The sequence below is a fragment of the Schistocerca piceifrons genome, chromosome 1 (genome assembly GCF_021461385.2).
Source record: "Schistocerca piceifrons isolate TAMUIC-IGC-003096 chromosome 1, iqSchPice1.1, whole genome shotgun sequence".
NCBI lineage: Eukaryota > Metazoa > Arthropoda > Insecta > Orthoptera > Acrididae > Schistocerca > Schistocerca piceifrons.
The window spans coordinates 919,856,690-920,000,868 of NC_060138.1; the positions used below are offsets into that span (position 1 = coordinate 919,856,690).

The window sequence follows — 144,179 nt, forward strand, 5'->3', positions numbered from 1 at the left end:
ATGCCGCGAAAAAATAGGTTGAAATTGCTCACAAATTTGAGTTTTTACGTCATTACAGACTTTTTGACATTTCGATTCAATGTTACGTAACTCAGTAGTTAAATCTTCACGTGTTTGTTCAAGAGTTTGTTCCAATGAGTCTAACTTTTGAAGCTGTTGCTGTGTTTGTCTCTGATTTTGTTCCATTGTGTCTAACTGTTGCTGTGTTTGTCTCTGATTTTGTTCCATTGTGTCTAACTTTTGAAGATTTTGTTCCATTGTCTCTAATTTTTGTAGCCTTTGTCCCATTTGTTGCATTAACTGTAATAACAATGCACTGGTGTCTGAAACATGTTCCTCAGTGCTTTTCGGCAGTGAAGTTGCACCGGCAACATTCACATTTTGACAAGCAGAAAATGTTTCTTGACTCATTTTAGAAAACGGTGAGAACCCAAAACCTGAGTCTACAGTATTTGCAATATTGTGTTCTGTCATTCCTGATTCCTGAGGCGAGCTGTTGCCGACCGATCGATCGATAATGCTTCCCTGTTCACTGCCTGTTTCACTGTCTACACCATTATTTGACGCCCGCTCCATTTCCCTACGCACAGTTACCAAATTACTACTTCGAATGTCTGTTACTTCATTACACAGTGGTGCTGATAAGGTACGCTCGTCATCACTATTATTTCTCAGTTTACTTTGGAGCCTAGTGTTACGTTTTTCACACGCCATTATTGTCACAACATTTCACACGATAACACAGAAAAGCACAACTTGAAGAGCAAAATAAGATGACACATTAACATAGAAATGGAAATAATGTCTACTTAAATACTTGGTGCAAATCTACATGCATGTCACAACTGTTTTACTGTACAACAATGAAAGACTGCAACTACAAAGAAGATTCTCTCTACAATTACGCGCTAGCAATAAACAAAATCTACGCTAATTACACAAACTACAAGGAAAAAATCAGAAGATTCCAGTGAGGTATCCTCGGCTAAGGGTCGACATATGAAACGTCCCCTTAAAACAATTATACAAGACTGTGCTTAAACTGACATACAATATTTTTAGCGCAACGCAATCTGACTTTCAAAAATCCCTGCAAAAGAATGGCCCTGAGTAACATTAAACTATACCTTTCAGAAATCACTTACCTCACAAAAATCTTCATTACTCGATCTACTGCAGTACAGCGAGCGCCACTACTGCCAGCTAAATAAAAGATTCAAACTACGAAAGGCACTAAGTACTGATAGGGATAGTTAGCAAATGAAAGATGTTAATAGAGAACAAACAATGTATTTACCTTGATAGTCATAATATATATAGCAGTTCATGACAAATTACAAAACTCCGCCGTCTCTCTCCCCACATCCACCACTGCTGGCGGCTCACCTCCAACTGCGCAACGCTACGCGCTGTTCACAGCCAGCTGCCTAACACTACAATGGCAGACAACAATGCAAACTAGACACAGACTGCACACAGCACAGCCAGTGATTTTTATACAATAAGAAAACCTAAATAGCCTACTTACAATATGTAAGTACGGTACCGTTAAAACTGATAATTTGCCCCAAAACAGTATCGCTTCTTTGGCATGTGTTACAAATGTTGCAATATTAGAAAGGCCTATTTAGTTTTGACTGGCAGACAGTGATAAAATACATGTAATCAAATCGAGAAGTCGCGTCAGTCTTGGATACTATTAGTATTAACAACTTTTTCAGTATTAAACAATGTCACCTCGATTTTTCATGTAGGAAAACGTTTGACGAACTTTGATGAGGTAATAGCTTCTTTCACAGAAAGGAAAGCATGCCGTAGAAAGCTTCAGCAAGATTAGAGAGTAAAGAATGCTGCGAACTAAGTATTGAAGAAATGTGTAGTGTATTGCTTGTCTCTTGTCTTGACTAGTTTTATATTTGCTATATTTAATTTTATGTCACACAAAAGCGAAAGTAATTAGTTAATAGACAATAAAGACTAATTTTTTTGAAGAGTTCTTATCCTCTTGCTCACAAAGAATCCCATCCAATATTAACTGTGAGTTCCTTTATGGGAGGTAGGATGTCAAACCGGCCGACTGGAAGCCGGAAAGGGATCACAGGTCAGTTTAATTTCCACTGTCCTGAATATAGGCTTAATAACTTCCATTACAAAGTATACACGTTTAAACTCCACAGAGCAAAATGCAGTGCTGTGCGATAGGAGAATGCTATGTGAAGAGACGTGGCACTGCACTTTGGCACACTTAACACTTCTTATATTTCCTCGAACATAAATATCTTATATACCAGAGTCTCAGAAAAATATGCGATATAAAAGAACATAATTTTAAAAAATCGAATTCTTAAAATTTTTGATGTTCTGTCTCAAACGCTCGAGGGCAGGGGGAGGGGGCACTATCAAGATTTTGCCCCGCTTCGGAAATGTCGTCGATCCGGGGCTGCTAGCGGTATAACTCGTGGGACGTGCGGAACACGTGTCGGGTCCGCGGTTGGTAGCTGTGCTTTGGTCGGCGGGCGTGCGGGCCGCGTTCCGCCGCAGCTGATGGTGTATCGGGAAGAGGGGATTCTTCCATCGCGGCCTAAGGACTGGTGCTGCAAACCACCATCTGTGCCACAGTTCTACTTTACGTGCCGCCACGGGACGGCAAACTGCATGTTCACATTTATCTTTTAATACCCGATGAGAAGCTTGAAGGTACCGCTACCACTTAGCATTGCAGCAGTTCTGTTGTAACTGCAATTACGGTACATCACACTAGCCGAGTGTCTTGCAAGGTGCGCTAACTTGGGTAGTGCTCGTTAACTGGCGTACCTCTCAGAGGAGCCGATAACTGCTAATTATCATCTTGTTGTTTAAATCATTTGATTTGTTAGAGAAGGTTCAGCCTCCCGTGATAAAACTTTCTTCTATTCACATGCTTGCTCTTTATTGCGTTGGTAGTTTGGTGAGACAAGTGAATGAGGGCGTACAATCTGACACTCAGTAAATTTTGCTGTTGTGAACAGCATAAAGTTTGATGTGACTTTTAACGTTCCATCTGTGTTCTTGCTGCCAGCCTTATGGAGTTGGCCTAGCCTGGGCTCTCTTAGTATTAACGGTATTGTCTGTTTAAGACCAGTAGTGTGAGTCTTGCAACTACTTGTTGTAGCTCTCTTTTATATTGCCAGGTACCAGGATTTTTGTTGTTGTTGTAGTCCTTTCTTATATTATGAAACAGAGTGGTATTCTGTAAATCTAATCCCCAGAGTGTGAGATTCACCCGTTTGTTGCCACGCTATATTAAGCGTGTTAATTTTATTGTGTTTGTAATATAGTCTTATGTATGTTTTAGAACCAGTTAATTTGGGCTAATGGGCCGCTCTCTTGTGGAGTGTCACTGGTGCTAACGGCCTGTGCGAACCGCTAGCAATATCAAAAGATTGCGCCGACTGTTTTGCAAAAGATTAGCTTTCATATTTCTTATTACAGTTAAAACTTGCTGGCAGATTAAAACTGTTTGTCGGACAGAGACTCGAACTCGGAACCTTCAATTCTTGTGGGCAAGTCCTCCACTGACTGAGGTGCCCATGCACAACTGAGAACTCGTCCTCACAGCGATACTTCCGCCAGTACTTCGTCTCCTACCTTCCAGAATTCACACGAGCTCTACTGCGAAACTTGTAGAAATAACACTACAGCAAGAAAGGTTATTGAAGAGACATGGCTTTGCCACAGTCCGGGGGATGTTTCCAGAACTAAGGTTTCACTCTGCAGCGGAGTGTGTGCTGCTATGAATCTTCCTGGGAGATTATCGTGAGTCGGGTTTGGGTAGTTCAGCACTTCCCCGCGAAAGGCAAAGGTCCCGAGTTGGAGTGTCGGTCCGCCACAGAGTTTTAATCTTCCAGAAAGTTTCATATCAGCGCACACTCCGCTGCAGAGTGAAAATTTCATTCTCTTATTACAGTTGTTGTATATGCAAAAGTTTCACTTCCAGATTTCTTATTACAGCTGTTGTATACGTCATTTCTTGAAACATTTTTGAAATTGATTTAAATGTTACTCGATGTGCCCAGTTAGGGTTTAGTTGGGTGTAACTGTGAGTTTGTGTACTTTACTTCAGGCAGTGCTAAAAGCTTTTAAGAGTAGTCTGCTTTTATTTAAAGGCTATACCATTAAGATCATATAATTTTACTCTTAAATTCCCATTCATGTAAAGAATAGTTAGTAAATCTTTGCCTTGCGGTACTCTTAATTTAGAAATTTGTGACTCTATCCTTTTATGTTTGTTGATTTATATGTTATTTTGTCACCTGAATAAACCATAATTCGAATATGCGTTAACGAATGGTGTTCAATCTTCATATGCTCAGGTTTTCCTTGTCTTTCCTCGTAGAGGGTACTGAGGCGTCTCAGTGACCGTTTGACGCAGTACACATCATCCTGTCTACCCTCTTTCATACGAGGACAAGCAACTCTGAGACTTTTCTCTTTTCCTCAGCAGACGTGGACGCGTTACCCATCTGAATTGAAACCGTCGTAGAATGGAAACGGTACATTTCCTAATATAAATATTATGTACTCACTCCCTTCTGTAAGTCCCAGATGTATGTAACCAGAATTTTCAAACACCATGTATATCGTTCTACTAGCCATAATTAATTTTTTGCTTTTATTGCGCTTTTTCTCACTTCTCTTCTGGCTCTATCATAGTCTCCAATCATCGTGATCTTTCGTAGCTAACAACTTTTCATGTTTTTCCATTTACTTTGCACCTTTTCTTCTACATCCTGATGCCACCAGTTGTTGAGGCATCTGCATTTAAACAACACACCTAATAGTTCATATGCGGTTCATGTAATACATTTTTAAAAGTGTTCATAGATCACTTCACTCAGCCTACCTTTTGCCGGTCTGTGGGCAGTCATCAGACATAAAGGCGTTCACAACCTTCTAAATGAGCTAACGAGAGCGAGATTTCTCTGAAAAACGCTTGGCATACAAGGCAACAGCAGCCCCAATATTTCACCTACCGCCTCCGTAAATCAGGATCATTTCAGTTTTTTCTTCTGTGGTAGCAACATTCATCGTGCATTTGCACGTCTGTTCACTAAGTGATAGGTATGTGTGGAAGCAGCAAACATGCGCAACAATTGTAGCGTTTAGAGCCGATGTTTGTTGTACGTCTGCATGATGTTATTTTCGGTCGAGGTGTGCTGCCTGTTATGATACGTCGTAGTTCGCTACATGGCCATGGTGGCGCGTGGAATATTCCCCTCTTCGATACGTCGGAGGAATACAACTTTGTGAACGAGGTTTTCAATTACAAGTTGTGAAATACGGGCATATCCTACCGTCGCACCTTGGAGATGGAATTCCACGTGCCACTCAATATTCAAGGGCCATTGAGTAGCACCTCATAAATTACGAAAGTGTGCCCATTTCTATTCCTCCGATAACAGCGCTATTTCTGGCGAAAGGAAGAAAATGCTTCAGACGAACGTATGTAAATTTTGTCGTAGAATCATAATCGGCAATAAAAAACGAGTGTACCCACTGAAGATTTTAAAGTTGCCCCGCCACACAATCACGGGATGGGGTCGAGAGGTGTCATTGCTTGCCCCTTCGAATGAAAAAAATTGGAATTAAGAATTTTTGAGTTTTCAAGATATTTCAATGTCTTCAGTAAAAATGAACACCTTCTATACTGCTTCATCCACATTCCGCAGTTGGGATCTTTGCTTCACGTAATGTAGTCTACTGTGAACCTAAGTCAAAAAAATGGTTCTCAGCACTATGGGACTTAACATCTGTGGTCATCAGTCCCCTAGAACTTAGAACTACTTAAATCTAACTAACCTAAGGACATCACACACATCCATGCCCGAGGTAGGATTCGAATCTGCGACCGTAGCAGTCCCGCGGTTCCGGACTGAGCGCCTAGAACCGCTAGACCACCGCGGCCGGCTGGACCTAAGTCGTCGTGTTGATTGAACCCATGGGAATTTATGAATTCTTTACATTGTAAGTGTGCATAATTTTCAGTTCCTACTTCTCGGCGTATGTTTCGCTTCTTTACCCAATTTTTATGTTGTTTTTCGACTTCTTGTCTACTGTGAGCTACACTGCAACTTTTGCCCTTCTTGATTTTTCAACCTCACTGTAGAAGCGAATGTACTTTCCAATATGTTCAATCCTGTCCCTTCCTGTTTGGTCTCAGTAAGGGTAATTATATCCCTCTTATACTTATTTAAATGTGGGAAGACTTCATTTGTCTTAGTTTTTAACCCTTTGTATGCTATACGTTCCTGTATTCAAAGTAATTTTTTGTTTTCTTGTTCGTTTTTTATTGTTCCGGTTCTGGGGCTTACTTTGTGGTCCATCTGCGGGCTTAGTTTTCCTCCCTGCCCCCTACCAAGAGGACCGGATAACATTTCGTCAAATGTCTGTGGAACAAAACCAAGACACCCCAGAAATTATGCAATATATTTTTGTCCGAATTTTCATAACCAATACAAGAATAAGAAACGCACAAATAGAATATAACATCGAGCAACGTGAGGTCTAGTTGGGCATAAAATATGTAATTGACTGAGAGTGCTCAAGATATTTAATCAGTGATTTGGGGGAAAACTTAAATGTTTCACTGACAAGTGCTGCCAGCTATCTAAATGAAGTGACAAAAAGATTATCTTTTCAAACTCTAGCTGTCCTGTGTACAAAAACTTGCACTGGTGTGATATTTAACTCTCAAAATGGTTACCTTTGAATTAAGTACTATATTCAGGACATTTTGAGAACACAAGAAGCTAGGAAAGCAAATGAGTTTCAATAAGATCATACTTCCTGACCAAAACACGTAAACAGAAAAAGTACTGAAAAATGAAAATGATGAAAACGTTTTCTGAAATGATTTGTGAAAAAGTAACAAATAATACACACACATCAAAAAAGGTTTTGCATCACCTCGATTCCGAGAGTTCAGGAACCTGTACAGAAAATTGGAATAGATGTCAACATAAACATCATTTACGCCCTTTTTATTGCTCATGAAAACCACACAATGCATGTTGTACCACCGTACAGAAAGACGTTCCCGGGTTCGATTCCCGGTGGGGTCAGGGATTTTCTCTGCCTCGTGATGACTGTGTGTTGTGTGCTGTCCTTAGGTTAGTTAGGTTTAAGTAGTTCTAAGTTCTAGGGGACTGATGACCATAGATGTTAAGTCCCATAGTGCTCAGAGCCATTTGAACCCAACAGAAAGACGTTCAGAAGTAGTGGTCCAGGTTGCTGTAAACACCGGTACCTGAGTAGCACGTCCTCTTGCATTGATGCATGCCTGTATTCGTCGTGGCATACTATCCACAAGTTCATAAAGGCACTGTTGGCCCAGAGGGTCCCACTCCTCAACGGCGATTAGCGCAGATCCCTCAGAGTGTTTGGTGGAACACGTCGTCCATAAACAGCCCTTTTCAATCTATCCCAGGCACGTTCGATAGGGATCGTGTCTGAACAACATGCTGGTCACTCTAGTCGAGAGATTTCGTTATCCTAAAGGAAGTCATTCATAAGATGTGCACGAAGACGGCGCGAATTTTCGTCCATGAAGACGAATGCCTCGCCAATATGCTGCCGATATTGTTGCACTATCGGTAGGATGATGGCATCCACGTATCGTACAGCCGTTACGGCGCCTTCCATGACCACAAGTGGCGTACGTTGGCCCCACATAATGCCATCCGAAAACAGCAGGGAACCTCCATCTTGCTGCACTTGCTGGACAGTGTGTCTAAAGCGTTCATACTGGCCGCGTTGCCTCCAAACACGTCTCCGACGACTGTCTGGTCGGAGGCATAGGCGACACTCATCGGTGAAGAAAACGTGATGCCAATCCTGTGCGACCCATTCTGCATGTTTTTGGGCCCATCTGTAACACGATGCATGTTGTTTCATGGTTGCAAAGATGGACCTCGCCATGGATGTCGGGAGTGAAGTTGCGCATCATGCAGCCTGTTGCACACAGTTTGTGTCGTAACACGACGTCCTGTGGCAGCACGAAAAGCATTATTTAACATGATGGCGTTGCCGTCAGGGTTCCTCCGAGCCATAATCCATAGGTAGTGGTCATCCACTTCAGTGGTAGGCTTTGGGCGGCTTTAGCGAGGCATGATATCGACAATTGACAGTTCCTGTCTCTCTGTATCTCCTCCATGTCAGAAAAACATCGCTTTGGTTTATGCCGAGACGTCTGGACACTTTCCTTATTGAGAGTCCTTCCTGGTACAATGTAACATTGCGGACATGATAGAACAGCAGTATGGGCATGGTTGAACTAAAGGCAACACGAGCCGTGTACCTCCTACGTGGTGGAATGACTGGAAGGGATCGGCTGTCGGACCCCCCTCCATCTAATAGGCACTGCTCATGCATGGTCTTTTGGCGGGTTTAGTGACATCTCTGAACAGTAAAAGGGACTTCGTCTGTGATACAATATCCACAGTCAAAGTCTGTCTTCAGGGGTTGTGCCTGCTTAGCTGGGGGTAACGTGCTCACCACCCATGCAAGCGGGCCCAGGTTCGATTCCTGACTGGGTTGGGGATTTTTTACGCTCGAAGATAGGGTGTTATGTTGTCCTCATCATCTTTTCATCCTCATCGTCGTCGTGCAATCCCCCAATGTGGCGTCGACTGAGATAAGACTAGCACTTGGCGGCCGAACTTTCCTGGATAAGATCTCCCGGTCAACGATACCATACGCGCATTTCCATTTCAAGGGTTCTGGGAACCGGGGTGACACAAAACTTTTTTTGATGTGTGTATATTCGACATTTACTACACCTCTGATTGACGCTCCATGACACTATGGGCCACAGCCTCCGCTAAAATATAATAATAATGCTCAGTACATGGTCAGAGAAATATTCTACCTTTTATTTAGATTGCACACGTAGGTAGCTGGCAGATGTGACGTCAGGCAAGGAGTGCAGGAAGAGCCTCCAAGAGCAAGAGGCGGACACTTTGTATTTGGCAGCCAGGAGAGAAACATCTGTTGTACACACTACTTCAGTGCTGTGATACATGCCACAGGTTTAAGGTATATACAGCACCAAATCAGGGATATACTCACAGTATTGTACCAGAGGAGGTCAGCACTTTATTAGCAGCTGACTTATATGGCCAACTGCAAACTTCCTGGAAAGACTGTAAAACAACTATTGTAGTATTAAATGCTTTTAGTATGTTGATTGGATTGTCTCTGATTAAGGAAGCAACCAATGGAAATTTGACAGGTATGTTTGAACAACAATACTTTGGTGAGCAATGAGTTCCTGAGACAGTGCTGTCACGTAAAAGACAGTGGTATGAGTTTATAGGTAGACCGAATATAAAACACACCAAGATTTCTATAAACCACCCTGCGAGCAACCCTGCAGCTAGATATATGAGAGAGATTAGCAGGCTCTTCAGAACTTACCGCAGTCACAAAAAAATGGCTCTTAGCACTATGGGACTTAACATCTGAGGTCATCAGTCCCCTAGAACGTAGAACTACTTAAACCCAACTAACCTAAGGACACCAAACACATCCATGCCCGAGGCAGGATTCGAACCTGCGACCGTACCGGTCACGCGGCTCCAGACTGAAGCGCCTAGAACCGCACGGCCACACCGATCGGCTACCGCAGCCACAATTATGAAATGGTAATGAACTGTGTGATCGTCAGATCTACAGGAATTGCACTGCGAAAAGTGCAATTTAACACAATACCTCCTGACCTTTTAGCACAGTGTGTAGAGCTTCCACTAGGGAAAACAAATACAGCACAGTGCAGAGAACGACTGGTACGGAGGTTATGGTGATAAAACTGCAAAAATGAAGGAAAGACATAGCAAGAAGTTAAAAGGGATAGTTGTCGACTGAGGACCAGGTATTAGGTCTAAGAAAAAGTCCTGTCAATTAAATAAGAAAATAAATATGTGTTTTGACCATGAATTTTTTGTGATAGTGATTATCTCATCCCAGTGCCTATAGACTATCGTGTTCACGGAAGGAACTGTCAGGTTTAAGAAACATGCGTGACTTGAAGACATTCACACATCAGAAAAGGTGTTGCATCCCTCGGTCCCAAGCTCTCCTGAACACTGACGTTGAACGCGTGTACTGCATCAATAACAAAGTCTGTTAGATTGTTCGCAGATGTCCTCAACCCGCAAAAAGATATAAAAACCATGCACGCACAGTGTTTATGCGACGGAGCGGGTAAGAGAGCCGATCATTTACAGTCGTAACACCAGGAAGGGCGTACATTGTTTGTGTAGTCTGTAGTTCCGTCATACGCAGAGGGTCAGTTCCGACGTTTGAGCGTATCCACATTGTTACGTTGTGTCAGAAACGGCTCCCATCAAGGGAAGTGTCCAGACCTTTGAGGGTGAACCAAAGCTATGTTGTTCGGACGTGGAGGAGGTACAGATATACCGGAACTGTCGATGACTTACCTCGCTCAGGTCGCCCAAAGACTACTACTGTAGCTGATGATCGCTACTTACGGATTTCATCTCGGGGGAAACCTCAGAGGAGCGCCACAATGCTGAATAATGATTTTAGTGAAGCCACAGGACGTCGTGTTTTGTCTCAAACTGTATGAAATAGGCTGTATGATGTGCAACTTCACTCCCGACGTCCATATCGATGTTCAGCTTTGGCACCTAGACATCATGCAGCATGGTACAGTTGGGCCCAACAGCATGCTGAGTGGACTCAGACTCGTCAGACTTGTCATCAGGTTCTGTTCACAGAGGAGACACACATATACCTTAACCGCGCAATCATTGGAGACGTTTTTGCTAGCTATCTAGTCAGCCTGAACGTCTTAGACGCACTGTCCAGCGAGTCCAGCAATGTGGTGGTTCCCTAATGTTTTGGAATGCTATTATGTGGTGCCAATGTACGCCGTTGGTGGCCACTTACGGCAGTCAGATTGCTATACAATACAGGGATGATATCCTCCGATGTATTCTGCAACAATATCGGCAGCATTCACGTTTTGTGGATGTGTTCCTTCGTGATACCCAAATCGCAAGACTGGAATGGCTAGCACGTTCACCAAGTATGAACCCTATCGAGGATGGCTAGGATACACTGGAAAGGGCTGTTTTTGGACGAGATGACCCACCCACAAATCTGTGAGACTTACATCGAATCACCGTTGAGGAGTGGGACAATCTGGACGAACAGTGCTTTGATGATCTAATTGACTATATACCATGACGAATACAGGCATGCATCAGTGCAAGAGGATGAGTTACCGGGTGTTACAGACACTGGTGTAGGCTGCAGTGTGGAATACAAATTCAGAGAATTGGAACTGGAAATTTTTTGTTTTTATGAGCAATAAAGAGAACAGAAATGTCGTTTTTGTATAACTCTATTCCATTTTTATGTAAAAAGTCTGGAACTTCTAGAACCGCGGTAATGCAACACTTTCTTTGGTGTGTGCATCAACCTGTTGGAGCTGGTGGTTTTTCCGCCGGTCGCCCGTATGGTATTTCAGGAGGGGAAGGAATGGTTTCAGCACATGTCAGGGAGCATTTTAACTGATGGTATTCCAGTACTCTTGTGTCCAAGTTAAGTCACAGTGTTATATCCAAAGGCGTGTCATGTGGCGTCTGGAACTAGTGAGCGGTTGAGTTGCAGCTAGGTGTGGCTGTTGCACGCGATACAAGGCTTAGTGAATATTGTTTATTGCACTTGGGGCATGCCAAGGTGAATCTTGTGTCATAAAGCAAGCAGGTCCATATCAGTACGTATTGTGCACGTGATTTTGCCAGACTTAAACGTAATTAAAAACATTACCACAACTGTGGTCTATTATGTACTCTGTGATTTTTATACTGATTCAGTGGGGATATTGTTATTGTAGCTGTGTTTCATTGATGTGTACTGTGAACTGCTGTATTTTCTTATGAATTCCTTATATATGGAACTGGTGTACTGATCACTTTGACGTATCGTTAGGTGTGGGTAGTTCAGCAGTATATCGGCGTCTTTGTGATTTCGGGTAGCAAGGAATAGTCAGGCAAGAATTAGCTAGTAGCGATTTTACTCAGTTTCCCATTAGAACTAAGTGAATATTTTCAGGTGTAATAGGTTATTATTGTAAAACTAATGAAGACCGGAAGCCGTAAATTGTAAAGTGTTACGCCATTATTTGGGTTCCCCGTTGAAGCCACGATGAACAGTTTCGTGTTAATTATTAATATTATTTTATGAAGTTGTTGTTGAAGACCTGTTCAAGTTTATTTGGAACTCAAGGAATCTTTTCTTCATAATAGTGTTTTCTATCTTGTTATATTGGTCTTCGCATGGTAAATAAAGTGGCAATAAAATTACTGAGCCTCACTTCCACAGAATCCCCGGCTCGAGCCAGACTCCCCCTAAATCACACGCTATACTTGAAGACGACAGCACACACAGGAACCTCATAACAGGGCGGAGACAGGGATCGGCGATCTGCCTCCTTTAGGACCTTTCCCAGAGTAATAAGGTAGATTTCAAGTGCTACAGCCAATATCTAGCCCTTGAATGTGAGGTGAAATTAGACTTTGAAATTCAGTTGAGCGGGAACCCATGCCGATAAGACAGTCTCCGACTGCCGCTTATCATATGGCCAGTTCCCCCCCCGCCCCCCCCCCCCTTCGCCCACACTATGGAACGTGACGCAATGCCACTTAAAGGACAAGGCCTCACAACTCAACTATGACGTCACGCAATCCAGGCGAGGCACGTAGTGTTAACCGTGTCTTTCGCCAAATCGTTGCGCTAACACCTCTTTATCCGGCCGCTGTGGCCGAGAGGTTCTAGGCGCTTCATTCCGGAACCGTGTTGCTGCGACGGTCGCAGGTTCCAATCCTGCCTCGGGCATGGATGTGTGTGATGTCCTTAGATTAGTTAGGTTTAAGTAGTTCTAAGCCTAGGGGACTGATGACCTCAGATGTTAAGTCGGGAAGTGCTTAGAGCCATTTGAAGCATTTTTAACACCGTTGTAGAAACGGATAAATATAATTCAGTGAGAGACGTTAAAATGATCGAGTCTGACTATAAATGAAATTGCTACAAGTTGATTTGTTATCTCGGGGGAAAAAGCGGAAGCATTTACTGTTTTCAGCTGTGTCAGATAAAGAATCATGAAATTTTTTTGCGCTTAACACAACTTTTGATGTCGAAAAATTCTAGACACTAAAAGCTGTTGAACTGTAAGAAATGACATAACTGAGATGTAAAGCATGTTCCTTTTTTCTAAGGTATTTCAGGTGTAAAATAGCATACGATACTGAAGCAGACAGCACAAAGAAAGTGCTGATTAACAACAAGGTATTTAGAGTTATTGTATGTTATATGTGTTAATTTTAAAGGCAAGCGCATAAATAGAGTAGGCAGCGCATTCCGACGGTACACATGAAACTACTACTTCTCAAATCGTTGTATATTGTGAAATTAACTGATGGGTAGCATATTCTTCCAGCGACCCCTTCAACTCTAACAGAGATTTTACTATGCTGCGTGGTTTTATTCTTGTGATATTGACACAAACAAAATTTTAGAATATACAGTTAACACATCTAAACGATGTTCAACAAATAAGAATATACACCCACGACATATTTCAAATATGTGGTTTGAAGTAAATTCTGAACAATAAAAGTGTAAAAAAGATTACTGCTAACTCTCACTAAACCTATGAGCACAACCAAAACATACAGAGATATTTATGAATTGCATGAAACAGCCCAGCATTACTGTAAGAATTAAAGCATTCATTCTACACACACTTATTGAAACATTCCACTGCAGTAGCAGTCCTCGTGAATGTAACCTTGTTTTCATTTGCTATATTCGTTTCACAGACAGAATGGCTGACGCTACAGCCTCTTAATAGTTAATGTAAGGACAGATGGTAATAGTTTCTCAAACTATATCACATCTGGATTTCTAGATATCAAAGTTTCTTCTACAAAACATCTTAAATATTAACAGTGTGGTTCTCAGTTGTTGTGCTAATGGGCACAGCACAATATGCAGGGAAGATAATAGATTTAAGTTTTCAAATGGGATATCACATCCCACTATAAGATTTCAACACAAAAATAACTTTCACACAAATAGAGGAAGAAAAACAAGCCAATACAAATCCATGACATGTAAAGGAAATAAAAACATGACACCCCTGCCCAACAACAATTAACTTTCTAAGCAGGATCATCATAGCACATGATCAAAGACATCCAAATACTTCCAGCCAAATTCTAGAAAATGACAATGTGGCAAATAATGCTGTGCAGATAATGAGCAACATGAATGAGAGCCGTCTTAGAGATAGTAAGGTTTCTATCATTGTATTTTGAATGTGAAACAAGTGTTTGCTGCTTTCAGTGGACGACTACAGGCAGATTGTTGGAGGGATGAAACAGCTTTATTTTTTAATTAATAAGGTACGCTAAATAGCAGAAAAAGAAGTATCTAAATATTAGGGTGAGTACATGCAGTAAGTAACATATTCAGAAAACACATAATGCAGCTCAAAAAATAAACCAGAACTAAGAAAAAGTACGTATTAAAACATTAGGAATCCATGAATTTACTAGCACAAATATCAAAATGAAAAGAGGTGCATACGACCAGCACAATATTTCACAGAAAAGCAGGTAACATCTCAGGTCACAAGTGTGGAACAGCTCATTTCACATTTGTGTGGTAAAATACAATTAAAAATCTTCAGCATGTAGCTGTATGTACAAATTAATTTGCAATGTAAATTTAAAATGACTCATTACGAATCATTATGGTTTATCATGCAAAATGATCCATGGTACATGAAACTAACTAACTAAAACTGTAACACTTCACATCAGGGACAAGAGTCAAAGGTATGGGAATACCAAGTATCAGCAAAATCATACTCCTCATCCATCCAAAAAGAAAAACTCAAATAAAAATAATAGAAAATAGAAATCTCATAAATAACCATATGGATATCTGAAACCAAATATTCCACAGTGAAAACAACAGAGACAGAGGCAGAAAGACAATCATTAATGACTAGATGCACTTACCTGCCATTCCTCTTAGCACCTAATAATTCACTTACACCATCTCACACCCAAACTATTTGACATTTGCAGACTGTCTGAAACCACGTCACCCTAAGTAATTGACATTTGCATAGTATCTAAAGTGATAATATCTTATATCAGAGACATGAGTCATAAGTGTGGGAATAACAATTGCCAGCAATAATTTTAAAACACATTGAGAATATGTAATAGGAGGAACATGGCACACAGTTACGACTAGATACACTTATCAGTCCTTCCTCCTAACACCTAACAGCTCACTCACCATTCTACACTCCACTAAGTAATACGCATTATAGTAACATAGTAGAAACAAAGTATGTTCTCTCTATATTGGTTGCTTAGTGAAGCTAATAAAAGTGGACAACTACTAATGAAAGTTATGTTCATTTCCTTTTACTTTCTTTGTTTAAAATATGCCCTTCCACCACAGTTTTCCGTTTCCTTTCGTTAAATGACCTATGCACCTTGTCATTTTCCGTTTTACAATAGTTATTAAAGACCTATCCCAACAATATATTTACACAATTCCTGTACTGAATGTTTGTCACAAACATCTACATTGCCCACTACACAATCAAGAATTAATTTACATTCGGTTTGCCATTGGTTTTGAAGCCTGAGAAAGGAACTCAGTATTCATCTGATAATAGTTTACATATGAAACAAAAAGAATATGTCACCATCAGCAACGGCATTTTCTGCAGCTGCCGCAAGCTACCTGTAGTGCTCAGACTACATGCCAGCTGCTTAACTATAGTTAAAAACTGAGCACAGCTGCCACATTTTAACCTATTTGTTGTGCTGTAGCAACAGTATCCAGCGATGAATGTAAGCACTGGGAATTCTGGAGCAATTAGTTTCAAATCACACTGACTAACACTTAATTTACAAATACCTGATGCTGAGATGTCACAGGCAACATCAAGACATTCATACTGATCGCAGCTTTGCAGAGATCTAATTACAATTTTCTTACTGAGTCACCTTGTAAGGAAAGCTGTAACAAAATTGATAATATCAGCTTTTTCTCTGCCTCAAATATTTGCCTCATTGACACATGGTACTGGGATCCAGATAGCCATTGATACAATCCAAACCTCGCTTCCAAGGCATCAGTCTGAAATTTTCCAGGCAGCAAGTATGACATCTTAAGTTCTAATAGACAATACGTTCTCAGTTCTTGTAATTTATATATTGTATGCGTGAGTGCAGAGTCACACATGAGCAGTTGTTGCAAGAGTAGTGGTATCGTGTGGTGTACCAGTTAAATTTCCTGCTTTGTAACCCATGGCTGTCTTAACGTGTATTTTATCTAACATGAATGTCACAAAACAATCATGATGATTCAGGTTTGATACTTTCTCCCTAATGCAAGCTAGAAAGTTTGAACTGTTAGGTTCGACATCAATATTTGCATAGTTGTTTCTAATAGTATTAGGATGAGGCAGAATAATATTTCCAGTGCTCTGTATGAATCTGTAAGCATGACTTGAAATAAAAAACAGCAAAGAAGCAAATACTAAAACATGGGGAGAAAAACCTGTGTCTTTCAGGAGTGAAAAGCTTAACTGAAACTAGCTTCTTATAAATTCAACAGCAGGTTTAGTTTTCCCCTCACATTCCAAGTTACCTAACATCTCAACAATGATGGCTTGAAGATGTTTTCTTTCATTTTTGTACACTAAATGTCCGCCAAATATTGTAATATTGCCGAGATCATTGATATTACTTATCGTTTTTGGAACTTCTTTGAAATTGATTTCACAACCCTTAATATAAATGCTTACACTGAGTTCCTGATTAATAACTATGTACAAAAAATGACGTGGTGTTGTTTCAGTGACTACATACAAACACAGTATATATGAATGTTTCACTGCTTTTGACCACTTTTCACTACAAGTTTCTTTATCAGTTCTTGAAATGAACTGAAGGAAAACTTCTTATTATATTTTTCCAGAGAATTAATACTGTCCTCTATGGATACTCTCAGTGCAGCAGCTTAGCAGCTTCTCTTTTCTCTTGTCTTTCAGAAGGAGATTCTCTGGTTTTTGGCATTACTTTGGAAATACACGAAGGGCAGTTAGGAAATTTGCTTGGGCTGCGCTTTGTCAGAGTTGTGGCTTGTTTAGTGGTGCGATTAACGTAGCCCCAGTTTACCAGTCTACTGTTTGGGTTTCCCTCACCATATCTCATCTTCACAGAAGTGCAAATGGCAGACCTACGAAGTCAAAAATAATATGCAGCACATGTTGCTGAAACTTGTACTGATACTCAAACTTCAACTGCCATATACTTTCGTCGACAAGTACGGCTCAAAATGAAAGGTACTCACCACAGAATGTTTGCTAGGAACGAAGTTCTCTCTTTTGATTGCTGATTACCATTTCCTTCGTGTATTCTCATCGGCTAGAAATTTAAAAATGTGAACCTTCTTCTTCTCGTCGTAGTTACCGCCACAACCAGGAACACAACAATTATTCACCAGAGAGATGTTCACTTCTGAACTGCTACAGGCAGTGTACACTTCAAAGACCAGAAAGGTAATCGATTTCACAAGGGAATTCAACTCACTAACACTACAGCTCCAAAAGAGTTGTTTACATGGCTCCAGATAGTGTTCATACAGGCGTCTGCTACTGGTAGGTGGCACTTTCTGTAAGTCTGAAGTTGATGACGTCAATCGCCTATTGGCAGAACGTTTTAAGACCTTGTGATTTAGGTGGTGTTGCGTAACGTACGTACTTTATCCGAACAACGAGTAGACGAGGTATGAGCGGCGTTGGAAGTATGTTAGAGAAATCGTTGTGACGTTTAGCACTGTAGACCAGCATGTCAGTAGCGTCTGGTCACAGAGGTCTGCACAAACTGGAACTGAAACCTCACAAACATTGGCAATACCTTTATTGAGCAAATCAGACAGAAAACTTTTGCACAGAGCGTAGGCATGTCAGTAACAGTGGCAGGGTACATGCCAGGAAAGCGTAAGCTGTGAGGCAAACTTTCAGCCGTCTCCAAGTGTTTTAAGTGTTGTGACAGCTTCCGTTGTGAGTGCGATATTCTGATCCGAAGTCGAGGGAGACGTGTCTAAGGACACTCTTACGCAGTAACCGGCGGTCATACATAAAAATTGAATGCTTTCGGAAAAACACCCAGCGAAAATCACGACTCTCTATTTTAAATTTTTCGCGATATTGTACCTCAACAGTGTCTCGGTTAGCTTTTCGCTTCCGCAATGGCCGGACAGGTAATGACAACCACAAAAGCAGTCGCGGCAGGTAACTGCAACAGATTACAGTTCCGCTGTCATTATTGACAACGGTTTACAAGCATATAAAGAAATTTGAAATGAGACCAACATGTCTGTATCTCGGTGCTCAGAATTATAATCGCGAAACTACAAAAAGAAGTCACTACAAAATGGATTCCGCATCGTATGAGTGAAGAGCAAAAAGCAAATAGCCAGAGATTCGCACAACAATTACTTCAGCACTATGTCACAGAGGAACATCAATTTTCAAAGAAAACTGTTTCCATAGATGAAACACTCAGTCAAAATTTTGAGGCAGAATCGCAGTCTCAGTCATCCCAGTGGGAATATTTTTACTATCGGCTAAGAAAAGAAAAATGCCATCGCCAACAATTGTAAGTCAAACTGATTATTATGACTTACGACAAGACTGAGGTGATTGCAGTGTCCTACAGAACTACTGTAACGGGCAATTCTACGTAGACTTCTGACGAATTTTTCTGCGGCCAAAGATTCGCCAAAGAAAGTCCTCACGACCCCATATTGACGAAACAGTTCGCAAAATTTTGGAGGATTATGTGTAGGGAATCCTTCACTATGCACCCAACAGCTCTTAGATAAGCCCACCTGAATTTTGTTTGTTCCCACGACTCAAGAAACCACTCCGAGCGAAACGTTTTCAAACCACTGAGAAGGTTTCTGATGCAGTGACCGGAGTAACCAGGCAGATCAATAAGGACAGGTCCTAACGGAATACAGGACTTGTGGAAGCACTGGGCCGCTGATACTGAGAAAGAGGGCAATTACACCGAAAGCTTGTAGAATAGTTTCCTGAAATAAAGAGAAGTTGAACCACAATTTTACAGTCGGCAGATATTTTCAGATGATCGTCGAAGTCTGCATCATTAGCAACTAGACGTAACATTGTCTTAGATACATTGGCGGAGCATATGGAAATACTCCAGGTATTTCCATTAGTTGCTAGTTCTTCAAAAATGTTGCCATGTGTTGTCCAGGATCGTTTTAGAAGTAATGGTTAGGTGAGTAAAAGATCTGTTCACTTAGTCGTGTTGCGCTAGTTGCACACCATGCCCCTCTTTTCACGTCGTGCAGGCACTCTTTACGTAACTGACAAGATTACAATGTCGGCTATTCTGCATGTTTACGTAAATCAATAACGCCGCCACCCATTAAAAAAAACCAAGCTCTAACTTTTGTGAGTATTAGCAAAGTATCAGCTTAATAAGTCATACTTGACAATTTCGACACAGTGTCTGACTCGAAATATTTGCAGAAGATTGGGAAATCGAGTAGTTGCCAAAATCGAGGGAGCTCATTTTTGGGGTGGAGTGACTTGAGCTCATTTTGTACCTATTATTTATCTTAGAAGTTACATTATGGCATTTCTAAATTCAGAAAAAGCTTTCGACAATGTCTAGTCGTAAACAATTTTTGATAGTTTACAGTTAGCATGGACAAAATACAGGGAGCGAAATGTTATTCACAACTAGTACGAAAACCAGACTGAAAATTATGAGAGAAGAAGGTCATGGACAGTAACTACGTAGTTGAGAACGGTGTGAGACAGAGTTGTGATCTACCTCCGACGTTATTCAATGTGTAGGTTGAGCAAGCTGTGAAGGAAATCAAGGAAAGCAAAAACGTTCAGGTTTGCCGATGACACTGTAATTCTTTCGGAGTCGGCAAGGAAGTTGCAACAGCAGGTAAATGGAATGGACAGTGTCTTGAAAAGAGGACATGTGCTGAAAATCAACACAAGTAAAACAAACCACAATAATAGCTTCTTTCCAGCCGATCTCTATGGGCTCGGACCTTTGCAGTTTAGTAACATGTTCCCACTATTACTGATTTCAGGTCATTTGTAGACCCATGAAAATAAAGTGATACATAGATATCGGTTTCGACTCACAACACTTTTCGTACATTTGCGTTTCCTTCTGTCCTCAAGGGAAGATACCCTTAACTGAATGTAGTAAACGAGCGTTATGTGAAGATGTCTTTCGTCTTATGCGTAAATTTAATGTTTTCACTACCAAGAGATTTTTATGTTTTTCATATTTGTTTAACGTGTTGTTAACTCATTGACTTAAGCTTACCCATTAATATCATCGTGTTGTGTCTACATTTTCGAAGTAGTAGACTACTGGTATACAGTGTATCCACAGTTCGTGTATCTGATATGGAAGGTCACATCGCCTAGGTGTTGTTACAACGTAAATTAAGAGTATCATCCACTATCATTGTAGAATATTTATTCTTGTCATATGTGGTAATTACTTAGGTTGTTATCCGCAGCATAGATAGCTAAATGACATAGCCGAAGCGCACCTTGTAACATCTTATTTTTATAATTTTAATAAGTTTACTACTATGACTGCAGATTTTTATAAATTACGGAGTATCATCGTACAGCAATTTATTGTACATCAGTTTGTGGAAATTGCATTAAGTTGTAAATCAGCTGCTATATAGGATGACTTGTAGAAGAATATCTTTTAACTTCTGTTTTAATTACCCATTTTACAATAATTTTGGAAAAATTGTTTAGGAATCATCTATCGACATGTAACAGGAATCAAGCTGTAACTAAAATATGTAAATAATTTTAAGTAAGAAATAGATGAATGCACCTCTCGGCGCCAACTGTCAATTTTCCTACCAGTACCCGTTGATCACCTGCCAGTATAGTGGTATTCTGGGTGCAGTGAAGTACACGGTAGTGTGTGTTGTGGCAAGTGATCATTTGGCGAACTACTCTGTGTAGTGTGGTTCTAATATTGACTTGCCAATCCATCGTTCATCTAGTCTCACCCATGTTTTAGAAAGGTTACTTATACAGCTGGCACACGAGACATGTTAACAACCAATTATCGAGGTATGCTCTAGTATGAGTTTGCTATTATAATCGACCCTCTATTATGCTTAATTATACTTATGTACAATTTCACTTTTTATGAGTGCATTCACAGATATGAAGATGGTAACCATGCTTACTGAAACAGGTAATCGACAGTAAAGATTGTTTGCAATCGATCTTCGCTAAGAAGTTCACCTTCTCTGAAGTAGAACAAGAGTAATAGGGGGTAATGGAATTAAATCAGGCGACTCTGTTCGCATTAGATCAGCAAATGAAACACTAAAATTAGTAGATGAGTTTTGGTGCAAAATAAATGACGATGGACGAAGTGGAGACGATACGAAATTTGGAATGGCAGTAGCTGATAACAGACATTTTTAATATCGAACATAGTCTTTTCTGAAGTATTAGTCTGGCGTGTAGGGTTGTATGCAAATGAAACGTGGACAATGAACCTTTCAGACAAGAAGGTATTAGAAAGTTTTGAAATGTGATATTACAGGCGATTGCTAACGATTAGATGAGTGGACTGAACAAAGAATCGAATTGCAGAAAAATAAATTTGTGTTATAATTTGTATAAAGGAATGTTTCCATTGGTAGGTCACAGCCTGACCCATCAATCTTCAGTTTGGCTAATTTGGTTATGGTGGGTTGTGTAGTAGAACAGAAGATCAAAACAACAATAATAACCATATTATAAAAAAATGCATTTCAAGCAGAGACTCTCCACGGACACAGACTGTAATAGCCTATTGCAATACTGGTGTTGAGCAACAGCATCTTAGTTGGTCAATCAATGCACAACCTTTTGAGTAAAAGAGTGTTCATTGTACAAAAGCGTGTAATCAGAATAACTGCTGGATCTCATCCAAGATCATCCATCAGACACTTATTTAAAGAGCTAGAGATATTCACTGTAGCCTCACAATAAATATATTCACTTATGAAATTTGTTATTAGCAATCCGAACGAATTCAACAGTAATAGCAGTGTACATGGCTACAACACTAGGAGAAAGGATGGTCTTCACTACTCAAGATTAAATCCAACTTTGGCCCAGAAGGTGATAAATTATGCTTCCACAAAAGTCTTTGGTCACTTACGTAATAACATCTAAAGTCTGACAGATAGCCATATAACATTTAAAGGGAAATTAAAAGAATTTCTTAATGGCAACTCCTTCTACTCATTAGATGAATTTTGGGATATAGTAAGTGAGTAATTCCCCAACCCCCACAAAAAATATTAAAAATATTAAGTGTCATGTAATATTTTGTGTAATGTAATATCGTCCTTTTATTATCCTGACACATTCCACATTATTATGAAGTGTCGTATTCATGATCAATGGGACAAGTACTAATCTAATCTAATTTAATCTAATCTAAGGTTTCAGTTAGAGTCAGTACACAGTTCTTTGAGCAGTTGCTACTGAATTCCCCCCCCCCTTCCCACCCCCACTACGCTAAATGTCAAAATCTAAGGAACAGGTCAAAGCATATGTATCAGTTGGCCTCTCCCTGATGTTCCCCAGCCAATATCAGGCATGGCTACTTGACTCGTAGAAGAGAGACTTAAACTTCAGATTTACTGGGTTTCTTTTTGAGCCATCAGTCTTCTGGCTGTGTTGGTATGGCCTCCCACTAATACCTCTCCTGTACCAACCTATTCATCTCACAGCACCACACGCAACCTACGTCCTCAATTATTTGTTGGAAGTATCCAAATTTCCGTCTTCCCCTACAGCTTTTACCATGTACAAATGCCTCTAGTATCGTGGAAATTATTCTCCGATGTCTTAAAAAGGTGTCCCTTCATCCTCTGACTTGTTCTTTTCCTTGCCGATTCTGCAGAGAACCTCATCATTGTTTCCTTATCAGTCCACCTAATTTCAACTCAAATGCGTGGATTCTTTGCCATTCCAGTTTTACCAAATTCGTGTTGCACTGTCATACAATGCTGTGCTCCAGTCGTACATTCTCATAAAATTCTCCAAGTTATGGCCTATATAATTACATTAATACTTGTTTCATAGATCATGAATACGACATTTCATAATGATGTTGAACGTGTCACTTTAATGTAAGTTTTCTTTAAACAAAATAATTAACCTTTTTAGTTACTACTTCATATCTAAAAGTTCATCTATTGAGTAGAAGAAGTCGTCATTCAGAAATTCTTTTAATTTGTTTTTAAATGCTGCTTGGCTTTCTGTCAGACTTTTAATGCTATTTGGCAAAAGGCCAAAGATTTTTGTGGAAGCATAGTGCCAAAGTCAGATTTAACACATAATACTGAATATCATCTTTTCTTCTAGTGCTGTAGCTGTGCACTCGCTGTTATTTTTGAATTGGGATGGGTTATTAATAATGACTATGTCGAGTTCCTAAATGTCTGCAAGCTGATATAGGGTGGGCTCCAGCTATTATTCTGGTTACTCGTGCAATGAATATGTTTTCTCCTAATGACGATTTACCCTCAAATATGACGCTATATGAAAGCAATGAATGAAAATAGGCATAGTAGGATAATTTACTGATATGTGTGTCACCAAAATGTGCAATAACTCTAATAGTATAAGCAGCTGAACCTAACTGTTCCAGCAGATCATCTATGTGTTTCTTCCAGTTCAATTTTTCATCAATGCACACTCTTAGAAATTTTGAATATCTTGCCTTATCAACAGACTTCTGTTCATAGTCTACATTTATCAATCGTGTGAGGTCATTTACTGTACAGGATTGTATATACACTCCTGGAAATGGAAAAAAGAACACATTGACACCGGTGTGTCAGACCCACCATACTTGCTCCGGACACTGCGAGAGGGCTGTACAAGCAATGATCACACGCACGGCACATCGGACACACCAGGAACCGCGGTGTTGGCCGTCGAATGGCGCTAGCTGCGCAGCATTTGTGCACCGCCGCCGTCAGTGTCAGCCAGTTTGCCGTGGCATACGGAGCTCCATCGCAGTCTTTAACACTGGTAGCATGCCGCGACAGCGTGGACGTGAACCGTATGTGCAGTTGACGGACTTTGAGCGAGGGCGTATAGTGGGCATGCGGGAGGCCGGGTGGACGTACCGCCGAATTGCTCAACACGTGGGGCGTGAGGTCTCCACAGTACATCGATGTTGTCGCCAGTGGTCGGCGGAAGGTGCACGTGCCCGTCGACCTGGGACCGGACCGCAGCGACGCACGGATGCACGCCAAGACCGTAGGATCCTACGCAGTGCCGTAGGGGACCGCACCGCCACTTCCCAGCAAATTAGGGACACTGTTGCTCCTGGGGTATCGGCGAGGACCATTCGCAACCGTCTCCATGAAGCTGGGCTACGGTCCCGCACACCGTTAGGCCGTCTTCCGCTCACGCCCCAACATCGTGCAGCCCGCCTCCAGTGGTGTCGCGACAGGCGTGAATGGAGGGACGAATGGAGACGTGTCGTCTTCAGCGATGAGAGTCGCTTCTGCCTTGGTGCCAATGATGGTCGTATGCGTGTTTGGCGCCGTGCAGGTGAGCGCCACAATCAGGACTGCATACGACCGAGGCACACAGGGCCAACACCCGGCATCATGGTGTGGGGAGCGATCTCCTACACTGGCCGTACACCACTGGTGATCGTCGAGGGGACACTGAATAGTGCACGGTACATCCAAACCGACATCGAACCCATCGTTCTACCAATCCTAGACCGGCAAGGGAACTTGCTGTTCCAACAGGACAATGCACGTCCGCATATATCCCGTGCCACCCAACGTGCTCTAGAAGGTGTAAGTCAACTACCCTGGCCAGCAAGATCTCCGGACCTGTCCCCCATTGAGCATGTTTGGGACTGGATGAAGCGTCGTCTCACGCGGTCTGCACGTCCAGCACGAACGCTGGTCCAACTGAGGCGCCAGGTGGAAATGGCATGGCAAGCCGTTCCACAGGACTACATCCAGCATCTGTATGATCGTCTCCATGGGAGAATAGCAGCCTGCATTGCTGCGAAAGGTGGATATACACTGTACTAGTGCCGACATTGTGCATGCTCTGTTGCCTGTGTCTATGTGCCTGTGGTTCTGTCAGTGTGATCATGTGATGTATCTGACCCCAGGAATGTGTCAATAAAGTTTCCCCTTCCTGGGACAATGAATTCACGGTGTTCTTATTTCAATTTCCAGGAGTGTATTATGGTTTCTCAAAATTGGGTGAGGGTCAATTTGCAGAAAACCACTTAATAATTTTCTGAAAGACATTATTTACAATTTCCTCAGCTGATTCTTGTTTGTTGGGTGTGATTACAGTACTTGTATCATCAGCAAAAGGAACTAGCTTTGCACCTTCATTAATATGGTGTGACAAGGCATTAATATGTATTAAGAACAATGAGGGATGCAAGACTGAACCCTGTGGCACATCATTCTTGATACCTCCCCAGTTAGAGGTCTCTGCTGATTTTTGCAGATTATCTGTCCCATTAATTTAAACTTTCTACATCCTTCCAGTTAAATATTAATTAAACCATTTGTGCACTGTCCCACTCACACCATAATACTTAAGCTTATGTAAAGGAATTTCACGATTCACATAATCAAAACTCTCACAAAATATCCCAATGGGTGATTTTCGGTTATTCAGTGTATTTAATATTTGACCAGTGAAAGCATATATAGCATTTTCTGTTGAAAAGACTTTCTGAAAACCAAATCGACATTCTGTTACTACTTTTTATACAAATATGTGATGCTACTCTTGAATACATTACTTTTTCAAGAATTTTAGATAAAGCTGTCAGAAGTGAAATGGGCGGTAGTGTTAGTATCAGACCTGTCTCCGTTTTTGTGCAATGGTTTAACATTAGCGTATTTCAGTCTATCTGGAAAAATCCCTGTTTCAGTAAGCTAATAAGTATGTGGCTGAGAATCCTACTTACCTGTTGGGAACAAGGTTTTAGTACTCTGTAGGAAATGCCATCAATTCTGTGTGAGCTTTTACTTTTGAGTAAATTTATTATTTTTCTAATTTCAGTAGGACAGATGGGTTGAATTCCAATTTTATCATACTGCATAGGCATTGCCTTTCCATATACTGCCTTGCATTTTCTAATGAATAGCTGGATCCTATTTTCTCTATCACACTTAAAAAATAATTATTAAAGATTTTTCTACTTGTGACTTCTTGTTACCAAACTTTTCATTGAGTTTGATAGAAATTCAGTCTTCTTGTGCTCTTGGTTGCTCTCTTTCGCCTTCAACAATATTCCAAATTGTTTTAATTTTAATATTAGATATGCTAATCTCAGACATAATGTACAGTCGTGGACAAAACGAGCGAGACCTCTCGCCTTTTCGTTATGCTGATCCGCACAGCTTTAAAGTCTGTTACACAGCATAACAGGCAAGGCGACGAAGCGCTACCAACATACTATGGAAGTTCGCTCAGCTGATGTGCTGAGATAGCTATCACTGGAGAAACTCGCGCTTCTATAAGCCAATGTGTTGTATTCGCATATCTGTGACAATGACTTCGATCTAAAGTGTGGTTATGGATAGTACGTATGCTCAGATTGCGAATCTAACATCATGAATGAAGACAAGGGGAAATGAATTAGGCGTCCTTCCTCTTCTATAACATCAAATATATTTTAGTTATTCTTTCTTAAACGAACTGCGCAGACTTTTTAGTAACATCAGATGATATTAACAGCTTGCTGGCATGGGTTAGCCGTGCGCTCAACGGCGTCATATCGCGGACCGCGTAGCTGCTTGCGTTGTCAGTTCGAATCCTTCGCCGGTCATGGATGTGTGTTTGGTTAGATAGGTTGAACTAGTTCTAGATCTAGGGGACTGATGACCTAAGCAGTTTGGTGGCATAGTTCTTAGAGCCATTTTTTGACCTTTCGCGTGAATTTTCTTTAAATAAACGGCCGTATGTTTAGACTGCGTTGACATAGCTCAATTTTTTACACCACCAAGGGACCGTATACCGCAGGAAGTGTGATACATTTCCGGCTATTACGTCCACCCGTACTCGAGGTAAACAGGTTTTAAGGGCATACAGATAGACGGTCAAGGAAGTGAGACTAGTAGGGTTCCATTTTTACCGATTTACGTGACGAAATCCTAATAACGATAATAGCTACCACAGTTACTGAAGATGAGGGCCGCATAATAATTTCCCCTACTCTTTATTCGAAATGTTCCAGTTGCAGTCGATACAGCAGCATATTAATCGTAGCTACGCTTTCGATCCAAATCACGTTTACTAGAATGCAAATAAAATCCAACTGCCTATACACGTGGTAATTCAGATCCCACTATTAATGCCACAGCGTTTTAGATGTGGGAGCATTACAATTGCTAGCTACCATAAGGAACACTTCGGCTAATGAACGTTTTTTGGCTGTGACACGTCTAATGGAGAATTCGAAACATTGTAGAATACGTTTGGCAGCTACGTCGCAGTTTATTTCTTGGGATGGTGCAGAATTATCCTACTAAATTTACTCACTAATAACAGTTTCTTGTTATTTCGAAAAACATCATGAATGATTGTCACATAAGCGGTGACATAAAGATAGAAAATTCATGTTTCTGAGTCCAGAAAGCTCTATGGAACAGAAACTGCAGATCATTTTGCCATTTTATTGCGAAATTGGCGGCTTATTCATGTCTTAGGTAATAATAGAGGGCTTTTTGCCTGGGTTGTCTGCTAGCGTAGTGAGAGGTGTTTGCTACTGCAAGGGAGGTCTGTTTTGTTTTCGGTTCTAATCTCGACAGAGGCAGATATACTATCAGTAAAGGAATTTTAAGAAATTCTCGCGCCCCCAATACGTTTTATTGCTATCTTTATTCTGTACCGGCGCCCTGTGGATGTCGATATGAAACTTTTGTAGAATTTCATACTTGTTACTGCCTACTTTTTCCGCTTCTGTCAATAATTATACTGACTTAAGTGTGGCGCTGAATGATTTTTAACTGAATTTCGTTATGAATCTTCACGCATTGCTAAATTTGCGCACTTTCATGGTAGGTCAGCAACGGTAATCCAGTATGGCTGGTCTGAACGTTGACACAGACCATTTCGCGGCCGAATGCGCATAATATTTTGCTAATTCGTAACGATCTGTGATACTTTGTCTTACTAAATCACTTATGTTATCTCGATAAGCTGAAATTCATTTTTATTAGTACAGTTCGTACTAATTAGCGTTTCTTCTTTCATTTATATCTTATACTTAGGTGTTGTGGTTAACACACTAATCAGCATTAATATAGTCTTACACGTGATTGAAAACAGTCTGACAAATTTCTGATAGTTTTTCAATTTCACGTCTTTGCGTAGTATGTTGGTAGCACTTCGTCGCCTTGCCTGTTATGCTGTGTAGCAGACTTTAAAGCTGTGCGGGTCAGCATAACGGAAAGGTGAGGTATCTCACTCGTTTTGTGCACGACTGTACATACTTATGGACTTTTTAATAACTTTTCTTAATACAGTGCAGTATTTTCCCTAATGTTTCACTGCTTCTTGGTCATTACTTCCCCTAGCTACGCGATACATTTCCTTTTCCTGTCTACAAGATATTTTAATCCCTTTAGTAAGCCATGCCTTTTTAGATGGTTTCTCACAATTATATTTCAGTGTTTCCTTAGAGAAACTTTTCAAATATACTCACAAACGTATCAGGAAGTAGGTTAAATTTTAAAATAGCATCAAGTTCCCTGTACACCTCTACCCAATTTAACTGATGCAAGCTTTCCTTAAAATTTTCAATTGTTAAATCGTTAATTGAACACACTATTTACGAGAATTGTTTTGTTTTACAGTTCGGAGATATTTCATATACTGTAACTACCTATGCATCATGATCAGACAGACCAATCTTAACAGAAAAAGTTTTTATTTGATTTATTTATTATCTATCAGTGTGCTGCTTCCCTGTAGGTGGAAAATCTGTAACTGAAGTCGAATCGAAAGAACCAAGTAATACTCCAAGAATAAGCTTTCTATCGTACCCTTTCAGGAGAAGCTACATTAAAATCCCCACAAACAATAATTTGCTTCTCTTTGTCTGAGAGATAGCACAACAAAGAATCAAAGTTTTTCCTAAAATAGCTGAAAATTTCCAGTAGGAATCTATACATGGCTACAATTATAAAAGTACCATTATTTACTTTAAATTCACATGCACATGCCTCTATATGCTGCTCTACACAAAATTTTTATGGTTTCCAATTTGTTCACACTATGACGGATTTTAACATATACGCAACTCACCCTCTCTCAATAGTGTCTCTACTTACATGTGCTCAAAGCCTATATCCACCTAAATTTACCGTTTCCACATCCGTGACTATATTATGTTCAGACAGATGTAGTACAACTATTACATCCTCAGTTTCTAAGTCATCTAAACAAACAAAAAGCTCATCTACTTTGTGTTTTAATCCCCTGATTTTCTGATGCAGTATAGTAACATAATTTTTCACTGTTCTGTTATGAGAATCTTGGGATATTTTAGCATCTCTAGTATGTGCCTGTCTGAGCTTCTCATTAAGCATAATTTCAATCGATGTTGGGTGATTGGACACTAGTCTTAGCCTAAAAAAGACGTACTGCCACGAGTTTGAGAGTTCCCCCTAAATATTTTTGGGTCATCCCAACCAATTTACCTCTCCCTTTCCTTGTCTTGTTAAGTCCCACCTACCAATACCATCAACAAGAACCATACCTATGCCTGTCAAAGTAGCTGCCCGAAGCATCTTATCTACCTCAATATTGACCCTCATGACTGAGCTGTTCAATTGGGGCCAATCGCACCGCATGAAAGCAGGAACCAAGCCACCATTTATATGGTTCTTTGCAGATGCTATTTTTACCACCCCTGATCCCTATCAACTATACTAGCAGACTTCTGTTGGAGAGAAATGACGTTTCTGTTAGTGCTAGTATGCTTTTTATATCCTCCTTGCTCCGTCCATGAAGACGTTATTTTGCTGCCTAGGTAGCAGAATTCCTTAAATTCTTCTACTTTGACATCATCAGTTCTGATATCAAGTTTCTCAGTATTCTCATTTATGCTGCTTCTCATTGCTTTCAACCTTCTTCGATTTACCCTCAACTCACATTATGTACTCATTTCACTGTTCATTACATTCAAGATATTCGGTAATTTTTCTTCACGTTCACTGAGGATAGCAATTTTATCAGTGAATCTTATTATTGATATCATTTCAGCATGAATATTAATCCCACTCTTGAACCTTCCATTTAGATCTGTCATATCGTGTTCGATGTATAGGTTGAACAGTAGGAACGAAAGACAACATTCCTGCTTTACACTCTTTTTAGTCCAAGCACTTCGTTCCTGGTGTTCTATTCTACTTTTTCTTGTACATGTAGTATATTACGTGCCTATCTCTATTGTTTATTTTCCTCAGTATTTGGAACATTTTGCGCCTTTTGACATTGTCTAACGCTTTTTACACGCCAACGAATGCTACAAATATCTCTTGATTTATCTTCAGTCAGGCTTCCATTATCAACCGCAACGTCATAACTGCCTCTATAATGCCTTCAACTTTGCTAAAGCCAGACTGACCGTCAAGTAAGAGATACTGAATTTGCTTTTCCATTGTTCTATATATTATTCTTGTCAGCGAGTTGGATGCATGAACTGTTAAGCTGAATTTGCGATAATTCTACTACCTGTCGGCTCTTGCAGTCTTCAGAGCTGTGTCGTTGATGTTTTTCCTAAACTTTTATGGTATATTGCCAGTCTCATAAATTCTATAGAACAATATGAATAGTCGGTTGGTTTCGCTTCCGCCGATTAGTTTAGAAATTCTGATGGATTGTTATCAACATTTTATGCCCGATTTCATTTTACGTCGTACAACGATCTATTAAATTCTGATTCCAATACTGGATCCCATATCTCTTCTGTACTGAATCCTGTTTCTCCTATGAAGTCATCAGAAAAGTCTTCCCTCTTAAAAACGCCTTTAATGTACTCTTTCCAGCTATCCGCTCTCTCATTTGCATTTATTAGTGGAACTCCCATTGCACTGTCTATGTTGCCGCCTGCGGTTTTAATTTCACCGAAGGTTCATTCCATGTAGGCTTTCACGGCCGGCGTCTTTATCAGTAAACTCTTCCGGGCTAAGTTGCCGTGGTCGATCTGTAGAACTTCTTCTCCCTGACGTTTCGTTCTCAACTACGGAGAACATCTTCCGAGGTGAGTCGACGACTGGCTGCTAGGAGCTGGGGCCGAAGGTTGTTTGGCTTTTTGTATGCTGATACTGTCCTTCCGATTATCATTACATTTTCGATTTCTTCACATTTTTCATGCATCCATTTCGCCTTAGATTTCCTGCATTTCCTATTTATTTCATTCGTAAGTCACATGTATTTCTGTATTCCAGCATTTTCGTGAACATTTTTGTACTTCCTTCTTTCATCGAAGAACTGAAGTATTTCGCCTGTTGCCCGTGGTTTCTTCGCAATAACCTTTCTTGTAGCTACATTTTCCTTTCTATCTTCTGTAACCGCCCTTTTCAAAGATGTCCATTCCTCTTCAACTAAACTGCCTACTGAGGTGTTCATTATTACTATGCCCATAGCCTCAAAGAGCTTCAAGCGTGTTTCTTCATTCCTTTGGATTTCCGTAGCCCTCTTCTTTGGGGATTTATGCCTCCTCATTACTCTCTTGATCTTCACCCTACTCCTCATCATTACTAAATTGTGATATTAGTCTATATCTTCTCCTGGGTATGCCCTACAATCCAGTATTTGATTTTAGAATCTCTGCCTGACCACAACGTAGTGTCATTGAAATATTCCCGTATATCGCGGTCTTCTCCTATTATATCATTCTCTTGTGATTGTTGAACATAGTATTTGCCATTACTAGCTAAAATTTATTCAATAACCCAGTTAGTCTTTCTGTTTTCTCATTCATACTACCAAGTCCATATTCACCCGTAACAGATTTTTCTACTCCTTCCTCTACAACCACATTCCAATTCTCCATGACTACTAGATTTTCATCCCCCTTTACGTATTGAGTTGGCCGTTCAATATCCCCATATACTACCTCAATCTCTTCATCTTTAGCTTCTGACGTGGGGTTACTGTGGTAGGTACTGGTATGGTGTCGATTCTGATGAGAACAACCCCTCACTGAATTATTCACAGTAACTTACCTCTGTCCTACCTTCCTATTTATAACGAGTACTACTGTCGTTATACCGTTTTCTGGTGCTCTTTATATTATTCTATACTCGTCTGACCACAATAACTGTTATCCTTCCATTTCGTTTCGCTGAACCTCCCTTACACTGAGATAGAGTCTTAGCATCTCTGTTTACAAATTTTATATCTTCAAATTATTGACATTCCACACCCACCCGATTCGAATAAACGTTTTCCGTTCGTTATTCAGCGTTTTTCTCGTTTATACCCTCCCGTTGGCAGTCCTTTCGCGGCGGTTCGAAACGGGAAACTTTTGGAAATGGAGGGGTGATCACGACACTTTTTCAGCTACAGGCCACATATCTTCGGATACAAGATATTTGTCTTTTAGCAGTGGTTTGCATTGCCTTATGCCTCCTAATGACATTGATCATTCGTAATTCTTCCCACTTACAGATACGGTTTCCCATCCTAATGGCAAATGAATGCCCTGAATCTCTGTCTGCTTTTGTCTGTTTTTGTTCAAAATTTGAACAGAAGCAAGATTCGAACTGCGGTACCAGTACGTTATGATTACTAACCACAGACGTTGTTCCTAGACCACAGATGCTCCATCCTATTCATTCTGTATGCTGCAGACAACTGATATATAATACACCTCTGTTATAAGGAGGTTCCATGATAAATAAAATAATCTCGACATAACTCAACACATTGATAAGTGAGACCAACCTTTCGTAATCTGCAGTGAACTGCCTGGCAAAGAAACCGAAGCACCCAGAAGACATTGTAGGACATCACGTAGCTTCGTACACGTACACGATAACGGCGGGAATGTAAATGCCACAGGAAGGATGTGTTTATTGTAATTATCATGCCTGACCAGCGTCAGATGTAGAATGATCGCTGTGGAGAATGCGGAGGTGCCACTTACTTGTGTGACAGAATTATCGTCCTCTGACTGAATTTGCAATGGACCTCACATTGGGTCTTCGATCGGGGAGCTTTTCAGTAAGAATATTTGTGGGGCGTTCGGATGTGACAACAAACCTATATTGAAATCCCTGGAAACGTGAGGGCACGCATACTCGTCGTCGTTCCAGTCACGTCTGACTTTCACAAGGGAGGACCGCCAGGCACATCTGCAGCTGCCATTCGAGAGCAGATGATGGACCTCCGCAAAATGCTGCGTCATCCCGCACAATTGCCCGGGTTCTAGCGGTAGCTTAACTAGGGAGTTATCTTCACATGCATAGACTGCCATTAACACAACACAAACGGCTGCTTTTACAGTGGTACCGTGATCAGGAAGCATGGCCTGCAGATTGTATTGAGCGACAAACAGCGGTTCTTCACTACCTCGGATGATCATTGTCAGCAATTGTGCAGGTCACTTTGGGAGAGGTCCCATTATCCCATTGTTTTGGAGGGGCGCAGAGGTTTTACTCTTGGTGCTATGGTTTGGGGAACAATCGGGTTTCACTTCAGGACACGACTGGCAGCGATTAAGGGAACTGACGGCACAATGATACGTCAAGGATGGACTGCTCCTCATGTGTTACCTCTCATGTGGCATTTTTTAAACAGGACGATGCTCGTCCACACATGACACTTGTTTCTATGAATTGTCTGCGCAATGTTGAGGTACTCACGTGGCCAGCAACCTCCACATGTTTCCGACAGGGCATGTGTGGGACCAGCTTGACGTCAACAACTCCGTTCCAGCGGTGGTATCTAGGATATCGAGTACCCGTTACAACAGCTGTGGGGTACCTCGCCTCAGGAGAGGATGCAACGGCTTTATGAAACCCTTCCAAACCAATTCAGTACTTGCTTCGAGGCCAGAGATTGTGCAATGTCACACCGATAAATAGGCTCATACTGCACAGTTCTTTGTAAATTTGACCGGAATGTTCATTTACTAAAGTAACATCGTATACCCTCTCAACCCGTCAAGCTTCATTTCGTTTCCGCGTTACCTTCTGAACCCTTCACTTTTTGTCACGCAGTGTATGCTGTAAATCGAGCACGTACGTAGTAGTCACTTTATTAGGAATACAAATAGCTCTAAATGTTGTTGACGGATGAAACATAACACATACTCGAAAACGCGAATGATAAAGATAAGCATGTTCTTCGTGAAGCTACACTTATCAGCGAACTGAAGGAGAACACTCCCTGTCTTATGGTGGCAGTTAACGGAAATAAATGTCATGGTCCATGTATCGCAATTCCTCAACGCAAAGAAACCTTGCCAACATATACTACTGTGTCACTGGCACTATCTTATGGGTGTTTCTGTTTATTAAGTTTTACATAATCTAATTGCCATGGAAATAAGCCTGAAAACAGCAAGACCTCAAGACAATGGTCCCGGAGGTATTCAACCATCCTATAGTTTGCCTAACCTTGAGATGAGGTCGCTTACCGACGATTTACTGCACACGCGTAACGATAAAAGCATAAAACAGAAGGGTGCAGTGTATGTGGTAGTGCTGGGGCCACAGAGAGATCGACAATGACTGCCGAAAATTTTATCGCTCGTACGGAGCGTCGTAAGCGACAGCCTGTCTAAGGAAACTGGGATAATGGGTTGGGTGCGCTTCAGTAAGTGAAAGAAAATGTCTGCGGTTTCTCTCCGCGTTCGTATCTCTTCCGCCCCATTTTCTGGTTTTATGAGGAGAGACGAGCCAACCCAGTTGTCAGTGCTGTCGCTTTGTCACTCGACGTGGGTGTTATGCAAATGTACCGGATGATTTCTTTATCCCACAGTTTGCTAAGGTGGATCGTATGGAAGATATGATGAATGAACATTTGCTGAGTCAAAATTATCCACGTTGAGACCGAAGTAAAATGCTGAGAAATATTATTTTTTCTCCCTTACGTTTTCAACAGACGTAGCTATACACTCAGAGATATTATCTTACAAATGAATGATTAGCAGGCTGCATTCCATCATTTTTGCAATGACCCCTAATCTAGATAAGACCTATCTGAAACTTTTCCAGATTTTATGGTTTTTTTAACCTACCCATATATGTTGCTTCTATATGTTTTCTGTAGTCATCTAATTGCAGACTTTAGATTAGATCGTCTTTTCCATACTTTCTCTATTCCCTTTCTGTGTACCTACAATGGCATATTAAACCTCAGATGGTATTGCTTCCAAAATGTCATTGTTTTCACTGCTAACCAAGGTATTCATATTGCCAAGTAGGATCCATAATCAAGTATACTTGCGCTGAAATCATGTTTATTGTGCACACACGAAATTACAGACGAAGGTGAACTATTTGCCTGTTCGTAATACACATACAGAGGATGTTATAAAAAATTACGAGATGTCATAAATAAAGGCCTTAGAACCTTCCTGGACTAACGAAAGTTAACCAAATTGAAGAGGTGAGAATCGAACCAGTGACATGTATATTGGTAGCCAGCCAGCAACTGTAGCCGCAGCTTCATGTTTTTTTAAATATCTATTTTTCTTAATTGTGTCTTTCCTTTTTGATTGTTTTTTTGAAGACGGTATAAAAGAAAAGTGATGAAAGAATGAAATATTTTTTCTCCTTTGTTTCCTTCCACGTCATAATTGAGAATGGAAAGGGAAATTAAATAAAGCAAACTGAATTACTTTTCTTTTAAGGATTAGATATCTTGCACGTTCCTTTAAAAGACGGAGGGATGAAATAAATATTTTCGTCAAACCCTTACTTTTTTGTCGAGCTTTATCTGAAAGCTCTCACTCTTGTGGGCCAGATAAAACGGTATGTAAACAGTTCTGAAAGATGTATATGTACTTGTGTTGGAATAGATTCATTATCTGGCAATTTTGCGTTGAGAGATGTATGAAAGACTCTTGGATGCATGGACTGGGAGTGGTGAGTATAAAATATACAAAACGTCGGCCAATCTCTCGCAGCTGTTATGCTTGAGAATGCGGAAATGTTGCGAACTCGGCTTTAAAATGGGCAGTATTTCTGTGATATGTGATGCCATGCAGTTCATGAGTGCGTTTCTTCCTTGTCCAGGTCCATATGGTGATTAGCCATTTGCACAGGAAACCGTGTGCTGTTACCTCAATAACTTGGCAGTGATCACAAAGTGATCACAGAGCGATCCTCAGGTTTTTCGCTTTTGTGGAAAACGTTTTCGTAACTGAACGGTACTAGGTGGAGCGTACAGAAGTTCGAAGCGTCTTTTTATACGCATGCGACGGAATCTTGCAAACTAGTGGGATGGGGTGGATGTTGTAGCTGCACATTGGGAGTCGTGAATTTTTAAAGCTTCATCTCCAGTATAATACCGCTCAGTAGAACTGGAGATGTGGAATATTAGAAGTAAGATTAATATTTGTCCACGTATTATACGGATGGGAAAATGAGTAAAGCACAGTGTTGTAATGCCGTTGTTAGCGATCAGTCTCATAAGATTCTAGATACATGACCTTGAACCGTAGATCTGTATTTGTGAGTAGCGCCTTTAAAATTCGTTTGGGACGACTCTTGGACGACGAAATCGCCGGGCCCTCGCAACTGCTCCAAGCAAAATGATATGGTAAGATCTGTTTTGTCGGGTATTGCCTCTGAGGTTGACATGTAGAAGATTTAGGTCAGTTAAAAGTCAGATTTTGCCGCGGACAAGATGCTGAAATTTTCGATGTTGACGTATCAAGCTGGTGGTCGTCTGAGGTTTTTCGGTGAGACCTCCAGATCATGCAGTGAATTTGTTTTAGTTGTGGTCAGTAGTACATCAGTACCACTTGACTAGGTAGATGCGCCTTCAGTAGTAAGTTCAATTCCTATCTGCTCTGACGCACTTCGAAGATCATAAACTCAAAGTTAACTCGGAACGTGTGTGAGTAGGTAATTTACATAGGTACTGTAAAAAGTTGAACAGCGTCAGTATCCACCTAGTGTACGTGGGGGCGGCTGCCAGATGTGAAACGCGGGTGTTGTTGGGAATTTATGTTGAGACACTGGATCAGGCACACGTAGGAAAACTTCACTACTCGCAAACTACCATTTTTTGCTACAATTTGGTAGAGCTGCGATAAAATTAAAAAAAGCTGTGGCACTGAATTACTCGCAGGCTTATTAGGTTTGTGACTGCTATCCCTCGTAGACTAGAAATGACGAGTGAAGTTATTAATGAGAAAAATTAAACTGGATGAATGCTCAGCAGATTGTCCGATAAGAAGCTATTTCCGCTGCCTCTGTACAGTCAGCGAGTAATCAAAGGTAATTCGACGCTACCTGCAGAGCTTCTCTTCCTAGCAATTTAGGTTAATTGCTCTTATAAAGCGATAACTAGCGAGGCTGCGACCGATTTGATCTTAATGTTCTCGAAGTCCATGTGAATGGATTTTCTGATGAACTCAGATAACATTTTCTGTTACATTTTTCAAAGGATGCAGCTTTCGTTTCACTAGTGGGAACTAAGGTAAAAGAAAACCATCTGTATTGATTTCAGCGAAACAAGATTACCTAAATATCTGAGAGCATAAACCGGCAGTCAGCGTACCGTTCAATTCAGATTTTAATGTGTGATGTAATAAACAACAGCAGTAACGTTCTTGCTACACCAGTATTAATTTAGATTAGTAGAAAGAGTCTCATATCACTTACAGGTCGAGATGATGAGGAATGTGAAAAAGTATTAAGAGTGTTACAATGCACAGGTAATTCAATTTTCTGCATCTGTATTGAAGGTGTCACAATCACAAATCGCAACGCATGCATCGCTACCAAATGTAGTTACACATGAATGTAGAATAATTCCATACAAGACGTCGACTTCTATAAATTCAGCATTTTAGCCTTATGGAACAAGACTCTTATCAAATTTCCAAAAGAAAGTGCGGAAAGAAACACACTTTATTATACAAACAAGGATCTATGAAGAAAAGAATCACAAAGGATGAAACTAATGACATACTAATCTCCATATCCAATGTAGTAAAATCCGTGAGATAAATAACAGGAAAATTAATTAGTACAATATCTGGCAGTATTTTACCCATTTGTAAGACAAATTGAAGCTAAAAATTTTGTTATAGGCCTACAGTACGAATTTCTTCGTATTTTCAGGAAGCCAAATCTAAGAAAGTTGTTTCCAGAATTATTTCTCTCTACGCTATGTGTAAGTAATTTTTCGAGGTATCTTTTCCTCGAGGAGTGCCAGTGCTGCAATGTAAGCAGTAGAGCTTGTATGAAGCGTGGAAAGTGGGAGATGAAGCCTGCTGCGAGATCTGCAGCAGAGAGGGAGGGAGGGGGAGGGTGCAACGCTTGGGCCAAACGTGAGTCATGCCTGCTTCAGTAGCTCTGTTGTCACACACATACTTTATCAGTCAAGACGTAGCTTTTCTGACAGTTTGGAATTCCACAACATTTGATGAAAAATTATCTATTACTTCTGCGTTGGATTTGCCTTTATAATCTGTAACGTTAGTTACATCATCATGAATGCCATTCGACGACACATGTAACCGATCGCGATTAGGATGCACACGGCAATCTTCAGTATAAATGGTAACATCTGCATTCTTGTACACTAGGAATTTTCAGACGAAGGTATGGTACCTTATAATAATAAACGGACTGCAATTACTACACATATGCTAAAGATGTCCAACGACGCGGTTTTCAAGAACTACAATTCAGGTTGTCAAACCATATCTGCTTCCGCTTTTCGCCTAGCATTAAACAGGGCGACACAATAATATTTCGAAAATAGCGAAATTACGTGAAAAAATTATTATGAAATAAAATTAAAGATGCACAACGCTGCCGCCTGCTTTAGTAAAATAATTTGTCACAAAGCAGACACAAGCTATACAATTGTTGTTTTACACAGAGAAGGTTACTGCATTTATAGATGCTATTAATGTCCTTTCTTTGTTATATTAATTTATGCATAAAGAGGGGGTCCATAATTTAAGTTACACTTTCAAGCCGCTGTAGAAAGAGAATCAGCGCACAGAATGACGCCAAATTTGAACAGCTCTGGGGGAAGCTTCTTGGGAGAAAAATAGTAACGAAATTTTGAGAAATAAATGCCGCTATTAGCACCAGAATATGCACACATACAGAGGCGTGGGACACAGCTGTTTCCTAGTTTGCGTCCGAGAAGCCCAGCATGAGTCTCCATGAATGATCACGTGCTATGGTAAAACTTTTTCACAGGAATTGTCACCGCGCGCCAATGGCCTTGCAGAAGTTCCGGACATCAAAAATATAGATGCTTTTAAAGTGCAATGTGGCAAAGAGTAGAAAGAAGTTGATCCGACGTCCGTCGATGATGTAGCCACGGTATTTCAGGAGGGGTCGAGCGATGGTGTGCAACAATGCATAGGGAATTGCCAAAACGTTGGGCTTGCCTGCGAGTACAGTGCATAGCAACTTACGAAACCTACTGCATTAATGTCCATACAAAACCACGCATATTCAGGTTTTGCTTCCTGCGAGGCAAACTTTCTCTCTGGAACTTCTTGCTCGAGTGGAAGACCAGGGAAAACCCTGTGGGCAGACGAAGGCCATTTCCATCTCCAAGGACATGTCAGTACGCAGAACTACAGAATATGGGCAGCGGAAAGTCAGCTCGCACATCAACCGGTACCACTTCATTCTGCAAAGGTGACTGTGTGGTGCATCGTTTATTGTAGGGCCGTATTTTGTGTTGAGACGAGTCCTGCGGCTGCTATTACCTGTAACATCACTGGTAAAGGCTGTGAGAGTCATCTGCACACCAGCGTCATTTCAATCTTTCAACAGCGTGGGTGGGATCAATTTTATGCAAGATGCCGCTCCTCCCCACGTTAGTCAGCCAGTGGAGCGGCTGCTGCAGTGGAATTTCGGAAATGCCAGAATTGACAGCCGTCATTTCCCTACAGCCTGGCCAACAGATTACTTGATCTTAATCCGTGTGACTTCTGGCTGTGTGTTTGTCTGAAATGTGTTGTATTCAGTGCTTCAGTTACAAACGTAGCTGAACTGAAGGCAAGTATTGAGCAATGCACTCTGACCCACAAGAGAACTAAAATCTGTTGTGGAAAATGCTGTTCTTCGATTTCAACTTGAACTAGTCTCATGACAATTTAAACGGATATAATTTTGCTTTTTATGCAGTTTTTGGCCTCAGGACAATTTAAAACCGACGGTAGGTCTTGCCATGGTGGACCGGCTTATCTAACTAACAGCGCCACAACTGTTGATTACCGAACTTGTGCAGTCATGCAGTATGGATGGTGTGGTGCGCAACTCAAGCTACAGCCATCGTATTGCGATCGTATGTCATTTGTAGCCGACTCGATTTACGATACGACGCTTACACAGCCATCTATTGGTATACTTTTGATTAAATTTTTTCTTCCATTAAGTTTCTCCCTGCGTCAATTATATGTTGTTCAAATTTGACGTCATTCTGAGCAGCGTTTCTCTTTCGACAGCGTTTTGAATCTGGAAACTTCATTACGGACACAGTGTACATTATATAACAGAAAATGCTGCTGAGTAACTATAAATTTAGCCAGAACAGAAAACATCATTACGTCTGCTGTTCTTGTAGTACAACGTTCATTCCATTCACCTACGGCGACGGGGAGCGATTTCCTGATGAAAACGCCGTCTGTCACAATTTGATCTCCACACGCTTTATTTATGATTTCATTTATATACTTTTGGGAACGTAGCACTCGACGAAATACGAGTGTGAGCCATAAGGACAGCAAGACCATGAACTTGTCCTAGTAATAGTAGGGTACCTCGGAAGGTTCAGTTCACCGTACTGCTGGCGCTGAAGTCCAATACCACAAGCACATGACAGTAACCTGTTCTCGAGCTACCAGCAGTGTCAAATGGCTAAACGTCCACGTCTATTTGGGCGAGTGGTCCTCAGCCATTGTCAGGTGGTGACTGCCTGTGATTGCTGCAGACGTCCTTCTACAGTAGTGTTGTTGTCTGTGTCCTCACTATTGTCCAGCCCATCGCCACACACTAAGGTGAAAAAGTCATTGTTTACCTATCAATATCGTCTCGAATCTCTTTTTTCCCAGCGTAGTGCAGCATCTCGACGTGACATGGAAACAACAAGTCGTTGGAAGTCCCCTGCAAAAATGTTGAGCAATGAAGTCTCTATAGCCACCCATCCTTGCGAAAGTGTTGTCGATGGAAGATTTTGTGGACGAATTGATGTCTTGATTGTATACTATGAATGTTCGATGGGATTCGTATCGGGCGATCTGGGTGGCTGGATTATTCGCTCGAATTGTCCACAATGTTCTTCAAATCAACTGCGAACAGTTATGGTCCGATGACACGGCTCATTGTCATCCATCAAAACTCCGTCTTTGTTTTTGAATATAAAATACGTGAATGACTGCCAATGATCTCCAAGTAGTCAGTGATCGGTTCAGATGGACCAGAAGACCTAGTCCATTCCATGTAAACATAGCCCACACCACTATGAAGCCACCACCAGCTAGCACAGCATTTTGTTAACGACAACTTCGAGGGGTCTGCGCCACACTGAGGCCTACCATCAACATTTACGAACTGAAATAGGGACTCATCTTGCCAGGTCACGGATTTACAGTTGTCTAGGGTCCAGCCGATATCGTCACGAGTCCAGGAGAGATGCTGCACTCGATGTAGTGATGTTAGGAGGGTACATGTCGCTCAACAGCTGCCATAGCCCAATAACCCCCAATTTTGCACAATTTTCCGAACGGATTCGTTCGTCTTACGTTCCACACTGATTTTGCGGTTATTTCACGCAGTATTGCTTGTCTGTTAGCACTGAGAACTCTACGCAATAAGCTGGCCGGGGTGGCCGAGCGGTTCTAGGCGCTACAGTCTGGAACCGCGTGACCGCTGCGGTCGCAGGTTCGAATCCTGCCTCGGACATGGATGTGTGTGACATCCTTAGGTTAGTTGGGTTTAAGTAGTTCTAAGTTCTAGGGGACTGATGACCTCAGAAGTTAAGTCCCATAGTGCTCAGAGCCATTTGAACCATTTCTATGCAAAAACCGCTGCTCTCGCTCGTTAAGTTAAGGCTGTCGGCCACAGCGTTGTCCGAGACGAGAGATAATGCATGAAATTTGGTATTACTGGTACACTATTGACACTATGGATCTCAGAATTATGAATCTTCTAGCAATCTCCGAAACGTCCTCAGCGTCTACCTCAAGCTACTGCTCCATCTTCAGAGTCTCCTGATTCCCATCGCACGGCCATAATCACGTAAGAAACCTTTTCACATGAATCACCTGAGTACTACCGTTTTATACCTTGTGTACGCGATACTACCGTCATCTTCATATGTGCATGTCGCTATCCCATGACGTTTGTGACCTCAGTGTGTAAGGTAATGTTTGCATCGTACGCCCTTCGGCCTTCGGATGACCGCGTACCAATCTAATGAACCACAGAAAAGCTGAACGGAAAATTTATTCGTCTTTCACAACAACATTGGCAAGAAGGATACACAACTTAACGTACTGTTGCTGGTATGACCGCGAGAAACATTATCTTGGATAGAATGTCGGCAATTCAGAAAGACCTTACCTTCATCGCCACGGAGTATCTATTTGGAGGGCATGTTAAATGTAGAAGAAATAAGTCGAGGGACGGGCAACATTTTTCAAAATCCAAGCCGCCAGTGGCGGACGTGACAAGTGCTGAACACAAGGGCTTCCGCACGCTCCGCAAGGAGCCTCTGAGCGTAGTCCATCCAGGGCAATACTGTCATAATAATGAAACAGGCCGAATATGACGTGAAGATCCAGTAGATGACGGAGGAAGAAAATACCAAAAGTTGCTATGGGATCCAACATCCAGAAAAATGAAGACTTTGGAGTTTACCAAGCGGTCATCACTGAGCGAGAGTGTCTTCCAGAATCTCCTCCCTCAACCTCTTCGGTCACCTAATTTTTATGTCCTGCTGAAAGTAATAAGTTGACACCTCTCTGGCTCATCATGAGCAAACTGGATCACCAATTTACAGAGAAACATCCAAACACTCTCCTTAGTCTACATTGTGTTTGTCATATCGAGAATATGACTGACTTCAGCAATCATATTAAATATTTATACTGTGGAGAAGGAGATATGATAGCTCTGATGTCATCACATTATTCAGAAGCTGTTTCATCAAAAAGTCGACAGGATGGCTCTCCCTTTTCTCTGATGACACTGTTGTGGATTTACTTAAGCACACTCTGATGTCGTCGTAGTTTTAGTATGGTCGAAGTTATTTTAGCCTGAATAAAATACATGCATTATGCCACGTCAATGAATTTATTAAAGAAACTGGTTTTAATTTGTTTAGTAAAATGTTTTTGTTTGGTTGTTGTTATTATTGTTATTATCATTATTACTCATTGTTTGTCACGTGCAAGTACTAATTTATCTATCTCTGCTGTTGTTTAGCAGTTGTTCATTTAATTGTTGCTAATCAACACACACGTCCGTACTCATTAAGTTTCCGAACCACAATACAAGTGCACAATCGTTGCAAACGTTGCTTACAGAACGTCTACCGCTCATTTGCAAGCTACAAATAACTTTTCGTGATACATATTGTATAACCCATTAAACAAATGAAATGATCTTGCACCTCCTAGTTTTATGCATGAATTCTAAATTTCTCTTCACAAAAGGATTGACACTAACGCAAGACGTGATCTGCTACAAGGCAGATAGCGTCGCCATGGGACACCCTTCAGGTCTAATCATGATCAACTTGTTATTGGAGTACAGGGTGATTCAAAAAGAATACCACAACTTTAGGAATTTAAAACTCTGCAACGACAAAAGGCAGAGCTAAGCACTATCTGTCGGCGAATTAAGGGAGCTATAAAGTTTCATTTAGTTGTACATTTGTTCGCTTGAGGCGCTGTTGACTAGGCGTCAGCGTCAGTTGATGCTAAGATGGCGACCGCTCAACAGAAAGCTTTTTGTGTTACTGAGTACGGCAGAAGTGAATCGACGACAGTTGTTCAGCGTGCATTTCGAACGAAGTATGGTGTTAAACCTCCTGATAGGTGGTGTATTAAACGTTGGTGTAAACAGTTTACAGAGAATGGGTGTTTGTGCAAAGGGAAAAGTTCTGGATGGCCGAGAACGAGTGATGAAAATGTAGCACGAAGCCCTGATCTTACCCCCTGCGACTTTTTCTTATGGGGGTATGTTAAGGATATGGTGTTTCGGCCACCTCTCCCAGCCACCATTGATGATTTGAAACGAGAAATAACAGCAGCTATCCAAACTGTTGCGCCTGATATGCTACAGAGAGTGTGGAACGAGTTGGAGTATCGGGTTGATATTGCTCGAGTGTCTGGAGGGGGACATATTGAACATCTCTGAACTTGTTTTTGAGTGAAAAAAAAAACCTTTTTAAATACTATTTGTAATGATGTATAACAGAAGGTTATATTATGTTTCTTTCATTAAATACACATTTTTCAAGTTGTGGTATTCTTTTTGAATCACACTGTATTTTGAAGAGATCAGATGGGGCAAACCTCCTGCATATGCTTAGATCTGGAGGATGTGGCGGCCAATCGAGGGCCATGCCAGTAGCTTCTGTGTGCACCAGAGCCAAAATGAAATCCCCAAAGGGCTCCTCCAGGACTTCAAACACTCTCCTGCTCGGATGGGGTAAAGCTCCTTCTGGCTTGAGCCACATATTGTCCAAATAAGGGTCACATTGGATAATGGGGATGAAATCATTCCAAAACCTTCACGTACCGTTCAATAGTCTCACAGCCATCAATGTGTATCGCACTGACTGTTCCGTGACTGGACATTGCAAACCATACACTCACCTGTTGAGAGTGAAGAAACTTATCGAGAGCGGAATGCACTTTCTCAGTCCCCCAAATGCGCCAATTTTGCTTATGTATGAGCCCATCCAAATGAAAGTGGACTTCGTCGCAACACCAAACTATGCTTACACACACTAATTCTCATCATGCCCCTCGGCCAGCCGTGCAGTTTGAACCGTTCAGAAGTTACGACGGTTTTATTTCATAGTTCAATAATTGTCACTCTTTATGTTGTCTGCCTTCAAGGAAGCGAAAAACTTGGAGAGTTCTTAGATCGTATGAGCAATATCCATGACCACAACAGTTTCATGATGGAGGTATAAACGGACACGTCTTACCCTTTCTTGTTGTCCTGCCCCATAAAAAGCCATATTAGTCACCGGAAACCATCGTCCGGAGTAGATAAGGAGGAATATGTTGTGTACAGAGTCGACTGGTTTAGCAGCATTCAAGAAGGCAAGGAAAATCACACATCATTAAAAGTAGCTGGCTCGTCAAATTTTATGATAATTGTTTATCCACGTAGAAATAATCTTATTGTATTCAGAAACAATATGTAAAGTCTGTGTATAAGGATTATTTGAGTACACCTGACCCTTCCAATGTCCCAGAGGTAAAAATCACAGGGAAATAGATCAGGCGATCTAGGTGTACAGGGGACTGTATTGCCTCTGCTGATTATCCATTGCTCAAGGAACCCCTCGAACACTCCTGACAAGGTGCGTACTTGTGCTCCGTCTTGCTGAAAATACCCGTGTAGTTGTTCATCTTCTGTGTTTCGATTCATATATGGATTAAATAGTTTCTGGACATACGGGTTAGCACTGATTTGATGAAAGAATCGTTTCTGCGGACACCAGACATTGCGCATTAAACACCTACTTTGTTCCGGGCTTTGATTCACTCGAGCAATGTTTTCTTCTATTGGAACTCTTTTCGGGTAGTTACTGTTTCTATTCGCTTCGGTGAGTGTTTCGTGCCATATTTCCTCTAAGTTTCCTGTTTCAGATTTTTCTTGAAGTTTTGCGCAGACAGTTCCTAACACCCTTTCTACGAATAGTGTGCTTCGTGTAACACACGACACGCGCTGTTTTATCTTCAGCACCAGTTTGTGTTGCATCCAACTAGTCACTAAACACATCTGTTCCTCTCGCTAATTCGACTACGTAATGACGAAGATAAATATTTGGGATAGAGGATGTGGGAGATGCGCATGCCCAAACATGTAACTGTAACCCGCTGGTGCATCGAAATAACGATTTCCAGTATTTTCCGTGACGGGCAGTTCTCCTGCTACCGCTACAGTCGCAGGTTCGAATCCTGCCTCGGGCATGGATGTGTGTGATGTCTTTAGGTTAGTTAGGTTTAATTAGTTCTGAGTTCTAGGCGACTGATGACCTCAGAAGTTAAGCTGCATAGAGCTCAGAACCATTTGAACCAGTTCTCCTGCTCATTAAGAAGGGACCCTTCCATGTCAGTTTCATAACTACGAGTATTTTACAGGTCAGTTATATTTTGTCCACCCAGTGTTTATACGTTTCTCAGACAGCGCGGAATTACTACGCCTTGAGCTCACCGAAGCGTTTAAAGATCCACAGAGGTATTTTCTTGATTCAGTAAGTTAATGATTATTTTCGACATGTAGTGTGAGCTTTAATTGCGTCCCCCAATATGTTCCCTTTGGTTGAGGTAGCCACAGTTCATACAGGTATGTTATGTGTCAATCTTGTCATCTGTGCCCTGTAAATATCGACTGGGTTGCTGTAACTGGCCTATTTCATCAATCCCTAATGTTGTGTCGACGGTCTATCCACTGTCTCAGGGGACTGTGAAGCACAGCTCTGTAGAAATTTCGTCTTGTGGGCTCCAGTGTTGACTAAAGTTCAGAGGAGTGTCCCTTGTCTTGGCAAGCCTTCAACATACTGCGTGAGGAGTTTCTTTTGCGCAGACAGGTAAGAGAACGCGTGGCGGTATTTTTCCGTCCGTAACCCGTGAACCGGTGGAGACTATCTTAAGGAAACGTGTCATACTTAGCAAAGGATTAGCTACAGATGCATGGTGTACACCAGGGAGTCGAGGAGGAAGTTGTACTGATGGTATTGAAGGCCTGAAATGACTAGGATGTAATACTTTCATGCTAACTTTAAGCTAAACAGAGGGCTATTATGAAATCAGGCTCCAAGCTAATGGAGAGTGTACCACTATTTCTCCCTTGTCAAAGTCTTCCATAAAGTTACCAAGAGACTATTGAAGTTCGTAATCCACCACTCAGTCTGTAAACATTTTGGCGTAATTATTTTTCGGGAACTCGCTCTACTGTGTTCTCGGCCACAAGAAGGTAAGTCGTTATAACGCACTACACGGTGTGTCGTAAGCTTTCAATTAAAGTGATAAAAAAAAGAATCACATAAGCATGCCAGCTGCTCCTGCAACAGATAATTTTATTTGTAAATTGAGTCGGAAGGTCACGCGTGTTCCTAGAAGGTACATCGGGACACTTGCTGACAGCAATGTATATTAATGTCAGGGCAGATAATATTAATAGTAATCTCAGACTTTTTCCAGATGATGTAGTTGCCTTAATCAAGCGCAATTTGAATAAAGCTGCACAAATAACAAGGCAGAGCTTGGTAAGATTTCAGATTGGTGCAATACTGGCAATTAGCTTTAAATATACAGAAACATAAAACTGTACACTCGACAAAACTCAGAACTATGTTATCCTATAACTACATGCGTCGCAGTAGGAATCTGTCACACCATGTAGGTATCTGGGTGTATTTGTGTGGATATGAAGTGGCTCTTTGGGAAGGTACAGGGAGGAAGTAACACGCAGACTGCTCACATGACACTTCTGTGTCTTATCTTCAGATTAAAAACAATCCGGGGCTCATACTATATAGACTAACAGGGAATACTGATGGTGCACAAGTAAGGGCAGCACGAATGGTTATAGGTTCGTGTGAATGATGGGAAGACATTACAGAAATTCTGTGAAACCTGGATTATGGACACTGATACAGACGCCAATTATCCAACGAAATCCTACATACAGAAGTTTCAAGATCCAGTTTTAAGCAGAGAATCTAGAAAAACAATTCAGCCCCTACGTATCGCTCCTGCAGCGAACACTATGACACGATTACATTTATTACAGCACGCTTAGAAACCTCAAGAGGTAATTTTTCCCAGGACCCCTACTCGGAACTATAAGTGGTACAATGCTAAATGCCATCTGCTGTGCATTTTACAGTGGTTTGAAAATGTAGATGTGGAGTTACTTCGTTACATAAACAGATCATTTGAAGGATTCTTTTAAAGAAATGACGTGGAACGAGTAAGTTTACAGAATATGCATGCATGATTAGTGGTAGCACTAATGAGCACTTTGTTTTTGTTGGTTCTACTCATGTAACTACACTCGAAAACAATTCATTTTTGGAGACATCAGTCTTCTGACTGGTTTGACGCGGCCCGCCACGAATACTCCCCCATCATCTCAGTGCAGCACTTACAACCTACGTCCTCAATTATCTGCCGGGTGTATTTCAATTTCTGTCTTCCTCTACAGTTTTTGCCTTCTGCAACTCCCTCTAGTACCATGGAAGCCATTCACTCATGTCTAAACGAATGTCCTATCATCCTCGCCATTCTCCTTGTCAACGTTTTCCATATATTCCTATCCTCTCCAATTCATCACACGACGTCTTCATTTCCTACCCTAACAGTCGACTTAATTTTCAGTATTTGTGTGTAGCACCACGTCTCAAATCGATTTTCTTCTGTTCCGGTTTTCCCACAATCCTTGTTTCACTACCATATAATGCTGTGCTCCAAAGGTACATTCTCAGAAATATCTTCCTCAAATTAAGGTCTATGTTTGGTATGTTTGATAACAGTAGACTTCTGTCGGCCAGGAATGCCCTTTTTGCGAGTGCTACTCTGCTTTTGATGTCCTCCTTGCTCCGTCCATCGTTGGTTATTTGGCTCCTTAGGTAGTGTATTTCCTTAATTTCATCTACTTCATGACCACCAATCCTGATGTTAAGTTTCTCGCTGTTCTCATTTCTGCTACTTCTCATTACTTCCGTCTTTCTTCGATTTACTCCCAGTTCATGCTCTGTACACATTAGACTGTTCATTCCATTCAAGAGATCCTGTAATTCTTCTTCGCTTTCACTCAGGATAGCAGTGTCATAAGCGAATCGTATCACTGATACCCTTTCACTTTAAATTTTAGTCCCTCTCCTGAAACTTTATTTTATCTCCATCGTTGCTTCTTCGATGTACAGCCTGAACAGTAGCGGCGAAAGACTATATTTCTGTCTAACACCCATTTTAATCCGAGCACTTCGTTCTTGGTGGTCCACTTTTATTCTTCCCTCTTCACTTTGTACATATTGTACATTACCCGTCTCTCCCTGTAGCTTATTACTATACTTCTCAGAATTTCGAACATTTTACACCATTTCACATTGTCGAACGCCTTTTACAGGTTGATAAATCCTATGAACGTGTCTTCATCTTGCTTTAGTCTTGCTTCCATTATCAGTCGCAACGTCAGAATTGATTCTCTGGTGCCTTTATCTTTCCTAAAGCCAAACTGATCGTCATCTAGCGCATCCTTAATTTTATTTTCCATTCTTCTGTATATTATTCTTGTGAGCAACTCGGCTGCATGAGCTGTTAAGCTGATTGTACGAGGATACCCGCACATATCAGCTCTTGCAATCTTCGTAATTGTGGGGATAATATATTTCTGAAACTCAGATGGTATGTCACTAGACGCCAACGTGAACAATTCTTTTGTTGCCATTTCCCCCAATGATTTTAAAAATTCTGATAGAATTTTATCCATCCCTTATGCCTTATTTGATCTTAAGTCCTCCAAAATTCTAATACTGGATACCCTATCTCTACTGTTTCTTCCTTTGTAACTTCAAACAAATATTCCCCCTCATAAAGACCTTCAATGTAATCTTTCTACCTATCCGCTCTCTCCTCTGCATTTAACAGTGGAATTCCGTTGCTCACTTAATGTTACCGTCCTTGCTTTTAATTTCGCCGAAGGTTGCTTTTACTTTCCTATATACGAAGTCAGTTCTTCCGGCAATCATTTATTTTTAGATTGCTTCGCATTTCTCATGCAGGCATTTCGTCTTAGCTTACCAACACTTCCTACTTATTTCAGGTTGTATTTCTGTATTCCTGAATTTCCATGGACATTTGTGAGTTTTGTTCTTTCATCGATCAAATGAATGATTTTTTGTTACCTATGATTTCTTCGTAGTTATCTTCTCTGTACCTATTTTCTTCTTTCCAACTTCTGTGATAGCCCTTTTTAGATATGTCCATTCCTCTTCAACTGCACTGCCTACTGAGCTATTCCTTACTGCTGTATCTCTAACCTTAGAGAACTTCAAGCATATCTCGTCATCCCTTAGTACTTCCGTATTCCGCTTTTTTGCGTATTGATGCTTCCTGACTAATCTCTTGAATTTCAGCGTACTGTTCGTCACTACTGAATTGTGATCTGAGCATATATTTGCTCCTGGATACACCTCAAAATCCAATATCTGATTTCGAAGTCTCTGTCTTATCATGATATAATCTAACTCAAATCTTCCCGTATCACCCAGCATTTTCCAAATATACCTTCTCGTGTTGTGATTCTTGAACTGAATATTCGCTATTACTAGCTGAAACTTATTGCAGAACTCGGTTAAGTCTCTCCCCTCTCTCATTCCTTGCTCCAAGCCCATACTTTTCTTCTACTCCTTCCACTAAAACTGCATTCCAGTCCTCCACGATTATTAGATTTTCATTTACCTTTACATACCGTGTTTCCCTTTCAGTATCTTCATACATTTTTTTATCATTTCAACTTCAGCTTGCGACGTCGGCATGTATACCTGAACTATTGTTGTCGGTGTCGGCCTGCTAACGATTCTGATAAGAATAAACCTATCACTGAATTGTTCCTAGTAACACACTCTCTGCTCTACCTTGCTATTAGCAATGAATCCTACTCACGTTATAACATTTTCTGCTGCTGTTGATATTACCCTATAATAATCCGCCAGCATTCTTTGTATTCCTTGCATTTCACTTCACAGACCCCTACTATACCTACACTACTGGCCATTAAAATTGCTACACAAAGAAGAAATGCAGATGACAAACCGGTATCCATTGGACAAATATATTTACTGGAACTGACATGTGATTACATTTTCACGCAGTTTGGGTGCATAGATCCTGAGAAATCAGTACCCAAAACAACCACCTCTGGCCGTAATAACGGCCTTGATATGCCTGGGCATTGAGTCAAACAGAGCTTGGATGGCATGTACAGATACAGCTGCCCATGCAGCTCAACACGATACCACAGTTCATCAAGAGTAGTTACTGGCGTATTGTAACGAGCCAGTTGCTCGGCCACCATTGACCAGACGTTTTCAAGTGGTGAGAGATCTGGGGAATGAGCTGGCCAGGGCAGCTGTCGAACATTCTCTGTATCCAGAAAGGTCCGTAGAGGACCTGCAACATGCGGTCGTGCATTATCCTGCTGAAATGTAGGGTTTCGCAGGGATCGAATGAAGGATAGAGCCACGGGTCGTAGCACATCTGAAATGTAACGTCCACTGTTCAACGTGCCGTCAATGCGAACAAGAGGTGACCGAGACGTTTAACCAATGGCAACCCATACCATCACACCGGGTGATATGCCAGTATGGCGATGGCGTTGACGAATACACGCTTCCAATGTGCATTCACCGCGATGTCGCCAAACACGAATGCGACCATCATGATGCTGTAAACAGAACGTGGATTCATCCGAAAAAATGACGTTTTGCCATTCGTGCACTCAGGTTCGTCGTTGAGTACACCATCGCAGGCGCCCCTGTCTGTGATGCAGCGTCAAGGGTAACCGCAGCCATGGTCTCCGAGCTGATAGTCCACGCTACTGCAAACGTTGTCGAACTGTTCGTGCAGATGGTTGTTGTCTTGCAAACGTCCCCATCTGTTGACTCAGGGATCGAGACGTGGCTGCACGATCCGTTACAGCCAAGCGGATAAGATGCCTGTCATCTTGACTGCTAGTGATACGAGGCCGTTGGGATCCAGCACGGCGTTTCGTATTACCCTCCTGAACCCACCGATTCCGTATTCTGCTAACAGTCATTGGATCTCGACAGACGCGAGCAGGATTGTCGCGATACGATAAACCCCAATCGCGATAGGCTACAATCCGACCTCTATCAAAGTCGGAAACGTGATGGTACGCATTTCTCCTCCTTACACGAGGCATCCCAACAACGTTTCACCAGGCAACGCCGGTCAACTGCTGTTAGTGTATGAGAAATCGGCTGAAAACTTTCCTCATGTCAGCACGCTGTAGGTGTCGCCACCTGCCCCAAACTTGTGTGAATGCTCTGAAAAGCTAATCATTTGCATATCACAGCATCTTCTTCCTGTCGGTTAAATTTCGCGTCTGTAGCACGTCATCTTTGTGGTGTAGTAATTTTAATGGCCGGTAGTGTAGATTTAGTCTTTGCATTTCACTTCTCAAGGATTTTGTAGCTTTTCTACCACCAACAAGCTTCTGACATTCCATGTCTTTTATCTTTTCGTCGGTAGTTCAATCCTTATCTCATGGTTACCTCCCTCTTCGCAATCCCTTCCTGGAGTTCTGAATGGGGAATACTCGGGAATCTTTTGCCAGTCGAGAGACAATTATGAAACTTTTTCAATTACAGGCCACATGTCCTGTGGATACACGTTACGTGTCTTTAATGCAGTGGTTTCCATTGCCTTCTGCATCCTCATGCCGCTGATCATTGCTGATTCTTTCTCCTTTAGGGGCAGTTTCCCACCCCTAGAACAAGGTAGTGCCCTGGAACTTTGTACGCTCCTCCGCCCTCTTTGACAATGCCTTTGGCAGGCTGAGGGTGACTTCTTATGCCGGAAGTCTTCGAGCGCCAATGGAGATAATTAATAAAAATTTAAACAGTGGCGGGTTTCGAACCCGGGACGGAATGTGTTTTGGTTTCTAATAAGAGAGGCGCTATACCGTTTTTTCATTTATTTACTTATTTATTGTTCGGAATTGCTCGTTGTATTCGGTCGTAGCGGAAGTCAGATGACATCCGTTTAAACTCGTTTTTGATCCACTCACTCCATTTTCTTTTTATTACGGAGACCCCAACTCTTTACACCAGTTTTCAGTTGGAAATTAGAGCATGAAATAGAAGGACTTAAAAAGGAGAAATGATTTTAGATTGTATTTTAAGGCTGTTTTTCTGCCTGTCAGAGATTTTGTGTTATTGCGCAAATGATCAAAACGTTTTTGCTTCACATTGAACTCCTTTGTGAGCGACTAACAGATTTACTAATGACTAATAAAGGTCATTTTCCCTACTAGTCTTGTAGCTATGGACCTCGCTGTCCGTTTTAAACTGCGATAGATAATTTATGACGGACTTCGTAAGTGAATAATGCACTGTGACGGCGCAGATAAAATGACTAGTTGCTTGAAGACGTCAGTGCGTAACCACTACATATTATTCTTGTAAAAATGGCTTTCAAAATAGAAGTTTTATTGCCAAGATCGCAGTTTGTAGACATCCTGATACTAGTTTCAGCAGCTTTATTGCCATCTTCTGATCATCGGATACGTGAATTATAAAACCTACGTGTGGTATATTGCCACCTGGCCGTTGAAGCCGGCCGTGGTGGCAGAGCGGATCTAGGCACTTCAGTGCGGAGCCGTGCGACTACTACAGTCGCAGGTTCGAATCCTGCCTCGGGCATGGATGGGTCCTTAGGTTAGGTAGGTTTAAGTAGCTCTACGTTCTAGGGGACTGATGACCTGAGATGTTAAGTCCCATAGTGCTCAGAACCATTTGAACCATTTCTTTTTTTTTTTTCTTGCCATTGAACACATGGAGGTAAATTCACAGAAGAGACTCTACCATGCAACACTAAATACATCAAAATAAAACGTATAACTGTGTCAGCAAGGTACAGAGGTGTCAAATGCACCAGAAGAGCGCATCCACTGCTGTACGGCTGCTAACAGGCTCCGTTCTCAACATAAATCCATCCGACAGCAGTCAATGTTTTCTATCTGATGTATTTGATACCTTCTGCGCGTTGCTAATATAGTTACGATTTTTATTTTGGTGTATTTAGTGTTGGTTGAGAGGGTCTTTCTGTGAGTTTACCTCCATGTGTTCAATAGTCATATGACAATGTGCCATACGTAGGGACTTAACAGTTCGTGATTCCGATGCACTGAAGATGGCAATGAGACTTTCCTGAAACTAGTAATCAGTGTATGAACCAACTGTAATCTGGGTAATAAAATTTGTATTTTTGAAGCTTTTTTGCATTAATATATAGATCGCTCTTCTTCTGTCAATGTTAGGTAATTAGACATATTATTCTTACCGCTATTGCAATCAATACATTTTTCTCAGTGAAAACTGGATGTCGACGGAATCTGGTATTAAAGATTGGAGCAGCAGCTTATGATTTGCATCAGTGATTATTTATCTTTGCCTGCTCACATTCTTTTCCTGAGTTCTCCTTTTTATGATACCAGTAATCCACAAATGAGGAAAAGGGAAGATTGACGTAAGAGACGATATGGTATTGTACAAAAATTTGCTTTAATGAGACGCCAGCAACACAGACGAGAAAGACATGGAGATTAGCGAGGTGGTGTTCAGCCGTGGATCAGTCCGCCGTGCACACCGCCGTGGTAGCCGTAGCCGTAGCCGTAGCCGATGGCGGGGGCGACGGCAGCGACGGCGGGGGCGGCGACGACGGCGGGGGCGGCGATCGCGGGGGCGGCCAGCACTCCGGCGCCCAGGACTCCGGCGCCCAGGAAGCCACGCTTCTCGCGCTGCTGCTGCTGCTGGCAGGACACCGCCGCCACGCACACCGCCAGGACCAGGATCTGCGGGCAGGCAACGCGGGCCGTCAGCTCGCCACCCACTGGCGTGTTCGTTACGTCAATAATACAATGAAGCGCCAAAGAAACTGGTATAGGAATGCGTATTCCAATACAGAGATATGTAAACAGGCAGAATACTGCGCTGCGGTCGGCGGTGCCTATGTAAGACAACAAGTGTCTGGTCCAGTTATTAGATCCGTTACTGCTGCTACAATGGCAGGTTATCAAGATTTAACGTGATGTTATAGTCGGCGCACGAGCAACAGCATCTCCGAGGCAGCGGTGAAGTGGGGATTTTACCGTACGACCATTTCACGAGTGTACCGTGAGTATCAGGAATCTGGTATAACATCAAATCTCTGACAACGCTACTGCCGGAAAAAGATCCTGCAAGAACAGGACCAATGTCGACTGAAAAGAATCATTCAACGTGACAGAAGTGCAACCCTTCCGCAAATCGCTGCAGATTTCAATGCTGGGCCATCAACAAATGTCAGCGTACGAACCATTCAACGAAACATCATTGATACGGGCTTTCGGAGTCGAAGGCCCACTCGTGTACCATTGATGACTGCACGACACGAAGCATTACGCCAGGCCTGGGCCCGTCAACACCGACGTTGTACTGTTGATGACTGGAAACATGCTGTGTTGTCGGACGAGCCTCGATTTAAATTGTATCGAGCGGATGGGCATGCACGGATATGGAGACAACCTCAAGAATCCATGGACCCTGCATGTCAGTAGTGGACGGTTCAAGCTGGTCGAGGCTCGGTAATGGTGTGGAGCGTGTGCAGTTGGAGTGATAGGTGACCCCTGATACATCTAGATACGACTCTGACAGGTGACACGTAAGTAATCATCCTGCCTGATCACCTGCGTACATTCATATCCATTGTGCATTCAGACGGACTTGGGCAATTCCAGCATGACACCCCACACTTCCAGAATTGTTAAAGAGTAGCTCCAGGCACACTCTTCTGAGTTTAAACATTTCCACTAGCCACTAAACTCTTTTGACATGAACAGTATTGAGAATATCTGGATACCCTGCAACGCGCTGTTAGGAAGAGATCTCCACCCCATCGTGCTTTTACGGATTTATGGACAGCCTGCAGGATTGTGGTGTCAGTTCCCTCCAGCACGACTTCAGACATTATTGTAGACCATGCCACGTCGTGTTGCGTCCTTCTGCGTGCTCGCGAGGGCCTACACGTTATTGGGCATGTGTACCAGTTTCTTTGGCTGTTCAGTTTATATGCCGCTGACTGATGCAAGTTGCCGCTGCTGGAGCCTCGCTGTTTGTAGCAAACAGCTTCAAAGTTTCCTATTACACAGCAGTTTTAATATTTAATTGGCTATTAGTGCATTTCCATCGTTTCGAGTATTAAAATTTTTCCCTAAAATCTGTAACTAGCATCGATCCCAAACAACTTAGTTATCTTTGTGTCAGCCTTGCCTGCCAATCAACTCAAGCTCGTCTTGCCGTGTATGCTCGAGCTTGAGTGTAAGGAAGGTATTCTTGTCTACTGCCGCGATGGAAGTCGGTCGTGTTTTCGGGTCTAGGGCTGCTGGTTGCTGTTTTTCTGCTTGGTGAGGTGATAATATGTAGGTTAGCTGCCTGCAGGTTGGGTTCGCTTGCAATACGATTTTGCTAATATCATGATTTGCAGTAATAGTGTGGTTCATATGCAAGTGTTTTCTTGACTTGCCTCGTGAAGTCACTGTAAGTTTCATGGATCGGAAATATGTCTCACATGTGGATTTTCATTCTTTGTGTCTTTGTGAGGAGTGTATGTTTCGCGGTTCGATACAGGATCTGCTAGCTAAAATTTTTTCCGCATTGTAGTACAATTTTATCACGCTCCTTATCAATGAACCTTTGTCCGCACTTTGCAACTTGTACCGATTACATCTTCCTTATTTTATTATTTATTGGAATTCTGTGTGCCACATGCTTTCTGAGCATTTATAAGACACGAACGAAAGTGACTGGATTACTTGCTCGGAATCAGTTACGGTATGTGGATTTACATTCAAATCTTCTTTCGAATCAGTTTCTCGGACACTCATGTTTCTATTTAGGCGAATTACGCCGACTAGCACTCAGTAGATGGAATAATATAACTTGATATGGAATCTAGTAATTTCCTTTAGCAACTGATAAAATCATCAGGGATTTCTTACTGCAAATTATGTCAACAAGAGTAATAACCACTACGAGTATTGTATTTTGCATTTCTTTGCGTGTTTTCAGCAAAAAGATAGGTGCAGAAGTTGACGTAGGTGTCAGAGACCTTGTTCTTTATCCTGTACGAAATATGACTGTTTGATGACTTGTATCTGTGTGTTTATTACACACTCGGTCCTCATGCCCACTGTACTGCCAGGCGTTATAAGCCATTTAGTTTTACACATTAGTATGTTTGGTGACAATTTTGGTGAGATATTGGACTATGTTGACTTAAATTCAGTTTCCTTTTACTGCGACGATTGTAAATAGTTGCACGAGAAGCAGTTCACTGCTAGGTGATTTTCTACAAACTCTTTGTGGTCCTACCAAATTGTTAATTTGATTGATGGGTCTAAACACCGTATTTAATGTGGCTTTTTCTCGAAATTCAGGGTATGTTAAAACTAACTTCTAGAGGGTATGCGTCTTTGAAACCTAGCAGGAACGTTACAATTTGACGGCCTGTCAGGAATATAACCCGGAAATTTATCAAACTGTCGCTGCATTTCTCCATCACGGATGTCCTCAGTGCAATTGTATGAGCGGCTAGCCGGCAATCATTGGTGTTATGAAAATCAGGGACACATTTTCAGCAGTGAAACTGTGTGGTGTCTGATCTGCTGTGTGCAAGCACTGGCTGCCAAGTCGGGTATAGTCAGGGACTACTTACAATGGACAAGCACCATCGCTCTTCTGCTATTCCCTAGCGCAGCGTACATCGTTCTACGGGACCGCACAGTTTATGGTCCAACAGTAGCTTTGACAGGCCAAAGGTTGAACTAAGAGTTTTCTAGCCACCAGTCAGGTGCTGTCAGCCAAACGTTGTGATCAGGGTTCACTCCCCGCATGCTACCGCTTCTGGCACCAGAAGCTGTTGCGGCAGGGTGCTGGCACACGTTGCTCACAGCACGGATGTGATAGCCTGTCTGCACCTCTAGAGTAGATGGTGCCGATCTGCTTGCCTACTGGGACTGCTCACCTCCAACCGCTACAACCCCCCGCCCCCCTCCCCCCCTCTCACTCCACAGCTGCTGGGTTCGAGGATTTAATCACTAAGTTGTTCGTTGTGCAAGGGAAATGGATCAACTAGTTCCAGCCTGAGATTGCTGTATTTGCTCCTGCTTCCCATTAGCGAACCCACACGTCTATTCTAAAGAAATCGGACTTGTTGCCCCAAGAAGTCTGCTCCTAATCTCCCAACATTTAGCACCACCCATAACTGCCGTAGTCACTACAACATCTATTACCCAGACGCTGAAAATCTGGAAACAACATCGTGTTTCCTGCGAAAAAAAGCTGACATTGGTCTACTGGAGATTCCTGGATATGCAGAATTAATATGTGCTTGTGAACCCCCAGGTTTACCTGGAATCTGTGACCTTGGCTAGATTTGCATAAATCTGTTTGTGAAATGGAGAAAAAGAGGCTCTAAGGAATATGGTCACATAATATAATTTCCTGTGACCATCAGCAATTCAAAACCACCACGTTCTGGAAGGCACCAGGGTTTTTTTTCTCTTTCTTTTTTTTTATTAGAGGTGTAATTTTCTTAGTCCGTCATAACGAATGCGAATGGCCTATGGCCTGCGAAAGAGTGTCTGCAGAGTTGGAAGGTATTGCGAACTGACAGAAATCGACACGAAAGCTTGAGAGAACTGAATTTGATAATATATTATCTAGTATATGCTTCTTTCCTTAAAGCATTATTTAGTTTCTGTTAAATATTTTACTTGACTGTAGTTTTAGATGTTTAAGACTGGATCGTGGTGGAGTGAAAAACCAACAACTTTAATAACTGACAAATGCGGCCACAAATGTGTGAAAAGTCGCCGTTTCCATCTCATGAACATATTAACAACCATCGCATTGAGGAAATTTGTGAGGGTGGGGTAACAGAATAGTGTTATATTAATAAGGGATACTATGAGAGAACAATTTAGTAATGTCTTGTATTTGGTTGCGGAGCTCATTATACAAGGTGTGTTCAAAAATATCGGGAATTTTCATTTTTTGGAAACAATTTTTTTGTTTCGTTTACATTAAATTATCTCCTTCAAGTTAGTCCCCATTACATGTTACGTACTTATATCAGTGCTTCTTCCAATCCCCCAAACACTTACGGAATTCAATCTTTGAGATAGACTTAGCTCTTTCAGCAAGGTGCTTTTATCTCATCTAAGCTTGTAAAATGACAGAGCTTTAAAATTCTCTTTATTATTGGAAATAGAAAAAAGTCCCACGGGAGCATATCTGGTGACTAGGGACGCTAGGGCGTCATTACAGTATTGATTTTCGTCAAAAGTTCACGAGCAAGCAATGAAGTGTGGCCAGGTGCACTACTGGTGCCCAAAAGCCATGAATTGTTTCGCCAATAATCCTGGAGGTTTCTCGGATTGATTCCTGTATACGACGTTGAGCTTGTAGGCAGTACCCCTTATTGATCGTCAGACCTAAGTCAAGAACTCGTGATCCACCATGCTGTTAAAATCGAAGTAAACGGTGGGCAATAACTTCATATTCGACAGCGCTTGCCGAGATTTTTTCGGTTTCAGCGATCCAGTTTACTTGAACTCGGACGATTGATCCCTAGTTTCGACGGCTTACCCATACGCCTATCTTTCATCACTTGTTGTGGTACGTTTCGGTAGTTCAGCATCGTTCCTGAGTTCATTTAGCGACTCCTGAGCAACTCGCCACTGTTTTTGCTGTACAATATCTCCTACGACTGCCATCCATATTATTTGGTTACTAGCAGAGGCAACTGAGGCGATAAACTCTAGTAGCAATCCACGGCGGAAGGCAAGTTTTGTCGCCTAGAATCTCAAAGAGAGTTAATATTTCCGTGCTTATTACAAGAGAGTTAAGTTGACGAGCGACTGAGATGTATCAAATTGAATAGGTTAAGTGACATTTTCACTTAAATAAAAAATAGCAACATCAACGGAAATACTGCAATTTCAGCCAACCAGCACAGCTTACTGCGCTAGTTAGGTAGCTGTTATCCTGGAGCGAATACTGAGTGCGATTAGTGGAATAATTCGAGCTCCTTTCAATGACGAAAAAGATTGGTATACTCTTAGAATTTATTTCATTACTTTCTTTTCTTTTGCTTCTACTTCGCAATACATTTAAAAGTCTTCTTTAAAGAGTTTCTTGTTCACACAGTTTATCGCCTAACTACATAGAGAGGATTTACACGGCGTAGCGATAGCAAACTCTGAGACCTTCGGAGTTTTAGTTCTCGCTCAATGATTCTGGTGTACTTTCAATTTATTCCTCCCTTGGTATAACCATTATTGGTTTCTACAACTCAACGCAGCCATTTAGTTCCGCTCCTACCACCATGCGGCAAAGATCTTGGTCTCTTCCGACAACGCCGGAGCCAGAACATTGATTGGTGCCTATGTTTCCGACAACCGTAACTGATGTCTACAGGAAGGCGTTGGCCAGTAGCTACTTACCAAGAACTTCATGTTGCTGAGCAGAGGGTTGCTGGCTGTCTGTTCGACTGTGCCCCAGACGGCGAGCTGCCGCCTTATATACTGACCGGACACATGGGCGGTGGTCGCCGCCTCTGCAGGTGGCCTTCCGGAGCGGTCTCCTAGAACTGGTCTACGTCTAGGACGCGTATGTCACACTGTGAGAAATGCTGCAGTTTTCCTTTCACCCGGGAGAATGCAAGCAAGTTTTACCTGACTTATTGTTAAATATTTAATAGCCCCCAGCTATTGACAGGCTCCGGCCTGTTGCGAGGTTAGGGAAGCAGACAGGTTCACAAAGGAAGTGTCTCTCTCAATAAGCCGCTGCAGTAGATGAGGAGTTTCTTGTTCACAGTGATTGCTTTGTTTACTCGCTATATGCACACCGAGCCAGAGAATTGGAACACCAATATCGCCGCGTCATCAAACCTCAGAAACCTCTCGCGGTTGCGTTCTCGCTTCCCGAGCACGGGGTCCCGCGTTCGATTCCCGGCGGGGTCAGGGATTTTCACCTGCCTCGAGATGACTGGGTGTCTGTCTTGTCCTCACACTTTCATTATCATTCATGAAAGTGGCGAGTTTGGACTGAGCAAAGGTTGGGAATTTGTATGGCCCTGATAACAGCGCAGTTGAGCGCCCCGAAATCCAAACATCATCATCATCATCATCATCATCAGAAACCTCGTCGATGGATTAACTGGTTTAGTTTGTAACTAACTACTGTCTGCATGCAAACATGCCTGACCAGAATACGTCCCTTTTTCGTGCATTTCTGCCTAGTTGAAGTCGCCATAAACACGCTGTTGCCATTAATGTGGCTTCTCTACTCGAAATCTACTACTTCTTCTATTACATCATTGAAATAATTTGATGAGTTTTCTCCAAATTCGTATTGTAGACTTTTGCACATGCCACGTGACGTGTTGTTGCCCCATTACGTAGATAATATCGAGTAGAGCTCTCTACCCACGCGAAAGTGAAATTCGCTGTGCATTGCGAGAGTTTAGTTGTACTAGTGGTACTGACACTGACACAACGGTAGCGAAACACGATAAGGCTTTTGTTTTTAATATTAAAAAAAATGGTTCAAATGGCTCTGAGCACTATGGGACTCAACTTCTGAGGTCATCAGTCCCCTAGAACTTAGAACTACTTAAACCTAACTAACCTAGGGACATCACACACATCCATTCCCGAGGCAGGATTCGAACCTGCGACCGTAGCGGTCGCGCGGTTCCTGACTGTAGCGCCTAGAACCGCTCGGCCACTCCTGCCGGCTTTACATTTCACTCTCATCTAGCAACAGCAGCTTAAAACTGGGCTAAAGTAAGGCATTATTCTTTTTAGCAAAAATATCTCAGCAATCTGTAACGTGAACAGAGGCAATCCCGCATTGGGAACATTTGGGAGGGCATTTCCAGTCCGGCAGTTCGCTTGAAAACTCAAGAGAAATTTCGCTAAAAGCTCAATCGGACTGGGGGGATTCTTGCTGTTTCAATTTTTATCTGCGCACCTAGGACAAGTTATCCATTGCCCCGGCTAAAAATTAGAATAAAATAGTGTGTGTGTGTGTGTGTGTGTTTGTGTGTGTGTGTGTGTGTGTGTGTGTGTGTGTGTGTTCACGTGACCAGACGTTGTGTTCTGTGATTCTGCATCTGTGTAGTTGATATAATCAAATACAGAAAACAGCTTCAGGGGAACAGTAGGTGTCGTTGTTCTCTCTACTGTGACACATCAACTACAAACCTTTCTCTAAATATACTAACTACAGGAAGAGAATCATTTACTGCCTAGTTGTCAACATCCGGTTCTTTCTTTTTTGCCTAGGTCATATTTGCATTATTTATATGGCTGCGTAACATTTCTCAGCGCAGCCAACTTCAGCTACAGGGAACTCAATTTTCAGGTTTTCCTTAGCAAACAAAATTCAGACGTGTTTCCACAGTTACATTCTCACATCAGATCACAAATGAGTGACAGATGTACTAGTGTCAAGGGCGGTGAGATGCAAATGAAATTGTTAAAACTGAACAAAGCTCCAAAGCCCTATGGTAACCCTTCCAGATGCTGAACAGGATTAATAGCTCACTTAGGCCGTCTTTTAATCATACGCAGATCTCTCGGGCGAAACACTGCCCGCGGAAGTTCGAAGAAAGCACATGTCACACACATCTACAGGGGTAGCAGAAGTCATCCACAATACTATTGTAAATATCTTTCATATCCATCTACAGATCCTTGGAACATATTTTGAACTCAGACTTCCTGCAGCACGGGACAACAATGAATGCCTAGCGTGGCTCGCAAACCTTGACCACCTTTCGCCAAGTGATCAAACCAAACGACCAGACAATCTCACCTGTGGGGTCACTCTACTCCACGCCAATTCAAAGCCTCATATGGCCAACACAGTCGCGACACTCCTGCAGAAATTCAAATGGGAGGTTCTCGGCCACACTCCATACAGTCCGGACCTCTCTCCCTGTGATTACGCTATCTTTGGTCCCCTTAAAAAGGCTCTGAGGGGCAAACGATTCACCTCTGACGCCGAAGTCGAGCTGTACGTCCAAAACTGGTTAACATCGCAGCCCTGGGAATTTTATGAGACAGCCATTCACCGCCTTGTGTCACAGTGGGACAAGTGTCTCAACAGCCAGGGTCAAGACTTCTAACATACTGGTACTGGTTTCTGTAATTATGCCCCCGGATCATTTCTTTTGAACGACCTTTATAGCTCGCATGTTTCTCACACTGCGTCCGGAAAGTCATGGTTCATGGCAATCGAGCAGCTGAAATATTTGTTGACCTCACAAATAAACTAAAGCTTCTCAAATCGGAGATTGCATAAAGCGATCTACATTTCCCTTGAAGAAATTTTTAGTAGCCAAGATCGCATTGAATACTCTTTATTCCTGACGACCTTCCCACCATTTAAGACTGTTCGCCACCGTAGCTGAGTGGATAGCGCGCCGCCTTGTTATGTCAGTGGGTCCGGGTTCGATTCCCGGCTGAGTTAGAGATTTTCTCCGTTCTCAGGGACTGAGTGTTTGTGTTGTCTTAATCTTCCATCATTTTATCCTCATCGACGCGCAAGTCGCTGAAGTGACGTCATCTCAAAAGACTTGCACCAGGCGATCAGATCTGCCCGCCGGCAGGCCCTCGCCACACGACATTTCCATTTACCCTTTAAGAATGTCATTTTCTGATCTTCTGTAACTTGTTGTTATACAACTCTGATATAGTCATAATGGAAGAGGACGTACAACAACAGGATTTTTGAGGATCAGAAGACGACTGTCTTAATTCTTGATACCGTTCATCATGAACAAATAGCGCTAAACCTTTTTAAATGCTGTTTGATTTCACAAATAAATCCAGCCTTTGACGGAACAGCTATTTTTATGTTTATTCGGTGTTAGCCACGGCTGAAGTGATTATACTGATATCATTGCCTAAGAGACATTTCTGCTTCACGTTTGGTTGTTGCTTGTCTGGATGGATCACGAAAAAGCTCTAGTGACGTTCGAGAAGAATATGTTGTGAAGAGGAAACAGCCCCATACCTCCCCTCACTGCCATCAACATTAATGGCTGGAACATATTACGCTTCGGTGCTTATTACAGTCAACTGTGCTCAACCATTGATCTATAGAAATTAAGGACTAATATTAGTAGGGAGAAAAGCTGCAATGCTCTAAAATAACAGAAACCTTAATAGGCAACTGAATGTCGGGGTGTCCTGGGTTAGTAACATCATACGAATTTTAATGAATGAACTACAATGACATCTGTGTTTGTACAACATCCTGTTTTGAAATGTGCTAGAAGAATCAGTATAATGTGATAATGTCTTTCCTGCGCTTCCGACACCTTTCGTGAACGGAGGGCGAAAAGGACAATTGCTGGTACGCCTCCATTTAGAGGATGGTAAGATAATGGGTCAAATGGCTCTGAGCATTATGCGACTTAACTTCTGAGGTCATCAGTCCCCTAGAACTTAGAATTAATTAAACCTAACTAACCTAAGACATCACACACCTCCATGCCCGAGGCAGGACTCGAACCTGCGACCGTAGCGGTCACTCGGTTCCAGACTGTAGCGCCTAGAACCGCACGGCCACTCCTGTAAGATAATATCAGACAAGTAAGCTTTTCCGTAATCACATTTTTGTGGAGGTTGTCATGAAACAATCTTCACGCAAAAGATTACCGTGATCAGATACTTAATAGTATTATAAAACTCGATGTCGTAAAAAATATATGTTCGTCAACGCTTTTATATTCTTTCCATGCTTTGCATTTTGGTCGTTTAAATTTTTGCTGGGGTGTATCGAACATTACATTCCAATGTGTGAAAAAGACATTTTGTTAGAAAACTATTTAATACGACCACAAGTAGTTATAAATATTAAACTTAAGTAAATAGAAGTTATTTATCTTACTACTAAGTTTTCCTGACAGTAGAAAGTTGACTCAAATAAGCAAAAAATCATAATAAAATCATTATGTTAAAGGAATGAAATTTTCACCCTCGGTCCAGCACACAGTTTTAACCAGCCAGGAAGTTTCATCTCAGCCCACACTCCGTTTCTGAATGATAATGTCAGTCTCGAAATATCCACCAGGTTGTGGCTCAGCCATGTCTCTGCAATATCCTTTCTTCCAGTAGTGTTAATACATCAAGTTTTGCAGGAGAGTTTCTGTGAAGTTCTGAAGGTAGGAGACGGGGTACTGGCCGATGTGTAACACTGAGGACCGGTCGTGAGTCGACCTTGGGTAGCTCATTCGTTACAGTAATTACCGGCGAAGGACAAAAGTCCCGAGATCGAGTGTCGATCCAACACGCAGGTTTCATATGCCAGTCAGTTCTATTATGTTAAAGTTTTCAACACAATAGGCCTATATAAAGAAACAGGTTTAACATGTAGAAAAAGTGTGTAAAGAGACAGTTCATCTCTATGTGGGCACTATTCTCCCGGGTCCAATTATCACAAGTGTGGCACTGAATCCAGTCATCTTGTGACGAAGCAGTTGGACCAGAGAAATTAAACGTTATCATTAACCTATGATTTATGATCGATCTATCTTGATCATATGTACGCTCAGCAGTGATGGAAGCGTTGAGTGTCTTGAAAATCATTGGATGGTCCAGACACTTTCGTTCAGTAGCAGAACATCAGTGCACTTGGAAACGGTCTCTGTCAGTTACATTAGACATATCTTAGAAATGGCCAAATTTACCAATTCAGATGCATCGTTTAGGGCAATTTTCAGCTTTGAATATTATCACATCCAGCTTGAGCACGCCTCATCTTTCTCACTAGGTTCCTTAAAAAGTTTTAGCCACATCAGAATGCCCTCGGTAGTTGTCCATCCCTTCCGTTGAGCATCAAATCCTTCCTTCCGGTGCATTCTTTTTCGAATCATTATCTTTTTGGCATCCGGAAACACTAAAAATGCAGGTGGAAGCATGTCCCCAGAGGTAATGATAGAGAGTAACAGGTTAAAGTTAGTTTCTCTACTTGACTTTCTTTTTCACAGACATGACTTAAAGCCTGTTCATATGGACGCGAATTACGTCCGTTTTATCCACGTTGAAAATCTTTACGTGATTGACTTGAGCTTATACATCCACCCAGCTACTTCAGGTCAACTGGTTGCTTGCTGAAACATTCTCCTTCCTAAAAACTAGTGGACGGCGCTACTCTCAGGCTTACGTTTTCATGTATTTTCATACTTATAGTAAAAGTGTTTACTCGCCTTCATTTTTGTCTTAGTGGACCTATGCTTTATTGTTGTACTGTACAATATATTTTACACTAGATTGAAGAAGTCTTTACTCAAAAGTATAAGCTGGATATCTAATTTTTTAACATGATCACACAGTTTCGTTTGCTGTGCATCACTGAACGTTCTCATAAGAAGCTTATCTACGTTTCTAAACAGATAAGCCGGTGCACGGTCCCAATTGTAGGCTGCTTGTCTAGCGGCTTGCTGGCGCAGTATTTCATACGGCTACTGGCTGAAATTAGAAATTTAAAATGCTGTCTTAATTTACTCATTAATAAATACAATCTCATATAAAGCTTTATCACAGTAAGTGAAGTACTTCAGTTAGAAACTGTGTATATATCTTGATTCATGGCGCGCAAATTACCCGTATTATATCCAGTGTTTGATAATAAGAGCACTAAGCAAATTGCAAAAGACTTTCATATATTTTCAAGCCATTAACAATTTTTTACTTGCTGACAAGAGGCCGCCCCCCACCTTTCCCACGAATAACACAAAATGACGAAAGAAGGAAAGTTTATTTTTCAATACATTTTCGCTGTTCATCTAGTAAAACTGTAGCATCGGGTATGGCGATTTAATTTATTAATTATTTGCTGTGAACTCTGTTTTCTTAACATTTTTCAAATATTATCCACTGAATGTGCATGCCAACTTACATGGTTCAAATGGGTCTAAGCACTATGGGATTAACATCTGAGGTCATCAGTCCCATAGACTTAGAACTACTTAAACCTGACTAACCTAAGGACATCACACACATCCATACCCGAGGCAGGATTAGAACCTGGGACCGCAGCAGCAGCGCGGTTCCGGACTGAAGCGCCTAGAATCGCTCGGCCACAGCGGCCGGCTCTAACTTATATAACTGTACTACAGACAATTAGTGAGATATGCTGTTCCGTACATGGGAGTTCGATTCTTGAAAAAATCGAAGGTGAGAGGTTTACTGGTTATTTCCTAAAACAGCTATTGTAGCCACCTCCTTGTTTTTCCCTAAAGCTGTAATTCTATCATTTAGTGCACTTCTTGGAACTGAAAATTTTTCATTCATTTTCCTGGTTGTCATTTCAAAAAGTCTGACTTATTTTACGACTTCTTTCACATTACTTTCATTTCATTTTATGTCATGGCTTTCTGTTAGTTACCTTTCAAAGGAAAATCGTAAAAATTCAAGTATTTTGCTATATTATCTGTTACAACCATAATTAGCTTAGCCCAAATATCCCACTTCGGTAGTTTAGGATTTCCATTATTATCACTTAGGCTGTGCATTGTCACAGCCTAAAATGTAAAGAATAATATTACTTGTATGAAAGATACAAAAAATGCAATATTAAATACTAGGAAAAAAACAGGACACTCCACATTTAAGTACGTGAACCGAGGAACTCAATAGAAACAGCTAATAAATTGTTGTTTTGATGCAAAAACAGGAGGGCGTTCGTGTTCCTTGAAACTTCATACCGAAGTGGGCGAAGAGTTCTGCCACTAGCGTTAGAATTTGGAAACACCTCCTGTCCGATACAATCCACTTTCCAACAACGCCTGACCTTCCCCTAAGGCCGAATGCTCTTAATTCTGATTTCATGTTATGGTTTCGCAAAACGTGTGTGAATCCAGGTAAAAAGTTTCTTTGGTCGTCTTGGAATTTGCAGCCTCAAAATATTCTCACTAAGCCTTTTCGAACTTCACCGTGTTTCCTTTTAACGCCATCCGCGGAACAATGTTGAAAATTTTTGTAACGTCTTAGCAGTAACTAATCAAATCTGTGAGGAACAGCAGTATCTTTCATTCGAGACCTATAGTTCTCCCGTTATTCAGCTCTGCCTATGTACTCTACCTGTCGAGAAACAGTAATCGGTGGACGAAGGTTAAGTAAGAGGCTTTCAGTAGTATATCAGTGTCAGTTCTGGGTCAGATAATGCACTTATCTCAAGATCACCACCCGCGCATCTGAGGCAATTGCGTGAGCTATATTCAAGGTCAGTATGTAGCTTGATACATTTCACGTGTCAATATCAGCCCCCTTCACAATAAATTACCGTAATTAATGATCCAAAATAATTAATTAATGCAGAATTTTGGGGTATTTTCTGTAAACACTTCAACATATGACGATCTCAAAGTGCTGTTTACAATGTTGGCCACTTGTTGCCCATATTGTTTCCAATACACTGAAAAAGTTTCGCAGGGAAGCCTTTACACATCCTCCATACAGTCCCAATCCCTCCTAATGTGATTTTCATATTTTTGGAGAACTGGAGAGAGATATTCCTAACAGTCTATTTGCTTTGGATGAAGAGGTGTTCGGCCAGGTACAATCACGGTTCTGTAAGCAAGCACAAACATTTTTTCATGAAAGCTTTGGCCGTCTTATATCACAATGGGATAAATGTATTAACAATTACGGCGATTATTTCTGAAATAATTGATAGTTTACTTACTTTTTCCATCACGTTTTCATTTGACTGCTCTTATAGGTCCACAATCCACTAACAGGAAGTAAAGAGTATGAGTTTGCGCAGTGGGTATGCTATATACTCTAGTCGGAATCCGATATCATGGAGATACTATACAAATCACAGTGTAACTATAGGGGTAGTAGCAAGAGTTCGTTGTGACTATTGCTCTGGAGAACTATTAATGTGAGTCCCTACACTGTCGCCAACAATAAAGTGTATATGGTTCAGTGTTTAAAAAATGAATTTGGATACATACAGAGGTATTTAGACAAACATATTTTTAATAGATCGCACGAGAGTGAAATGGAAGGAGAACCGATTGAAATAGGTTTCTCAGCGGTTTGTATCTACTAGGGAATTGCTGAGGATGGATGGTTGCTGTAGGGTTTCGACACAGATAACTTCATCGTGTTTCACGTACACAAATAGACTTCGTGGACACTGGGTGGCTCGTAATAATACAATTAAATAGAACATTGTGAACATTCTTTATTAAGTACAACAAAACTTCTCTTTGTTCGCCAAACACGGCTGTGGCTATGAAACTTCAGAATCAGATTTGCGGTTCAGAACGCACTACATGAACCACGATCACTGAATGGAGAATTGATAAAGGTTCAGAATGGCTGTAATGTGCCCTCACTACAGTCACTAGAGAACACAAGTCCACAGACACTTGTTGACACAGTTTTGTTAGTGTTGGGGCGTAGCCATAGTTCACACGTGACAGAAGTCTCTTTACGATCTGTGTTACAGCGAGTAGGCAGCACAACGACGTTACTCCGACAGGAACTTTCTTGAAGTGGACAGGATCTGACCTTGAACAGAAATGCCCTCCTGGCCTCAGGGCAGAAGCGTGGCGGTGGCGCCTCGCAACTACGGGACGCACAGCTTCTTCTTAGTGTCTCATTGGCGCCTCGTGATACCACATTGCTGTGCAATATCTCTGCGGTGGTCGATACTCCTTGAGCCACTCTCGATATTCGACGAAACCGCATTCCTCTCCCCAAACATCCACTGCAACAGAGCTGACGCACTTGCTTAGTCAGGTGCCTGTACTTAAGTGGGCGCCGAGCATCCACCCACACCCTGGTATTCACCCTGCATGTGACTGGAAAAGCCGACTGAGAAACCAACCACAGGGTGCTCTTCGACGACCGTAGCCACATGGGCAGACGATGCAACAGTCAGGCTGCTGGAGAAATCTGGGTCCTCCAGGGTGTCGCTGAGCGTCCTGGTGCATGCTGGCTGCGCCACAGGCTGCAGAGACAGTCATGCTGCCGGAGGCGACGTCTGCCACTTTGATGTTGGCTGCTGCATGCTATGGCTATGTGCTGGATCTGTGAACAAAATGGGGATGACAGAATCTCTTGAATGGGTTGACCGAAGCTGTTTCCGATGCTGCCTGTGCAACCGCATCGGTCTGGGAATAATGTAGGTGGAACGGGCCAACATCTGTAACGCTACACCTTTTCTCCTTCTGCGACCCCCGACAAACACACGAAAAAAATATTGGAATTCTGGTGCCAAAACTGTACTTGAAAGGAGGAACATAAGGTCTCTGCAGTGGAAATAGGAAATGGAAAAGAGTCCTATGACGTTGGCCATGCTGGAGCCCCACTGGTAATTTTAGTTTTCTGGGCAGGGAGTGGCACGTCAGAAAAGCTTTCAAAGCCTGGTTTTGTATGTGGGTGGCTCGCAATTTATCCATCTGTGATTTGAAGGTCCTCGCAAAGCATTCGGCTTCGCCATTCGACTGCGCATGAAAGGGCGCCGTAATGGTATGCAGAATACCGTTGTCTGCACGAAACTATTCAAACTCTCGAGATGTGAACTGCAGCCCATCATCCGACATGATCACCTGAGTTAAGCTGACTGATGTGGTAGACTTCATTGGGACGATGAAGGGAAACTAGCTGTACGCATCGGCAACCGTTTATCTGCTTATGTTCCAGTTTGGCCCAGCAAAAATTATGTGCAGGAGTTGCCTAGATACATATGGAGGTGGCCACTCAAAGTACTGCTGCGGAGGAGTGGATTGATACTCTGCACACAATGCACATTGTGAATCCATTCTTGGCCATGTACAGTGGCGCCTTGCCAACTGCTTTGTGTTGATAATAACTCAATGTCTTTGGTGCGACAACCAAGGATCTTCCACTGGAGAGACCATGTCTCTTTCATAGCAACTTCTAGTGTGCGAGGACGCACACCTGCACACATATGGCACATCGATGAGCACAATAGCGACGAACCACCGGGTGGCGGATCTCCTTCAGACTCCACGGCCATCCACAACGAACAAATGTGGGCATCATCTTCATCGCCGAGTCTCATGCCGTCTCCTGTGCCACACATTGGAAGCTGAACGGAAAATCTTGTTGTGTCCGGCTTGTTAGACATTGAGATGGATAGCAATAATGCAGTTAATTACAACACCCTGAATAAGTAATACTTTATTAAGAGCAATAGAACTTCTCTCTGCTCGCCAGGTTCGTCTGTAGCGATGAAACTCCACACGTGGTCTTGCGGCTCAGAGAACATTAAATGAGCCACGATTACTGAGTGTCGAATTGATTCAAGTTCGGAATGGCCATACTCTGGCTTCACTACAGCCACTAGAAAACGCAAGTTCGTAGATCATTGTTGACACAATTCCAATAGCGTTGACGTGTAAGCACAGTTCATAGGGCGTGGAAGACCCTTCACCCCCCCCCCCCCCCCCCCCCCCCGACAGTTGACACGGGATGTGTCACGTCGAGTAGGTAACGCAACGACGTTATTCCGATAGGAAGTTTCTGAATTGGGCAGGATCCGACTTCGAACAGTACTGACCTCCTGGCCTCTGGCGACGCTCCTTCAGGACAGAGGCGCGGAGGTGGCGCCTCGAAAGTAGGAGAGGGGGCGGGAGGCACAGCTTCTCCTTAGCATTTCATTGGCGTCTCGCGATACCGCTTTGCTGTGCAATGTCTTCTTGCGCTGCTCTTGATACTCGACGATACCACAAGATCCACTACTGTTCTGTTACAGTATTTGTGATTAACCACTGGATATTTACCGCTGGGACTTTACTACTCGTGTTGCGCATGTTCATCAAGTTCGTCTCTCTCTGTCAGAAGACTTCTCGTGATTTTATCAGCAGTAGTGTCAATGCGTGATCCATGTACATCATTTTCTTCTTTTGCATTTCGTTTTATGGATTCATTCCACTTTAGAATGCTTCGGATGGTTACTCCCAAATGTTTTACAGTTCGAAATACATATTGCAGACAATTATGGGAAAATACCACAACACTCAGAACCCAAGCATAATCTGAAAAATCACATCGATAATAAAAAGAACTGAGTATAGAGGAATTGGAACATGTCAGAAGTTTGTCCCTCTACATATTCTTGTGTTTAAAATCGCAGTTTGTGTTACTGTAGCAAACAGAATCCGGGAGTCACAGGGTTAACACACTGGACTCAAATGCAAAGTCATCCGGTTATATCGATTTAGGTTCACCATGGGGCTTGGAAACAGTAAGGAGGTTCAAATGGATGTAGGTTGTGGTAGTTACGTAGAGATCACGAGCCTTGACCATGAGAGACTTGCATGGAGAGCTGCATCAAATCAGTCCTCAGATTGAAGACAATAGCAACAATAACAACAACATAGTTTCCTCACATTGATTAGGAGGTACGTGGGGATGGCTTCTGTGAAAAGAACGGTTGATTTCCTTCCCCCGAACCTTCCCAACTCGATGTTATGCTACGTCCCTAATAATCAGGGCATCGACGAAAATTTCAATCTTTATCTTTTTCGTATCCTTCATTCCACGTTATATGGAAATAACATTCACATCAAAATTACACAAGAAAGCAAGCAGTGACGCAGTATTAACCATCATAGCTTTTAATGTCTTTACATTTACGTCAGACATACTACTGAGTTGGAAATATTTGTCATAATAGCTTAGCAATTATAGAATGTTAACGCTTCTAAAGAACAAATTAAGCACTAGCTACATGAACCAATATTTATACTTTCTGATCACAAAATTCCAATAAAATGGTTAAATAAATTATCTGACCATACATGGTTGTTTGAATGTTACCAACTGTGAAGTAGCCAATAAACACTTTCGGGAAAAATTGCAACACTAAAAAGTAATTAACGTAGAGTAATGAAATTTCAGGAACACATTTGTCTGTATAACATTTTTAACTGATTAACTCAGCAATACCACTGGTTAAAGTAAGCGCGAGTTAAGCCATAGTAAACGTGAAATCCTGGTATGCGAATAACCGCGTAGCCACAAGAATATTGGAAGCACGCATTGTGTTGTACTTGCACTGCATATCAGACAGTGGGATGGAGTTCCACTCCTACTGCACTTGGCTGGTCAAGACAGGGATCGCTAATGCCGGTTGCGGATGACGCTGAAGTTATCATGCGATAATGTCCCATATGTGTTCGAATAGAGCCAGATATGGTGATTGAGCAGGCCAAGGAAACATATCTACAATTTGTAGGGGATGTTTTACATCAGCAGTATGTGGGCGAGCATTATCCTGTTGGAAAGCACCTCCTGGAATGCTGTTCACGAATGGCAGCACAACAGGTCGAATCACCAGACTGATGTACAAATTTGTAGTCCGTGGGTGTGGAATAACAACGAGAGTGCTCCTGCTAACATACGAAAAGTCTGTGTGTGTGTGTGTGTGTGTGTGTGTGTGTGTGTGTGTGTGTGTGTGTGTGGTTTGGGGATCTTATGGGCGCTCAACGGCGAGGTTATCAGCGCCATGACAATGATTAATATAAAGTAATGTGGATCAAAACGAAAACTGTCGTACACGCTTGCACACGGAATGACCACACAATTACTCTATCGCACAGGCACCCCCACATGCACTAAAACCAATGAGGAGGCAAGATAGCTAATCAAGAAATTAAAACAGAGGGAAAACAAAACACAGAAGAGCTAAAAGAACAGCACAGGGAAATGTGACTGGATAACCACTTACAAAAAGCTTTGGTGAGCCAGCCGCCCTGTTGAATCATTAAAAACATCTCCCCAAAATCTTGTTAAAAACGTAGGACAATTCACAAAACATTAAAACGCGAACGACATTTGTTTGATCATTGCATAAAATAGACTGCAGATCCACCGGCAACTCCGCTGCAGTCCGCTGGTCAGCAAATAAAATGCGGTCCAATAAAATGTGGTGCACCGTGATCTGCACGCCACAAGCACCACACATCGGAGGGTCCTCTCGCCGGGGTAAAAATCCATGCGTCATAGTGCTGTGACCGATGCGAAGACGAGTAAGAAGGACGTCATCCCGTCGACGTGGCTGGAAGGAAGTACGCCACGGCCGAGTTGTGGGCTTGACGACACGGAGCTTGTTGTCGGTCACTTCTAGCCACTAGTCTTCCCATCGACACAGGACTTTATACCGCAACAGCGAGGTGAGGGCATGCAGGGGGATAGCACACTGAAAGTCCTGGAGGTCACGACACGCCTCCTTGGCTGCTCGATCAGCCCTTTCATTCACACCCCAAACGATAACTCCGGGTATAGATCACACGTGTCTAGCATACAGACAGGTTGGTTGCAGTCCTTCAGCTGACGTCCTTCGGAAAAACACGGCGATCATTGGCACTAAGGCAACACCAGCTTTCATCACAAAACACAAGAGGCCTCCATTCCGCCCTCCAATGAGCTTCGTTTGATACAACTGAGGTCGCAAACGGGGACCAGTCTGGCTCGGAGCTGCCCTCGAAGTAATCGGTTTGTAACAATTCATTGTGTCACTGTGATGCCACCTACTGCTCAAATTGCTGATTCAGATGCTGTAAGATGAGCCAGAGCCATACGCCGAAAGCGATGGTTTTCCCTCTCGGTAGTGCCACATGGCCGTCCGGAGCCCGGTATTCTTACTACTGTACGTACTCGTGAGCGCGCTGCAAGGAATCATGTACTGTGGTTACACTCCTGCCAAGTCTTTGTGCAGTATCGCAAAAGGAACATCCTGCTTCTTGTAGCCCTATTACACGACCTATTTCACACTCAGTGAGGTGTGGTAAGGACGTCTTTGTGGCATTAAAGACATTCTTGACTATCAACAACTCACCACGTCCGATCTCAAAGGTAACTACCGCTCACGACCGTTACATAGTGTATTTAAAGCAGTCCTGATTTACATCCTCAAAGTGTTGCTACTAGCTCAACTCTAATGCGAATGGCGCGAAATTTGAACAGGCGTCTTCTAGAAACACCACTACCAACTTTCATTTATGTAGCACAGCTCCTTTGTTGTTGCGATATTTTTCCGTGCGCGTGTGACGCGATGACCTTTTTATTTAAATAAATTAGCTACATTGCATAACAGGGATTTATTAAATATCATCCAAGTATGAAATGGCTCAGGCTGTGTGGGCCCTCAGAGAAAATATTACCTAAATTTTCGTCATAGTGTCCTGTTGCCTATTCCGCAGCACTCGGTAAATAACAGAGAAGAAAATATGAAAAATATCTGAGAACGTAGGCTGCTTCCAGTACATATGAGGCAAGTCCTTATAGGCGGAGTGATAAACATAACGGCGTTTTCCGAGGCAGAGGTGACTCATGACGGGCGTGTGCGGAGCAGATAAGGTCCAGAGGCAGATGAGCCAGCAACCTGCAAGGCGCCGTAAACCTCAGGGCGGGCTAGAGGAGGCAGCCCTGTGTCAGCTCGTATATACTGTAGCTACTGTTTGGGGCCGAGCAGTGGCCCGCTCAACACAGCATCTAGCTCCGTGGCGGTTGTCACTCTGATGCAATGAATGTCGTGAGATGTTGGTGGACTTTAGTTTCTGTAATTATTTATTGGATTTCAGATTCTTCACTATTGCTTAGCCCAGTTCAAAGTGCCTAGTTCTTACATCGATACTACTACTCTATAAAAATGGGTACTAGGTCACTAATGAATAATGGAAGCACTGCAGGTTCCAGCGTAGTGCCACCTTCTGATAGCGAACAAAATTTTTATATTTTAGTGGTTTACTTTCAAATTGACTTTTAGATGAAAACAAATCACATGTGTGGCAGGTGCCCAGATGAAGTTTTGTCCGTGATAGTAAGTGACGACCGGCTGAAATCCTTCACACCACCGAATACATGGTACAAGCATTTACAAATAATTCCAATAAATATTCACATTATATCTTTGTAGATGCAACCATTTAGCCCATTTCTGTCTAATTTTCTTTATATGTCTACATTTTTACACTAAGCTGGGGTACCTTCTAATATCGTGTCGGACCTCCGTTTGCCCGGTGAGGTGCATCAACTCGAAGTTGAAAGGACTCAACAAGCCGTTAGAAGTCCCCTGCAGAAATATTGAGCCATGCTGCCTCTATATCCGTCCATAATAGCGAAAGTGTGGCTGGTGCTGGATTTTGTGTACTAACCGGCCTCTCGGTTATGTCTCATAACTGTTCGATGGGATTCATGTCAGGCGGTCTGGGTGACCAGATCATTCGTTCGATTTGTCCGCTATGTTCTTTAATCGTGAACAACTGTGGCCTGGTGTCATGGAGTATTGTCATCCACGAAAATTGCATCGTTTTTTGGGAACAAGAAGTCCTTGAGGCGCTTCAGTCTCGAATCGCACGACCGCTACGGTCGCAGGTTCGAATCCTGCCTCGGGCATGGATGTGTGTGATGTCCTTAGGTTAGTTAGGTTTAAGTAGTTCTAAGTTCTAGGGGACTTATGACCACAGCAGTTAAGTCCCATAGTGCTCAGAGCCATTTGAAGTCCTTGAATGGCTGCTAATGGCCTCCTAGTATCCGAAGATAACCATTTCCAGTCAAGGATCGGCTCAGTTGTACCACAGGTGGCAGTCCATTGCATGTAAACACACCCTACACCATTACGGTGACACCATTAGCTTGTATAGTGCCTTGTTGACAATTTGGGTCCATGGTTTCGTGGAGACTGCACCACGCTCGAACCCTTTTGATTCACTATCGATTACCAAAATGGAATGATTCATGCTTCTATTTCCAACTGAACTTCGAACGTTCAGTGTCTGATAATTCCTTTCTTGCGGTCATAATCACGTTGAAAAGCTTTTCATATGAATTACCTGAGTACAAACGACAGCTCCGCCAGTGCACTGTTCTTTAATACTTTGTGTAAGCGATACTAGCGCCACCTGTACATGTGCATGTCGCTTTCCGTGACTTACGTCATTTGAGTGTAAATGTGTTTAGAACTATCGAAACTGAAACGTATGCATCAAAGATAGTGGAGTCAGGGGACAAAAGTAACACAGGTCAATTGCAGCATCTTCAGTTTACCGACAAATACCGTTTGTAGAATTCACCATATGTCGAGAGAGGCTTCAGTTATCCTCCATAAGGAAGGTAGCAAAGCAGGTAGATGATCACCTGTTGTGACGCATCAACGCAGTCCTTGCTATGAATTTTTACGCTTACTTAACACATGAAACTGTTTGTATACGATGTATTGTCTAGTGTAAATATGTATTGTAAATACTATGTTTAAATTATGTAATATTTAACACTGGCAAGTCAGGGCACATTTAGTTAACGTTGAAGTCAGAGAGATTGTTTTGTCGTGCCACTGGGCGCGGGAGCGCGCCAGCCGGTAGTAGTAGCAGTGACGCCGTGCTCGGAGTAAGAAGTACAGTCGAGTGCTGCTATTCCTAGCTGTGTGACATATAACGGCTAGTGTGTGGATCTAAGTACGACGGGAAAGTAATGGTCGGCATATCTGGGAGCATGACCGGGCAAGTTATTATGGATTAATGGGCATAGTGCTGAAGAAACGTGGGCTTAAATGTGAAGCGCACTGTGGGCCCAAGTCGCAACAGTAAAAACTCGTTGCCACATTGTGTCGCTACCGTGGACTTCCGTCGATCCACCGACAACGAGGGAAGTAAGATCTACGTAATTTTCGCAGGATAAAATTGTAGAAGGCCTGCCAGTGACTGTGCTTTTCTCTGAAGTTGAACAATTAATAACAAGCATTTTATAATCGAAGTGTCGCAGTTACATTCCACCCGACAGTAACACCAAGTAGGTTCCTTCCGATCCTTACGTTATTGAACCGAGTGTGTCACGCCATTATCAAGAGAAAATACGTTAACTATCAGATAATTTGGATAGACGATGAACAGTAAATTTCAGACTGTTTTGAACGATTGGTTATCGTAGTTAATTGTTGCACTTAATAAGTTTACACCAACCGTAGTAATAGACTGAAGTAATAAATTTGATTATTAAGATTTATTTCAATGCATATTCAGCTGAAGTTAGTTCAAGGATATTTCATGAAACTATAAAGCTTATTCCACCTGACAATCGCCCTGTTAATTATTATCATTCAAAACATAGTTAATCAATTATTGGCAATATATTTCATTATCAGTAGATTAAACAGTATAAATTACGTAATTTTAAAGACGGAATGACAGTCCATTATTCAAAATCTCGATAGATAATTATCTGTGCTGTCAGCATTGCACTTAGCTGACAAATTAAGAACAAAATAACTGTCAAAATACCTATTGAAAGTTAACCATTAATGTTTAAGTGTAGTTAGATTGTTATGACATTATTTTGTATGACTACTGAGCCTGACACAGCTTTTACGGAGAAGTTCCCGTTCTACCTGCTGCGCTAAAAACAGGTAAACTTTATTTTTGACACAATTATTCACGTACTTAACAGTACTGGCGCTCATCAGTTGAGCTGGCGACCGATTTTTTAATTACTTTTACAACTTAATCATCTCTTTCGGCAAAATTTCCACTGGCAAAATTTATTTCCAAATTATTTCTATTATTCCATTTACCGATCGTTATTGAATGAAATCACTCATTCAATAACGATCAAGTTATAATGTCTCCTGTATCCCGCGGAATAATCATTTACTTCGGATTCGGATGCCTTATCCCGACACGGGTCAAAATTCATAATTCACGGTCATTGTTAACTTGTAATTTCGCTAATTCCGGGATGAAGGCGGGTGTTATACTGTGAGTTGGTTGAGTAAGAGAGTGGGACTTGTTTTAAGTGTGTTACAAAATCGGAAATATTTTCCTACCGATTTCGATGTTAGGGAATTTATTGTATCTAGCACTTCAAAATGTAAGTTAGTTACTGCATTTTATTTTCACGTAGGATGCAATTTAAATTTTTCTTTATTGTTGGACTAATCAGCTTTGATCCTAATGTGGCGTATATGCCGTTATGTGTTCAGTGGCGCTTCTAGCTTGTTACAGTCCATCCCCACAGAAGAAATCGTTGTTTTGTCAATTACTGCATAATTTAGCTTGTGTGCAATCGAAGACACAAATTTTTTATTTTTATTCTTAATTCTCATAATTAGTTGAGCATGGTCTTGAAGAAGTTGATGTTAAGTATTCCTGTCTTGTTATGTTCGAAGTGGACTCATGTTTATGTTTACTACCTGCTTCTCTAACGAATGTTGCGTTACGAGTAAACTCAAAGTTACCAAGTTCGTTTGAATGTGTTACAAATTACGATGGATCGTAAAAACAGTTAGGGAAGTTATTACACGAATAATGTATCATAATGTATTTTGAAGAATATATTATTAAAATACAACTGGCAGTACGCCACAAACCAAAAGCAAGAGGGTTGCCATACGCCACCGCCGCCGGCAGCCATCTATGTTCTGAAGATGATCTTATAATAAAACTCCGTGCCGGACCGAGACTCGAACTCGGGACCTTTGCCTTTCGCGGGAAAGTGCTCTACCAACTGAGCTACCCAAGCACGACTCACATCCCGTCCTCAGAGCTTTACTTCTGCCAGTATCTCGTCTCCTACCTTCCAAACTTCACAGAAGCTCTCCTGCGAACCTTGCAGAACTAGCACTCCTGAAAGAAAGGATATTGCGGAGACATGGCTTAGCCACAGCCTAGGTGATGTTTCCAGAATGAGATTTTCACTCTGCAGCGGAGTGTGCGCTGATATGAGTTCGAGTCTCGGTCCGGCACACAGTTTTAATCTGCCAGGAAGTTTCATATCAGCGCACATTCCGCTGCAGAGTGAAAATCTCATTCATATTATAATAAGATCGAAACCGGTCACCAAATTTAAAAAAACGTGCGATCAAGACTGCTTCCAGTTTATTTATCTACTGGAAATGACAATGTTACAATATACTCCTGATCACCGACTTACATTTGTGGACAAATCTAACATCACAGTTTTAATCATAAATTTGAATACTGTGTCAATATGAAGGAGGTATTATTAATAAATAAATATCCATGAATGCAAAGAAAACATGATTTTATTCAATTATTTACGTAATTTTCTATCATACGTGAGTTTTTATGATAGAGAAACTTACAATTTTGTTAGAATAAACCCTGTGGACTCCTACTAACTTGTATGCTGAATTACAGTGAAGTCATCCTCGACCGTCAACAACTTTTCTTTCCAACTTGCTAGTTAAAGCCGACTGTACTTTTTGAACACAACGACAGTGAAAATCAGTAACACCTTCTCAGACGTATTTTCCACCAATCCCGGGGTGAGAGAAGTTGCAATCTCTCTCCACTATTGTTCAATGCATAAAGTGAGCTCATTATGAGAGAGTTCCTTGAAGACTGGTATGATGGCATCGTAGTAGGTAGCAGAAAAACTAACAAAATGGTTCAAATGGCACTGAGCACTATGGGACTTAACATCTTAGGTCAACAGTCCCCTAGATCTTAGAACTACTTAAACCTAACTAACCTAAGGACATCACACACATCCAAGTCTGAGGCAGGTAGGTAGCAGAAAAACTAACAAAATGGTTCAAATGGCACTGAGCACTATGGGACTTAACATCTTAGGTCATCAGTCCCCTAGATCTTAGAACTACTTAAACCTAACTAACCTAAGGAGATCACACACATCCAAGTCTGAGGCAGGAATCAAACCTGCGACCGTAGCGATCGCGCGGTTCCAGACTGAAGCGCCTAGAACCGCTCAGCCACATCGGCCGGCAAAAAAGAGATAATTGCGGTTCGCCGTAATGGCTACAGACTTGATTACTTCAGTTTCAGGATGAAAAAACGCGAGCGACGAAGATGATATTAATAATTTTTGGCATTTTGTAACACATCGATAGTACAGGATATCTTAATAAAAAGCAATCGAAGACACAAATTTTTTATTTTTATTCTTAATTATTTGGCTCAGCAGCTGTTGTGGCTGAGCACCTGATGGATAATTTGGAAAATATTTCGAGTAGATTTCCCCACCATGTTATACTTCTGGGTGGAGATTTTAATTTGCCGGATATAGACTGGGAGACTCAAACGTTCATAACGGGTGGCAGGGAGAAAGAATCCAGTTAAATCTAAGTGCTTTATCTGAAAACTACCTTGAGCAGTTAAACAGAGAATCGACTCGTGGCGATAACATATTAGACCTTCTGGTGACAAACAGACCCGAACTATTTGAAACAGTTAACGCAGAAGAGGGAATCAGCGATCATAAAGCGGTTACGGCATCGATGATTTCAGCCGTAAATAGAAATATTAAAAAAGGTAGGAAGATTTTTCTGTTTAGCAAAAGTGACAAAAAGCAGATTTCAGAGTACTTGATGGCTCACAACAAAAGTTTTGTCTCAATTACAGATTGTGTTGAGGATCAGTGGACAAAGTTCAAAACCATCTTACAATATGCGTTAGATGAGTATGTGCCAAGCAAGATCGTAAGAGCCACCGTGGTACAAAAACCGAGTTAGGAAACTGCTGCGGAAGCAAAGGGAACTTCACAGCAAACATAAACATAGCCAAAGCCTTGCAGACAAACAAAAATTAGGCGAAGCGAAATGTAGTGTGAGGAGGGCTATGCGAGAGGCTTTCAATGAATTCGAAAGTAAAGTTCTATGTACTGACTTGGCAGAAAATCCTAAGAAATTTTGGTCTTATGTCAAAACAGTAGGTGGATCAAAACAAAATGTCCAGACACTCTGTGACCAAAATTGTACTGAAACAGAGGATGACAGACTAAAGGCCGAAATACTAAATGTCTTTTTACAAAGCCGTTTCACAGAGGAAGACTGCACTGTAGTTCCTTCTCTAGGTTGTCGTACAGATGACAAAATGGTAGATATCGAAATAGACGACAGAGGGATCGAGAAACAATTAAAATCGCTCAAAAGAGGAAAAGCCGCTATACCTGATGGGATACCAGTTCGATTTTACACAGAGTACGCGAAGGAACTTGCCCCCCTTCTTGCAGCGGTGTACCGTAGGTCTCTAGAAGAGCGTAACGTTCCAAAGGATTGGAAAAGGGCACAGGTCATCCAAGTTTTCAAGCAGGGACGTCGAACAGATGTGCAGAACTATAGACCTATATCTCTAACGTCGATCAGTTGCAGAATTTTGGAACATGGTATTATGTTCGAGTATAATGACTTTTCTGGAGACTAGAAATCTACTCTGTAGGAATCAACATGGGTTTCGAAAAAGACGGTCGTGTGAAACCCAGCTTACGCTATTCGTCCACGAGACTCAGAGGGCCATAGACACGGATTGACAGGTAGATGCCGTGTTGCTTTACTTCCGCAAGGAGTTCGATACAGTTCCCCACAGTCGTTTAATGAACAAAGTAAGAGCATATGGACTATCAGAACAATTGTGTGATTGGATTGAAGAGTTCCTAGATAACAGAACTCAGCATGTCATTCTCAATGGAGAGAAGTCTTCTGAAGTAAGAGTGATTTCAGGTTTGCCACAGGGGAGTGTCATAGGACCGTTGCTATTAACAATATACATAAATGACCTTGTGGATGACATCGGAAATTCACTGAGGCTTTTTGCAGATGATGCTGTGGTGTATCGAGAGGTTGTAACAATGGAAAATTGTACTGAAATGCAGGAGGATCTGTAACGAATTGACGCATGGTGCAGGGAATGGCAATTGAATCTCAATGTAGACAAGTGTAATGTGCTGCGAATACATAGAAAGATAGATCCCTTATCATTTAGCTACAAAATAGCAGGTCAGCAACTGGAAGCAGTTAATTCCATGAATTATCTGGGAGTACGCATTAGGAGTGATTTAAAATGGAATGACCATATAAAGTTGATCGTCGATACAGCAGATGCCAGACTGAGATTCATTGGAAGAATCCTAAGGAAATGCAATCCGAAAACAAAGGAAGTAGGTTACAGTACGTTTGTTCGCCCACTGCTTGAATACTGCTCATCAGTGTGGGATCTGTACCAGATAGGGTTGATATAAGAGGTAGAGAAGATCCAACGGAGAGCAGTGCACTTCGTTACATGATTATTTAGTAATCGCGAAAGCGTTACGGAGATGATAGATAAACTCCAGTGGAAGACTCTGCAGGAGAGACGCTCAGTAGCTCGGTACGGGCTTTTGTTAAAGTTTCGAGAACATACCTTCACCGAAGAGTCAAGCAGTATATTGCTCCCTCCTACGTATATCTCGTGAAGAGACCATGAGGATAAAATCAGAGAGATTAGAGCCCACATAGAAGCATACCGACAATCCTTCTTTCCACGAACAATACGAGACTGGGATAGGAGGGAGAACCGATAGAGGTACTCAGGGTACCCTCCGCCACACACAGTCAGGTGGCTGGCGGAGTATGGATGTAGATTTAGATGTAGACATCACAAGAATTGCTGGATATGAGGACGTCAGTGGCTTCGAGTATTTGGATCTATTCTCACTGATACTGGAGCTTGCGTGTCTGAGATCCGCAGTGGTATTTCCATTGAGAGAAATTCTACAGCAAACTTCCTCGCATCTGGGAAGACGCCTCCACCACGGCGAAGACAAAAAGCTCAACCTCGTCCTAATTCTAATCTTCCTTAACGTAACCTACTCAGGAGAAACTTATACGATGGCTGATCGTTGCAAGATTGATGCTCTGGAAATTTGGGGCTACAGTCGTTTCTTTTGAATGCCATGGACTGCATAGCGAACTAATGAATCACTACTGAGGCAGCTCGGCATCAGAAGAAGATTGTTGATTCTTGTCACCCAAAAACAGTTGAAGTATTTTGTCGCATTGGCAGAAGGCAAGAGGCAGAACGAGAGAGACTGAGTGAATGAGAGAGAGAGATAGAGAGAGAAGAGAAAGACTCAGATCAGTTAATTATCTCCCGTGAAAACACGAATCATTTAACTGAGATTTTGAGAACATTAAATTTAGAGTCGAAGTGAATAGTGTAAGTAGGCTGCTTAGGTTTTCATTTTGCTAACGCCACATAGCGGTCTGTATGAAAATCACTGACTGTGCTGAGTGCAGTCTACGGCTGGTTGGCATAGTTGGAATATTCGCTATTGTAGTGTTGGGCAGTTGGATGTGAACAGCGCGTAGCGTTGTGCAGTTGGAAGTGAGCCGCCAGCAGTGGTGGATGTGGAGATAGAGATGCCAGAGTTTTGAGTGGTTACTATAAGCGGACTATCTGGACGTGTGTCAGCCAGAAAAAGGAAATTTGTAAATATGGATGTCATGAATTGATATATATATATATATATATATATATATATATATATATATATATATATATATATATATATATATATGATGACTTTTGAACATTATTAAGGTAAATACATTGTTTGTTCTGTATCAAAATCTTTCATTTGCTAACTATGCCTATCAGTAGTTAGAATCTTTTATTTAGCTGGCAGTATTGGCGCTTGCTGTATTGCAGTAGTTCGAGTAACGAAGATTTTTGTGAGTTAAGTGATTCATGAAAGGTATAGGTTATCGTTATTCAGGGCCATTCGTTTGTAGGGATTATTGAAAGTCACATTGCGTCGCGCTAAAAAATATTGTTTGGCAATTTAGTGATAATCAGAATCAGTAAAGAGAGAACTGTCTGAGTACGTTCAGTTTTGCCGAGCTCTTTGATAATCAAATAACGTAGAAGTTTACAAGCACAGTCAATCATAATTTTTCTAAGGGGACCTTTCGTAATACGAGAGGAGCATATGGACGCCAGACGTGGAGTTTACATTAACAGGGATAATTCAAAAATTGGATTTTTGGATTTTGGATTTCGGTGAACAGGACAACAAGAGCAGAACCGATAGAAGGCGTGCTCGAGCTACCCGTCTCGGTCCATACTGATGCGTTATGCGGCGTCTTACGTCAGAAGCGAAATGTATTGGTATATCAACGTGGGCCTTAGGTGAAAACGAAGCCTAATTAGGGACCTAATGGAAAGCACATTGGCAATTATCTCCCAAATGTTTTGTTTGCGGAAGCATGTTTATTGCGATGGATTTGATTCTTCTATTCCTTATTTTGATTCGTGTTAGATTATACTATTACTTATAATACACTTCATATTATACATTAGTGAATTTACAAACTTTTGGTGCAAATTATTTTCCAACTGTTGCGTACTATTTGGAACTAGGATTCAGCGCTTCGATTAGGTATATTTTCGTGGAGATAACATTTATTGCATCACAATATAACATAATTCATATCTCATTCAGCGTCCAGATCTTCAGTGTATCAGGGAAAGTCTACTGGTCCGATTCTTTCCTTGCGTATGTTCATGCACTTGTAACACACATCACATATTTTCTCTGAAGAATCTTCTGATCCTGCTTAGTCTTACTGATATGGTCCACTGTACTGAACATACGTCGATCTCTTTTCCTGTAGCTATATTTGCCACTTATCTTTCCAGTTCAGTTAAGCATGGAAAGATTACGGAAGCTGTATGAGCTGGGATTTCTCTTCTTTAATAGCTTCTCTCTCTACTAGTTCGTTTTGTGCACGTCTGAATAACCATTTGATAAGATTAAAATGAACAATTTTATTGTATTCAAATAACTTACGGGTTTGCTGCCGGGTCACGTCGTCGACCACCGCCGATATTTCGATAGGAGACACCCTGCTATTCTCAAGGCACATCTGCAAGAAGGAAGCAACTTGCAAGGGATTTTAATACCTCGGTTCACAGAAGAGAAACAAGGAAGATACTACACACAGAACAAGTAACTACAGAGTTAACACACAACCGAAGATAACCAACATCAGAATTATCGATAGTCACTATCCTTGCAGTTGTGCCTTGAGAATGGCAGGGTGTGTTCCTGTCGAAATATCGGCAGTGGTCGACGACGTCACCCGGCAGCACACCCGTAAGTTAATTGAACATTCAATTCGCCTGGAAAAGTTAAGGTCTCACAACTTTATTGGGATTGTTTTTTAGTTTTGGTTACTGATAATAACATGATACCAGTGCCTATGAGTTTAATTTGTAAACAACAGCACTGAAGATAATCACTGTGTGATTGAAAATCGATTTTGCTATCAATAAACCATCAATATTACGGCCAACGCTGACCTTCCTTCTAATTTCACGTATATGGTCGCGGTCCACACAGCACTCCATGGAGTCACCAATCAATAAAGTTTATTTCTGTTTCTGGTTTGTACAACTTCTTAAATAAAATTATTGGTAAAAGATTTATACTCAGATGATCCAATTGCTTGTAATTAGACTAGCGTATGTAAGAACTAGCGATTTGTTCCATTTTCGGGTTTCAAACTCAACTGCTCCTATTACTTCAGTTATCTCTGTAATGAAATCGCTAGTTACATATGGTAATTTAAAAAAATCTTGGATCTACAACTCAGAACAATAATGTAAGCAGTAATCTCCCTCGTCCTCGACTTGTCAATATGTATATGAAATCAGGTCAAACAATCTGTTGAAATGTGCGTATGGCATATCGCCTTTCAGAGAGACTTGTTATTTGACACAGCTTCTGTGACATGCGTGTCGACGATGATGAAACGATAATGAGGACACACAACGCCCAGTACACGAGCGAAAAAAATATTCAACCCGGCTGTGAATCGAAGCCACGCCTCTTTAGTGGCGTTCAGCCGCACTGATAATGCAGCCCCAGCGGCGGGCACGTAATCTTTTATTCCATCGTTATTGGTGTTTGTCCGCTTACTTATAGTGAGTGGTAGATAAAATAAGTAAAACTAATGAACTGTCGCTTAGAGATCTCTGATAAACTTCGGCAAAGATAGATTCTTCCGTTAAAAAGGAAACCTGACCATGAGACCGGTTGAGCAGTTCACTAGTGTCAGCAGTTACTTACTTTCGCTTTAGGGTGTGCTTAGTTAAAATGAGTACTGTGGTGGAACAATTATTGAAAGTAGCTCTGTTTGGGTACTGATAGGCGTTTATCAAGACAGGTGGCGCAGTGATTAGGCAAGCGCCCTGAGGGACGGTGTTTCAAATTCGCATCTAATACCTAATTGTGAACGGGACGTTTACCTCAAGTCTTCTTTCCTTCATGAGTGCCATCTGAGTCCCCTATTAGTATCACGTAAGTAATCGGAGGTATCATTGCTCCTGGGAGACAGCTAAAGTTAATTCACTTTTTTAACAATTATTGCGAGGTGTCTCCGAAACAGTGTAATGCTCTCTCGATTAGTAAACTATTCTGGATAAGCCACAGCTCGGTCCTCTGGGAGGGGATGCCATGAGAGGTGACTATCAGGAAAAGGTTGACGAATCAACGATAGGTTAACATTCCACGATTCTGGACTTTCAGAAATTATAATGTGGTAGGGAACTTAAAAAATCTAAAATGGCAAATGCAGATGAACAGTGTAGATGTAGAAAGGAGTTAATGAAGTGACAGAAAAAGGAAAAAGGTTTCTGATCATATGAATATAGGATACTACCAACTGCAGCAGAAAATGATTTAACAGGGAACAGGTTTCGTTAGGAACAGGAAGGTGTGGCATAGAGCCAGTTTCTGTGAAGAGTTCAATAACAGGATTTTTCTCATCAGAATCGACAGAAAACAAATGACAGAAACAACAGTTCAGATGTGCATACCGACTTCACAAACAGAAAACGAAGAGACAGATTACGCAATAGCTTTGAACAAATAGCTCAGTACGCAAAGGGAGACGAAAGTCTAACGCTACATTGGTGGAAGGAATGGAAGAGAGAGATATGAAGGAATAAGGTTTCATTAGTAGTAATGAAAGGGAAGAAAGACTTCTTGAACTATGCATTAGACTTCAGCTAGTAGTAGTAAATGCACTAGTGAAGAATCACGAGAAAATGACATTTGATTGAAAAATATCTGGGCTGAAGGGTAGCTGGATTACATCATGATAACACAGACACTGGGTTGTACGGCGTACCCAGAAGCGTATATTAACTCAGAGTATGTACGTAATGGTGACGAGAAAGATGAAGGCAAGAAAATAATTACACTACTGGCCATTAAAATTGCTACACAAAGAAGAAATGCAGATGATAAACGGGTATTCATTCGACAAATATATTATACTAGAACTGACATGTGATTATATTTTCACGCAATTTGGGTGCATAGATCCTGAGGAATTAGTACCCAGAACAACCACCTCTGGCAGTAATAACGGCCTTGATACGCCTGGGCATTGAGTCAAACAGAGCTTGGATGGCGTGTACAGGTTCAGCTGCCCATGCACCTTCAACACGATACCACAGTTCATCAAGAGTAGTGACTGGTGTATTGTGACGAGCCAGTTGCACGGCCACCATTGACCAGACGTTTTGAATTGGTGAGAGATCTGGAGAATGTGCTGGCCAGGGCAGCAGTCGAACATTTTCTGTATCCGGAAAGGCCCATAAAGGACCTGCAACATGCGGTCGTGCATTATCCTGCTGAAATGTAGAGTTTCGTAGGGATCGAATGAAGGGTAGAGCCACGGGTCGTAACACATCGTAAATAATGTAACCAATGGCAGCCCATACCATCACGCCGGATGATACGCCAGTATGGCGATGACGAATACACGCTTCCAATGTGCGTTCACCGCGATGTCGCCAAACACGGATGGGACCATCATGATGCCGTAAACAGAACCTGTATTCATTCTAAAAAATGACGTTTTGCCATTCGTGCACCCAGGTTCGTCGTTGAGTACACCATCGCAGGCGCTCCTGCCTGTGATGCAGCGTCAAGGGTAACTGCAGCCATGGTCTCCGAGCTGGTAGTCCATGCTGCTGCAAACGTCGTCGAACTGTTCGTGCAGATGGTTGTTGTCTTGACTCAGGGATCGAGACGTGACTGCATGATCCGTTACAGCCATGTGGGTAAGATGCCTGTCATCTCGACTGCTAGTGATACGAGACCGTTGGGATCCAGCACGGCGTTTCGTATTACCCTCCTGAACCCACAGATTCCATATTCTGCTAACAGTCATTGGATCTCGACCAACGCGAGCAGCAATGTCGCAATACGATAAACCGCAATCGCTATAGTCTACAATCCTACCTTAACCAAAGTCGGAAACGTGATGGTACGCATTTCTTCTCCTTACACGAGGCATCACAACAACGTTTCACCAGGCAACGCCGGTCAACTGCTGTTTGTGTATGAGAAATCGGTTGGAAACTTTCCTCATGCCAGCTTGTTGTAGGTGTCGCCACCGGCGCCAACCTTGTGTGAATGCTCTGAAAAGCTAATCATATGCATATCACAGCATCTTCTTCCTGTCGGTTAAATTTCCCGTCTGTAGTACGTCATCTTCGTGGTGTAGCAATTTTAATGGCCAGTAGTGTAGGAAGAATCAGTTCGTGAAGCAAGAGAACAGTGAAGTATAAAAGAATAAATATGTGCATTTAAAATTATCTGAGTATGTACACTCCTGGAAATGGAAAAAAGAACACATTGACACCGGTGTGTCAGACCCACCATACTTGCTCCGGACACTGCGAGAGGGCTGTACAAGCAATGATCACACGCACGGCACAGCGGACACACCAGGAACAGCGGTGTTGGCCGTCGAATGGCGCTAGCTGCGCAGCATTTGTGCACCGCCGCCGTCAGTGTCAGCCAGTTTGCCGTGGCATACGAAGCTCCATCGCAGTCTTTAACACTGGTAGCATGCCGCGACAGCGTGGACGTGAACCGTATGTGCAGTTGACGGACTTTGAGCGAGGGCGTATAGTGGGCATGCGGGAGGCCGGGTGGACGTACCGCCGAATTGCTCAACACGTGGGGCGTGAGGTCTCCACAGTACATCGATGTTGTCGCCAGTGGTCGGCGGAAGGTGCACGTGCCCGTCGACCTGGGACCGGACCGCAGCGACGCACGGATGCACGCCAAGACCGTAGGATCCTACGCAGTGCCGTAGGGGACCGCACCGCCACTTCCCAGCAAATTAGGGACACTGTTGCTCCTGGGGTATCGGCGAGGACCGTTCGCAACCGTCTCCATGAAGCTGGGCTACGGTCCCGCACACCGTTAGGCCGTCTTCCGCTCACGCCCCAACATCGTGCAGCCCGCCTTCAGTGGTGTCGCGACAGGCGTGAATGGAGGGACGAATGGAGACGTGTCGTCTTCAGCGATGAGAGTCGCTTCTGCCTTGGTGCCAATGATGGTCGTATGCGCGTTTGGCGCCGTGCAGGTGAGCGCCACAATCAGGACTGCATACGACCAAGGCACACAGGGCCAACACCCGGCATCATGGTGTGGGGAGCGATTCCTACACTGGCCGTACACCACTGGTGATCGTCGAGGGGACACTGAATAGTGCACGGTACATCCAAACCGTCATCGAACCCATCGTTCTACCATTCCTAGACCGGCAAGGTAACTTGCTGTTCCAACAGGACAATGCACGTCCGCATGTATCCCGTGCCACCCAACGTGCTCTAGAAGGTGTAAGTCAACTACCCTGGCCAGCAAGATCTCCGGATCTGTCCCCCATTGAGCATGTTTGGGACTGGATGAAGCGTCGTCTCACGCGGTCTGCACGTCCAGCACGAACGCTGGTCCAACTGAGGCGCCAGGTGGAAATGGCATGGCAAGCCGTTCCACAGGACTACATCCAGCATCTCTACGATCGTCTCCATGGGAGAATAGCAGCCTGCATTGCTGCGAAAGGTGGATATACACTGTACTAGTGCCGACATTGTGCATGCTCTGTTGCCTGTGTCTATGTGCCTGTGGTTCTGTCAGTGTGATCATGTGATGTATCTGACCCCAGGAATGTGTCAATAAAGTTTCCCCTTCCTGGGACAATGAATTCACGGTGTTCTTATTTCAATTTCCAGGAGTGTAGATACTCTGATAATGAATAACGTTAAGTTGAGAAGAACGGACAACTATAAAAAGCGAATCACAGAAATTGGGCAGAAAAGATACCGTATGTGGCAGCAGAGCTGTGCTACCGAAAGTATATTCCACTAGGAGTGGGTATATTGAGGTACAGTTTCCGTTAAGTAATGGCGGACAATGTGTTTAAATGTTGGGCCTGATACCGTTTAATTCGTGCCGGCTACGCTCAACTTACATTTCCCAGCGGTGCTGCCGAACGAGGTGAATGGGCGATGCCAAGGACGCTTTTGCCTTCGCCTTGGCCCAGGCGGGCGGGTGCGTGCCGCCAGTGAAGTCTTCTACTGCCGGCGTTCTACTGGACGGCAGCCAGCCCGGCGTGATGCACCAGTTGTGTCTGCGTTGGAGCAAGTGGCGCTGACTGATGTGACGCAGCTGCCTCAACATGGTAGCAATTCGGTCATGTTGTTGTGTTCTTCCAGAGTCAGTTATATCTACTTCGGATCGATTACTATTTGAAGTAATCTGATTGATCAGGCGTATTCCTTTGCGTTTTTAGCCACAGTCACCAGTTTTAGTGCAGCTTTAAGTAACAATTCCCTGCATTAATACTCCGTATTTGGAATCTTGTTCATATCCTCTTTGATGATCTAGCTGATCCTATGCCTAAACTTATTTCGCAATTGGACAAGCTAGATCCTCATCTTTAAAGCAGAGAGCTAATTTTGTATTCCGTATTCCGTGTTTTGTGATTTAATTCTTGTTAAGCTAATTTTTAATTTAAAATTGGTTTTACCACTATATAATTCATTATGCTAAATCTGATTTTGGTGCAAATAGAACCGGATGGCATAAATATCTTAACAATGTTAATGTTCACTAATTTATATTTGAATTACTGTAAAATATATTTCATTTAAACAACCCAGTTCAGTCCTTTTCGTCCCGGTTATAAATGCAGACTTCTTTTGTTATTGTATTACTGTCTAATAGAGAGAGGGAAAAATAGCTGCAGCACGAAGGAAATATCCACATGGGAAGAAATTCGGGAGGTGTCATGTACACCTAAGAAAATACAAATGATTACAATATCAGACAATATGGATTATTTATTTAAGAGGAGGATCTTCCATAGTTGAGCAAGTCATTAACGTGTTGTTCCACCGTTGGTGCTTGTGCAAGCAGTTATTCGGCTTGGAATTGACTGGTAAAGTTGTTGGATGTCCTCGTGAGGGATACCGCACCGCATTCTTTCCAGTTCTCGCATCAAATCGCCAAACCCTCGAGCTGGCTGGAGTGCCCTGGTAATAATGCTGGAAACATTCTCAACTGGGGTGACATACGGCGACCTTGCAGGCGAAGATAGAACCTTCAATTGCTGGTGTATCCATGTACCACTAGATAAAAAATGTGAATAGCTGAGGGAGTACGAATCAGAACAGTTTCGTAATTTAAGTTTACAAAATCATGACAGGTTTTATTAATCCTTTTATAACCACAACGAGCTGAAAAATGTTACACGAAAGCGACAGACACAACTCAGAAAAGGGATGGTGTTTGATTGGCAAAGTATACGTTGACGTGGAAGCTATACAAATTTTGCCCTGAATTAATCCCTTTTACAATGGAATGCGATTTTGTTTACACGACTCCACTGTGAGGCCCAGTTCTGTTCAAATGAAGTCAACTACTATCAAGTATACCACAAACTATGGTTCACCTGAGAACAGGGAGCTGTGAATATCATGTAACAACCTTACGCCGGTGCAGCATTATTCTTCCCCTTGAAGTTGATTCAGCCGTCAGCAGAAAACGGCGCGCTATGTGCGAGGAGCGGTGCACTGCGGCAGCTGTAATGTTCTGACGCGTCAGTGAAAACCTGCGAACTACGCGACCTGGGAAATTCCCCCATAGGAAATTTCCCTATACCAGACCTGAAATCCCGGCAGATTTAAGTGTGAAGTGTACCCGTTCGCTGGTTTGGCCAAACCATTTTGAATCACAGGCACGACGTTGTATGCTCGAATTGTCAAACGTCAGACGGCCGACTCAGGACGAATAAGTTCACCCTCGTGACACGCAATATGTCCGAGGTGATTTGCAGTTCCTCTGGGAACTGCCACTGACTCTTAGACCACCACAAGATACAGACCTCCAGTCTCACCCACAAGCGAAAGACCTGAAGTTCTCCCCCAGGGGAGGACCAGAACTTGAAGAATGCAAAGAATCACCACCACTTTCCACGAAGCCTCTGTACGGGAGCCAAATTAGGAAAAACGAAACCGCCCCCAAATTGCACAAACCTATCGAACTATCCTGTTCTCATTGAACCTCCTCCCTTGAGTATTCTGTTGGCATGGTACCAATCCAGATACAGCACCAGAGTTCCCACACTTGAGGAGTAAGCCTCCACTCTGCAGAACCTGAGAGGAGCCAATCGGCGACTTCAGATGTCTCTTGTCTGAAAAAAGAAGATTTTTGGACTAGGAAAGTGTCATTCCCGTGGTAACAGTCCGTCATTTACGGAGAGATCTAATCTTTCGATGCCGATCATTTCCAATTTCTGAATGAAGGCTGTTAAACTTCCCAGACAGACACACCCATGAAATACAAATTTTCACCGCTCGCTAAAAGAACCGGGAGAGGTGAGGGGAGTTACAGTCTTCTCTCCACTAAACACGTGCACCAGCCACTCTATCTATATTGTCCGAGCTCCTAGCACGAGAATGCACGGAGTGTTATGACTTCTCATCCTTTTGCATAAAGGCTCAGTTTACAGCAGTCTCTCCTAAATGGTTTTCTTCACCAACATCGCACCAATTGGTCGCCTGACCCAGGTGAAACGTTTGGTGAACCGGCACCCCCCTGTCCGATCCTAATTGGAAGTAGGAGAGTGATATGGCCAGAAGCCGTCTGCAGGTACTATCCACTGCTTCCCAGAATCGCTCACACAACTTGGTCGCTGCACTTAGAATTTATGGACCCCAGTCAAGCCTGTTCGCCAGCGCCTCCACAACAGCATATCGGGTACACGTTCTCTACAGATTACACATGCAGTTATAATAACATTCTGCCCATAATTTACACATGTAAAGAAGTCATAAACTTCACATACCAAATTTAGTACAAGGGAACACCGAGTTCATGACGTAAAATATGACTGATAATGTTGTTAAAGTGAGACAAATAGTTACATATTTTCTCCTGGTGAATCCGATTCCACAAACATGGGATGTTCCTATTTAAGATTTCACTGTCGCCCCCCCCTCCCCCCCAAAAAAGTCGGATTGGGGCAGGGGTTCAATACTTTATTAAATAACATTGAACATGCATTTTTCCGTGTTTTAGTCCGATGCACAGTGTTTGAGATATTTAGTTTTCTTTTCAAGATATAAAAACTCACCCTTTATTAGAAGGGTACTGTATTGTAGCATTTCTTTCTACGCATTGTCCAAGTTTCATCGACCTATGTTGCTTGACAGTGGCGCATCGTTCGACAGTTAATTTCGCGCTTATGTTTTTTGCGCCACCGTAGACCCATCATAAAGGCAGTGCGTTGACCTTAACAGTGACAGAACAAGTTTGATACATGATGTTCGAAAGTTTGTTCCAGTAACGATAGAGTCTCCTGAAAGGGAACTCTGGTGAACAGTGATATGGTGTAAAAATATCAAGAATAAGCCAATAAGCCTGTGGTGATTACAGTGACCCACGTGGGTACCTAGAACGATGACCAGATTTTTCGCCAGTGCATACGTCCGTGAGAAACGGTGGCGCTAGGCTTGGAACTTAAGGGTAAAGCCTCCTTTTATGCCTCTGGTATAGCATACAATAGTCATGGAGTACAAGGGCGGGAAGTGAAGATCTGAAGTTGACGCTTGTATAAAGAGACGGACTGTGAGGCACCGGCACCTCGTCAGAAGATGGAAGAACGATTTATTACGTTGCAGACACAGTGAGAATCTATGCGGCAAGAAATCAGGGAAAGTTTTAGGCTTGAAAAAGTACAGAGAGAAGCTCATATAAGTTGTTTAGCTGTTCTACGATGCAGATATTTTCCACGGCAGGTAGATACACATTTAGGGTGCCGAGGTGTAACGATTTGTTCCATAATTATCGAGGAAATAAAGTAGAGGATGACCTTCCACAGAGAAGAATGTATATTATTCAGTGATATTACTTCCTTCCGGAAGCCGTATTATGACCGCGAAAACATTTTACAATATTCTAACCTCTACTCAGAATGTAATATGAGAAGGAGCTCAAATGCCTTTCCTAAGCAAGATTAAAATTAAAAAGGACGATATGAATCAGATTTTCAAGGATGTTTATCAGGTTTTCATACAGTTAAAAAGTTTGAGGTATTACACTTTTTACTAAAATCCCATTAAAAAGCTATCACAAGTTGTATTTTGTTGCTGTTGGTAAGCTGAATATTAAAATGTGAATTACTTGATCAAAACCTTGTGCTATTTTAAAAATATATTCAAAATCCATTTTTCATCATTGAATTGTAAATGTGTTCATATACCATTCATTTGAAGCATATCAATCTCTTTTATTACTGTTTTTAAAATACTACATTTCCCTTTCTGCCTGCAGGGGAACAATAATATCCAAGAAGCTTTCCACTAAGGTTTTTGTAGACTGTGGCGGCAGAAGTACGTTATTGAATTTTGTTATCACTGCACAGACTTTTCGAGTGATGTGTGTTTCTTAAAATTACTTTGCAACAATTTTTCAAGGAGATTTATTTTAGGGTTAATGTAATCTTAGCATCGTCCTTATAAATGCAAAACATTTTCCCATCGACTCTTCTACTGTACGATGTAAATGCCAATTTACATTGAAATTTTACATGTCACCGAGTTCAAGTACTCAGCGATTGACATTTTATGGAGCCCGAGTCTTTCAAAGAAATTTAACCCACCGTGGCTTCATTCAACATATTTATAGTTCCGTGCTATTTCACTCTTCCGACACGTCAAATGTATAACATTACCTCTGTATAAATATTAGATAATTAGCACTGTTTGCTTTCCTAAAATTCTATTTCGATTCTCGTTTGAGTGTAACATTAATCTGGGGACCGTGTGCTGATATTTCAGAAAACGGAGCCCACTCAGTATGTGTTAATTTTCAACTCAAATAATACCACTTGCGATGCTATACATATAGAGAGGTCAGCAGTAGAATTTCGGCTGTATGGCGTCAGCGTCCAAGACTCACCGTTCAAAATGAATAAACAAAATTTTTCGATTCTATTTAAGTTTGCTTCTGCATACATGTAATCTATTCCACAACTCCATCAAGAATTACGAATGAGTGCGAGCATGAAAGTCTTAGAACCGGCAGCTGTAACTGATCAAACAATGAGTACCAATCATTTTTGTTACAGATTTCAGTAGGCAATACACTCTGAATATAATTATAGCTTCCATTCGTTAATATCTCAATCTTCCTATTATGGTCGGATCTAAGTCCGTTGAAACGTATGCCATATGCTGCATCACATGGTTGTACTTTACATCTCACTCTATATAATCTATATATAAAATCAGTCTTTTAGCTAAATGCAGAAGGAGAACATGTAATATTTAAGTAATACACCAAACGCCTCTACGAAATGGAGAAACTAATATTGTGATAGAAGAATAAATGGATTTCGATTTGGAGAAAGTAGGAGATCCGCTGTTAGAGCCTGAGTTTTTCAGTGGTTTGGAAGGTATATTATCAAACAAGGAAAAACGTATAAATGACATTCCAGAGGAATTTTTAACTGTCACTGGGGGTTGTAGCAACGAAACGATTATTCAGTTGCAGAATCACGGAGACTGGAGACATTACATCATACTTTCTGAAAAATGTTATCCACACAATTTCCTAGAGAGTGATAACTTCGTGAACCATTGCACATTCAGCCTGGAAACCCATACAACCAAGGTTATGACCAGAGCAGTGTTTTGGAAGAATGGCAAACAAAAGTAAGGATCTGTTAGTTACCGACCAGTCTGTTTTTGCGGAAAGTGAAGGCAACGAAATGATAGCTCTGATGTTACGTTTCATAACTAGAATAACAGTTTAAACATAATCAAAATGTTGTCCTTGGGTTTGTCGACCTAGGACAAAGGTCGACAATGTAAAATGATACGCGGTTTAAATCCTCAGGTAAATAGTTACACTTTACAGGGCAAGAGAAATACAAAAGAACCCAGAGAAAACAATAAGAATGGAAGACCAACAGAGAACTGCTCGCATTAAAAAAAGCCTGAGGCATGGCTATAGACTTACTCCTCTACTGTTCAAACTCTATATCGAAGAAGCAAGAAGGTAAGTTCAGGAGTGGAATCTAAATCCGGCGTAAAGGATGTCAATGATAAGATTCTCTGAACAAACTGCTATCAGAGTGAAAATGAATTACAGAACCCTTTGAATGCGAAGCACAGTCTACCGAAAACGGAATATGCATCGAGAGTAAGCCGAAGCAAGACGAAAGTGTTGATGAGTAGCGTAATTGCGATTAGTGAGAAACTCATCATTAGAATGAATTCCGATATCTCGGAATCATCAAAATAATGCTTGACGGACAACTATGAGATATAAAAAGCAGAGTTTCCTTACTTAAGGAAGTGTACTGGTATCAAACATAGGCCGTAACTTGAGGAACTGAAAGTGTGCCTAGATTACAGCGTTATATGAAAGTAAGTGATGGACTGTCGAAAAACTGGAAACAAAAAGACTCGATATGTTTAAGATATGATGGTACAGAAGAATGCTGAAAATTATCCGGACTGATAAATGAGGAAGTTTTCCGCAGAATCTGCAGGAAGAGCAATTGTATAAACCAGTAACTAAATATAGGGACAGCGTGGCAGGACACGTGTTTAGCTGTCAGGGAACAACTTCTGTGAAGCTAAGCTACAGAGGAAAACAGGAATTAGACTAGATGCAACAAATAATAAGGGCTTTGGGTGTAGGTGGTACTCTTAGATGAAGCGGTTGCCACAATACAAAATTAACCTCAATCGTAGAACTCTGGGCTTCTCAGAAAGACGGAGACAGACGAATTAAATGTTGGGAGGTCTCATGTATCTGATTAAAGCATGTATGTAGAGGCGACTAGCCATAGCTTCCTTCCTCGGTCGTCACTTATACCTGTTTTCTCGTTTGTACACTCGCAGTAGTTTCACATTATAAACAGAGGCGGAAAACTCGCCTAGATGCTTCTCTCATTGTGCGCAGTTGCTTCTCTTGCGTCAGAGCTGCTTTTCTCAAACTGTAGTTCCACGGTGATCGAAAGAAATTTCTTTTCAGCGTCCCATTACGGGCGTAAAATTACTTTTTCATCAGTCAATACAGACTGTAAGACTCGTAGTTTATCAGCTGCTAAGGTTGGAGAGTTTTCCATTTGATATGGTAGGTAATCTAGAATGACGCGTACTACCCGTAGTAAATTTGATTTGATGTTTCACCCGATATCTGTAAGTAGTTCAGGATCTCGAAATTAATTTACTGATTGTTTAGTGTGGAGTTGTATGATCAACAGTTCCATATGAAATTTTAAGGATGATATATTAAACTCGGACTTGTCTCTTCTCACATGTCTAGTGACGATATCTCCGCCGCGTTTTGTTAACTTACTGTGATATGGTACTAGGTTATGTGTAACATGAATTTAGAATTGAGTGTCGCGACACTAACTACTCTATACATTCTTCGTAAGAACCATCACTAGAAACTGTAATTAAAAGATAATGGTTTCTACTTCATCGTGATGGTAGCGCCGCTGATAAAAGAATTATTAGATCAGAATGAGGAAAAATGTCACTTTAGGTACTTTAGGATTGTAAGAGAGTGCTATCCGCTTTGTTGCTTACAGTGAACATTCTTGTCTCCTGGAATGAACATTCACTCTGATCAACCAGCCAAAGTTCCTCTTACTGTTGTCTGTCAGTCTCAATCATGTTACTAGGAAGCACGGTTGGGGAGACGAAGTGTACACGCAGGAGGAAGCTACAAAACTGATATCACAGCCGAACCTGCCGCTGCCCTGTAGCCCTCGCTGCAATGCCATACTGCGCTGTCATGGAGTTTTTGAGTGAATACAAGTTTGTTTAGTTGAATGTATATTCGTCTCGGTGACTGTCGATTAAGTGCACACCTTCTCTATAGCTATCAAAGTGTTGAAGGATTCTGAGAGCATGTTTTGAACTTTCTTGATGAAAAATAATGGTTTGAAGTGCAGTCGCAAGCTGTACTAACCACTGCAAACAGCGAAAAAGTTAGGAATTAAGTTTCACGTGATTTACAAGAAAAATTAGAAGAATCAGAAACGAATAGATGCTTGTAAATGTACCGATACCTTTTCAATTGCTAACGCTTGTCCATGCTAAATAGATTTTGTTGACTTATATTATAAAATTTATTTGAAAACTAAGCTATTGAATCTTCAAATGATTCAAATGGCTCTGAGCACTATGGGACTTGACTGCTGAGGTCATCAGTCCCCTAGAACTTAGAACTAATTAAACCTAACTAACCTAAGGACATCACACACATCCATGCCCGAGGCAGGATTCGAACCTGCGACCGTAGCGGTCGCGCGGTTCCAGACTGTAGCACCTAGAACCGCTCGGCCACCCTGGCCGGCTATTGAATCTTCTTCTGAAATAGAAGTTGAAGACTGATGCTGTTCCAGATCGGTGTCTCCCATCTTCCAGAGTTGATTTAGGACTTAGTTTTGAACCTAACAATAAGAAAAAATATCGGGTACCAAAAACGAATTTACCGTAAAGAAATAACAAAAGTTGTACACGTAAACATCGTGACATGACAGGTCACTTATCACCGTGCGATATTTGACTATTTTTCTGCTTGTTTCTCGGCTATTTTGAGGAGAGTAAATGGCTTGCTACCTCAATAAGAAATGAGCGTGCCCAGATATTCGTCCTGTGGTCTGTCTTGACTACAGGAGATCAGTCACAGAGCTCTAGGGACATGGGTCTCCAGAACATTTCAATATGTAGAAATCGGTTGCCGTAAACCTTTGCTCAGCTCTTTGTTGCCAGATTCAGTTTTCTCCTCTGAAGGAAATTAGGCGATGAGCCATTCCATCATTGAGCGTGACGAATTAATCTCCCTGTACGCCGATCTAAGAAGGGGCCGCCACTGCTCTGCTACGACACAGTGAGAGAATTCGTTGCCCTTCCCACTAGTTTTTGCTATCGACTCAAATGAGTGTTACCTGTCAGAGAGCCTCGGCGTGAAAAAATGGACCTGATACCAACTTCTTTCATATTATGATGCGTTCTATAAGCCATGAATGGGAAATTTCTGCAAGGTTCGCGTAAATGAAGCAACGTTTCGGTGAGCACGTTGGCAGTAGCTTTGAGTTATCTCCTTCACGTGTTTTCTAAACAGTGGGGAGTAGGTTTAGAGAAGGATAATTTCGGACACTTGCGACCCTCCCGTAGTGGAGCAAGTCTTCTTGTCCTGGCACCGTATGGGACACAAGGTTGGTGACGCCGATTGGGGCGATTTTTATCTGGTGGCCATCGGCGCGAGCGCCATCAACTTTCTGGGCAGCGCAGAGTTTGCGTGATTTGCTACGCTAATTGTATTGGCTGATTTATTGTGCTGTTTGGTGGTTCGTGGACTCGTTTACTTTGCCTTACTAGCTGCTTTCCCAAGCAGTCCTCCATGTAACTGAATTACCTTCTCACAGTGTTAGCGGGACGTTCTTGATTAAACTGAGTTCTCAGAGAGCTCTGTGTTTCAGTACTTTAGATGACTTTTTAAATGTTGTGCTGGAGCAATTTCTCAGTTAATTTTACGAGACATTGTGGTCATTCCGTTGGAAACTTATTCCTTACCGTTTTAACGTGGTACGTGTCGAGATCTTAGAATAAATAAATGACATTAAACTCAGACGTGATCTGAATCTCAGAAACAAACAATTTTCCTACAACTGATCGTGGTTGGGCGATCCTCGAAACATAAATGTAACCAGTTTATCTACATTTCTGATTTGTTTGTCTCCCTGTGACGCTTTTTTGTTGCAATGCACCGATCATTCACTTTACATGGAGTTGTTGTGATGAGCTGTTTACACGATGCATTGCATTCGCTCGGCTATCATCCTATTTATGATATAGTAAGGAGGTCAGATAGTTTACCACGTCCACGACACAAGGACAAACGAAACATTTAACTCACATCGATCCTGACCCATGACATTACAGCTCTATTATTTGATCCTATTGCCGATTGTTGAAGTGATTGGTAGAAGAAAAAAAAATTAACTATGAAATCAAGCAATGCTCCGTACGCAATAATGCATGGATGTGCCTTCAATTAGAAAATTATGGACAAAGAATACAGAATTACATGATCGTCTCCCTTGGTCTCTCTCTTTCAGTGTAATACAGAGTTACTCAAAATAAAACATTTTCAAAAAGTGGTTATATATTCTTTTTCTCACTGTAAATAACAAGTGGTTATGAAAGAACAGTGTAACGGAAGGTCATGTGAGGATATTGCAAGGGTGGAGTCTTTACATTGTATATCTTACATAGCGTAAGATAGCGTTTGTGTCTAAATAAAGAAAATTGTGGTGGTGTTTTTAACTAATAGATAAAGTTCACAAGTGTGATAAGTTAAACATCTACAGGCTGTCCCAAAAAATGTGTACACTCTTTTACATCTCATGACTACAATTTCTTTTCCATTATCAGGTGCGATCACTTGAAGAATGACTGAAGGCAGGCTAAACTTCGAGCAAAGGAAGTTTATTCTGAAGTGCTACTTGAAGATTGAGAACATAAGTGAAGTGCAAAGACAGGTCAAAATGACGTTTCAAAGAGACGCACCAGCATGACTACCACTTACTCACCTGCGAGTTAAGTCGAGGGAAGAAGAAAACAAGAGCCAGTCAGGAAGACCACAATCATTCAACGGTCCTACAAGAGAAAGAGAAGTCATCCAAATGTTTCATCAGTTTCCTATAACGTCTGTGCAGCAAGCGACTCAAGAGACAAGAGTTCCAAAAACGAGCGTCCATCGCATTTCGAAGCGTATCGAATAGAAAAGTTTCATTTCTAGAGTACTTCACGCTGAGAAGGAAGATGATCATGACACGAGAATTCAATTTTATATGTGGTCTCAACAAGGAAAAACAGTTTTCATACATGGTTGTTCGGAGTGATGAGGGAAGTTTTAAGTGAAATGGTTTAATTATTCGTCACAACTGTACCTACTGGGCTGCTGAAAATTTTTACGTGAGGGTGAAACACCACGTGAGCCTACAGGGAGATACAGTGTGGTGTGGTTTATCAGTATTTGGTTTGATTGGACCTTCTTTTCTGGGCGTACAACGACTAATGAAAAATACCTGAGCTTACTGCAGGTATAATCCATGGCACGCGTCGAAGTGACGCTTTGGCATGGAGAATGGTATTTCCAGCAGTATGGAGCACCTCCACACTACCGTAACGTAAGGGTCTACCTCGACGAACAGCTACAGGACAGATGGAGGAGACGCAGAGGCAGTACCGAGTACCCTCCACACTCACCAGATTTGATCCCTATGGATTTTTTCCATGGGGGTATGTGAAGCACAATGTTTATAGCACAAACCAGGCGCAATAAAGGATTTAAAAGCAGTGAAAAAGAGTATACGAAAATACCAATTGCGAAAGTTAGAAAATTATTTAATTCCATCGGTCAGCGTGTAAGTAGTCTGTTTAGGTTTTTATTTTGGTAACGCCACGTAGCGCTCTGTATGAAAATCACTGGCTGTGCTGGGTGCAGTCTATGGGTGGTTGGCATTGTTGGAATATTCGCTGTTGTAGTGTTGGGCAGTTGGATGTGAACAGCGCGTAGCGTTGCGCAGTTGGAGGTGAGCCGTCAGCAGTGGTGGATGTGGAGAGAGAGATGCCAGAGTTTTGAGAAGTTACTATAAGCGGAGTACTTGGACGTGTGTCTATCAGAAAGAGTAAATTTCTAATTCTTCATATCATGAACTGATATATATATATATATATATATATATATATATATATATATATATATATATATATATATTTGTGTGTGTGTGTGTGTGTGTGTGTGTGTGATGAGTTTTGAACACTATTAAGGTAAATACATTGTTTGTTCTCTATCAAAATCTTTCATTTGCTAACTATGCCCATCAGTATTTAGCGCCTTCAGTAGTTAGAATCTTTTATTTAGCTGGCAATATTGGCGCTCGCTGTATTGCAGTAGTTCTAGTAACGAAGATTTTTGTGAGGTAAGTGATTTATGAAAGGTATAGGTTATTGTTAGTCAGGACCATTCTTTTGTAGGGATTATTAAAAGTCAGATTGCGTTGCGCTAAAAATATTGTGTGTCAGTTTAGTGATGATCAGAATCAGTAAAGACAGAAATGTCTTAGTACGTTCAGTTTTGCTCAGCTGTTTGAAAATCAAATAAAGTAAGGGGTGTACCAGCGCAGTAATTCATTAAATTATCTAAGTGTGTCTGAACCACAACGGCCAACAATTCCGAAAAATGGTTGGTTGGTTTCTGTAGTTGTTTCCAATATTTTTCATTTTGAAATTTTTCTGTAACTTAATAAATATTAGTATTACAGTCGTAAGAAGGGTGCATACATTTTTTTGAGATACCCTGTATGCATTGTCTTTCCTTAAGGCTTTATGTGGTGCACTGAGGCGAGATAGTTAGTGGTGTCGCCGCAGCTCACACACCATCTGCGCTCGACACCTGTCGTTTATTCTAGTGACCAAGGTTATGACAATTTAGAAGACTAACCACTCATCGCTAATATGCAATGGCAGTTTCGGTCTTTTTCATCTTGATGAACACTAGCAACTTTAGGGAGTACTAGAAATTTCAAATTGTGCGAATCGCTAGCCACATCGACAGCCATTCGTTGTTGCTTACATAAAACGGGCGGCTTTCATCAAAGGTAGTTTGTTTCCGGGTGAGTGTCGCTTTCTGACGCTGGTCGAGCAGCCAACTCGTGAGCAGCAGTGCGTTCGCAGCTGCTGGTGCGGTATAACGGTCCGTCGTTTGGCACGGAACGGAGCTAGCCGTGTCCGCTCGCCGTGTGAGGGGCGTGGCCGGCGGCACCGGCTGACCTTCGGCCGCGGCCTGACCGTACACCGCCAGGGTACACAGCGCGCCCGATACGCCGACTGACCCTCGTCCCTATATAGGCACACCGCCTTCGCTACTCCAGTTTCTGCGCGTTCACCTCGCCACGCAGGTAGCGTGTTACCGACGAACATCCTGACTGCGTGGCGGGGTAATAGTCGCCTAGCCAAATACCTTCTTCCTTTTCCTATGTGAGTCTAAGTTATTATTAAATAGAAAAGATACTATAAAATCCTTGACACAGAGTGGTGTGCATATACTTACTTGCAACCGTTCCTGAAATGTGTGCTAATCAGTCAGGCACAGGTAAGGCAATTCGGTTGTCGGAACATGAAAGATTTGGAGACTAGGCAAGATATTTTGTGAAACCTCTCTCAAAAGAAGCCACCTATCTGAAGTTGGTCCTGACGTTTTACATATACCGGGTGATCAAAAAGTCAGTATAAATTTGAAAACTGAATAAATCACGGAATAATGTAGATAGAGAGGTACAAATTGACACACATGCTTGGAATGACATGGGGTTTTATTAGAACAAAAAAAAAATACAAACGCTCAAAAAATGTCCGACAGACGGTGCTTCATCTGATCATAATAGCAATAATTATCATAACAAAGTAAGACAAAGCAAAGATGATGTTCTTTACAGGAACTGCTCAATATGTCCACCATCATTCCTCAACAATAGCTGTAGTCGAGGAATAATGTTGTGAACAGCACTGTAAAGCATATCCGGAGTTATGGTGAAGCATTGGCGTCGGATGTTGTCTTTCAGCATCCCTAGAGACGTCGGTCGATCACGATACACTTGCGACTTTAAGTAACCCCAAAGCCAATAATCGCAAGGACTGAGGTCTGGGGACCTGGGAGGCCAAGCATGACGAAAGTGGCGGCTGAGCATACGATCATCACCAAACAAAACGCGCAAGAGATCTTTAATTCGTCTAGCAATACTTTTTTTGCTTCTAATAAAACCCCATGTCATTCCAAGCATGTGTGTCAATTTTTACCTCTCTATCTACATTAATCCGTGGTTCATTATTTTCCAAATTTATACTAACTTTTTGATCACCCGGTAAATTGAAAGAAAGCAGAAAGATGTAGCAACTCGGAGTACTATCTTCAGCAAATAGTACAGAAAAACATCTGTTACTACTGGCACTTGATCGATGTAATGCATGGCCGCAGGACAATGGCCAAGTACAGCATGAATTAACATTACCTGAATTCTCCACCGGTGCTTAACAGAAAGAGACAATAACATCAATAAGGAAACGCTTTGCTGATGTTCTGCAAATATTATTTGTTTAATTACCAACCAGCTTCCTTATTCTCAGGCCATCGTCATGTAAGAGCTCGAAGTCGCACTCACAGTAACATGACTTTCGTCTTAACACAGGCGTTATTGATACAAATACAGGAGATACGTAAGACATAATGTTTACAGAAGAAAGTATTACATTTTTATATTACGAAGAAAGCGTTACGTTTGAAACAACTGCATTGTTTACAGTCCTTTTCAAACAACTAGATAGGCGCCGGAGACCGTCAGCGCAGTGCAACGTTCTGCGAGTGCCAAGACCCGCGCGCGCTTCCTGCCATAGAAGGTACCATCCACGAAGCAACATCACAAGGTTGTCACTCTGCCATCAGTATAGTGTGTCCCTGAACGGATTAGTATCACCACACGAAATTCCAAGAAGCAAATGACCTTGTAGTTTCGTATCAGAATGGGGATTTTTCAGTGTGTGAAGAACACCTGACGAAGAGCCTCACCAAACTGTGTCAATCTTTTAAGACATGGCGACTTAAACTTAATGTTTCTAAAACAAAATTGTGTCATCTCTAACCGTTTAGTATCAGTAAAACTTAGCGCGCGTTTTGGCACTCTTGGCATAATCAAGTGCAACGATAACCCAGAATACCTCGGTGTCCCGTTAGGCATAACGCTGACGTATCATAAATACCCTTCCAGAACAGTTAAAAAGTTACAATTAAGAATGACTCTAGTAAGGCTGCTGGCAGATAGTACTTGGGGACCAACCACATCAGTTCTCCTTGGAGCATGCCTTGCGTTGGCATACTCTGCAGCAGAATATTATACACTAATTTGATTCCGCAACACGCAAGTGAAGAAAGTTCACGTTCATTTGAATGCAGCTATGAGAATCATAAGAAGCACAGTCAGGTCTACACGTACGTGATGGCTGCCAACACTAACGAACATCTATCCAGCTCACCTTCGTCGAAAGGCTGCTCTCTATAACCTTTGCAAGCAAATTTGTGAAAATGAGACAATCCCTCTCCAGAAAGATTTACTCTCGCTCCCTAGGTGAGCCTCTTATCCTGAAGACCACGATTCCAAGGAGAAGTCCAAATTTTCTGCACTGGGTTAAACTGGGACGCCGACTAGAAACGTGGGTGCCAAACCAGAGAGACTCGGAACCATGAACTTATTGACAAACCAACTGCTAATGTTCCGGCTTTTCATCGTACTAGAGAGATGTGGGTGAAGCTTACAAGATATTGGACAGGAGAAGGCATGTGCAAATACAATGTGCACAAGTGCGGCTTTTGCACTGACATTATATGTGACTCGGGTCATATTGAGACAGTGAGCTACAGTGTAAATCAGTGCCCTAACAGAGGTTTCCCTGGTGGTATCAGGAGTTTACATGAACGATCTGATGAGGTGCTCAGCTGGACTGACTGGATTGAGTCTCCCGCATTCGTGTGCAGTCTGGGCCGTTTCAAGTTTGTGTAGTGTACAGGGCGAGTCACGTAAGATGTAAAACTGCTTTTATTTCGTGAACGGTTATACATGTTGAAACGCGGTTTTCGGCAAATGGCAGAGCGTCGAGGGTCATGTATCCTTTTTTTTAATGTTTTAGCAGTGGTTGGTTGGTTGTTTTGCGGAAGGAGACCAGACAGCGTGGTCATCGGTCTCATCGGATTAGGGAAGGATGGGGAAGGAAGTCGGCCGTGCCCTTTTTTAGCAGTGGTGTCAACTGAGATACTGAAGCAAGTATGTAACCGTATACTTTTTGTAACTGTGTTCGATAGCTCTTCAGGAGACAAGTGCAGTGATTTAGCATTTGTTAATGTTGACGTTGAGACCGGTTGTAAAAAAAAAATTGAGAAATGTCCTAATGCCCTAGATGATAAGCAGAATGGCCGGCAACGCCATTAGAGGTGGAAACACCGCCAAGAAGAGCACCCGTACTACGCTGTGTCAGAATGTCAACATATTTGCCTGTTTATTTATGTGCGCTGCAGACCGCTCATTTCTGCTTCACCAGTCGCAGCGTGCAGACATGTACACCAACGAGGAGAAGTTGAATATACTAATTTTATATCACGAATGTAAAGGCAATGCCGTGAAAGCATTACAGCGGTATAGGGCTATCTGTCCGGATCGCCAACGTCTGACGCGCCAGACAACTGCACAAATTCTTAAGATGCATCCAGGCTTTCGGGCAAATAAAATTAAGGAGCCGGGCCTTGTGGGTGCATATATTTTATTAGTACATCATTTTAATCCGTTTACATGTCAATAACGTTCCCGATCCACCATTCATTATCACACGTACTGTCAACGTATCAGTTAAGTAAGAGCTCTGTTAATTTCACACTTAGAAAGCTCGCGCTAGATACTCTGGCAACAAAATCCAATGTCATTAGAAACATGCAGTACCCAGTTGTTTAGTTTTGCCACTAGTTCTATCACATAGAGATTTTCGGCGGCGTATGTCAAAAAAAATTCCGTATCAATGGTGAAATCATTTTCGAACTGCACAGATTGACAAAATTCTTATAATTTTGATACTGTGCTGCTGAGTCATAATTGAAATGTTATATTTTGGTTATCTTTGTTTGAGTCGACAAAAAGTCAGTCAGTTTTCGAATAAACACATGTCGAGACATTCTATAGCGTTGCAAGCGATCTGAAATAACGTAACATCTGACAGTTGGAAACAGACCCTCGTCAACGTAATAAACTACAAAAGGATATAACGCAGACTGCGATTATTCCCAAGGGAGCCCTGAGCAGTATCTTGAACAATAAATTAATAATTTTCAGCCAAGCCGTTGGAAAGTGCATTAAGAAACCAAATTACAGGCGTGGGAACCTGGATAGAGAAACCCACCTGTGGCTGGTATTGCATGACCCTTATGGCAGTTGGGTTGTTCTTGATCCGGTAGTGATAATGTCAAGACGGAACAACGCAGTATAGTGAGATATTACATGCCAATACAAAAAAAAATAACCAGGTGCAAATAAACACGGGAAACAGGTAGCTTTCAATGTGGCTTGTAGCCGTGACACATTCTCTCACATGTGTCCGTCGTTTTCAGGTACTGTTAACATACTTAGGAAAATCAAACGTGGTTTTTTGGATGCATGAAACGCCGGTCGCTGTGACCGAGCGGTTCTAGGCGCTTCATTCCGGAACAGCGCTTCTGCTACGGTCGCAGGTTCGAATCCTGCCTCGGGCATGGTTATGTGTGATGTCCTTAGGTTAGTTAGGTTTAAGTAGTTCAAAGTCTAGGGGATTGATGACCTCACATGTTAAGTCCCATAGTGCTTAGAGCCATTTGAACCATTTTTTTAATGCTTGAAAATATGCTCTTTCCAACTGTGACCCGTTTGAAATAAATTATGAATAACAGATTTCCTTAAAACAAGTTGTGAGTGATTTGGATTTGGATTTTTTGCGAAAGTAAAATTTTAACTAGTTTTCTAAAACTTCGGAAAACAGTACGTGACTGATATTTTATACTGGAAATTCTTATGTTTCTAAGTTCTTTTGTCCAATGATTCATGTCTACTACGCCTTTAATCAATGAGATTTGAGTAGCCAAAGTTAAAAATTTTATTCGCAGCCTGGTTTTTCAGGCTTCAATTTATGAAACATTGTTAGCAGTTGTTGGAAATTAAGCCCACTGTTCTGACAGGACTTAAAACACGCTGTTTCGAATGATTCTCAATTTTTAGCTTGAAAGAAGACGGCATTCGTGAAAGAAGTGTCGAATATACACTATTTCCACCTTTTCACTAAAAGCACCATTTTATCAACGAATTCATAGGTTATTGAAAAATAGTAAGTGAATGAACTTTTGTATTACATATCCCTGTCCTATCGGACTGTTGCTTATTATGTTTATTGTTCAGCATGCGTTTACTCTACAAGACATAAGAATTCAAATTTTACATTTTGTCGTGTCACTATTTCTGCCCCCAACTTTGACTCAAATTATCTAACATCGTTAGTTAGCGTTGGATAATAAAATACACCTTGTTTTGTGGCTGAAAACCATGTTATTTCTAATGAGCTATGTCATGAGAATTTTATGGAACACAGGCTTCGCAAAATGAGGTCGAAATTACCGCATTTTTATCACTTTACAACATCGTAGATTTTGCACTTAATTTATTCAGTGTTGGAAAGTGGTACATAAATGGAACTTTATAGATAAGAACTTTATGTTGTTTGATTTTTACATGGCAAGTTATGCTTTCTTCATACATTTATTCTCTGAGCTGTAAGAAGCCAAAACTTGGAAATTTTTTCGGGTGCCGATATTTGTTGTTGTTGTGAATTTGCCTAAAATTTTCTGTCTAAATATGGCTCGTAAAATTATTTTCATTATTACCCTTAAGAGAACAAATAACGTTGTACAAGACGGCCAAAGTTCTTTTTCCTACAAAATACTGCCTATATATAGTAGCTCAAACTCGCCAGAAATTCACGCTCGCTCTGTGTAAGACTAGTGATTATATTTCGGCCGGTATTGCTTCGACGAAGGTTAAACTTTGCGAATGTTCGTTGGGGACATGTGTGAATGATCACGTAAAATTTTATCGAAACTAGTAATGGCCGAGTAGGAAAGTGGTTGAAATTAGACGATTTGGAATCAAACGTCATTTCATGTTAAGTTCTCATTAATATTAGTAACAAGAAATTAAATTATTTTTCAGCTATCTTCTTAATTTTACTTTTAATTTTGCATTTGGACAGTTTATTCGTCTTGGCTAGACGTATCTCTCTCAGTAATGACGAAACCATATTAAGGTGTTAAAATGTGTGTAGTCACGCTATATGGAAATTTATGACTTACTATAGATATGTAAGAGAATGCGTTTACATTTTTAATGTGAGTAATTACCACCTTCCAGTTCCTCCAATAATAGTGCTTCTTGCCGAAACATACCAAGATAAAGAACACTTGATTCCACCACCAATATAACACTTTTCACTGAACTCACACCGGTGTTTGTCCTCGTAACGGCTAAAAACACCTCTAAACACTGGTTTGCCAGTCGTTATATCCAGCTGTACATCGAGAGAAAGTAATGAGCTCTAGTAGGAGCTATAAATGGGGTCAGCAGCGATAGTTTGTTACATGTTGCAGTTCACCAGCAGAAACAGTTGTTCTCCTGTTGACCTCAAGCAAGAGACAAGAGAGTTGCCGTTATTTTCTGCTGCAATCTGTAACCCAATTACATCATTCGTGCCAGTGTTTGGGCGGCATAGGTGTCTCTGGATAACGACACTGCACTACCATCTTACGTCATTCTCTGACCTGCGAGGCACTCGCAGCGTTGAATGAGACCACATTGTTCTCCATTTTTCTGTCTCACATGCCTTTGTGCCCGCTGCGGTGGGAAGCAAACACCAAGCTGCAGCTCCAATACTTTTTTTTATATATATAACGCAAGATTTCGGTCGAATTCACTCTCAAGTGATTATAACAGCTACAGTTACTGACGTACACAAGTTAATTACTTCCAAAATCTTCCCATTCGGAAGAGTGTGGGTAAACAGAAAGCAGTTGCCTGTTGTCCCGCACAGCACATACTGACTGAAACGCATACGACGATATGGTTTACGCAGCTGGAGTTTTCATAAGATGAGTGGTCGAGATCCATTTTTTTCTGAAAATCATTATTATGGTGACACGGTCGTGTAGCATAGACGTCCGCCCTCACATTTCGACAGTTATTCAAAAACGCTCGACGTCAATTCTTTCATCGGATCAAAAATATGGTGAGCCCGACGCTTTTACAAACTTAGTCGAAATTATATACAGAACAAGAGATCGCATTTCAAAGGCGAATAATTGTATTTAATTTGTCACTTTTGTTCTATACTTCTTATAACACCATTCACGAAGCGTTTGCGACACAACTTGTAGAAATGGTGAGATGCGGAAAATCGAGATGCTGCCGTCATACACAACAACTGTCTTTACGTACAGTACTCACGTGGTGTTTGGACATTGCCTTGAGCCGTGCTTTTTCTAAGTCTTATCGAAAAGTGTGCTGTTCAGGTTGCTGTCCTTTTATTTCAAGGTTACCAAATGCGATACATCAAATCCTCTTTATACGAAACAGCTGACATAGAAGGAAAACTCTTATGGCGTTAAGACCACACGTAATGACAAATACAAAGATGCGACTAAGGTAATTGGAGAGCTATATCCACATGCACAAACGGCGATAGTAAATCGTAAACAAGGTATGAAAGAGTAGTGCACTGACGAAGACGTCATTTATACTCTGCTAATTAATGTCAAAAGGTTTCCGGCGTGAATATGGCCGCACAATGGGAACTAACAGACTTTGAACGCGGAAGAGAAGTTGGTGCTAGATGCGTTTCGGAAATCGTTAGTGAATTCAACGTTACCAGATCCACGTGGCAATAGTGTATCAAGAATACCAAATTTCTGGCATTACCTCTCACGACAGACATCGAAGTGACAGACCGCCTTCACCTAAAGACCGAGTGTTGCGGCGTTTGCTTAGAGTTGTCAGTGCTAACAGACAAGCAACACTTCGTAAAATAACTACAGAAATCAACGTGGGACATACGACGAACGTATCCGTTAGGACAGTGCGGAGAAGTTGGCGTTAATGGGCTGTGGCAACATACGTCCGACACGAGTGTCTTTGCTAACAGCACACCGCCTGCAGCGCTCACCTGAGCTCGTGACCATATCGGTTGGACACTAGACTACTGCAAAACCGTGGAATCATCAAATGAGTACCGTTTTTAGTTGGTAAGAGCTAAGAGCAGGGTTCGAGTCTGGTGTACACCCAACGAAGCCATGGGTCCAAGTTGTCAACAAGGCACTGTGCAAGCTAGTGTGGTTCCTTTACGGTGTGCGCTGTGTTTACATCAAATGGACTGGGATCTATGGTTCAACTGAACCGATTATTGACTGGAAATTGTTCACCTCCTAGATCTAACACCAGTAAGAAAAAAGCCGGCCGCTGTGGACGAGCGTTTCTAGGCGCTTCAGTCCGTAACTGCGCTGCTGCTGCAGTCGCACGTTCGATTCCTTCCTCGTGCATGGACATGTGTAATGGCCTTAAATTAGTTAGCTATAAGCAGTTCTAAGTCTAGTGGGACTGATGACCTCAGGTGTTAAGTCCCATAGTGCTTAGAGCTATTTGAACCATTTTGAGCCTCCCAGATCGTCCGAAGTGAATCCCACTGAATATTTATGGAACATAATCTAGAGGTCAGTTCGTGCACAAAATACATGTCCGGTAGCATGTTCTGAATTATGAGCGTTGGTAGATACAACTTGGCCCAACATTTCTGCAGAGGACTTCCAACGAATTGTTGAGTCCACGCCAAGTCGAGTTGCTGCACTACGCCCCACAAAAGGAGGTCGGACACGATATGAGGAGATATTCCATGACTTTTGTCACCTCAGTGTATTCTTCATAGGACTTACGATATAAAAAAAAATAATGAGGAGTAATTTACCTGAAATATCGAGATGACGTATAATATTACTCTTAAACTTAACTACATGGATACCTTGCACAATCACGCAGACATCACTTTGTACTAGGCAAGGGAACAGTTACAAATTCCTGTCTAGCAGCTGAAACCTTTTGATTGATCTGTCGTGTAGTACAACAGAGTTGCCAACTGGCTATCTGTCGTTGACATGTAATCAGCAGTTCAATTACCGCTTGTCAGCTTTCTTTTTTGGTTGAAGCATTATTCATTCCATGCAAGTAATTAATTAATAAAGAGTTCTCTTAAAAACGCCCAGTCGAGGAAATAACAATCTCTTGTAATAGGTCTCTCGTGACGTCACCGTAGAAGTGCTTACTTTGCAGGTAACGATGCGTCTGCCCTTGTCGTTGTCGTGGCACCTTACTTTCTTTATATTTTCTTCTTCGCTGTTAACAGAATTTCTTATAGATTCTTAATGTCAAAGCTCATTCGTTGTTCCGTGTTGTTTACCTGGAGTACGACCATTAATATAAACACAGTAATTAAAAACTTTTCCGCACAGCGTCACTTTTGATGTTACTTCATTCATTACTATGATGCATGGTCTGGAACGAATAGACTGTGTTACGTAATGTCTGTACTAGCGAAGAGTGTTGCCAGAGTTTTACTAGCACAAAAGAAATGAGAAACAGACCCCTAATAGATGAAAGGAATTTTCTAAAGCTATGAACAAGTCGAAAAAATTTGCCATGTACTTAAATAACTTGATAGTGAAGCATATTTCATCTTCCACTTTTCTGTGAGTTGTAAATGTGGCAATGTTGTCGACAAGGAAATTTATTCACATGCTTCATAAAAGTGCGGTATCACCAAGGAAATAACTTATTATATGTAGACGAAGACGGGATATATGATTATTTTAATGACGCATTTTTTACGCAGCTATACCCCTTTTAGTGTAGGAGCAAGCCAGTAACTTGCTTATCTTTATTATTTTCGGGTAGTCGAATGCTACAAACTTCAAAGCGAAGTTGTGGTTGTTGTTGTGCTCTTCAGTCCTGAGACTGGTTTGATGCAGCTCTCCATGCTACTCTCCTGTGCAAGCTTCTTCATCTCCCAGTACCTACTGCAATCTACATCCTTCTGAATCTGCTTAGTGTATTCATCTCTTGGTCTCCCTCTACGATTTTTACCCTCCACGCTGCCCTCCAATACTAAATTGGTGATCCCTTGATGACTCAGAACATATCCTACTAACCGATCCCTTCTTCTAGTCAAGTTGTGCCACAAGCTCCTCTTCTCCCCAATTCTATTCAATACCTCCTCATTAGTTATGTGATCTACCCATCTAATCTTCAGCATTCTTCTGTAGCACCACATTTCGAATGCTTCTATTCTCTTCTTGTCCAAACTATTTATCGTCCATGTTTCACTTCCATACATGGCTACACTCCATACAAATACTTTCAGAAATGACTTCCTGACACTTAAATCTATACTCGATGTTAACAAATTTCTCTTCTTCAGAAAAGCTTTCCTTGCCATTGCCAGTCTACATTGTATATCCTCTCTACTTCGACCATCATCAGTTATTTTGCTCCCCAAATAGCAAAACTCCTTTGTTACTTTAAGTGTCTCATTTCCTAATCTAATTCCCTCAGCATCACCCGACTTCATTCGACTACATTCCATTATCTTCGTTTTGCTTTTGTTGATGTTCATCTTATATCCTCCTTTCAAGACACTGTCAATTCCATTCAACTGCTCCTCCAAGTCCTTTGCTGTCTCCGACAGAATTACAATGTCATCAGCGAACCTCAAAGTTTTTGTTTCTTCTCCATGGATTTTAATACCTACTCCGAATTTTTCTTTTGTTTCCTTTACTGCTTACTCAATATACTGATTGAACAACATCGGGGAGAGGCTACAACCCTGTCTTACTCCCTTCCCAACCACTGCTTCCCTTTCATGTCCCTCGACTCTTATAACTGCCATCTGGTTTCTGTACAAATTGTAAATAGCCTTTCGCTCCCTGTATTTTACCCCTGCCACCTTCAGAATTTGAAAGAGAGTATTCCAGTCAACACTGTCAAAAGCTTTCTCTAAGTCTACAAATGCTAGAAACGTAGGTTTGCCTTTCCTTAATCTTTCTTCTAAGATAAGTCGTAAGGTCAGTATTGCCTCACGTGTTCCAGTGTTTCTACGGAATCCAATCTGATCTTCCCCGAGGTCCGCTTCTACCAGTTTTTCTATTCGTCTGTAAAGAATTCGCGTTAGTATTTTGCAGCTGTGACCTATTAAACTGATAGTTCGGTAATTTTCACATCTGTCAACACCAGCTTTCTTTGGGATTGGAATTATTATATTCTTCTTGAAGTCTAAGGGTATTTCGCCTATCTCACACATCTTGCTCACCAGATGGTAGAGTTTTGTCAGGACTGGCTCTCCCAAGGCCGTCAGTAGTTCCAATGGAATGTTGTCTACTCCTGGGGTCTTGTTTCGACTCAGGTCTTTCAGTGCTCTGTCAAATTCTTCACGCAGTATCGTATCTCCCATTTCATCTTCATCTACATCCTCTTCCATTTCCATAATATTGTCCTCAAGCACATCGCCCTTGTATAGACCCTCTATATACTCCTTCCACCTTTCTGCTTTCCCTTCTTTGCTTAGAACTGGGTTTCCATCTGAGCTCTTGATATTCATACAAGTCGTTCTCTTATCTCCAAAGGTCTCTTTAATTTTCCTGTAGGCAGTATCTATCTTACCCCTAGTGAGATAAGCCTCTACATCCTTACATTTGTCCTCCAGCCATCCCTGCTTAGCCATTTTGCACTTCCTGTCGATCTCATTTTTCAGACGTTTGTATTGTAATGAAATGCAAGAAGTACTGTACTATTCTGAAGTTAATACTAGGTATTCCATTAATTCTCCAATTTATTTATTGAATAATAAATCCTGAAAACAAAGGAAATACATGCTTCTTATAGATGTAAATCAGCTCAGCTCTGTAGTTACAAAAAGAATATAAATTTACTGGAGATTGTGTAATAATAATCATGATATAGGTAACACAATATGCATAAAACGATTACATGTGTTCCTGACTCGGTGGATGACTACTAAAGTTTTTCGTACCTAGGAAGCTCTGCACATGGGTTAATACAGTAGATAACACACTAAAGAGCATCTTATGTGCGTCGTGTATTAATTAAGAAGAGAAGGGGGAGCGTTGGAAGCCCATGTTGAGAAAATGTTCCCTGAGCAGTATACTTTAAATACTAAGCTGACTTCTTGCGCAAGGTGTGTTTATTTTTTTCCTTCTCAGTTTTTTATCATCTTCCTTCCTTCATTTCTTGTGTGTCGTGTGAGCAGCTGTAAGTATTTTGTGATCATCGTCCGTCGAGACAAAGTTAATTGGTTGTCCTAAGCAAGGATAAAAGAATGGAGAAATGCTTTTATCTGAATAATTGTTCACAGTTTGGTAACTCTGGGAGTGAAATCGTTCAGAATACGTTCTCAGAAAATTGTCTTGCACAGCTAGCCCAGTTGTCCACTCGGAGAGTAAATGATTGAGAAAATATGCCTGGCCTCCTGCGTTAGCAACAAATACTCACGACTAAATAGGGAGCATCGTGACGGATACTGTGATTAGTGACGACAACGTTGTTGTAGCGGAACTGCGTACCGTAACATTCAAAACTACCAAAAATAATAATAACCTCCATTTCAAAAAGCAGGTAAAAGTTATCTTAAAGCCTTCCTAAGAGACAGTGTCCACACCTTCCAATCTGAATGTGTAAGCGTGGATCAGATGTGGTTTAAATGCAAAGAAATAGTATCGATGGCTATTGGGAGACATATACCAAATAAATTAATAAGATATGGTACTAATTCCCTGTAGCACACAAAGAAGTCAGGACACCCTATTGCAGAAGCAGCTAAAAAGCATGCCAATTTTATAACAACGCAAAACCCTCAAGACTGGCGAAATTTTACAGGAACGCAAAATGTACCGCGTACTTCAATGCGAGATGCTTTTAATACATTCCACAACGAAACTCTGTCTTGAAAGCTGGTCGAAAATCCAAAGAGATTTTGGTCGCATGTAAAGCATACGAGATGAAAGACATAATCACTGTGCGCTAACACTGCTGATGTTGCGTTTGACAGCGCCTCTAAAGCATACGAAATACGTGTTTTCCGAAATTCCATCACTAAAGAAGATGAAGTAAATATTCCAGAATTCGAACCAAAAACAATTGCCAACAACAATTACGTAGAAGTATATACCCACGGTGTAGCAATGTAGCTTAAAGCTCTTAATAAAGAAAACGACTCCGGTCCTGATTGTATACCAGTCAGGTTCCTCTTAGAGTATGCTGATGCAATAGCTCCGTATTCAGCAGTAGCATACACAGATCGCTCGTTGAAAGATCCGTACCTCAAGACCGGAATGTTGCGCAAGTCATACAAACACTGAAGAAATAAAATATTAGTAATCCGCTAAATTACAGACACATATCGCTAACGTCGATTTGCAGCAGCATTTTGCAACATTATTAGTTATCTCGAAGATAATGATGCAGTGACAAACAGCCAACATGGACTCAAAAAATATCGTTCTTATGAAACATAACTTGCTCTTTATTATCACGATGTAACATCAGCAGTGTTAGCGCACAGTGAAAACAGTGATTATGTCTTTCAGCTGTTGTGCTTTACATGCGACCAGAATCTCTTTGGATTTTCTACCAGCTTCCAAGACAGAGTTTCGTTGTGGAAAGTATTAAAAGCATCTCGCATTGAAGTACGCGTTACATTTTTTGGCTTCTGTAAGGGGATGTCAAACTGACCCCATACTTTTAGATTTTCAGAAGGCTTTTGGCAGCGTACCTAACAACCGAATTCTAATCAAATTGCTTGCCTATGGACTATCGTCTCAGTTGTGCGACTGGATTCCTGTAACAAAGGTCACTGGTTGTAGTAACTGGCGAAAAGTCATCGAGTAAAACAGGTGGAGCTCTACTGTTGCTGATCTATATAACCGATTTAGGAGACAATCTGTGTGGCACTCTCACGCTTGTTTGCAGATGATGCTGTTATGCACCGTCTTGTGAAGTCGTCAGGTGACCAAAACAAACTGGAAAAGATTTAGATAAGATGCCTGTATGATCCAAACGTAGCAACTGACTCTACCTAATGAAAATTGTGAAATTATCCGCATAAGTACTATAAGCAATTCGCTGAGTTTCTATTACACAATACATCACACAAAGCTAAAACTAAATAATTAGGAATTACAGTTATGAATAACTTAAGTTGGATTGATCATGTAGATAATGTAGCGAGTAAAGCAAATCAAAGTCTGCTTTGTACTATAGCGAAACAGCGTGGAGGGTGCTACGGATGTGATACGTGAATTGGGGTGACAATCATTAAAACAAAGGCGTTTGTAGTTGCGACTGTAGCTTCTCATTAAATTTCCATAAAGGACTTCCTCTTCAGAGTGTGGAAATCTTTTGTTGGCACCCGCCTACGCAGGCGGGAATGATCATCATAAAAAATAAGAGAAATCAGAGCTCGAACACAGAGACCTATGAGTTCGTTTTTTCAGTGCGCTGTTCTAGAGTGAACGATAGAGAACGAGCTTGAAGGTGGTTCGATGAACCCTCTGCCAAGCACTTAAATGTGAATTGCATCGCAATCATGTAGCTGCAGATGTAGATCCTCAGCTCGAAACTAAATCACCCTAAAAAGAATCGAAAGCTCGGCAGCACAGATGCAAAGACAAGTTGTACTTACATTTCCCAATTAATTTCCAAAAACATCACAGTACTTTAATTTGTATTTTTCATACTCATAGCTCGTAAAGAATTCATCGCTACTCCCAAATTTATTTTTGACACGATATCCGCAAAACGCAGTAGCTTGGCTACATTTATATTGAGAATTATTGTTCTTCTCTTCTAAGAAAGATTTAAAATGTTTTATTAAAAGGTAAATTTACTGAATCTTACTCTGAGGTGACAAAAGTCATAGGATACCTTCCAATACCGTATCGGACCTCCTTTTGCCCGTCGTAGTGGAGCAAATTCATGTCGCATGGAATCAACAAGTCACTGAAGGTTCTCTGAAGAAATATTGAGCCATGCAGCCTCTGAAATAGCCATCCATAAATGCGAACGTCTTGGAAGTTTTTTGCACGAATTGACCTCTTGATTATGTGCCATCAGTATCCGATGCAATTCATGTCGGGCGATCTGGGTGGTCGAATTAATCGTTCGAGGAGACCAGAATGTTCTTCAAACCAGACTCGAACAGTGGCCCGTGACAACGCGCATTGTCATCTATTAAAATGCCATCGTTGGTTGGCAACATGCAGTCCATGAATGGGAGCAATTGGTCTCCAAGTACCCGAACATAACCATTTCCAGTCAATGATCGGTTCAGTTGGATCAGAGGCTCCAACCCATTCCATGTAAATACAGCCCACACCATCATTGAGCCACCAGCAGCTTGCACAGAGCCTTGTTGACGTCTTGGGTCCATGACTTCGTGGGGGATGTGCCACACTCGAATCCTGCCTCAGCTCTTATCAACTGAAATCGGTGCTTATCTGACCAGAACACGGTTTTCCACTCTTCTAGGGCTCAACCGATATCGTCAGGGGCCCAGACAAGAGCTGCAGGCAATGTCGTGCTGTTAGCAAAGGCACTCGTGTCGGTCGCCTGCTGTCACGGCCCATTAACACCAACTTCGTCGCACTGTCCTAACCTACGTTCGTCGTACGGCCACAGTGATTCCTGCGGTTATTGCTAGTGTGTTAGCGCTGATAACACTACAAAAACAACGCTGCTCTCAGTCGTTAAATGACGGCCGTCTGCGACTGAGTTGTTCGTGGTGAAAATTGATGTCTGGGGTTTATATTCGCGCCGCGCTCTTGACACTGTGGATCTCGGGATAATGAAATCTCTAACGATTTCCGAAATGGATTGTCCCGTGACGTAGCTCAGTCCGCCATTCCGCGTTCAACGTCTGTTAATTCCCTTCGTGCGAGCATAATCCCGTTGGAAACCTTTTCATATGAATTATCTGGAGAAATTAACGGTTTTTTTCTGGTGCAGAACGGTTGCACCTGACTACCTTCACGTTGTGGATGTCACAAAATGACGTGCGCCTGTGGCAGCGTGTGTATATGGAAAACGGGATGGACTGTTAAAGAATTAAGGAACACGAATGCCACACACAGCTAAAACAATGTTTGAAATCTGCTGTAGCGAAACTTCTTGAGAACTGTAGGTTTGACAGTGACTTCAATAATGTACATGTGCTGCCTAAGGAAACAGCTATTTATGGAAGAATAGTCGGAGAAGCGATTGAAATGACCAAGGACTACGGTAGCCACAACTCGGTTCAGGATTTTTAGTGCTTCTGGACGCTGAACAAGTGAGATTGCGACACTACATGTACAGGAGGCCGAGCTTGGGAGCTGTTGTGGCAACTGTCATGCCTGAAGGCGCCAGTTAAACTGCTTAGTCTCGATACATATTTCTCACACGTAATTTTACAGTATGATGCGTTGAACTGCACACTCAGATGTGACAGTGAATGTGGACGTGGCACCAAGTCGTCTTCGGTCATTATGCAGGTCAGGATCCAACAGTGACGTCATGCTGGTTGTAAGGGGTCCGCAGGCCCTTACTACTAAGTTTGCACTCACACAGGTCGACAGGGCAACTATCGATTAGTGTGTCGGGTGGCGAGAGCGAGAGTTGAGTCAAGTCAGTTGCGTGTGGTAGGTTCCCGCGAGGCGGGCAGAGCTGATCTGAGCAGAAGCCAGCAATTGATAGAAATTACCGACAAAGGGAGTGGCCATCGCCGCGGTTCAACCCCTTTGTGTTAGTATTATACGGGAAAGTGACAAAGTATAATTAACAGAGTGATTCAGTGATATTTATGTGCCGTTATTGAGTCTACCGCGCCGGCATTATTTGGATTGCAGTGTTGGATACAGTGATTGTATGTTGCGTGTGACGATTATGAATAGCGAGGAAGCCTGTGCTGAGATTAGCCGTTATTAACAGTGTATTGACGAAGGCAGTGGCTGTCTCCTTATCTTTGTGGTTTTTGATAAGAATATAGGTTTTGTTTAGTGAAGCTGTGTGTGTTGTTCTTCTTGCCACCAAACAGTACATTATTACAGTATTTGCGAAGGACAATATGGAATGTAACATCTCCTGAGCAGTCCAATCCGATTGCCAGTCCCATTAGGTACACGGTCACATTAATTAATTATATCTATTTGGGCTGCTATTCAGGTCCCGAACGAACGGGCTATAACAAAATATAAGGGAGTGTTACAAGGAGCTGGAACTGGAGTCTGCAGGTGCGAGCCTGCCATGGCGCACCAACAGCTCATGTGGTCCACCCCATTAATGCAAAAGATGGACGTGCGCTTAAGCGAGTGCCAGCAGAATATTATGGACGACGGTGTCGTGAAGGCCGAAGTTCAGGATCCACATGAGCGACACAGTGTACAGCAAGGTAGGCGTTACCCAGTACAACCAGAAGAGTGGTATTTAGGCAGCTTGGAAAACAGGCTGAAGGTGGTAGTCGCCAGTCAGTACAGACACAGTTTTCATTTGAGACTTATTTTACATGTACAAGTAATGTTTTCTGTTATGATACAAAGAGATTTACGTAGTGTGTAAGCTTAGAATGTTGGCAACTAAGTTATTTTGAACAATAATAGTTGTTTACATAGCCATGTTATACTGCACTTATTCATTTTCTTCTTCTTTAACAGTCCATATTTTGCAAGTTTTGGTGAGTTTGTCTCATGACTAGAATTAGCCAGTGTGGACGTAATCTGTTTACTCGCCACTACGGCTATCTCACTGAGATGATTGCTCAATGTACTAATCATATAGAACCTGCTTGTTTTCTTAATCCGAAGCTTGATGCCCCAATGCAAACAATATTGGCGCAATTAAGATATTTAAAACTGATAGTTTCATAATATTCAATGAAGCCAGCTACTTCTTAAACACAGTATTTCGTGTTTCTCATTTAACAGTTGATGTGGACCCTCAGTGTAGCAGTTACATTAAATTTGCTTGATATGGCCATTCATCAGGGGAAATTATCAGTCATTGAGGTGACAAAAAGAGCAGTGGTATCTTGCAGTGGCTAAGTTCTACTCTAGCCAGCTAACTCTGTTGTCGGAGGCGAAGTCTGTCGACAGCACGCAACACTTCACGATTCGCTAACAGAGCTGTCATGTAACTAGTGAGACTGTCATTCCGTCGGAATCAGAGACGAAGACAGGATGAATAGCTACTGCGTCTGAGACCTCTGGAATAGGGGTATTTTAAGTGGACGTAACGTTATCGCAGTTGGCGATCTGGTCATGTCTTCAAATTGTCCAGAGATGTCAGCGGACGTGTCCCCACGGTAGCATCTCACTTACTGTCAGCCCTCCTTGTCTTCACAATTTCCGTAAGTGCTAGGAACGCTGAGAAACGGCTAAGCTCTGATGTTACACATATGGCTCGTACTGGCAGGCTCACAGAATGATCTATTGTGTGCTGTCATACTGTGCTGTTTGCACTCCTTGATTTCGGCCCAACTCTTTGTAGAACTTGTGAGCGTTGCCCTGCCTTCTGCAACACTGGTAGTCTTTGCTTGTCCCAGATAGCGATTGTGATACGCGGCATGAGCAGGACCTATTTCTCTGCTTTCGGCATCCAGTAACAGCTTCAAACACCTTTATGCGCACTCAGGAAATGTATCTGTTGTACAACGGAATTCATGCAACTTTAACAGTGACGACGACAATGGGCTTTAGCTTTGTTGTTCCCAGCCATTACAGAAGAGCACAACCAGTATAATGTGGCCTCACAACAGAGATTTTACCTTCAGTGACAATGATGCACCACCAGTATAACGTGGCTTCACAACAGATAAGATTTTAATTCAGTAACAATGGTCTTGCAATCTTGAAGACTTACATACATTTCATCTCTATAAAGCGCGCCTGTCCAACATTTGCTTTGCCAGAGCATGCAGATGGTTCGCGAGTGCAGTCGAGTCTGCTGAGTGCTCCAGCTTCCCACACCACTTCAATATTCCGAGCAGTTGTGTGAGTGAGTTGGCTACATGCTGAAGCTGCACATACAGGAATTTACAAAGATGTGTTTGCAACACAGGGCAGCTACTAAGAGACGAATATTGCAGCATACTTCTATAAGCAGGAATTTATCATGTGTGTCTGTTTTCCACTTTTTACTTCTCTGCTGAAGTAATTACATTTATTACTTGATTAAATAAATACTTTGCATAGTGGTAATACAGTGATCAAAATTAAAAAAGGCATAACATACTGACATTTAACATTACGTTACGATGTTTATAAACTTATACAAATTTCGATTTTAGAAAATGTAATATTTTTGAAACTAGTGTATAAACACATGGAGTTACGCAGACCTGCTAATCCCAAACGTTGGCGGAACTTCGTCAGTTTGGTTCAAATGGCTCTGAGCACTATGGGACTCAACTGCTGTGGTCATAAGTCCCCTAGAACTTAGAACTACTTTAAACCTAACTAACCTAAGGACATCACACACATCCATGCCCGAGGCAGGATTCGAACCTGCGACCGTAGCAGTCGCACGGTTCCAGACTGCGCGCCTAGAACCGCGAGACCACCGCGGCCGGCAACTTCGTCAGTTTCACAAGAGTAGAGAAAACGTTCACACACATTGTTGAATCAAACAATGAACTAACTTTAGCGGCTTGCTTATGCAGTCGAGGATATTTCTCTTGCGGTGACAGTTTATAAAAGTCTTGTAAATTCCTGGGTTAGACAAACAGGTAGTTGCGCTCAGTGCTCCAATTGTAACATAGCAAGTTAGTACGAGATGACATTCGTTGCAGTAAGGCACGCAGCCGTTTGGTATGGTGACTGCAGGATGACTACTTTTTTTTTGCTTTGCTCACAGCGCAGCTGACGCTGAACTGCTTTGAGTAACGTTCAGTCGGTACGAAAATTCATACCCTCTACCAATCTAAATAATCATATTAGTTATTATTCGATTTTGTTCAAATTTGGTACACAGCCTTTAGTTATTAATGGAATGATTCTGTCAAAGTTTCAGATTTTGATTTATTGTAATTCTGGGGATAATGAAAATTACCTAAAAGTCCTAAAACCGACGCTTATATTTTAAAACCCAGTTAGGAAAAATAACAAATTGACTTTCATTATCATTTGAAGCCATTACAAAGTTATCAACACATAAAATCAATTAATTCTTTTCAAAACTTTAGTTACTTTACATTACGTAATACAAAAATCTCTCAAAATTAATATTTGCTTACAATTTTTTTGTATGAGTGCATGAGAATGATTGAGAGAGTATGTGTGGGACATACATTAAAACTCAATGTCATTTTATTTAAGACCTTGTACAAACGAACCGTGGGAAAATTATGTTGCAACCACGATTCAGATGACGTATGTCGGTGTGAGTTTCCTGTTGTATAAAAGCAACCAGAATGAAAGTTAGAGGCGGAATAAATTTATTTATCAAATAGGAGAATATTTTGAACTTCCCTTATTTTGAATAAACAATATACTATAAATTGAAGTTTTAATGACATTAATTACTATCAGATTAGTGATTGGATAAGCCAAGCTTTGCTGTGAGAATGATCTGGAAGGAATATTCTGATTGGTCGTTTAGATCAACAGCCAATCAGAATTAAGCTGTTCTCGTGCGAATATAGTGAGGTGGGCAGAGAGTAGAGGAGCTCGAGGTAGCTACTGCAGTAGCCGGACGACCTCAGAAGATGTCTCTCGCAGATGGAGACGAAACGTTAGGTGGAAATTTTATACATCGACCACTGCCTCTCAGCCCGGAAGTTTCAACTGAAGAGCCACCTAGAATGTGTTGTACCACTTTCACACTTCATTATATCCCAAACACAAATCCTTCGCATTCCCTTTCACGCTGTCAGTTTGCTCCACTGTTAATTCATTCCTCGCTAGTTACATACCGTACTTCTCATGAACTATCTCACACAATGCACTAGGTTCTACCAAGACCTAACTGAGTTTCACATAAATGATACTTTACGAATTTTTGTCGGCTGTTTGTTACTAAATCGGTGTTTTCGAGGTAGCGCATTATGTTCGAACACAGTAAATATTCGAAGATAATACTGAAAATCTATTTTAGCAATATGGGTCTGTAATTCTACGGATAATTCCTATTTTCTTCGTTGGTGTACTTGTGCAAATTCCAAATTTTTAGGTGCGGATGTTTTGACAAGTGAGTGGTTGTATATGATTTGCAGGTATGGGGCTATTGCATAAGCATACTCTGAAAGGAAGTTAACTGTTGTAAAATCTGGTTCAGAGACCTTGCCTTTATTAAGTAACTTAAGCTGCTTCACACGCCATGCGTATCTACTTCTCAGTTACTCATGTTGGCATTTGTTCTTGATTCGAATTCAGAAATCTTTATTTAATCTTTTTTGGTGGTGATATTTCGGAAAACTGGGTTTAGTAACTTTGCTTTAATGGTACTGTCATACGTAACATCATCATTATTATCGCACAGTGATGGTATTCATTGCGTCTTTCCGCTGTCGTACTTCACATACGAACAGAATCTCTTCCGATTTTCTACCAGAGTTCGTTATGGGAACTACTGACGACATCTCGCACTAAAGTTCGTCCTGAGTTTCGACATTCTGTAAAACTTCGCCAGTCTCGAAGGTTTTGCATTCTTTCACATTTGGAATACTTGTTCCCGTTGTTTCTGCAAGAGTGTTCTGACCTGCTTTGGTACCATCGGGTATCATTATCTCTCACTGGTATTTATGTGGTGTATATCTCTCAAATGCGGTCGATATATATTATTTCTTACCAACGACTTCTAATTATTTTAGTCGTTGCAGATCCAGACCATGTAGCCAGCACCTTATCGACATTACTGACAAACCTGCTGTGATGTTTCTATTTAGCATTGTCCACCAGTCAACATTGGCGACAGCTATTTCCTCGTCATCATAACAGTCACCACCAGTTATAATTGTGTTAATGGGGTATGTATTTGAAATAAGACTCAAGTTTTCTTTGAAGTGTTCTACAACTGTATCATCTGAGTCTTGGGGTTGATTAATGAAACAGTTATAAACTCGCCAAGAATAACCTCTATCCATATTAACTGACAAGAACAATCTACTTCAAGTTAACTATGAGGCAAATTGCTTTTGACAGCAATAAACACACAACCGCCATCTGTGTATAATCTGCCTCTTTAATACGTTGTGGTCCTTTGTAAAAATCTCGGCTGAAGCTTTTTCCAGCGTTATCCAGTTTTCCATACCTATAACGATTTGAGCTTCAGTGCTTTCTATATGCGCTAGGAGCTCTGGTTCTTTTCCGACACTGTTACGACAATTTCCGACTACAGTAACGATTGTTTCGAGGTCTACCTTCCTGTTTGCCCTGCGCCTTTTTATACTGACTCCCTTTGTGTGGTTACCCGAGACCCTTCAATTTAAAAAAGCGCCCAGTCCCTTCCATACAGCCCGCAACACCCATGTAGTCGCTTCCTAAGCGGACTCAGAAACCCATCAGACTACGGTGCAAGTAGAGTAATATGCCGAATACATGGTCGCAGACTCGTCTGAGCCTCTGGTTCAGACCCTACACTTGACTCTGTATCAATGGATGATAGTCAGTTCTGTCGATGATGCTACAGACGGTGAATTCCGCCTTCATATCGAAAGAAAGGCTTGTAATCTTTACTATTTCAGCTAGCTGCCCGGAACTGTAGAGAGTATCTTCCGATTCAAAGCAACAGACATCGTTACTAATGACATGAGCCACCACCTGCAGTTGGCTGCACTCTGTACTCTTCATTTGGATGCAGCCTTTCTACTTCTTGATTGACCCCTATACACACACCGTGTACTCCTGATTCTTTACCCTCCTTTGCAGCCATCGCTAAGGGACCCCCTTTTTGCGCCTAGCTATAGAGTTCCCACAGTCTGTGAGTGCCGAGAACTTGTTGGTCGAGAGGCTTCTACCGGAACAGGACGAGCGATTGCATCTGATTCAGGGACCTTGTCAGCCTCGGATAGCACCCGAAAGCTGTTTGCCCGTTGAACCAGGGAAAACCACAGATCGGCCTCCTGGAAAGTCTTTCGCCGCGTGCCACATACTAGAGTGACCTCCCACTTGACCACACGTGAGGAGTCAACTTCAGTCTGGACAGTATCCGGGCCGCTCACAGTAGTGAACTGATCGGGGGGCACGCTGGATGTGCTGGGCGCCCCATGGTTCGCAACGTCCGGCCCTCCACAGTGACGTCCACTGGAAAAAGCCTCAAGCTGTGTGAACGAAGTCAAAACCTCCTGGAGCTGTGCCCAAAGGGTCATCAACTGAGCTCGCATATGAACACAGCAATTGCTTTTCCTATCCATAACAAAGACTGCAAAACAGTACATTACCGAATTATGAGAACGGAATATGGTGCCTAGTAAGCGCACGAACACGATGTACTTGCATCTTTCTGCAGCAGGAGCGCAAAGTGCTCTCTCACTGACGGTCTAACGGAAACTGACCTGATCTAACCAAAACAAATAAAAAAGAGTGTGTGACATTAAGGTCAATACAAGCGTCGATACAAGAGGGGGTACTTTCCTTTACATTGCTGTTAAAACGAACGACTGTGCCTAGTAAACACACCAACACGAAAGAAATATAAAAGAAATGGGTGAAGTAAACTAGAGCCGACATAGATAACAGAAAATAAGTCGCTCCTGTTTGAAGTTCGTGAATAGAATTCGTAAACGAACGGTGTACTTGCCTTTATCTGCAGTAGCAATGCAAGTTTCTGTTTCATTGACGGCCCATATTCCCACTTCCTAGTTTGATTTCTTCCATTATGATATGATTTAGCAGTACCCCACGACATGAATATTCGAAGCATAGTTCGTTGCAGATCACACCAAAGAAAACCATAGTGCAGTTACAGTATGGTGTAGTATAAGTCACTGCTGCTGAACTCACAACGTTCGCCACATGACTTGAACAACCGCCACAGTCCGTGCTGTCCACTCTTGTACACTCCCATACAAAAATCGTCACAGCAACAGACGGTCCCAACCCCACCGTCCCTCAGCATCGTCTAGCGGCCTCTAAAGCAGCTGTCACCAGTCCAAAATCCACAACTGCTCTCTCCATGCGCGTCAATGCCGAGACCCACTCGACTAGCATTCTTAATTTTTTTTTTCGTTATTTCATACCCTTCACCCATATAGGCTGGGGGTGTGTTATCAGCCGTATATAATTTCGCGCTTCAGCCAAAAGAATTAAAAAAAAATGTAACAAGAACGAGAAGAAATTCTCTGAAAAAGAATCTGAAGCATCACCCTTTCAAGTAAAATCTGAAGGGGTGAGAAATGTTTTGGGAGGAGAGAATGCGTTCCATGGGGTTGATGTGCATGCGTAGAAAAATGTAGGCTTGAGTTAGGAAAACTACAGAGATAAATATAGGGGTTGGTGTGCATAGTGGGAACGCAGAAGGTGGGAAAAACAGAGGTATGAATAAGTTTGGTGTGTTAGTAGGGTAGTGGTAACAGGTTGAGAGGGATAGAGATGCACGGAGAGGCAAAAAGGAGATAAAAACCCTGATGTGGAGTAAAATATGCCGGAAGTGTTAAAGATGGTTGGGGGGCATGAACATCGGGACTGATAGCATTGTCTGCGAGATGAGTTGCTTGAAGTTTCTTTGGGTTAGCATATGAGTGTATGCAGATCTAGGGACGGAGGAATGTGTTTGTAAAGGCGCGGCAGCGTAGCAAGTTTGGTCATCAAATAGAAGACAGTGGGATTCTTGGAATCTATTTTGTGGATATTATAGGAGGTGTGAAAGTATTCGATGTGAGTGAGGAGGCGTGGGAATTTGACAAGATGGTAGAAGTTCCATGTGGGGAAAGGTAAACGGATGTGGAAAGCGAGACGGATTGCATGTCGCTCAAGGATTAAGAAGGAGTTACACCTGTTCTGTGGAATGGACATCCACGCAAGATTCGCATGGCAGTGTATTTGTCGGAACAAGGTTTATAGGTGAGGAGAATAGCGAAGGGGTTTAATCCTCAATTTCGAGCTGTTAGTAGTTTTAGCAGCTATAGTCAACTGTGTTGACAGCTGATGGCTGGAGACACGACATCACAGTTACATGTAGTTTACGTAAACCAGTTATGTTGTCACTGATGCATCGTGTGTTAACTCCTTCAGCATTAGTGAAGGCCTGAAGATGGTGCACTGAACCGCCGTTACTGGTTCGTAGCCGTACAACAAATGACATCGGGAGGACGGCTGTCAGTGTTCCATTTCCTTACAGTAATCGAGAAGGTGACATGCAAAGACGAACACGTCCTCTAAATGCAGTATTTCACTATCTCCATAAAACTTATTTCAGGCATATGTATAAATAAAAATAACATATAGCAATACAAAATCCTTTACGTTTGTGCCTGAAGCAGTTCACATCTGTAAATAAAATCTAGGAAGGAGGCATTTCTTTAAAGAGCAAGTTAAATATGGATATGTCCTCATTTTCAAGGAAATGTTCGGCTTTGAATGAACTTGAAAAGCAAAGTCTTGTTTTTTTTTTTTTAAATTGTCTACCTAAAATGCGGTTAGCAGGGTAAGTAACCGTTTACTCGTAATTATAATTATTAATATCATTGTGCAACATCAAAGAAGCACAAACTGATGGTAACAGCTGCTCTACACGGGAGCGTCTGGGCGTAACTGAAGTGGAAATTACTTGACTGGAACCAGCATCTCCTGTTGGCCGTAATTGTTTAGTTGTTCTTTGCACGAAATATGTTTATGGACAGGTTCGTGTTTGCTCTGAAGCATGCACTTTTACGTGCTTGTATCATGACTCTCATTCGACTTCACTTAAATTGCGTGATATATTTAAATTCTTTTTATCATGTGTGTACCGTTCCATTCTGCATCTCATTTTTTACAAAATATTGACACGATCACTTTGCGTGTCATCTGCTGAACTGGAATTGAGAGGTGATGCTTTAAATTAACCTGGCCCAAAATTATTCATGTTCAGTGGGAATAATTTTTATGTAATTTCCGTCTCACTGTCATTTCGGGAACACACAGAAAATTAGGAGGCAGTGTCTTTTTTCTTAATATCTGGCATAATTCTCTAACAAAATAAATTTAGTATCACATACAGCTGGCCGATTTTGTGATTTTTTAAGCTTTTCACACTTCTTGGAATTACATTGTACATTGATAAACGTTGAGATTCACTGTACCCGCTCAAAACTTCAAATCGCCGAAATGCGTGATACGTACACTGAGCTTGTTGTTGTTGTTGTTGTGGTCTTCAGTCCTGAGTCTGGTTTGTTGCAGCTCTCCTTGCTACTCTATCCTGTGCAAACTTCTTCATCTCCCAGTACCTACTGCAACCTACATCCTTCTGAATCTGCTTAGTGTATTCATCTCTCGGTCTCCCTCTACGATTTTTACCCTCCACGCTGCCCTCCAATACTAAATTGGTGATCCCTTGATGCCTCAGAACATGTCCTACCAACCGATCCCTTCTTCTAGTCAAGTTGTGATACAAACTTCTCTTCTCCCCAATCCTATTCAATACTTCCTCATTAGTTATGTGATCTACCCATTTAACCTTCAGCATTCTTCTGTAGCACCACATTTCGAAAGCTTGTATTCTCTTCTTGTCCAAACTATTTATCGTCCATGTTTCACTTCCATACATGGCTACACTCCATACAAATATTTTCAGAAATGATTTCCTGACACTTAAATCTATACTCGATGTTAACAAATTTCTCTTCCTCAGAAACGCTTTCCTTGCCATTGCCAGTCTACATTTTATATCCTATCTACTTCGACCATCATCAGTTATTTTGCTCCCCAAATAGCAAAACTCCTTTACTACTTTAAGTGTCTCATTTCCTAATCTGATTCCCTCAGCATCACCCGACTTAATTCGACTACATTCCATTATTCTCGTTTTGCTTTTGTTGATGTTCATCTTATACCCTCCTTTCAAGACACTGTCCATTCCATTCAACTGCTCTTCCAAGTCCATTGCTGTCTCTGACAGAGTTACAATGTCATCAGCGAACCTCAAATTTTTATTTCTTCTCCATGGATTTTAATACCTACTCCGAATTTTTCTTTTGTTTCCTTTACTGCTTGCTCAATGTACACATCGAAACAACATCGGGGAGAGGCTAAAAACCTGTCTTACTCCCTTCCCCACCACTGCTTCCCTTTCATGTCCCTCGACTCTCATAACTGCCATCTGGTTTCTATACAAATTGTAAATAGCCTTTCGCTCCCTGTATTTTACCCCTGCCACCTTTAGAATTTGAAAGACAGAATTCCAGTCAACATTGTCAAAAGCTTTCTCTAAGTCTACAAATGCTAGAAACGTAGGTTTGTGTTTCCTTAATCTTTCTTCTAAGATAAGTCATGAGGTCAGTATTGCCTCACGTGTTCCAGTGTTTCTACGGAATCCAAACTGATCTTCCCCGAGGTTGGCTTCTACTAGTTTTTCCATTCGTCTGTAAAGAATTCGTGTTAGTATTTTGCAGCTGTGACTTATTAAACGGATAGTTCGGTAATTTTCACATCTGTCAACACCTGCTTTCTTTGGTATTGGAATTATTACATTCTTCTTGAAGTCTGAGGGTATTTCGCCTGTTTCATACATCTTGCTCAGCACATGGCAGAGTTTTGTCAGGACTGGCTCTCCCAGGGCCGTCAGTAGTTCCAATGGAATGTTGTCTACTCCGGGGGCCTTGTTTCGACTCAGGTCTTTCAGTGCTCTGTCAAACTCTTCACGCAGTATCGTATCTCCCATTTCATCTTCATATACATCATCTTCCATTTCCATAATATTGTCCTCAAGTACATCGCCGTTGTATAGACCCTCTGCATACTCCTTCCACCTTCCTGCTTTCCCTTCTTTGCTTAGAACTGGGTTTCCATATGAGCTCTTGATATTCATACAAGTCGTTCTCTTTTCTCCAAAGGTCTCTTTAATTTTCCTGTAGGCAGTATCTATCTTACCCCTAGTGGAATAAGCCTCTACATCCTAAAATTTGTCCTCTAGCCATCCTTGCTTAGCCATTTTGCACTTCCTGTCGATCTCATTTTTGAGAAGTTTGTATTCTTTTTTGCCTGCTTCATTTACTGCATTTTTATATTTTCTCCTTTCATCAATTAAATTCAATATTTCTTCTGTTACCCAAGGATTTCTACTAGTCCTCGTCTTTTTACCTACTTGATCCTCTGCTGCCTTCACTACTTCATCCTTCAAAGCTACCCATTCTTCTTCTACTGTATTTCTTTCATCCATTCCTGTCAGTTGTTCCCTTAAGTTCTCCCTGAAACTCTGTACTACCTCTGGTTCTTTCAGTTTATCCAGGTTCCATCTCCTTAAATTCCCACCTTTTTGCAGTTTATTCAGTTTTAATCTACAGGTCATAAGCAATAGATTGTGGTCAGAGTCCACATCTGCCCCTGAAAATGTCTTACAATTTAAAACCTGGTTCCTAAATCTCTGTCTTACCATTATATAATCTATCTGATACCTTTTAGTAGATTATTGGTACTTGCTCAAAAATCATGTGTCATATAACAAAATAGTAGACTGCTTGAAAGATACCAACGCAAATTCTATTCTACTATAAAATTACCTGGTACTTTTCTTATCTCTCATTTTTTTCCATTATATGCACCGGGGATATTTTCAGGACTAATGGTTCCATAATGTGCGCGAGAGAGCTTCTCAGACGGATTTTTCCTCGATAACCAGCAAATCACTATATGGCCATATCGATACTGAGGCCGCTATCGGAGAACGAGTGCTGCTTACTGCCTGGTCACAGGGAAGTGACTCCTCGCGGAGTCAGGGCATTGTTGTTCGAAGTGAAGTCGTGTCAGAGGCGCCACTGCCGTTACGTCACTAGAGGAGAACCGAAGCAGAAGGTGAAGCGCTGGCATAAAGCAGTCCATAAAAGCGAACGATCGGCGGGCAGCGGCCGGCGCGGTGAAAGGCAGCGGATGACGGAGTGGGGCCGTTATCGCAGCCGCTTGCGGAGATCGGCCACACTGCAGCGCACTACTCACTGTGCACCACACTACACAGCACCGCACTGCTGCGTGTGCGTGTGCGCCGCGACCTCGCTCCGACGCCCTGCAGTGGCTGCCGCTGCCCTTGGCGATGGCTATCAGGAAGGACGCCTCGCACTGCAGGCGCCGGACCTCGCCGCAGACTTGGTCGCCCGCGTGCACTCTGTGTGGAACTGTTTTTAATCTACCGCTTATTACCTCATTTATTTCCATTCAGTCAGTGTAATGTAATAAAAAAAATTTTATTTATTTGTTTTGTGACTATTAGTGTAATGTATGTTGTTGTTGTGGTCTTCACTCCTGAGACTGGTTTGATGCAGCTCTCGATGCTTTTCTATCCTGTGCAAGCTTCTTCATCTTCCAGTACTTACTGCAACCTACATCCTTCCGAACTTTAAATGTCTCATTTCGTAATCTAATTCCCTCAGCATCACCCGACTTAATTCGACTACATTCCATGATCCTCGTTTTGCTTTTGTTGATGTTCATCTTATACCCCTCTTTCAAGACACTGCCCATTCCGTTCAACTGCTCTTCCAAGTCCTCTGGTGTCTCTGACAGAATTACAATGTCATCGGCGAACCTCAAAGTTTTTATGTCTTCTCCATGGATTTTAATACCTATTCCGAATTTTTCTTTTGTTTCCTTTACTGCTTACTCACTATACAGATTAAACAACATCGGGGAGAGGCTACAACCCTGTCTCACTCCCTTCCCAACCACTGCTTCCCTTTCATGCCCCTCGACTCTTACTACTGCCGTCTGCTTTCTGTACAAATTGTAAATTGCCTTTCGCTCCCTGTATTTTACCCCTGCTACCTTTAGAATTTGAAAGAGAGTATTCCAGTCAACATTGTCAAAAGCTTTCTCTAACTACAAATGCTAGAAACGTAGGTTTGCCTTTCCTTAATCTTTCTTCTAAGATAAGGCGTACGGTCAGTATTGCCTCACGTGTTCCAACATTTCTACGGAATCCAAACTGATCTTCCCCGAGGTCGACTTCTACCAGTTTTTCCATTCGTCTGTAAAGAATTCGCGTTAGTATTCTGCAGCTGTGACTGATTAAACTCATAGTTCGGTAATTTTCACATCTGTCAACACCTGCTTTCTTTGGGATTGGAATTATTATATTCTTCTTGAAGTTTGAGGGTATTTCGCCTGTCTCATACGTCTTGCTCACCAGATGGTACAGTTTTGTCATGACTGGCTCTCCCAAAGCCGCCAGTAGTTCTAATGGAGTGTTGTCTACTCCTTTGTTTCGACTCAGGTCTTTCAGTGCTCTGTTCAAAATGGTTGAAATGGCTCTGAGCACTATGGGACTTAACATCTATGGTCATCAGTCCCCTAGAACTTAAAACTACTTAAACCTAACTAACCTAAGGACAGCACACAACACCCAGTCATCACGAGGCAGAGAAAATCTTCAGTGCTATGTCAAACTCTTCACGCAGTATCGTATCTCCCATTTCATCTTCATTTCCATTCTCTTCCATTTCCATAATATTGTCCTCAAGTACATCGCCCTTGTATAGACACTCTATATACTCCTTCCACATTTCTGCTTTCCCTTCTTTGCTTAGAACTGGGTTTCCACCTGAGCTTTTGATATTCATACAAGTGGTTCTCTTTTCTCCAAAGGTCTCTTTAATTTTCCTGTAGGCAGTATCTATCTTACTCCTAGTGAGATAAGTCTCTATATCCTTACATTTGTCCTCGAGCCATCCCTGCTTAGCCATTTTGCACTTCCTGTCGATCTCATTTTTGAGAAGTTTGTATTCGTTTTGCCTGCTTCATTTACTACATTTTTATATTTATTCCTTTCATCAATTAAATTCAATATTTCTTCTGTTACCCAAGGATTTCTACCAGCCCTCGACGTTTTACCTACTTGATCGTCTGCTGCCTTCACTACTTCATCCCTCAGAGCTACCCATACTTCATCTACTGTATTTCTTTCCCCCATGCCTGTCAGTTGTTGCCTGATGCCCTCCCTGAAACTCTCTACAACCTTTTGGTTTAGTCAGTTTATCAAGGTCCCATCTCCTTAAATTCCCACCTTTTTTCATTTTCTTCAGTTTTAATCTACAGTTCATAACCAATAGATTGTGGTCAGAGTCCACATCTGCCCCTGGAAATGTCTTACAATTTAAAACCTGGATCCTAAATCTCTGTCTTACCATTAAATAATCTATTTGAAATCTGTCAGTATCTCCAGGCCTCTTGCATGTATACAATCCTCTTTTATGATTCCTGAACCAAGTGTTAGCTATGATTAAGTTGTGCTCTGCGCAAAATTCTACCAGGCGGCTTCCTCTTTCATTTCTTACCCCCAATCCATATTCACCTACCATATTTCCTTCTCTCCCCTTTGCTACTCGAGAATTCCATTCGCCCATGACTATTAAATTTTCGTCTCCCTTCACTACCTGAATAATTTCTTTTATGTCATCATACATTTCATCAATTTCTTCATCATCTGCAGAGCTACTTCGCATATAAACTTGTACTACTTTAGTAGGCGTTTGCTTCGTGTCTATCTTGGCCACAATAATGCGTTCACTATGCTGTTTGTAGAAGCTTACCAGCAATCCTATTTTTTTATGAATTATTAAAGCTACTCCTGCATTCCCCCTATTTGATTTTGTATTTATAACCCTGTATTCACCTGACCAAATGTCTTGTTCCTCCTGCCACCGAACTTCACTAATTCACTAATTCCCACTATATCTAACGTTAACCTATCCATTTCCCTTTTTAAATTTTCTAACCTACCTGCCCGATTAAGGGGTCTGACATTCCACGCTCCGAGCCGTAGAACGCCAGTTTTCTTTCTCCTACTAACGACTTCCTCCTGAGTAGTCCTCACCCGGAGATCCGAATGGGAGACTATTTTACCTCCGGAATATTTTACCCAAGAGGACGCCATCATCATTTAGCCATACAGTAAAGGTTCATGCCCTCGGTAAAAATTACGGCCATAGTTTTCCCTTGCTTTCAGCCATTCGCAGTACCAGCACAGAAAGGCCGGTTTGGTTAGTGTTACAAGGCCAGATCAGTCAATCATCCAGATTGTTACCCCTGCAACTACTGAAAAGGCCGCTGCCCCTCTTCAGGAACCACAAGTTTGTCTGGCCTCTCAACCGATACCCCTCCGTTGTGGTTGCACCTATGGTACGGCCATCTGTTTCGCTCATGCACGCAAGCCTCCCCACCAATGGCAAGGTGGGTGGGGGGGGGGGAGGAGGGGGAGTGTAATGTAATTAAAATAAAATATGAGCCGTGGCTTATACAAGAAAGAAACACACATTAATGCAATGGCTTAGTATAAAAGAGAAATAACTAATGTAGGAGTATTATTAACAATGTAATATGTTGTTTAATTTAGCCCGACGTGTATAAGCACTCAGTAAACTAGCTCAGTTCTCAGGGTAGTTACGTAATCGTCGATAATTAATTGTCCTTTTCTTATTTCCCAACACCGGAGAATATTTGCCAAGTCTGTTCGATGTACACTACTGTAATACGTAACTTGATCGTGGTTTCGTCTCGACTCCCCGATGTAAGATAACAAGAGTAGCATGTACAAATAAAATCCTATAATGGAACTGCAATCCTGTGACCAGACCTTTTCTGCCTGGAATGTTATCTCGTGATATAAAGAAAATCTGTAAATAAAATTGTTAAATTAGTAGTAGCCGCGTCCGGTGTTGTGGGATCTGAAATAAAGTTAATTGTCCTAACCGACGGCACGTCTCGTAGATGAGCTAAAAGAAATATGTTAAAGATTTTTCTAAGATGGCACCTAACAATGAAAATTCTTTGTTAAGGCCCATATCTACTTAAGGCAGTCTAGGTTTCAGACTCACAACAGATTGACGACATACACTAATTCTTTTGTCAAAATAACCATTATATTTTTCGGGTTGTAAGTACAGCTTACATTATCAGCTGGTACAGCAAGATGAGCTTTACACAAGAACGTCCTCTTAGGTCCGAATCCGAGCAGATAAGATAAGTGAATGACAAAGGAAAGATAGTTGATGCATAGAAGCGCAAGAGCCCATGGAATAATATATCCGTTGTAGTTCTATCTCTTCTTCTTTGGCGTACTTGTCGATTATTTATAAAATTTTCGTATTATTTAGTTTACTTTTTTTTAAACCCAAGTCCACCCAGGAGATATTGTACATCAGGAGACGCAGAGGCACAATCGTCTCCGTTCGTACCTGTATTAAAACTCATTTTCATTTCTCCTGAACGCTTTTCCTTCACTACTTCCCATGTGCACATTTTCCTTGATCGAGCTATAGGTTAACAACGCTTCAAATATTACCGATATCAAGTTTCCAGTTTCGAATCCATTTCAGTTCAGTTCGACGATGTATGAAAATTTGTGCCAGCCGGGACTCGAACTGAGACTACCCGCTTATCGTGAGCGGTCGCCGAGCAGTACTCATACCGCTTCCACATGTCACATACCTTTGTATCTCTTCTTATAGGTTACTCATTTATTTACACACACTCGCACATCCCGTCGTTCCAAGGCAGATTCCTCTTTTAGAAACGAGGCAATGACAAATCATAGACTACCGTTGCCATTTTCCTCACAGGCCCGTCTTCGCCTCTTAAATTTCAATAGTCAAACTGTAGTTCATTCAAACAGGCCAACAGACGTTGAAGACCAAACGGTATCGACCAGCCGCCGTGTCATCCTCAGCCTTTAGGTATCATGGGATGCAGGACAGAGGGGCACGTGTTAGCATATCGCTCTCCCAGCCGTTGTCAGTTTTCGTGACTAGTACCGCTACTTCTCAGTCGGGTAGCTCCTCAACTGGTCTCACAAGGGTTGAGTGCACCCCACTTGTTAACAGCACTCGGAAGACTCGGACAGTGATCCATCCAAGCCCTAGGGAAGTGCGACCCCGAAACCACTTAACTTTCTTGACGCGACAGGAACCCGTATTGCCACAGCGTCAAGGCATTGGAATCCAGGAAAGTACCGTTTCCGACCTACGATTGTCATCATCATCATCATAATTTAAGACTGATTATGCCTTTCAGCGTTCGGTCTGGAGCATAGCCCCCCTTATAAAATTCCTCCATGATCCCCTATTCAGTGCTAACATTGGTGCCTCTTCTGACGTTAAACCTATTACTTCAAAATCATTCTTAACCGAATCCAGGTACCTTCTCCTTGGTCTGCCCCGACTCCTCCTACCCTCTACTGCTGAACCCATGAGTCTCTTGGGTAACCTTGCTTCTCCCATGCCTGTAACATGACCCCACCATCTAACCCTGCTCGCCCTGACTGCTACATCTATGGAGTTCATTCCCAGTTTTTCTTTGATTTCCTCATTGTGGCCACCCTCCTGCCATTGTTCCCATCTACAAGTACCTGCAATCATCCTAGCTACTTTCATATCCGTAACCTGAACCTTATTTATAAGGTAACCTGAATCCACCCAGCTCTCGCTCCCATACAAAAAAGTTGGTCGAAAGATTCAACGGTGCACAGATAACTTAGTCTTGGTACTGACTTCCTTCTTGCAGAAGAGAGTAGATCGTAGCTGAGCGCTCACTGCATTAGCTTTGCTACACCTCACTTCCAGTTCTTTCACTATGTTGCCATCCTGTGAGAATATGCATCCCAAGTACTTGAAACCGTCCACCTGTTCTAACTTTGTTCCTCCTATTTGGCACTCAATCCGTTTATACTTCTTTCCCACTGACATTACTTTCGTTTTGGAGATGCTAATCTTCATACCATAGTCCTTACTTTTCTGATCTAGCGCTGAAATATTACTTTGCAAACTTTCAATCGAATCTGCCATCACAACTAAGTCATCCGCATATGCAACACTGCTTATTTTGTGTTCACATATCTTAATCTAACCCAGCCAGTCTATTGTTTTCAACATATGATCCATAAATAATATGAACAACAGTGGAGACAGGTTGCAGCCTTGTCTTACCCCTGAAACTACTCTGAACCATGAACTCAATTACTGTCAACTCTAACTGCTGCCTGACTATCCATGTAAAGACCTTTAATTGCTTGCAAAAGTTTGCCTCCTATTGCATAATCTCCTAGAACAGATAATAACTTCCTCCTAGGAACCCGGGCATATGCCTTTTCTAGATCTATAAAGCATAGATACAATTCCCTGTTCCACTCATAACACTTTTCCATTATTTGCCGTAAGCTAAAGATCTGGTCCTGACAACCTCTAAGAGGCCTAAACCCACACTGATTTTCATCCAATTGGTCCTCAACTGATACTCTCACTTTCCTTTCAACAATACCTGAGAAGATTTTACCCACAACGCTGATTAAAGAGATACCTCTGTAGTTGTTACAATCTTTTCTGTTTCCATGTTTAAAGATTGGTGTGATTACTGCTTTTGTCCAGTCTGATGGAACCTGTCCCGACTCCCAGGCCAATTCAATTATCCTGCTTAGCCATTGAAGACCTGACGTTCCACTGTATTTGATAAGTTCCGACTTAATTTCATCCACCCCAGCTGCTTTATTGCACTGCAATCTATTAACCATTTTCTCCACTTCCTATTTCCATCATCATTCCTATCCCATTCTACCTCGAAATCTGAAACATTCTGATCGTATTTTCACCTACATTGAGCAACTCTTCAACATATTCCCTCCGTCTGCCCAGGGCATCCACAGGATTCACAAGCAGTTTTCCTGACCTGTCCAAAATACTTGTCATTTCCTTCTTACCTCCCTTTCGAAGACTGCTAATTACACTCCAGAATGGTTTTCCAGCAGCTTGACCCATAGTCTCGAACCTGTTTCCAAGGTCTTCCCAAGATTTCTTCTTGGATACTGCAATTATCTGTTTGGCTTTGTTTCTTTCTTCAACATAACTTTCTCTGTCTACCTGAGTTCTAGTATGTAGCCATTTTTGATACGCCTTCTTTTTCCTTTTACAGGCTGCCTTGACTGTGTCATTCCACCAAGCTGTTTGCTTCATCCTACTTTTACACACTACTGTTCCAAGACATTCTTTAGCCACATCTAGTACTGCGTCCCTGTACCTTGTCCATTCCTTTTCCAATGACTGGTACCTTTCTGAGATCGCTGTTATGTACGTGTGCCTGATTTCCTTATCCTGAAGTTTCTCCACTCTTATCCTCCTACATATGGACCTGACCTCCTGCACTTTCGGCCTCACAATCCCAATTTCACTGCAGATTAAATAATGACCAGTGTCATCAAAGATTCCCCTGAATACACTCGTGTCCCTCACCGCCTTCCTGAATTCCTGATCTGTTATTATATAGTCAATGACAGATCTGGTTCCCCTGCCTTCCCAAATTATACCGGTGAATGTTCTTATGTTTAAAAAAGGAGTTTGTGATTACTAAACCCATACTGACACAGAAATCCAAGAGTTGTTTCCCGTTCCTGTTGGCCTCCATATCCTCTCCAAATTTACCCATAAACTTTTCATACCCTTCTGTTCGATTTCCAATCCTGGCGTTAAAATCACCCATGAGCAGAACACTGTCCTTGTCCTTTACTCTAACAACTACATCACTGAGTGCCTCATAAAAACTATCCATCTTATCTTGATCTGTCCCTTCACAATGCGAATATACTGACACAATCCTCATTTTCTTTCTAGACACTGTCAAATCTATCCACATCAGTCGTTCGTTTACATACCTTATTGCAACTACGCTGGGTTCCATTTCTTTCCTGATGTAAAGCCCTACACCCCATTGTGCTATTCCTGCTTTGACTCCTGACAGGTAGACCTTGTATTCTCCCACTTCCTCTTCTTTCTCACCCCTTACCCGAATGTTACTAACAGCTAAAACGTCCAGCCCCATCTTACTTGCAGCCTCTGCCAGCTCTACCTTCTTCCCAGAGTAGCCCCCATTGATATCAATAGCTCCCCATCTCATTACCATTTGTTTGCCAAGTCGTACCTTAGGAGTCCCTGGTTTGTGAGTTAGAGGTGGGACTCCGTCACCTCCAAAGGTCCGAGGCATTTTGCTCTGATTGTTGCCAGCGTCATATTTAAAGTACCAGGGAAGCAGGTTGCTAGCCTTACTTGTCCCGAGTCCCATTGGGTTTTACCCCTAACGGCTGAGGGACTAACCCGTGGATTTGGTAGTCTTTGCCGTAGGAGCACAAAGGTGACCACGACTCAGAATATGTCCGAGATGCCCAGTCTTATTCCAAAGTAACTGGTATCCCGACCACTCATACGTTGCCCGTGGTTCATGAACTAGGACATGACTACAGGAACCCACACCATGAACCACCACCTACGATCATTTGAAAACAAATTTGCTACGTACACTACATTATCAAAAGTATCCGGACACCTGACTGTAAATGACTTACAAGCTCGTGGCGCCCTCCATCGGTAATTCTGGAATTAAGTATGGTGTTGGCCCACCCCTAGTCTTGATGACAGCTTCCACACTCGCAGACATAGTTTCAATCAGGTGCTGGAAGGTTTCTTGGGGAATGGCAGACCATCCTTCCGCTGGCCGAAGTGGCCGAGTGGTTCTAGGCGCTACAGTCAGGAACCGCGCGGCGGCTGCGGTCGCAGGTTCGAATCCTGCCTCGGGCATGGATGTGTGTGATGTCCTTAGGTTAGTTAGGTTTAAGTAGTTCTAAGTTCTATGGGACTGATGAGTTCAGAAGTTAAGTCCCATAGTGCTCAAAAAAAAAAAAAAAAGAAAAAAAGGAGGAGGAGAGACATCGATGTTGGTCGGTGAGGCCTGGCACGAAGTCGGCGTTCCAAAACATCCCAAAAGTGTTCTGTAGGATTCAGGTCAGGACTCTATGCAGGGCAGTCCATTATAGGGATGTTATTGTCGTGTAACCACTCCGCCACTGGACGTGCATAATGAAAAGGTGCTCAATCGTGTTGAAAGATGCAATCGCCATCCCCGAATTGTTCTGCAACAGTGGGAAGCAAGAAGGTCCTTAAAACATCAGTGTAGGCCTGTGCCGTGATAGTGCCACGCAAAACAACAAGGGGTGGTGTGTTCTAATACCAAACGTACAAATGTTTTCTTGATAGTGTTTTTCAAACCCATTCTCCAGAATGGTTCCGATACACCAAAGATTCTAATCAGCTTCCTTTACGACCCATTCTACGTAAAACTCCCATTTCGTATGCCCACGCATTGTTGCTCTAAAGTGAATTATATGATTGATACCAATTATGAAGCGTTCAATTTAAAAGCGAGTTTACAAACTGCACGAAATAGCACATCTAAAATTAACACTTATCATCTGATGTCTCTCAATCTACGATAATTTGCAACGATTAGGACGTCATTACCTGTAGTAGTCACTGAGCTTTCTGAACTCGGCTGGGGTGAGCTTTAGGCATGCAGGTGATTAAACAGTAGTGGAATAATCCAGCAAGTATGTACAACGACCTCGCATGGTCACTCGCTAAGGCTCATGTAGAGGTTCTAGTTTCATGAAATTCTTCTTGGGTTTTTATTGAATTTAGTTGGTTAAGGTATTTTTTACGTGATGGAAGTTATTTATTATTTTATTTCATAATTTAATTATTTTTCCTAACTTTGCGTTTATCTGGAGTTGTTACTGATATGAATTCTATAACTTAGGTAAATTTACAAAGTAATTTACGCTAAGAGTTCAATCTATGCACTCATTTCACTTAATAAGTCGCACACCCAACTGAAATAACAGTTTTAGCAGCAGGACTTAATGAATCATTCCGTTTATTTAACATTAAATTATTCGTAACTAATTTGGAGTTAAATTACTTACAATAATTCAGTGATAACGAGAAGTATTAAGAGAAGATACTTTACATATCAATGATTACATACAGAACTGGTTTTACTTGAAGCAAAGACTAAAGCAGTTGAAGTGGTTGCAACGATATGAGGTCATATTTCGTTTGTGATATCAGAGTCCATATACGTATCAACTGAGAAGGTTGGTTAATGAAGGCAGGAGCTTATATTAGTAATAGGAATATATTCCTCAGTTGCGCTACAGATGAAGCAAGTGAAATACAGCCGTAGTTCTGCAGATCAGTTCTCCAGATCGTCTTGGTGATCAGTGAGATTTGCGCTGTATTCCAGTTTTGAGAAATAGTACCGGTATTGTAATTAGCTTCTTAAATTCGTAGCGCGGTGTCATAGAACCTTTCTGTTTGAGCTATGTTAGCTGTTAACAATAGCCGTAGATGGGAGGCATCGTATTGAAGTCTGTCACAATTTATCGCATACAGGATACAAAGCAGTCATACAGTAAAGTAGTGTATACTGTGAATTAAATGTGTGAGGCTACAGAAATGCAGCAGCCTCAAAGAGACTCTGTCATATAAACTAGTTATCACATTTTGTATTTCGGTTTTAAATTGTTGTCGGCCGAAAATCCCCATTTTATTTGTGTTTCTCGTACTCAGTCACAAATAAATACCACAGTGCGAGTCTCCGCTTTCTAGTCGCCAACAGCAAAGTGCAAGACAGGCGAAAGGGAATTCTAAAAGAGAAATCCGTCTGGTTATCGGGCGTCGGTATTGGCGGTGGGTGCCATAAATCGTAGAGAGTGGAGGCTACTGAAACCAGTAACATAATTGCCGGTAGGTGGGTTACCTACAAATGTAAGCGTTCTCAACTGTTTACGGAGCTGCCGCAGTTCATCAGTGAGGTGCACCAGTCGGCAGGAATTATTCCGCACGAATAGTGGCATTTCACTAGACACTGTGGACCCTGCCTCAATGGCCCGGGAGAATAGAGCT

The 144,179-nt window shown here is 41.9% G+C and overlaps 1 protein-coding gene and 1 long non-coding RNA gene across 2 annotated transcripts; both read right to left on the minus strand.

Moving 5' to 3' along the window:
- Positions 1-54,897: 54,897 nt before the first annotated feature.
- Positions 54,898-60,938, minus strand: LOC124801650 (cuticle protein 65-like). The gene is made up of 2 exons (XM_047263089.1): positions 60,901-60,938; positions 54,898-55,209 (listed from the first exon to the last, which is right to left on the minus strand). Exons 1-2 carry the CDS (start codon positions 60,910-60,912, stop codon positions 54,976-54,978), a joined length of 246 nt encoding a protein of 81 aa, XP_047119045.1. The 5' UTR covers positions 60,913-60,938; the 3' UTR covers positions 54,898-54,975.
- An 8,706-nt stretch (positions 60,939-69,644) lies between these two features.
- Positions 69,645-110,774, minus strand: LOC124805537. Its single transcript, XR_007017454.1, has 2 exons — positions 110,705-110,774; positions 69,645-70,515 (listed from the first exon to the last, which is right to left on the minus strand). It is a non-coding gene; the product is annotated as an uncharacterized LOC124805537 (long non-coding RNA).
- Positions 110,775-144,179: the final 33,405 nt, after the last annotated feature.